Raw genomic sequence first — 121,896 nt, 5'->3', positions numbered from 1 at the left:
TTTGTACTATAATAGGCCAATGGTTGTTTTCCTTCATTTGTTTCCTGCATTAGTACAGCACAAGCATAACCAGCTTTTTCAGTAACATACAAATGGAAAGGTTTCCCATAATCTGGGTTACCTAACGCGGGAGCAGATTGCATGTCTGTTTTTAGGGCCTCAAAAGCTCCCGTTGCCTCATCTGTCCAGACGAGGAGAGCTGCATTGCTTGTTTGCCCCACTGCTCTAATCATGGCACGCAAAGGTGCAGTTTTTATAGCATAATCACAAATCCACGGCCGACTGTACCCTGCCATCCCAAGGAATGAAAGCATCTGTCCCACTGTTTGGGGTTTGGGAGCCTTGATTATAGCCTCCACTTGGCTTGGGGCTATACATCGCGTGGTCCCACACAACTGTCTTCCCAAGTATTCTACTTGTTGTTTGCAGAACTGCAATTTGTTCTTACTTACTTTATGACCTCCATCTGCCAATGCATGCAATACAATTAATGAATCTTTTTCACACTGTTCTTGAGTCTCTGATGCAATAAGGAGATCATCCATATATTGCACCAATGTACTGGGTATGTCAAGGTGTTGTAAATCTTCAGCCAGGACTTTGTTAAAGATGGCTGGGGACAGGTTCAGTCCCTGAGGTAGCCGTGTATACGTTAGCTGTTGTCCCAGAAATGTGAATGCAAACAAATGTTGTGAGTCTGGGTGCACAGGCACACTGAAATAAGCTGAACACAGATCGATTACTGTGTACCATTTTGCTCCAGCAGGGATGCTTGATAGTATAGTATGCGGATCAGGTACTATAGGTGCATCCATTTCTATTATTGCATTGATAGGACGCAAATCATGTACCAGCCGATACTCTTTGGTATTGTTTTTAGGGATAGGATAGATAGGAGTATTGCATGGGCTTGCAGTTTTTATTAGAACTCCAGCTGCCATTAGTCCCTTAATTACTGGTTTTATGCCTTCAATAGCCTGAGGTTTTAATGGATACTGCCTTTGGTGAGGCAGTTTTGCTCCCGGTTTTACTTTTATTTTTACTGGTAAGGCTGTTTTTACTAGTCCTACATCCGTTTTGCTTTTGGACAACACCACTGGTGGTATTTGCTCTAACAATCTCTCTTGTTGGGCCGATAACACCATCTGTCCCTCTGGTCTAGGATTGAGCTCCACTTTTTGAGCTATAGCCTCATCATTTACTTTTAAATTAATTCGTATAAACTGCTGGTCTTTTGACAGATGTACTTGTGGACTTTCCATGTTTTGCCATTCTTCAACTTCTGAGGCTGTCTTTACCATTGGACCTAGGTCATGGGATTCGTACTTTTCTGAGACTAAAAGGGTCACATGAGGTGTGGCATTCGGCACTTGATACCATTGTTGTTCAGCTGAAGTTAGCTTGACAGAAGCTGCGGCCCCTTGGGGGCCTAAATAAATTTCTGTGGTGGTTATGTGAAACAGCCGTTGATTCATCAATACATCCCAGCAGCATGCATAGTCAGTTTGTTCTTGTTTGGCATCGAACATCAGGGTGACATGTAAAGGTAAACTAGGTGTATATACTGCTTCATAGTGTTGTTCGGCCCAGGGCTTCCATTTTTCCCATTGCAGTTGAAGATTTGAATTTTCTGGTTGTAACTTCAGCCAGTATACCATGGGTTGCACAGGTCGGACCTTGTTTTCCATGTCCATAAGCACCATAATGTTGGCGAGTGCTTCGTCAGGAAAGTGTATTTGCAGTCCTTGATGGGTACACACTATCTGGGTTTGTAGCTTACATAAAATGTCTCTTCCCAGCAAATTCACAGGTGTATTTTGTGAGTATAACAGGGGTGCTTCAATTGTTTTTCCTGCAATCGTTACAGGAAGTGGGCGTGTAAAAGGTATTATTTGAGTTTTCCCAGAGAAGCCGATGGTCTTAATTACAGACCCAGAGAGGGGGAGATGAGCGCCCATTTTCCCTATGCAAGAGTATGTTGCCCCTGTATCCACCATGAAAGGGAAATCTCTGTTTTGTATATTAACAGTGATGGTTGGCTCTTCCTTAGGTATCATCGAAATAGCCAATGCCACCGTTTCCCCCTCTGTCTTCTCTAGGCCTCCCTATTGCCAATAGGCAGAGGGTCCAACCCAAGGTCGGGCCGGACAATTTCTCATTCGATGTCCAGGTTGTCCACAGCTCCAACACTCATTAGAGGGTTGATCCCCTATTGGGGGTGTTGGTCCCATAGGCGGTCCCGCTTGACTGTTCCTGGGAGCTGAGTTTTGGAATCTGCTTCCAAATGAAGGTTGGCGAGATCCTCTTCGCCACCCTCCTCTTTGACCTTGAAAGTTCCGTGACTCTCCTCTCCACCCATGACTGTAGGTGGGTCCATTTCCGGGTGTGCCAGTGCTATGGTAGTGATAGTGATGCTCCACTGGTGCCGAGACTTCTCCTGCAGCAGTGCTCCCTGCTGCTCCTTGGGGGCTCTGTGTGGCTGTTACCACAGGTGCCTGTATGGTGGCAGCAGTGTTTGCCGTAGGGCCTATGCTTGCCGGCTCAGAAGGAACAGGGGTCATCATTGGTGCCTGGGTCTTTGTTTTTTCTTTCTTGACTTTGGTTAGCTCTCCCAACTGCATCTGCACCAATTTTTTCGTCAGGGATTTTGCTGCATCTTCTTCTTTTTGTTTTTCTTTCTTGTAGATTTCAAGATGGTGACAAATATGCTCAGAGTATAAAGCCCAATTCATTTTTGATAGTCCCACGACTCCATCTAGGGCTTTCTGAACCTCATCTGGTAGAGCCTTTTTTACAGTTATTTTAAACAGGATTTCAGTTGCTGGAGAATGGTTCCATGCATTTCCTGTTTCCTCCGCCCATCTTTTCTGGAATCGGTGCAGGAACTTCTTTGGGGACTCTTCAGGTGTCCACTCCTCATCATCCAATTTAGAGGGATCCAAGACCTCAGGGTACTTTCTTCTCAGTCCTTCCCACATGGAGTTTCTATAGCGATTAAAGGGGACTTCATCATGTTGATTAGTGCCCATCATTTGTGTTAGTCCAACCTTTCCTGCCAATTCTTCAGTGTCATGTTTTCCCATGACATGCATTAGCAAGGCTTTTATGTCACCTAAAGACAAGGTTACCCCTGCAGTGCCCTCTTCTAAGGCAGTTATCCATCTCCCAGCTCCTTGGGTGATGTCTGGCAGCCTGTTGGCCAGCCCCACCATGTCTGTCCAGCTCCATGGGGTATACACATGATGACCATTTCTAACCACCAATGGGCATATGAGGTCTTCGTCCTCCTCTTCTTCTGTGGGGGCTCCATACTGTCTTCCAGATCGAGTGCGACTGACTGGTTCCAGGCAGTCCATCCAGTCGGTTATATTCTGTTCTAAAGCCGCTATGTCTTTGGCTACACATTGTTGTCTTTGCCTGAGTCGGGCCTCTTTTGCACTCTCAATGATGATCTCACCAGAAATTTTTCGGGTGGGTGGCTCTATAATGTGATTCCCTTGATTGGGCGTCGATTGTTGTAATATTCTTCTTTCCTCGGCGTCCCTATGTCTTTGTATTCTTTCCTTCGCTAGCCGAAGTTGCTCAGCTAGTTCTTCATTATCTCTTCTGGCCAGATCCAGTGTGTCACAGAAGCTCTTGTGTCACTCTTCGGAGCCTCTATAGCCTGTGAAGGTCCAGTCGGCTGACTTATGGTGGGAGGGGACGGTTTTCAGTGGACCTCGATGTGCAGGCGGAGCCTTCAGGTCTCTCTCTTTATCCTCGTCTGCCTCCGTGTCACTGTTATTTGTGGCCCCCCCTGCTGGTCGTGGTGAGCGACCACTTACTTTCGGACTTGGAGACCTTGTATGATCCATTTGACAGACTGAGGACCTGTCTCCTTGTGGCTCTCGAGCTTTTAGTGTCAGTGTGAATTTGCCCTCCACATCCATGCCTTGGTCCTCTTCACGAGTTCCTAATACAAATTGTCCAGCTGTCTTTCCCATATCATGACGTTTATATGGGGGTGGCTCTGATTCCCAGCTCGGTGCACTGGCTTTAGTCTCTTTGGATCTTTCCTCTGTCATTTTTTCTCTTTTCTGCTGTAGCCTCTGTGCTTCCTGCTTGAACAAGGCCAAAACTTCTTTTTCTTCAGTGCGTTTTTTGTTGTTATTTATGTTCTTCTGCTGATCTTTAATTTCTTTTTTCTGTATTTCTACCGCAACTGCTTCACACATCACCGGATCAAATGATCCCTCCAAAGGCCATTGCCTGCCCCCATGTGACCTTTTGTGCCACTTTCTCATACATTGATTGGCCTTAGTGCGTTTTCCTGGATATTTTCTTAGTACTAAGTCTAGCGGGGTACTTTCCCGACCTTGACCTTGAGAGTTACCCATGTAACCCTGACAAACGCTATGTGAGGTGTTTCTATGGTGTTCTGGTAGTCCCTCAGGGGCTGTCCTGATCCAGACCAATAACTTGCTGGCTGTAACACCTATTTTGTATTTTAAACCCTTAATAGGATTGAATTTCCAACTGTTATGCCCGTCTTCTTTTTCTTTAACTAAATACGAAAATTTACCTGTTTCGCACCGAACCTTCCTTGGGACCACAGTCAGAGTCAACCTAGGAAACAGTTCTTCACCTGGATCGGCTGGCAGTGTTATTAAATGATTTAATGGTATGCTAAGTTCTTTATTAGGATCAGCACAAAGCAGCTCCAGCCACGGGGTTAAACCCTGATGCCACAGACGTCTTATCAGCAGCTCCCAATTAATTAGAGGGAATTGTTCTTTCTTTTGCTTCAGATTGATTACCTTAGTAATCTGCCATAATTTCTGATTGATCTCTTGTTCGTCCTGCCAATGTTCTGCTCCTACCCTGTCAAAATAGGTCCTTTCCAGCCAAAAATGTGTCCTGATTCCCTGGGTTTTGATGTCTCCGTCAGTCAAGTAATGTTCTGGGAGTATTATTTCATCATCACTTAAGTCTCCCATCAATGACTGTCCCAAGCATTGATCAGTCTGTCAGCTTTTTCACTATAATCTAAGCTTTAACTCTTTTGATTTATAACCAACTTTATTTATTTAATCCTCTTACAACCCTAACACCTCCTAATGTCTTTGCTCCCGACTTTCTATTTTCCTTCTAATTTTTTAACTTTCTGCTTCTCGTCTTTTTCTGCTATGTTTGTTTATTAGTTTTCTCTCTTTGAAATAATATCTACCTTCTCTGTATTTACATAGCACTCTTCTCCTGTCTTTTTCTTCACTGTCTCTGTTTCACACTTTCCTCTCTGCCTGTCATGCACCTCCCAAGTCCTCCTGTTGGGTCTAAATACCTCCCCCTCGTACTCTTTCACATTAATCTTGTATGTCAGCCAACCTGCAAGTTCTCACAGCTTTACACAGATTACTCTCCACTCTCCCACACACCAATCTTCAAAAGCTTTGTACACAAAAATTATTAAAAACAACTTTCTATATATCTCTATCTAGACTTCTGCCACTTTTCACTCCGCGGCTTTAAACAACCTTTTTATTCACTTAACACCAATGTGTTCTGTTTAAGCATGTATCTCTTCTTCACGTTAGACAGCTTCTCCGGCGCTGTCAGCAACTTCATATATTACTTTTTTACAAGCCCTCTTTGAGCGTACAATATTTCATTTACTTCTACGCCTTACCGCGCCTCGCGTGCGTATCCTGTGCTTAATATATTATTTTTCACCAGCTCCTTTCTGAGCATACAATATTTCATTTACTTCTACGCCTTACCGCGCCTCGCGTGCGTATCCTGTGCTTACTATATTATTTTCACAAGCTCCTTTCTGAGCATACAATATTTCATTTATTTCTATGCCTTACCGCGCCTCGCGTGCGTATCCTGTGCCTTTCTGCACTTTCTTCTACCTTTTTTTTTTTTTTTTCACTTACTGAGCTCCTCGTGAGCTTAATGTGCCTTTGCACTGAAAATACTCTCTTTTTCTTTTCTTATAAAAACTCATATTACTGTGTACTTAATTACTTATTCTTCTCCCACGCCCCACAAGCGTGTATCTGGTGCCTTACTGCACTATTTTCTGCTTCATTAATTCTCATGTATTCTGCACTAACTCTTCATTCATTTTATTTTTTTTTTTTATAGTTTTTCTCTTTTCTTAAAAAATGACGTCCTTTATTGAGCTCTTTTACTTACTGTCAGCTGTGCTACTTTGCACTTTCTCTTTAAATCTCTTTATCACGTACGGTATTTCTACTGCGCCCCCTCAGGCGCTTATCTTGTGCTTCCTCTGCACGTATTCTCTGTTAAACTCTTTTTCTCACTTATTTCACTTCAGTCTCTGTTAAACTCTTTAAATAACCTTGTATTACCTTGTATCTATTTGTCAGTATACTCCCCTAAATTAACCCCTACAGCGCATGCTATCAGCCGGCACGTTAGTAACGAATTTCAACACCAATCATTCCCCAAGCATTCCCCAAAAAAACATCCAGGTTAGTTCTCCACACATTCTTTTCCGCACCAGAGTTCATGAACATTCCTGACCTTTCACTCACACAGACATTCTTTTTCCCGGGAACACACACACCTTCTGAGCATTTTATCTACAAGGCCTGATAATTTTCAATCTTATCTTTTTTTAGTCTCTTATCAATTTTCTTAGTCCAGGTTCTTTTGGGTAAGAGGCAATTAAAAATATCACCTGTCAACTTGGGCGGAAATCCCGACTCACTCCTCCAGATCGTGCAGAAATTATAAAAGGTTTCTGCTTACCTTTTAGTCGTGATCACTGTTATTTACGGTCTGGAGGGATGAGCTGGACTGCCCCAGGCTGCCGGAATGCCCCTGGACCCTCCTGGCTGGCTCGCCAAGTTCTGTCGCGGCTCGTCTTTAGTCTTCTCGGGATGTCTTCTTTTAGATAACACAAACTAATTGCAAGTGATATGCTAGAAAAAGGACACAACACTTTAGAATAATTCAGCCTTAAGCAAGATAAAATGCACAGAGTTTTTAAGTTTATTTAAGCCTTCGACACAAAGCGAGAGACTGAATATGACAACTGCGCTCGTCTATTTATTGGAGACCCGCGGGCATCGCTCCTCCTTCGACTTTTTATTTATTTCATTCCCAAGACATGGTTTTCTATTGGAAGCGTCCTCTAGTGAACCCTAAGCAGGTGTTAGGCCATTATTTCAATGTGACAAACGCTCCCATTAAAACATGAAGGATTTACAACTGATTTTTTTAAAAGACCTTCAGCCACAGGTGCAGCTGGCCTGAGGCCCCCCCCGCACGTGGCCTCAGTCACACGTGCAGCTGGCCTGAGGCCCCTGCACGTGGCCTGCGGGAAAGCACCTAAAAGGCCTTGGAAAGCCCCTGACAGACTGAATGACTAATAGAGCCCTTTTTTTGGGTTGAACACCTGCTAGTTCAACCAGAGGACATACAGTTCGGATCAGGACACTTGATAGTTCATCACAGTTCAAATATGGACCTAAAAATTCTTCTACATTATTTTAGCGCTGGGTTCAGTCAGACGCAGGTCCGCTCCTCAACCCGCGTCGACACATAACACCTTTGGTATAATACCTGTAAATAATCAGTTTAATTGCCTGTTTTCTTCAATTGGACATTCCACTGTCTTCATACTTTTACCACCAATTCGTCATCTGTTTTATCACAGCTATCACATTTATTAGTCTGTTCATCTTTGTAACTGCACAGGTCCATCTCAGAAGTCTTATTTTTGACCCCGGCCCCCCCACTCCAGACACATAAGGGGCCTCATGCGCGTTCCGATTTACTCGGAAAGGGGGTAGATTTTAACTGTTCGTCTCGGGAAGATTTTTCCCGAGAAGGTCGAGGAAAGGGGGTTGCTTTTCAAACCATCTTCCGAGATTTACGAAAAAGGGGGTAGTTTTTCGTCAGACCCCAGTAAAAAATAAAATTAGGAGTTTATAACACACAATTACAAAATCCACAATGCATGTGGCCCCGGATGTGGCCCCACCCTGGCCGGCCAGGTTCCCCGTGCGTTACGCGCCAATTCTGCAAACACCATCTCGACGCCATCGCGACGACGCCAGACGCCATCTCGCGGCCAACAGCAGGACCAGATCAGCAAATCATGGTGCCTGATATTTGTGGGAAGGAGTGTGGTGCTTACACCAAATGCAACGATTGTGAGGAGTTCCTGCCTGAAAAGGGCAGTGCCAAGTGCTCATATTGTGGATGTGTCCCTAGAGACCACAAAGAATTAGGTAAGCTGACGTTTTTTGCTTTCATTCAAACTTAAGAAGCCGAAGTTTTCGACTGATCTGCAGGCCCGTCTGCGGGCTGATCTGCCCCCCGGCACGACCGGTGCATGCCGGGCCGGGATGCTGGGGGTGCATGTTACACATGAAAAATACCCCCGGAAAAATACATGCAGTCATCCTCGTCCCCTTGAGTTAATAAACGTGTTTAACCTTTGTCTTGTGTTAGGGTCGGCACCGACCTGTTTTTAGGTTTTAAATGCATAAAATCACCATATAAATTTGTTTATTGCATCAAGGCTTTATGACTTTGTCAGTAACCTCTATTTCAACAAAATAAAACAAAAAAGAAATGTTTTCACGAAATTATAAAATGCTGAAGTTGAAATTACGACCTTTGTGTTGTTAGGGTCGTTTTCGACCCAGTTATAAAAATAAGATTATAAAGCAAAAATTAGACCCAAAACTGAAATCACAAGTTCACTGTCAGCCAACACACTGACAGCCAGCTCCTCTCCCAATTATGTGAGCTTTAGGGGATTCTCATTTTGCCTTGTTTTCTAGTATACCTGCAAAAACGGGCAGGTGACTTGCAGAGTGCACATCTCCAATTTGTAGCATGCAAAAACGAGAAAAAGATTTTCAGTAAGGCAGGTTCTGGATAATATTTTTGGTGAAAATGAGGGAGAGGACACAGAGCAGCATAGTGATTCGGATGAGCAGGTTTCTGAGGAGGAAGACAATGTGGAGTATCATCCAGAAGACACAGACACATTTGATGTGTCTGATGAGGAGGTCACCGGTGGTGAAGCTGCTCCCACTGAAAGATTCAAGTCCAAAAATGGTAAGATCTGTTGGAGCTCAGTACCTCCTGATGTACATGACAGGGCAGCTGCTGCAAATGTCATCAAAATGACCCCTGGAATCACAAGGTTTGCTGTGATGAGAGTCAGTGACAGCAAGACATGTTTTGAGCTATTTATGCCATTGTTACTAAAAAGATTCATCATTGCTATGACAAACCTTGAAGGAAAAAAGTCCATGGTAGCATGTGGAAAGACATTGATCAGGAATACCTGGATGGTTATATTGGTGTTCTTCTTCTTGCTGGAGTGTACAGATCCTGCAATGAGGCCACTGATAGTCTGTTGGATGCATCAACAGGCAGAAATATTTTTCGGGCAACAATGTCACTTCAGACCTTTCAAATGATATCAAGAGTCCTCAGATTTGACAACAGAGATACCAGAGCTGGATCTGACAAGCTTGCCCCCATCAGGGATGTCTGGGAGAGATGGGTGCAGCTCCTTCCACTGATGTTCAACCCAGGGCCAGAGGTGACAGTGGAAAACGTCTTGCCCCTTTCCGAGGAAAATGCCCCTTCCGGCAATACAGTACATACCCAGTAAGCCAGGGAAGCACGGTGTAAAAATCTATGCTTGTTTTTCAGCAATAGAACTTTTTGCCTTTTTCTTGAAGTAAATATATATGGGTCGAAACTGACCCGTAACACCATAGATGTTACTATAGTTAATAATATTTAATTAAAAAATAAATAAAACTAATTTATTTAAGAGATGTGTTCTAAATCCCCTCAGTAATAGTCAGGTGACATAACAACCGTTTATTTATTTATATGATTCTCTTGAGTTTCATTTTACTTTTTTTTTTTACTTGAAATCGAGGGGTATACTGACAAAAAAGGCCCAGTGGCCCAATACTAAAAATATTAAAACCAATATTTTCATGGATAAGGAATCCTAACAAGGTAACCAAGAAATGAGAAACAAACTGGATGATAGATAATTGTTTTTAGTGTATTTTACAACTAAATTAAAACACGGGTCAAAACCGACCCATTAACATAAGAGATGGTAACAGGAAACTAACACAAGAGGAAGGTTAACTGTACTGTCGCCACGCTGAAATTTTAATTCAACCTCGTCCTCAGGCAATACCTGGGATTTCCCTGTTCTTGTCATGTTAACTAGTAATTGGAATCAGGTTTTCAGAGGATGTCATCTTTTTTTATTTATTTTTGGCATTGCAGCTGGAAGGTTTATGACTATCATTTGTATTTCTGGTAAGTTTTCACGTGCTTTGTTTTATATGGTGATGGTGTTCATGTGTTGTATATTGCTTTTGTTCTTTTGGTCTGCTTGCTTTTCATGTCCTTGCTTCACTCCCGGCTTCCCGGCCGGCTTCACTTTCCTGTCACTAGGCTGTAGGGCTCCTGCACCTGCCTGTTATTTTTGAAGTAGCTGCACAATGTTTTTTGTTGGGTGCTGGTTGTGTGAGCTTTTGGGCTATTCTTGCTTCATTCAGGTGATGGTGATTTAGTGTGTCTTGGAGGGGCAAGGGGGCTCCAGTAGGGTACGGTATGTCCCATTCTTGACATGTCCCTGACATTCTTTTCCCAGCATCATCTGTTTTTCTTTCCAGTGGATTATTGGTCGGTGATGCTTCAATGTGAAAATAGGAGTTCCCCAGGAGGAGTTCCTTTCTATTTTACTACAACAGTATAAGCTACATGCCCAGGGTTACATGTATGAAATTTTCCTCCTGTTCCTTTAATTGATATTTTACACTCCCTTTACACCACTCTGTTTTTTTTGAATTTCAGTTAAAGTGGTTGCCACAGACGGAGCCCCATTTGAAACTGCCTCCATTTTGAGCTTGACAGCTGATGCAAGTGTGAATGTTTTATGTACTGAATTCTGATTGAGTGACAATTCAACACAAGGTTTCAGATATGGGAGAGGAGAAGTTGAATTTTTGCATCCATATTGATTATTGTTTACTTACTTACCTATTACTTACCCCGGGTTACTCACTTACATCTCAAAATAAATTGATGTAAAATGTCATCAGAAAGACTAAACAAAAATGGAATTCTGGAATCAATTTGAGGCCTCTCTGAGCAGCAGAGAGAAGAACCAAAGGTGTGAAAAATGAGTGTGAAAACCTCCTTCCTCTTTCCTTCCTTCAGATGAAACTGAAACAAATTCTTCTATTTTGGCATCATTTTATTTTGAAATGGTCCTTTATTTAGAAATTGTTCTTGACAACTGTTTTCTTGACAGGGTTTTGAATACTCAACTGCATTGTTACTTCCCCCCTAAATGGGGGGGGGAAGCAAATGTTCCCTAGATAGGAGGGGTCAAAAGCAAACGTTCCCTAGGTAGGGGGTATATATCATGGAAAAAAGCCTGTGATAGGGGGGTGATTGTCTGAAGGTTTTCCCTAGATAGGGGGTATAGTCTCAAAATGGGGAACAAGCATAGGTACCCCCTTGAATTGGGTAGTGGGGGGGCCGGGTTTTTGACACATCTTCTCCTGCACTCTGTTCACTGCTCATGTGTCATTCTCATACATCATTGCCAGTCATACCATTGTTGTCAATATTCTTGTCCTCAATGTGTCTGTCTATACACAAATCGACAGATAGTGAACAAGCTCCAAAGGAAAGTCAGAAGCTGGAGTAAAGTTGAATGCTCTTTACTGTTGTCTTCATTCTCATGAAATGATTTTTTGTAAAACTGAAATGATACAGAAAGATACAACACCAATTACTGAATGCTTATACAAAATAATATAATATATTCACAGACGTAATAATGTAAATAGTCGTAGTTCACTGTTATTTTAGTGTTAGCAACATATGCATGTAAATGAACTAAATCTTTATGTATTGAAATACATTATACAACACTTGTGTAACAACAGGATTAACTGAAAATGTGAAAACACTCAAGCGACCTTTTTCTAGGCACAAACAACAGGAGGAAATGAGATGATAACTGGAGCTGCAAACTAACCACATGGCACATAGCAACTAATGCTTTTCCTCATCAGACTGCACTAAGACCTGGCAGTGTCATGTGATTAAATTCACCTATCAGGATAAAGCTGTAACTAAATGAGAAAATAATGTGCTACCCTTAAACGCCAGTAGGGGGAGCAAAAGCGATACAAAAACAGGCAAATTTCAAACTGAACATAACAATAGAAATTTGACTTGTAATTCTTGACATAATTGGCTTTCGGTTATTTATGTAAGGTAACATTTGACTCTCGATTTTTTAAAATTTCAATTAAGATTCTTCCACGAGGTCATGGAATAGAAGTGTTTGTTGATGCCGATCCACAACACCCAGTCCCTGCATGGTTTGAACAGAGTAGGATCCAGAACACCTCCCTGGTGAACACCAAAATTCATTGGAAAGTTTCTCAGAATACAAAAGATGGAGAATCATACCCTATTTTTTCTGGGTCAAGCTCAAAACTTCCCAATCATCCCTCATTGTCATGCTGGGTGGGTTCAATGTGAAGAAGCAGTGACTCTACTCTGGATAGTGACTCTACTCTGGATGAGTCCCTCCTGGATTGTCACGCTTCGCACCCTGTCCAGGAGTGTAAGCCCAGATACCTGACGGCGGAATCTCATTTCTGTCGCTTTTATTTCTGATTTCCAGCTCAGCTCCTTCTTCACCACAATGGTACGGAACAGTGCTCATAAAACATAAGATGCTGCTCCAATCTGTCTATCAATCTCAAATTCCATTTTACCCCCACTCATGAACAAGACCCCATTTGGGGCAATAACTCTCCCCCGAGGAATCTCATTTCTGTTGCTTGTATATGCTACCTTGGTCTTTCTCAAATCAAATTCATAACTAGAAGCACTCAGAGAGCGCAAACCTCTGCCAAGGCCATAGGGTCACTGACGTCACATGGAATACCCTTTGGCAAAGAGACTTATTCCACGTCATTTCACACATCTACCATCATGTTTCAGATTCAGTGGTTAAACCCTTAGATCTTCAGCAAATGTATTTATAAAGAGAAACTGCATGAACTACACAAGTTTTTTTATTTTCTAATCACAAGTTTATTCAATGAGGAGAAAGAAATGCTAAATTATAACTTAATTTTTGTTCAGCCTTTGTGACCCATCTTCATGAAGTTAGATGCAAAAATGTTGAAATTGGCCCTATCTGCATTGAAAAAGAATCAATAATAATAATAATAAAGAATAATAAAGAATTTAATGACTTCTAAGTTAGGCCAAGATACAGCCCTGGTAAAAATTTCATTGAAATTCGTTGAGGATTTTTTGAGTAATCCTGCTAACAAACCAACCAACCAAGCAACCAACAAATGGACTTGACCGAAAACATAACCTCCTTGGCGGAGGTAATAAAAAAACCTAGAAGCACTCGGAGAGCGCAAACCTCTGCCAAGGCCATAGAGTCACTGACGTCACATGGAATACCCTTTGACAAAGAGACTTATTCCACATCATTTCACGCATCTACTATCATGTTTCAGATTCAGTGGTTAAACCCTTAGATCTTCAGTAGATGTATTTATAAACAGAAACTGCATGAAGTACACAAGGTTTTTTAGTTTGTAATAACAAGCTTATTGAATGAGGAGAAACAAATGCTAAATATTGTTGTATCGTAACTTAATTTTTGTTCAGCCTTTGTGACCCGTATTCATGAAGTTAGATGCAAAAATGCTGAAATTGGCCCTAGCTTCAATGATAAAGAATCCTTAAAAAAAGTACTGGATCCGGATCGTGTTCCAGATCATTACCAAAATTTAAAGACTTCTAAGTTAGGCCAAGATACATCCCTGGTAAAAATTTCATTGAAATCCGTTGAGGATTGTTTGAGTAATCCTGTTAACAAGCCAACCAACTAACAAACAAACGGACTCAACCAAAAACATAACCTCCTTGGCGGGGGTAATTATTCGACCAGGCAGGCTGCACATTTGCATTTACCTTTGCAATGAGTGACTCATTATCAGCATCACATCAGATATCATGACGTCAAGTCTTGGAACGATACAGTACTACTTGTAAATCACTTTATATACATATAAAAGTGCACTAAAAGCAAAGATCCTGCAGGCGTATTTAAAATTACTTGTTATAATCTGGATACAATGGTGTAATTCTGTTGTATTCTGTTATGTTTGCTTTGTTCAGGAGTGGATTCTCTATAAGCCTTTTAGGCTTCCACCACTCCCTTGCACATTATATTGTATTTCTCTCTCTCTCTCTCTCTCTCTGTCTCTCTCTCTTTTATTGTTTTATGAATATACATTATTTTTGTATGACTTTTATTTTGTGCTAAATAAACAAATAAAAAAATCAATTGAATGCTGCTACAACAGAAAGAGTCACAGTGGACTAAGTCTAGGAAATATTGGAATTGCTCTAGATTTGGCACATTCTTATATTGTCTTATATTGTCACGGTGTAGTATCCAGATGTTGTTCTCACACAGATCCCTACTCTTTTCCTGGACTAAACTCGTGAGGCCTTGGAGGATCTCCTCGTTCATATACACTGACTGATCCTATACTGGACTTTAGACGTGGACAATGTCCTTGATGTAAAAAAAAGAAAAAACAACAACAAAAACAATACATGAAAAGCATCACCTTAAATTTCAGTATCCTTGCACTTTCTTTGGTCTTGCTTACACTGAACTTTTCCTCTGACAACTCTGCCACATCATATTTGAATATCTACATTTCTTTGCAAGTAGTGTTTCTTTTTGACAAGTCTGAACCTGTCAAAGAGAAACCTGTCAAAGGTCTGTTTGCTGTTTCTTGTCCTCGGACAACTCCTTGAGGACCAGAAAAGTGCACATCTTTTCCATTTTAAGATCTCGAGTGATGGTACTCTCAACAATCATCTGAACTTTGATTTGATCAGCACAGACCATCTGCTTCACTCGACATTCTGCTACTTGATGGTCTTCAAGCAACTCCTGTTCTTCTTTGAACCTCCTCTACATTTCAAATGCATACGAGATCTGTGAGAAAAGTATTGTACCTTTTTATTTTTTTCAAAAACTATATGGATTTGATTCATATGTTTTTACGTCAGCCAAGCTTGAACCTTCCTGCGCATGCATGAGTTTTTCCACGCCTGTTGGTTGCGTCATTCACCTGTGGGCAGGCTTTGAGTGAGCACTGCTCCACCCCTCTCATCGTTGTTTCATTGCGAGGAAATGGCGGAATGATTTGCGCTTTTTTTCCATCAGAATTTTTTCAGAAACTGTTAGAGACAGGCAGCTGGAAACCATTCAAAAAATTTATCTGGCTTTCGGTGAAAATTTTACGGGCTTCACAGAGAATAAGGAGTGTTACTACAGCTTTAAGGACAGCCCACAATGGCGCACGGTGCGCCATGCCCCGAGCCGCCATCAAGAGGCAGAAACCACCACATCATTTCTAAACGGATGGCTGTGTGGAGCCGGGACCGTTGTGAGCAATTACTGTGGTTATCACAAGAGCTGGACATCAGCCATTTTCCGGCAGATTTCACTTTTAACAAGAGATTTTGTCATGGAAAGCCGCGCGGATGCTTCGCGCATCACGACCGATTCGCTGATGAAGCGAGACAAAGGAACACCTCCGTTTCGGAGTGTCAGAGGACAAGTTGGGACATGCCCAGCTCTCCACAATTTCTCTTATACTCACTCGACTGGTAAGCACTGAAAGCCGAGATAGGCATGACAAAATCTCTTGTTAAAAGTGAAATCTGCCGGAAAATACGACGAGAGGGGTGGACCAGTGCTCACTCAAAGCCTGCCCACAGGCGAATGACGCAACCGACAGGCGTGAAAAAACTCACGCATGCGCACGAAGGTTCAAGCTTGGCTGACGTAAAAACATATGAATCAAATCCATATAGTTTTTGAAAAAAATGAAAAGGTCCGTTACTTTTCTCACAGACCTCGTATACTGTATAAGTGACATTGTTTCATCTACGCAGACTCGTTGCAGCATCTACAAAGGATTAAGAAGTTGCTTGCCAAGCTTGGCAAGAAACGTCATGTTGGTTCTGTGCTGACGACTCAGAGTGCGATGACTCAGACTAGACAATGTGCACAGTACATCATGAAAAATCACACAATGAGTGCAGTCAACCATGACCAATCGTGTTTCTTTTTTTTTTTAGTTGTACCTTGCGTAGTCACGGGGTAATGAACTCTACAATGTAAATAAAATTGTCAAGTCATGACACTGTATCTGATTTAGCAGTCTCACCTGACATATTTGACAGCAAATACACACTGTATTGGTTGAGAAAAAGGAATATGTACGTTTGGGGAGAACTGAGACAAACTAATTTAACCAACGTGTATGTACATTTATGTCCACAAGTAACACAATATAAAAATAACGGGTGATTTTTTTTCCCAACTTAATTAAATATGTCATGTTGGATCATCTGCATCAGCACACCTGGAGCAAAAAAAAATAAAAAAATTCCAGAAACCTGACCTCAACGATAAGCAAAATATTGCTCTTTCGAAAAACTGATTCAGAGAAGGTGTGCACATGACGTTCTCCTGGGAAAAGTTGTTCTTCCTCATGACCTGCTCTTGTTCCCATCACACAAGATTCAACGTTTCCTCTTCTGTTTGTTGCTGCTGTCTGCAGGAACAAAGAATAGATTGGCAGCTTTTACAAAACATGACAAACACGAGGCAGTCAGAGTGAGACACCTACTCCCTGTGGGCTCTGGGCTCACACGCACCATCACGCCTCCCGACCATTCCTGACTCTGTAACAGCAGGCGGAGGCTGTTGTGGGCTGGTCCCCTACATTGCATGCTATCTCAGTCAAAACATACAGCAGGTCAGTGCGAAAAAAAAAGAAAGGAGGGCAGCCATACATGGTTTCTCAAATTTCCCAGACAAGGTGAAGATGGCTGCCGAGGTGCTGACACACAGTTTGGCAGGCTCTGTGTGTAGGCCCCAAAAGAACTGCAAAACCAACAAATGGCCTCGGTTACAGCCATTAACATGTCTATATATTACTTTTCTGTCATTTTATCTATTGGTGAGCCTAACATTCCCAAGGAAGAGGCATAACACAATCTTCTATCCATCCAAAAGTAGCCAGCATGTTTTGTTCACAAGGCTACGGGATTACGGTCATGCTAAACCACCTCCAGGTAAACATATATATTCTACAACTGATAGACCACTCCAAAGAGTTGTAAAATTTGAGATTATATTGGTCCTCGCTGGGGACATTGAAACAAATCCTGGGCCTGGAATTTTAAATACATTTCATCTGGATTGGCTACCATCACAGCTAACATGGCTACAGCCACATCCTACTGGGCTTTCACCATGGCTAATATGGCTAGAGCCACAGCTAACATGGCTACAGGCTACTGGACTACAATCTCAGCTAACTGTGCCTCCACCACAGCTAACATGGTCACAGCTTAATGGACTACAACCTCAGCTAACTAGGCCTCCACCACAGCTAATTGGGCCACTACTACAGCTAACTGGGCCTCCACCACAGCTAACATGGCCTCAGGCTACTGGACTGCAGCAACAGCAAATTAGGCCTCTACCACAGCCAATATGGCCACAGCCTACTGGACGTCAGTCCCATCCAACTAGACCTCCATCACAGCTAACATGGTTACAGCTTACTGGACTACAACTTCAGTTAACTGGGCCTCCACCACAGCCAACATGGCCACAGCCTACTGGACTACAGTCACAGCAATTTGGGACTCCATCACAGTCAGCATGGCCATGGACTAGGACATCAGGTCATTTAAGTTGAGACTGTGGCTTGCTTTCGCAGACGTGTCCTTAAGAATCATAGAGGGATATGTTTTGCAAACTTATTACTCATTACTACACTGGATGACATTGAAACTGAGGATGGCCTGTTCGCTGTTCCAGCAATATCAAGTATTTTCATGTCTGTTATCTACAATCCGCACGGAATGTCGTAAACCTAAACCTACTTCCAGGCACCATGTACGAGGTCTGTGAGAAAACTATCCGACCTTTTTATTTTTTTCAAAAACTATATGGATTTGAATCATGTGCGCTTGCATCAGCCAAGCTTGAACCTTCATGCGCATGCGTGAGTTTTTTCATGCCTGTCAGTTGCATCATTCGCCTGTGGGCAGGCTTTGAGTGAGCACTGGTCCACCCCCCTCGTCGGATTTTTATTGTCAGGGAAATGGCTGAGAGGCTGCCGCTTTGCTCCATAATTTTTTTTTCAGAAACTGTTAGAGACAGCCAGTTGGAAACCATTTGAAAGATTCCGATGGATTTCGGTGAAGATTCTGTCGGCGTCACACGGATTAAGGAGTGTTAAAACCTTTTTAAAGACGACCCACAGCAGTGGAGGGCGTGCGGCGCACCGAGCAGACATCGACAGGCTGGAACGACCAGATCATTTCTATGATGTCGGCTCCGTGCCGACGCGCTCAACAAAAAAAAATGCTCAACAAAAAAACACCTCCGTGTTGGAAACCATTCGTAAGATTCAGACGGCTTTCGGTGGCTTTTCAGTCGAGTGAGTATCCGAGAAATTGTTTAACAGCTGGGCATGTTCCAACTTGTCCTGTGAGACTTCCAACACGGAGGTGTTGTTTGTCCAGCGGCTGTGAGCGGCTGCGTCCCGACACGCAAATCCGTCCGCACGTCTTTCATTACAAAATCTCCTTTAACAGTGGAATGTGCTAATAAAGTGCTGATCCCGACCTCTTCCGAAACATCTCTGCTAGTCACATGATGTCCTGCATCAACAGAGCCTTAAATTTGGAAGTGATCTGCTCGTTCCAGCCTGTCGATGGCTGCTCGGGGCGCGGTGCGCCCTCCGCCGCCGTGGGCCGTTTTTAATCCAGTTTTAATGGTCCTTAATCCATGTGATACCAATAGAATCGTCACAGAAAGCCATCTGAATTTTCCAAATGGTTTCCATCTGGCTGTCTGGCAGAGTTTCTGAAAAACTTTTCATGGAACAAAGCGGCAGTCGCTCCGCCATTCCTAAACAATAAAAATCCGACGAGGGGGGGTGGACCAGTGCTTACTCAAAGCCTGCCCACAGGTGAATGACGCAACCGACAGGCGTGAAAAAACTCACGCATGCGCCCGAAGGTTCAAGCTTGTCTGATGCAAGCGCACATGATTCAAATCCATATAGTTTTTGAAAAAAATAAAAAGGTCGGATACTTTTCTAACAGACCTCATATATGTTACTTTGGAGCCACCCCTAGTTTCGAACCTTTCAACTGTTGATCCCACTGACATCCTTAGTTTGGGTCTTATTAACATCACATCATTGTCCTCAAAATAATTGTTGCTTAATTATCTAATTGTTGATCACCACTTAGATATGCTTGGTTTATGAGAAAACTAGACCTATAGCAGTCCTTCCTTTAAATGAGGCCTGCCTACTGGCATATACATTTAATCATGTTCGTTCTGACATGAAGCAAGGTGAGGGTGTTGCTTTTATCTGTAAATCTAGGTTTACTTTACTAGCTGTCGGGGTTAGAAATATAATTCCTTTGAGCATCTGATTCTCTGCTCTGCCCATGATGCTGTGTGTTGTCAGGGTCAGAAGAATGGAAATCAGTTGCGTTACTTTGCTACTATTTATAGGCCCCCCGGCCCATACTGTGAATTCATAGACAAATTTGGTGTGTTCATTTCTAACCTGTCAAGTAGTGCTGAAAACATTTTGATTATGGGTAATTTTAACATTCATATAAATAAGCCAAAATGGGAAAAGTTTATCAGTTTGAACATTAAATATCTTGTCTTTGTGGTGTAGTCAATTGAATGTAGGTTGAAAAGGATTTGCAAATCATTGTATTGTGTTTTTATTTACATATTAATTATGTTAAATCTAAAATCTCAAAAGTTAAAGTTAAAAATAAACTTTAACCTCGACATGTCCAGGATCTGTTTAAAATGAGGGATTTCAGCTATAATTTGAGAGGAACATTAGTATTTGATAAATTAAAGACTCAAACTATAAGAAGTCATTGTGTTTCTGTAAAAGGTGTAAATATTTGGAATAACTGTTCTGATAGCCTTAAATTATCTGGTACCTTAGTTGGCTTAAAAAGACTAAACAGTATAATTACGTGTTATAGTATGAAGAATTAGGTTAACTGATTTTGTTGTTTTGTTTTTTTATTGTGCACTACTGTTTGTTTTGTTGTGTTGAGAAATTTTAGTTCACTGATTATTCTTATATTGTCTGTGCTTGTTTTTTCTTTTTTGGTATTTGTTGTTATGAGTGTGTATATATTTTAAATGGTAAAAGGGGTGAGTGTTTATAAGCTTTTGCTTCTGCCTACACCCTTTCGGCCACACAAAACTTTGAAATTGTGTTTTTTGTTTTATGAGATTTTTGATAAGTACGAGGGCTGTCCGTAAAGTATAGGTCCTTTTTATTTTTTTCAAAAACTATATGGATTTCATTCATATGTTTTTACGTCAGACATGCTTGAACCCTCGTGCGCATGCGTGAGTTTTTCCACGCCTGTCGGTGACGTCATTCGCCTGTGAGCACTCCTTGTGGGAGGAGTCGTCCAGCCCCTCGTCGGAATTCCTTTGTCTGAGAAGTTGCTGAGAGACTGGCGCTTTGTTTGATCAAAATTTTTTCTAAACCTGTGAGACACATCGAAGTGGACATGGTTCGAAAAATTAAGCTGGTTTTCAGTGAAAATTTTAAGAGCTGATGAGAGATTTTGAGGTGATTCTGTCGCTTTAAGGACTTCCCACGGTGCGAGACGTCGCTCAGCGCTCTCAGGCAGCGTCATCAGCCTGTTTCAAGCTTAAAACCTCCACATTTCAGGCTCTATTGATCCAGGACGTCGTGAGAGAACAGAGACGTTTCAGAAGAAGTCGGTTTCAGCATTTTATCCGGATATTCCACTGTTAAAGGAGATTTTTTTTTAATGAAAGATGTGCGGACGGGTCCGCGCGTCGGGACGCAGCCGACGCGGCGCGGCGGCACAGGAAAAACACCTCCGTGTTGATAACCATTTGTTAAAATCCAGTTGGCTTTTGATGGCTTTCAGTGGAGTGAGTATATGAGAAATTGTTTATCAGCTGGAGATGTTCCAACTTGTCCTCAAGGCTTCCAACAGAGGTGTTTTTCCTGTGGCGGAGTGTCGCGGCAGCTGCGAGCCTACGCTGCAATCCGTCCGCACGTCTTTCATTAAAAAAATCTCCTTTAACAGTGGAATATCCGGATAAAATGCTGAAACCGACTTCTTCTGAAACTTCTCTGTTCTCTCACGATGTCCTGGATCAACAGAGCCTGAAATGTGGAGGTTTTAAGCTTGAAACAGGCTGATGACGCTGTCTGAGAGAGCTGAGCGACGTCTCGCACCGTGAAAAGTCCTTAAAGCGACAGAATCACCTCAAAATCTCTCATCAGCTGTTAAAATTTTCACTGAAGACCAGCTTAATTTTTCGAACCATGTCCACTTCGATGTGTCTCACAGGTTTAGAAAAAATTTTGATCAAACAAAGCGCCAGTCTCTCAGCAACTTCTCAGACAAAGGAATTCCGACGAGGGGCTGGACGACTCCTCCCACAAGGAATGCTCACAGGCGAATGACGTCACCGACAGGCGTGGAAAAACTCACGCATGTACTCGCGCCGTACTAAACGTCACCTCCCAGTTAACGGCGTTCCAAACGGCCGATAGGGGGCGGTCAGTATAAAAACGCTAGCACGCTGCATGCTGGCCTCTCACTCGCGGCCAGCTCCAGATATTTTTGCAGAGAAGCTCCAGTATGCCTCCTAAAAGAAAATTGGCAGCGGCAAGGACTTACCAAGAGGTCTGGTTCAGAAGCAGAGGAGAGGCCTGTGGTGGAGACGAGCAACACGTTGAGGAGGGGAAAAAGAAAGGAGAAGAAAAGGCTGAGAGATGAGCTCCCTCCCCCTGCAGTGACAGCTGCTTCAGCCTATTATACTCTGGGGGCGGTGCCTATATGCAAAAGTTCCTGGAGTAATGCAGGATTTGCCTGGATAAATCCAGCGGTACACAGGGCATTATCAGCGGCAGCAGAACACTGCCATTCTCACACGCGTCTTAACCTGCGATTGTAAAGGATAGAACTGGGTATTAACCCCCGTTGCCTGATGTGTGCTGGATGCTACGGTGGATTTAGCGGCGTTTTAGCCGCGTATTTGCGGCTAGTGCGGCGCTCAAAATGCTGCGAAATGCTCCGCCCCATTCCACTGCGAAAACAGCCGGAACTACCGCAAACTTTGGTCTACGTACTACCCACCGACAAAACCGTCTAGGTGTAACCTGGGCTTAAATGTTAAACGGCTACAGAATCACTTTGTTTATAAAAACCTTAATTTGGTCACAAATAACTTACATCATAAGGAATTAACACATTTCCAGACATCTCTTCCAAAACAATGGTGTCATGTGGTTAACAGTTTTCAGCTATGATGATGAATCCTAGCAACAGATCAGATTAAAACACTTTATTTCCACTGTTTGCCACCTTGTAAAGTTCTAGCTTCCATTGCTACATTCATTAGCTCCACGTCGTCTTCTCTATTTTTTGTGGAAGCCTTACAGTGCTACATACAGGCCTGGCATATGTACTACAGCATTTCAAGTGGTTTCACAGGATCTGTGAGAACGGAGATATTTCTGAAATGGAACATTTTTTGAAAATGAGAAAGAAAAAGATTGTATGAGGGAAGTTCAGTTCCAGTGTGGACAAGGCCTCAAAAACATGGGAAGTCAGGAATTATTTTCTTTGGGGTGCTATGGGAGTGCAATGACTAATCCAGAGGGAGCTATAGTGCCCCCTAATGCTCCCCTGGCACTGCCCCTGGAAAAGAAGTCATCAGAGTGATGTGCACATCAGTGAGTAAATAGTTTATTTGTTTAACTGTCCCAAATTAAAACCAGCACAATACACATTTGGGCACATGCACATTCAAATGATTTTTGTTATTCTTTTTTTGTTTTGTGTTTCGCTGACAAGCCCCCGATTGTTTCCCTGTGTTCAGTATTTGTCAATAAATGTGTGCATAAAATTGCAAATGTCACAGTATCAGCCATGGTGCACGTCAGCATTCATTAATAGTTTGGTTCATTTAAGTGGTGTATTGTATTCTGCCTTCATCTGACCCCAAGGGGCCGTGGCTACAGAATGTGACTGTTTTATTGAAGCAGGGATAAATTCCACGAAACAGGTGCGACACCGCTAAGAACATGGCTGATGACCCTGCAAACGAACCCCAACACAGACCAAGAGAGGTGATCCAATGAACTCCATTCCCACACTCGGACAGTAGTGGAGAGGGCAGTCAACCTGCTGAAGGGACGGTGGCACTGGCTGGACAGATTGGGGGCAAATTGGGGGAGGGTTCTGCTGTACCAACCTCAGAATGTGTGCCGCATTGTGATGACCTGTGGCATCCTCAACAACGTGGCACACCACCACAGTATACCACTGCCAGAGCAAACCATCCCTCATCACAGGAACCAGATGCCAAACTGTCAACTTCAGCCCACCCCTGGAAGCTATATGGATTTCAACCATGTAAAGAGGCAAGGACGAATTAATTTATTCACAAGTGCATTTATTACTTTACTGATATCACCAAGCACATTCATTTGATCCAGATGATTGTTGATTGTTTTCATAATTTCCTCTTGTAATTCCAGCACAACTTGGGTGAGGACACGGCCTGCCGGGTGGACGTCAGCAGGTGGCGTGGAGATGCTGGGGCCAGCAGAGCCGGTGGAGGAGTCTGTGCCCTCTCCTGGCTTATTGTCTATTCTCAGATAAAGAAAATGAAGTAATCAAACATGAGTCAAAGTGTTTAACATCCTGACATCTATGTGTGTATATGTCAGCAGCTGGTGCCTCCACGCCAGCTGCTGACATCCGCCCGACTGGCCGTGTCCTCACCTGAGCTGTGCTGGAATTACAAAAGGAAATTGTGAGAGCAATCAGTGATCGTTTGGATCAAATGATTAATGTCCTTGGTGAAATCAGTAAAGCAATAAATGCACTTGTGAATAAGTGAATTCTGTCCTTGTCTCTTTACATGGTTGATGGCTTCCAGGGGTGGGTTGAAGTTGACAGTTCGGCATCCAGTTCCTCTGGTGGTGGGATGTTTTGCTCTGGCAGTGGTGTGCTGTGGCAGTGTGCCACATTGTTGCGGATGCCACAGGTCATCACAATGCAGCACACCTTCTCAGGTCAGTACAGCAGCACCCTCAACCTGTCCAGGCAGCAGTCTGTCTCTTCAGCAAGCTGATTGCCCTCTCAACTACTGTCCAATATAATTTAATTTATTATAATTTATTATATTTAGTATAAGTTCAGTTGATATTGGCCCATAGGAAAAGATATACAATAAAATAATTAGTTTTAGCCTACAATAAAATGCACTGTACACGATGTTTATTAATTATTGTGATGTTATCATTAATCACAATTACGACGGCCAAGATAATCAAGATAGAAAAAAAATCAACATCATCCCATGCCGAGTACACAGACTGATAAATTACAGTGTGCAATTTTCAAAACTGCATTTTGTTTAAAACAATTAATACATTTTGTACAGTATAGTATTTCCAATGTATGACTACATAACCTCCGAAAAACCTCACTCTCTCAAGTCTCAAGTGAATATTTCTGTCAGTTAGTACCATGCTAACATTAGGATGGAGTGACACTGGAGGTAAGAGCAGAGCTGGGAGGGAGAGTTGAGGTGGGGGCCTGACACGGAGTTTGGAAAACTGCTCAGTTCTAGTTTTAGACCCGATTTACACCTAGCCTGGATAAGGTAAGTTTATTCCTGGTTTAGACCCTATTAAACCTTGTTTAGACCAGGGCCTGGTTTCATAAAGCAATCTAATATTTTAGTCTACTAAACTTACTTAGTTGACTATGGTTAGTTGCCCAGCATTATCCATCTAATCACTGTTTCACATCGATGGCTAAACTTGTAGTTTGGTTGTCTTACATTAACCGACTGTTTTCACAGGCATAACGAGAGATAGCTCCAATGTGCGACAGTTTTGTTTACTTCCTGGTTGGTTGTCATGAACTATCCAAACTTTGTTTCGTTAACTGGCTTTATTAACATTTACGGACACATACAAACTGCAGAATGACGTGCTTAGCACTTAGCCTAGCAGTTTCACTCTTCAGTTTCTTCTTCCATCAAGCCTTTTTGTGTACACAACGCTGCTCAGCGCAACAGCTACGCCCGGTGGCTAATGGAATCTTGGAGTACTTTTCGATCCTACGTTGTCTTTTGGCCCCCACATTAGAGACATTACGAGGACTGCCTTCTTCCATCTGTGAAATGTGGCAAGGATTCGTCCCATCCTGTCTATGGCTGATGCTGAGACTTTGATACATGCGTTTATTTCTTACAGACTGGATTATTGTAATGCTTTATTTTCTGGCCTGCTGCAGTCTAGCATTCGGGCACTTCAATTGCTGCCAGACGTTTGACACAAAGTAGAAGGTTTGACCACATTACTCCCATTCTGGCATCCCTTCATTGGCTACCGGTTTCTGCCAGATCGGATTTTAAAGTCTTATTGTTGGTTTATAAAATTGTTCACGGACTGGCACCTTCCTACCTGGCGGACTTGGTTAAGCCCTACATACCTGCGCAGCACTTGCGTCCGCAGGGCGCAGGGCTTCTGTGTGTTCCGAGGGTGAACAAGAAGTCTGTGGGGTATAGAGCCTTCTCCTACCGTGGTCTGACTCTTTGGAATGATATCCCTGCAGTTATTAAGCAGTCTGACACGGTGGAGACTTTTAAATCAAGACTGAAGACCCACTTTTTTAGACTGTCTTATCATTAATCTCATTTGTTTTTATGTTTACTTTGTAATTTCTTTTTATTCTACTGTGTTTTATCTTTTTATTGTGCTTTTGATTTTAAATTACTTTGTGTTGTTATGAATTGTGTGAAGCGCCTTGGGGCGACTTTGTCGTAAGTTGGCGCTATATAAATTAATAAATTGAAATTGAATGTGAGAACTGTCACAAACACATCATGACTGTCATCGTCTGCTACATCCACAGCCAAAAGCAGAGAAAGCTCTCCTTTTGGAGCAATACGAGTGACGTAGGGGTGCTCTTGAGTGTTCCATCTAGAGTTGATACATGATAGTCACCATTTTTTGAGGTAAGACACTGAAGTTTTGTCAACTAAAATAAGATTAGCCTCCTCTGTAGCAGGCTAAAAACTTTAGTCAGGTAATGTGAAAATTTAGCACACTAAGGGCTTTGTGTAACAGCTAATGTCAAAAAAATGAGTCAACCTCTCTCCAGTAGGCAACAAGCCACTTTCAAATGAGCCTGAGCAATTGCTTGCTGGTGGGTTTCAGTATTCACCAAATCTACTTTGCTGAGGTAGGCTTCAGCAAACTTCAAAAACAGCATTCTGCATATTTAGATATTAGTAGTTTAGAACAAAAATGGTCAAAAGAAACATACTGAAGATGTTTACCATTAACACTAAAATCCCACAGCTGTTTCCATCCTCCTGCAGCCCATCTCAGGCAGCCCTTCTCACAAAATTCCTAATGGTTGTTAAAATAGCAACAAAAGGATGAGGTAAATTCTTTTGATATAAAAAACAGGCTGCTGAAGGTCAACCAAAGAAACTTCACCTCCAATTTCATAGAATCTTGTGCTCATAAACGCCCTCATGTGAGAAGAGTCACAGTCTGCTTGTCTGAATGGTTGACAATCTAAAATGTATTTATATTAATACATCAAAGAACAAGGTCTAAAGTATCAGCAGTCAGCTGAAATGTTTATTTATGATGCGCTGTGATGAGAGAGGCTACATACCAATAAAATCCAGTGGGCACCTACAGTCAGAGGGCAAATCCACCTTTCATCTAGTGCCAGTTTTTTCTGAGGTACGCATTTGATGACAAATTATTTACTTAATTAATGATACGCATAGTTATGCAATGTTATACAGTGTATTAAAAAGCATCAAAATTACATTTCTGAGTGCCTGGAATCTGCTATTTGCAAGCAGAGTGGATGCTACCACAGCATTGAGATGATGAACAGGAATCTGTTAAAATAAGCTTATGTTGCTAAAATGTTGTACATAAAGGAGTATTCACTTTATTCAGCCCCGCCCGCTTTTACAACAGAGGTATTTCTGTTTTGGCTTAGGACTTCTGGTGAGCGGTGTTCTCAGTATAGAAAAATGGAAGATACTACATGGGTAGAAACAAAAACCTTTTTGAAAAGCTCAAAGGGAACAACTCTGGCTCACCCACGGGTCATAACAGAGTGGGAAGGTGACATGACAAAGTGGCCCTCGATTATGTATGCCGGTATTGTTAACTACTTTGTGTCGTCACTCAGCGTTGACGGTTTTGGTATGATCAATCAATTCAATCAATTTTATTTATATAGCACCATATCACAACAAACAGTTGCCCCAATGCGCTTTATATTGTAAGGCAAGGCCATACAATAATTACGTAAAAACCCCAACGGTCAAAACGACCCCCTGTGAGCAAGCACTTGGCGACAGTGGGAAGGAAAAACTCCCTTTTAACAGGAAGAAACCTCCAGCAGAACCAGGCTCAGGGAGGGGCAGTCTTCTGCTGGGACTGGTTGGGGCTGAGGGAGAGAACCAGGAAAAACACATGCTGTGGAGGGGAGCAGAGATCAATCACTAATGATTAAATGCAGAGTGGTGCATACAGAGCAAAAAGAGAAAGAAACACTCAGTGCATCATGGGAACCCCCCAGCAGTCTAAGTCTATAGCAGCATAACTAAGGGATGGTTCAGGGTCATCTGATCCAGCCCTAACTGTAAGCTTTAGCAAAAAGGAAAGTTTTAAGCCTAATCTTAAAAGTAGAGAGGGTGTCTGTCTCCCTCATCCGAATTGGGAGCTGGTTCCAAAGGAGAGGAGCCTGAAAGCTGAAGGCTCTGCCTCCCATTCTACTCTTACAAACCCTAGGAACTACAAGTAAGCCTGCAGTTTGAGAGCGAAGCGCTCTATTGGGGTGATATGGTACTATGAGGTCCCTAAGATAAGATGGGACCTGATTATTCAAAACCTTATAAGTAAGAAGAAGAATTTTAAATTCTATTCTAGAATTAACAGGAAGCCAATGAAGAGAGGCCAATATGGGTGAGATATGCTCTCTCCTTCTAGTCCCTGTCAGTACTCTAGCTGCAGCATTTTGAATTAACTGAAGGCTTTTCAGAGAACTTTTAGGACAACCTGATAATAATGAATTACAATAGTCCAGCCTAGAGGAAATAAATGCATGAATTAGTTTTTCAGCATCACTCTGAGACAAGACCTTTCTAATTTTACAGATATTGCGTAAATGCAAAAAAGCAGTCCTACATATTTGTTTAATATGCGCATTGAATGACATATCCTGATCAAAAATGACTCCAAGATTTCTCACAGTATTACTAGAGGTCAGGGTAATGTCATCCAGAGTAAGGATCTGGTTAGACACCATGTTTCTAAGACTTGTGGGGCCAAGTACAATAACTTCAGTTTTATCTGAGTTTAAAAGCAGGAAATTAGAGGTCATCCATGTTTTTATGTCTGTAAGACAAAGTGAATAAAAGACCAATTTTATTCACTTTATACATGCTTCCCTTAGGCAGTATTATTAGACGGCATTGCTTAAATTTTTATTGTTACGCAGATGATACCCAGCTTTATCTATCCATGAAGCCAGAGGACACACACCAATTAGCTAAACTGCAGGATTGTCTTACAGACATAAAGACATGGATGACCTCTAATTTCCTGCTTTTAAACTCAGATAAAACTGAAGTTATTGTACTTGGCCCCACAAATCTTAGAAACATGGTGTCTAACCAGATCCTTACTCTGGATGGCATTACCCTGACCTCTAGTAATACTGTGAGAAATCTTGGAGTCATTTTTGATCAGGATATGTCATTCAAAGCGCATATTAAACAAATATGTAGGACTGCTTTTTTGCATTTACGCAATATCTCTAAAATCAGAAAGGTCTTGTCTCAGAGTGATGCTGAAAAACTAATTCATGCATTTATTTCCTCTAGGCTGGACTATTGTAATTCATTATTATCAGGTTGTCCTAAAAGTTCCCTAAAAAGCCTTCAGTTAATTCAAAATGCTGCAGCTAGAGTACTGACGGGGACTAGAAGGAGAGAGCATATCTCACCCATATTGGCCTCTCTTCATTGGCTTCCTGTTAATTCTAGAATAGAATTTAAAATTCTTCTTCTTACTTATAAGGTTTTGAATAATCAGGTCCCATCTTATCTTAGGGACCTCGTAGTACCATATCACCCCAATAGAGAGCTTCGCTCTCAGACTGCAGGCTTACTTGTAGTTCCTATGGTTTGTAAGAGTAGAATGGGAGGCAGAGCCTTCAGCTTTCAGGCTCCTCTCCTGTGGAACCAGCTCCCAATTCAGATCAGGGAGACAGACACCCTCTCTACTTTTAAGATTAGGCTTAAAACTTTCCTTTTTACTAAAGCTTATAGTTAGGGCTGGATCAGGTGACCCTGAACCATCCCTTAGTTATGCTGCTATAGACGTAGACTGCTGGGGGGTTCCCATGATGCACTGTTTCTTTCTCTTTTTGCTCTGTATGCACCACTCTGCATTTAATCATTAGTGATCGATCTCTGCTCCCCTCCACAGCATGTCTTTTTCCTGGTTCTCTCCCTCAGCCCCAACCAGTCCCAGCAGAAGACTGCCCCTCCCTGAGCCTGGTTCTGCTGGAGGTTTCTTCCTGTTAAAAGGGAGTTTTTCCTTCCCACTGTAGCCAAGTGCTTGCTCACAGGGGGTCGTTTTGACCATTGGGGTTTTACATAATTATTGTATGGCCTTGCCTTACAATATAAAGCGCCTTGGGGCAACTGTTTGTTGTGATTTGGCGCTATATAAAAAAATTGATTGAATTGAATTGAATTAAGACAATCCTGCAGTTTAACTACACTCAACAAAAATATAAACGCAACACTTTTGGTTTTGCTCCCATTTTGTATGAGATGAACTCAAAGATCTAAAATTTTTTCCACATACACATTATCACCATTTCCCTCAAATATTATTCACAAACCAGTCTAAATCTGTGATAGTGAGCACTTCTCCTTTGCTGAGATAATCCATCCCACCTCACAGGTGTGCCATATCAAGATGCTGATTAGACACCATGATTAGTGCACAGGTGTGCCTTAGACTGCCCACAATAAAAGGCCACTCTGAAAAGTGCAGTTTTATCACACAGCACAATGCCACAGATGTCGCAAGATTTGAGGGAGCGTGCAATTGGCATGCTGACAGCGGGAATGTCAACCAGAGCTGTTGCTCGCGTATTGAATGTTCATTTCTCTACCATAAGCCGTCTCCAAAGGCGTTTCAGAGAATTTGGCAGTACATCCAACCAGCCTCACAACCGCAGACCACGTGTAACCACACCAGCCCAGGACCTCCACATCCAGCATGTTCACGTCCAAGATCGTCGGAGACCAGCCACTCGGACAGCTGCTGAAACAATCGGTTTGCATAACCACAAATTTCTGCACAAACTGTCAGAAACCGTCTCAGGGAAGCTCATCTGCATGCTCGTCGTCCTCATCGGGGTCTCGACCTGACTCCAGTTCGTCGTCGTAACTGACTTGAGTTGGCAAATGATCACATTCGCTGGTGTTTGGCACGTTGGAGAGGTGTTCTCTTCACGGATGATGCGAAGGAGATGTGTTGCACTGCATGAGGCAAATGGTGGTCACACTAGATACTGACTGATATCCCCCCCCAATAAAACAAAACTGCACCTTTCAGAGTGGCCTTTTATTGTGGGCAGTCTAAGGCACACCTGTGCACTAATCATGGTGTCTAATCAGCATCTTGATATGGCGCACCTGTGAGGTGGGATGGATTATCTCAGCAAAGGAGAAGTGCTCAATATCACAGATTTAGACTGGTTTGTGAACAATATTTGAGGGAAATGGTGATAATGTGTATGTGGAAAAAGTTTTAGATCTTTGAGTTCATCTCATACAAAATGGGAGCAAAACCAAAAGTGTTGCGTTTATATTTTTGTTGAGTATAATTGGTGTGTGTCCTCTGGCTTCATGGATAGATAAAGCTGGGTATCATCTGCATAACAATGAAAATTTGAGCAATGGCGTCTAATAATACTGCCTAAGGGAAGCATGTATAAAGTGAATAAAATTGGTCCTAGCACAGAACCTTGTGGAACTCCATAATTAACCTTAGTCTGTGAAGAAGATTCCCGATTTACATGAACAAATTGTAATCTATTAGATAAATATGATTCAAACCACCGCAGCGCAGTGCCTTTAATACCTATGGCATGCTCTAATCTCTGTAATAAAATTTTATGGTCAACAGTATCAAAAGCAGCACTGAGGTCTAACAGAACAAGCACAGAGATGAGTCCACTGTCTGAGGCCATAAGAAGATCATTTGTAACCTTCACTAATGCTGTTTCTGTACTATGATGAATTCTAAAACCTGACTGAAACTCTTCAAATAGACCATTCCTCTGCAGATGATCAGTTAGCTGTTTTACAACTACCCTTTCAAGAATTTTTGAGAGAAAAGGAAGGTTGGAGATTGGCCTATAATTAGCTAAGATAGCTGGGTCAAGTGATGGCTTTTTAAGTAATGGTTTAATTACTGCCACCTTAAAAGCCTATGGTACATAGCCAACTAATGAAGATAGATTGATCATATTTAAGATCGAAGCATTAAATAATGGTAGGGCTTCCTTGAGCAGCCTGGTAGGAATGGGGTCTAATAGACATGTTGATGGTTTGGATGAAGTAACTAATGAAAATAACTCAGACAGAACAATCTGAGAGAAAGAGTCTAACCAAATACCGGCATCACTGAAAGCAGCCAAAGATAATGATACGTCTTTGGGATGGTTATGAGTAATTTTTTCTCTAATAGTTAAAATTTTATTAGCAAAGAAAGTCATGAAGTCATTACTAGTTAAAGTTAAAGGAATACCCGGCTCAATAGAGCTCTGACTCTTTGTCAGCCTGGCTACAGTGCTGAAAAGAAACCTGGGGTTGTTCTTATTTTCTTCCATTAGTGATGAGTAGTAAGATGTCCTAGCTTTACGGAGGGCTTTTTTATAGAGCATCAGACTCTTTTTCCAGGCTAAGTGAAGATCTTCTAAATTAGTGAGACACCATTTCCTCTCCAACTTATGGGTTATCTGCTTTAAGCTGCGACTTTGTGAGTTATACCACGGAGGTAGCTACTCTGCCCTGTGTTGGTATATGGCATTAGAGAACATAAAGAAGGAATCATATCCTTAAACCTAGTTACAGCGCTTTCTGAAAGACTTCTAGTGTAATGAAACTTATTCCCCACTGCTGGGTAGTCCATCAGAGTAAATGTAAATGTTATTAAGAAATGATCAGACAGAAGGGAGTTTTCAGGGAATACTGTTAAGTCTTCCATTTCCATACCATAAATCAGAACAAGATCTAAGATATGATTAAAGTGGTGGGTGGACTCATTTACATTTTGAGCAAAGCCAATTGAGTCTAATAATAGATTAAATGCAGTGTTGAGGCTGTCATTCTCAGCATCTGTGTGGATGTTAAAATCGCCCACTATAATTATCTTATCTGAGCTAAGCACTAAGTCAGACAAAAGGTCTGAAAATTCACAGAGAAACTCACAGTAACGACCAGGTGGACGATAGATAATAACAAATAAAACTGGTTTTTGGGACTTCCAATTTGGATGGACAAGACTAAGAGTCAAGCTTTCAAATGAATTAAAGCTCTGTCTGGGTTTTTGATTAATTAATAAGCTGGAATGGAAGATTACTGCTAATCCTCCGCCTCGGCCCGTGCTACGAGCATTCTGGCAGTTAGTGTGACTCGGGGGTGTTGACTCATTTAAACTAACATATTCATCCTGCTGTAACCAGGTTTCTGTAAGGCAGAATAAATCAATATGTTGATCAATTATTATATCATTTACTAACAGGGACTTAGAAGAGAGAGACCTAATGTTTAATAGACCACATTTAACTGTTTTAGTCTGTGGTGCAGTTGAAGGTGCTATATTATTTTTGTTTTTGAACTTTTATGCTTAAATAGATTTTTGCTGGTTATTGGTGGTCTGGGAGCAGACACCGTCTCTACGGGGATGGGGTAATGAGGGGATGGCAGGGGGAGAGAAGCTGCAGAGAGGTGTGTAAGACTACAACTCTGCTTCCTGGTCCCAACCCTGGATAGTCACAGTTTGGAGGATTTAAGAAAATTGGCCAGATTTCTAGAAATGAGAGCTGCTCCATCCAAAGTGGCATGGATGCCGTCTCTCCTAACAAGACCAGGTTTTCCCCAGAAGCTTTGCCAATTATCTATGAAGCCCACCTCATTTTTTGGACACCACTCAGACAGCCAGCAATTCAAGGAGAACATGCGGCTAAACATGTCACTCCCGGTCCGATTGGGGAGGGGCCCAGAGAAAACTACAGAGTCCGACATTGTTTTTGCAAAGTTACACACCGATTCAATGTTAATTTTAGTGACCTCCGATTGGCGTAACCGGGTGTCATTACTGCCGACGTGAATTACAATCTTACCAAATTTACGCTTAGCCTTAGCCAGCAGTTTCAAATTTCCTTCAATGTCGCCTGCTCTGGCCCCCGGAAGACAATTGACTATGGTTGCTGGTGTCGCTAACTTCACATTTCTCAAAACAGAGTCGCCAATAACCAGAGTTTGATCCTCGGCGGGTGTGTCGCCGAGTGGGGAAAAACGGTTAGAAATGTGAACGGGTTGGCGGTGTACACGGGGCTTCTGTTTAGAACTACGCGTCCTCCTCACAGTCACCCAGTCGGCCTGCTTTCCCGGCTGCTCGGGATCTGCCAGAGGGGAACTAACGGCGGCTAAGCTACCTTGGTCCGCACTGACTACAGGGGCCTGGCTAGCTGTAGAATTTTCCACGGTGCGGAGCCGAGTCTCCAATTCGCCCTACAGGTGCCCACAACTGCAGAGGGAAGGACTAAAGAGCAACAACTTGTACGGAAAGCCCTCACAGTATGTGGGTACCCACGTTGGTCCCTGGACAAAGTGCAGAAGTCCCAGAAAACAAAGAGACCAGATAGACAGGAGACAGAGACAAGAAGAAGAGGAGTGTCTCTCCCTTATTTTGGGGAAAAACGGTTAGAAATGTGAACGGGTTGGCGGTGTACACGGGGCTTCTGTTTAGAACTACACTTCCTCCTCACAGTCACCCAGTCGGCCTGCTTGGAGGCCGACTGGGTGACTGTGAGGAACTATAACAGCACCGAAGCCTGTCAATACTACCTGACAAGTAGTACCACCGTAATGCCAAAATTAGGTAATGTTAATATACATATGGTGTTATTTCATGCAGTGCTTGGTTGTATCAAACACCACAAAATGATTAAATTAGGTAGCAGCTAAAGCTACAAACACAGCTTACTCTTTTGTCTCACTAGCATCCGTCGTGGCTTCTTCAATGGCACTCATGCCTGCCTACACTGCCACGACTTCCTCAGCCCACACCTGTCACATGTCTGCGCCGCTTCCAGAGGATGCAACACTCTTGGCAATGGCACCTGTTTTGCCTCAGCAGCATTTTCAGCCCATCCTCTGTTTCTACCATACTAAATTGGGATCCAGAACCAAGCGTTACCCGTCACCCTGCATTTTCAGCGGAAAGGGACACATCCGGCCAATCCTCAGTAATGGCCATGAGCATTGACCACACCAACAGGCTACTGTTCATCCAAGACACCGTCTCCGGGTGTCATTTCCTGCGTGACACCGGTGCGCAGAGGAGCATTATGACCACTTCCAGACTGGATATCCTAGCAGATGGATTTGCGCCCCTCTGGCACCTGCCAACGGCAGTCCCATACGCACGTAGGGCACTTGACATGTTGACTTGTGTTTTTGTGGCCAGAGGTTTAGCTGGGACTTCATCATGGCTAAAGTCACTGTCCCTCTCCTGGGCGCAGATTTTGTGTGTGCTTATGGACTACTGGTGGATGACAAAAACCGTCATTCAGAGGTTTCAAATCCGGCTTCAGAAAGTAAAAACCCTCCCATGTGTTGCTTCTACCTGTGCACCAAAAACAGGTGATCGCAATAATTAGCTCATCCACCTGCCTGAAGAACTGAACTAATTACAATCAGCTGGTTTATTGGGAAGATGCAACAAATATGTGGCCGGACTTTTACTTTCTGAAGCTGGATTTGACACCTCTGCCGGCACTTGATAGACACCACCACCTTTTGTTTATACAGCTACCCTCAGTGGTGTAGATTCCATCAGACTATCTAGGTGGCTGACGACCCTGCAAATGAACCCCAACACAGACTAAGACAGATGATCCAACATGTTAGCCTGCTGTTGCATGCTGACGTGTTTCGTGCTCTGGGAATTTCCTGCACTCATGTAGCCGACCTTTTCATCCTCTGCCACCAAGCACAGAATAGAGCACCATATCACCACCACGTACCCACCTCTGTACTCCCGGGTGAGGTGCCTTGACCCGGCCAAGCTCATCATTGCCAAAGCTGAGTTCGACAACATGGAACACCTTGGCATGTCGATAAAGTTGTCTATAAAGTAGAGCTGTTCTACAACCCCAATTCCAGTGAAGTTGGGACATTCTGTAAAATGTAAATAAAACAGAATACAATGATTTGCAAATCTTCTTTAACCTATATTCAATTGAATACACCACAAAGGCAAGATATTTAATGTTCAAACTGATAGACTTTGTTGTTTTTGTGCCACTGTTTCCTCATTTTGAAATGGATGCCTGCAACACATTTCAAAAAAGTTGGGACGGGGCAACAAAAGACTGTGAAAGTTGATGAATGCTCAAAGAACACCTAATTAGAAACAGGTGGGTGTCATGATTGGGTATAAAAGGAGCATCCCCAAAATGGCTCAGCCGTTCACAAGCAAAGATGGGGCGAGGATCACCACTTTGTGAACAACTGCATGAAAAAATGGTACAACATTTTAAGAACAATGTTTCTCAACGTTCAATTGCAAGGAATTTAGGGATTCCATCATCTACAGTCCATAATATAATCAAAAGATTCAGAGAATCTGGAGAACTTTCTACACATAAGCGACAAGGCCAAAAACCAACATTGAATGCCCGTGACCTTCGATCCCTCAGGTAGCACTGCATTAAAATCCAAGATCATTGTGTAAAGGATCTTACCTTGTGGGCTCAGGAACATTTCAGAAAATCAGCGTTAGTTAACACAGTTCATCGCTACATCTACAAGTGCAAGTTAAAACTCTACCCTGCAAAGCGAAAGCCATACATCAACAACATCCAGAAATGACACCACCTTCTCTGGGCCTGAGCTCATTTGAAATGGACAGATGCAAAGTGGAAAAGTATGCTGTGGTCTGATGAGTCCACATTTCAAATTGTTTTTGAAAATCATAGTCGTGTGTCCTCCTGACAAAAGAGGAGAAAGACCATCCAGACTGTTACCAGCGCAAAATTCAAAAGCCAGCATCTGTGATGGTATGGGGGTGTGTTAGTGCCCATGGCATGGGCAACTTACACATCTGTGATGGCACCATCAATGCTGAAAGGTACATCCAGGTTATGGAGCAACACATGCTGCCATCCAAGCAACGTCTTTTTCAGGGACGTCCCTGCTTATTTCAACAAGACAATGCCAAGCCACATTCTGCACGTGTTACAACAGCGTGGCTTCATAGTGAAAGAGTGCGGGTACTAGACTGGCCTGCCTGCAGTCCAGACCTGTCACCCATTGAAAATGTGTGGCGCATTATGAAGCGCAAAATATGACAATGGAGACTCCGCACTGTTGAACAACTGAAGTCATGCATCAAGCAAGAATGGAAAAGAATTCCACCTACCATGCTTCAACAATTAGTGTCCTCAGTTCTCAAACGCTTATTGAGTGTTGTTAGAAGGAAAGGTGATGTAACACAGTGGTAAACATACCACTGTCCCAGCTTTTTTGAAACGTGTTGCAGGCATCAATTTCACAATGAGCAAATATTTGCACAAAAACAATAAAGTTTATCTTTCATCCATCACAATTTCCACAGTATGCAACCTGAGACCCCTGGACAATTAGCTCCAACTGCCACCCTGCATGTCCACTTTTCTGTAGGGAGCAAATGCTTTGAGGCAGTTTATGATCTACTACATGTTTTTTGATGGGTTGGGTAGAACCTGAAAAACATGGACAGATTCATGCACAAAACATTTTAATTTAGCATTCAACACATGTACAGCCATACAGGCTTAGAGTGTTCTATTTCCATCAAGCCCATCACAGTGTAAATAAATAGCTTGGCACCAGTGCATGCCTCCAGACCTGATCTGGCCTGAGACAGAAAGACATTTTGTGCTTGCCAGTCTCTGGTTTTGAGTCTGTGCTGGCTTCTGCATGATTTCAGAAAACGACGGAGAAGAATCAACAGGAAAAAGAGCATGTTCAGGAGCGCTGCACTTCACAGTCACGCCAATGTTTGTGTGTGTGTTTTTTCATAATTAACATCGCCAGTTGGTTTAGTGTTAACTTCTAAATATCTCCTACCTGATGACTGAAAACCTTAACTGATATAATAAAGAGCTGTATGTGTTGGATAGAGAATATTAATGTGAATGTGGCTATTGTTGCAGTAAGTCACAGACTAATGTGTTGCCTGTGGGGATCCACGGGCTCTAGATTGGGTTGTACTTATAAAATAGGTAGCTGACATTTTTCAAGGGTGGTAATAAATTATGCAAAGTTTCTATAATGAGTTGGAATGACGTGTGAGTCCAGAAAGTTTTGAAAACCTTAGACCTTAGACCTCAACAGTTTTAAGAAGAACTCAGCCTTTTTATTTCCTAATTATGCAATTATTTAATGTTAATTTACTGTCTTAATGTATTTATAAAATCTTTTGGTTGTTGTTATCATATCAATCAATCAATCAATTTTTTTTTATATACCGCCAAATCACAACAAACAGTTGTCCCAAGGCGCCTTATATTGTAAGGCAAGGCCATACAATAATTATGTAAAACCCCAACGGTCAAAACGACCCCCTGTGAGCAAGCACTTGGCGACAGTGGGAAGGAAAAACTCCCTTTTAACAGGAAGAAACCTCCAGCAGAACCAGGCTCAGGGAGGGGCAGTCTTCTGCTGGGACTGGTTGGGGCTGAGGGAGAGAACCAGGAAAAAGACATGCTGTGGAGGGGAGCAGAGATCGATCACTAATGATTAAATGCAGAGTGGTGCATACAGAGCAAAAAGAGAAAGAAACAGTGCATCATGGGAACCCCCCAGCAGTCTACGTCTATAGCAGCATAACTAAGGGATGGTTCAGGGTCACCTGATCCAGCCCTAACTATAAGCTTTAGCAAAAAGGAAAGTTTTAAGCCTAATCTTAAAAGTAGAGAGGGTGTCTGTCTCCCTGATCTGAATTGGGAGCTGGTTCCACAGGAGAGGAGCCTGAAAGCTGAAGGCTCTGCCTCCCATTCTACTCTTACAAACCCTAGGAACTACAAGTAAGCCTGCAGTCTGAGAGCGAAGCGCTCTATTGGGGTGATATATTACTACGAGGTCCCTAAGATAAGATGGGACCTGATTATTCAAAACCTTATAAGTAAGAAGAAGAATTTTAAATTCTATTCTAGAATTAACAGGAAGCCAATGAAGAGAGGCCAATATGGGTGAGATATGCTCTCTCCTTCTAGTCCCCGTTAGTACTCTAGCTGCAGCATTTTGAATTAATTGAAGGCTTTTTAGGGAACTTTTAGGACAACCTGATAATAATGAATTACAATAGTCCAGCCTAGAGGAAATAAATGCATGAATTAGTTTTTCAGCATCACTCTGAGACAAGACCTTTCTAATTTTAGAGATATTGCGTAAATGCAAAAAAGCAGTCCTACATATTTGTTTAATATGCGCTTTGAATGACATATCCTGATCAAATATACACATTATTATTATTATTATTATTATTATTACTTCTATTTTGTCATCTGATTTTTAAATGGACCACAATGGAAATAAGTGTTTTAATTTTCTTGTGTCATCCATGTATTATTCATGTATTTACAATTATGCACATACATTGAACTTACTAAATAAAATCAAGCACACACACGCTTTTAATATATTGCTGATTTACCAGCCCTTGCTGGAATGGCGTGTGAGTCCAGAATGTAATTATCAATGTCCATTGTTCACTAATATCCATAGTTTCTCCAAAAGTATTAGTCCTATCAATGTTCTGTTTTGGTGGTGTTCATCCTTGACTCAAAACACATTAGCATATCAAATGGCAAATGTCAGCTCTCCACAATTTGTCTGTGATCGAAGTTATACACACACGCACGCATACATGTACACAGAAGCCACTTCTCTTTTAATATATTGTGGTGAGCTGCGCAGAAGAACAAAAACCAAGCCAGAGCTTTTTGTCTTTTCTGCATTCTGCCACAAACAAGTGCTTTTATTTTTACACACCCACAAACAGAGATGGTGGCGGAAGACATCAAATGCACTTGCCTTCTCACTCATGGTAACGGCAACATGACAATGAACTAAACTGGCTAAACCAATTGAACTACAAAAACACAATAAATCAATAACACTAACAACACTGTTAAACAAATGTGAACCACAGTAACATTTAAAACCTCCAAACCCTGAACTCCAATGGTACATTGCAGCACAATATCCATTGCTCAGTTTTGTTAGCTAATATCACTAATTTCTCCAAATATATTAGTCCTATCACCTTTTTTGTTTTTGCAGCATTCATCCTTGACCCAAAATACATAAGCATACCAAACGGCAAATGTCAACTCTCCTCAGTTTCTCCCTGACTGAAGCCTTACACACACACCCATGCATACATGCACACAGAGGCCACTTGGCTATTACAATATAGATGGTGCTGGTACTTCAGCTGTCACTGTTGTTTAGTCCTGCAAACACACTACCCATAGATAGGGACTAAAAAGTCCTTGGAATGTCAACATTTCAGCCCTGGGTTCATTCAGTAGAAACACGTGGAGTACCTCTTCAGATCCTCACTAAAATTTTTATTTATCTGTCATTATTCTTTCATATGCAAATAAACAAACCAGTGTGTGTGAGTGTGTGTAAGAGAGTTATTGAGAAGCCTAATGGCCTGTGGATAGAAGCTGTTCGTCAGCCTAATAGTCCTGGACTTCAGACTCCTGTAGCGTTTGCCTGATGGTAGGAGTGTGAAGAGGGAGTGTTGAGGGTGTGTGCTGTCCCTGATGAGATTGTGTGTCCTACGTAGAACTGTGGTTTGGTAAATGTCCTGCAGTGAGGGGAAGGCTGCCCCAGAGATGTACTGTGAGGCCTTAATCACATGCTGGAGAGCCTTCCTGTCTTGGACTTTGCAGTTACTGTACCAGACTGTGATAGCAGTGGTGAGGACACTCTCAATCATACACCTGTAGAAGTTGCTGAGAATTTTGGCTGACATACCAAATTTTCTCAGTCTTCTCAGAAAGTACAGTCTCTGTTGGGACTTCTTGATGATCTGTTGGGTGTTGTAAGCCCAGGTGAGATCATCACTAATATGAGTTCCAAGGAATTTGAAGGTTTTCACCCTCTCCACCTCTGTCTCATCAATGTACAATGGTGTGTGCAGCTCCCCACTCCTCCTTGGATCAATAACCATCTCTTTGGTCTTGTCTGCAATGAGGTAAAAATTATTGTCACGACATCAGGATACCAGGTTTGCGACCTCTCTTCTATATGCTGTCTCGTCCTCACCAGTGATCACACTGATAACTGTTGTGTCATCCACAAATTGAATGATGCTGGTGTTGTTCTAGGAGGCTACACAGTCATACATTGAAGAGTGTGTAGAGCATGGGGCTCAGCACACAGCCTTGGGGTGTCCCCGTGCTCACACTTCTTATGCTGATTGTGTGGTTGCGAACTTCAACTGACTGCGGTCTGCCTGTTAGAAAATTCAGCATGCAGTTACAAGAGGGAGGGTGTCAGTCTGAGTGTGAGGAGCTTATCTGTTAGTTTGTGGGGGATGACTGCGTTGAATGCTGAGCTGTCAATGAACAGCATTCTGCCCTCTAAGTGTGAGAAGGCTGTGTGGATAGTGGTATTAACTGCATTATCAGTGGATCAGTTCTGGTGATATGCAAACTGTAGGGTGTCTACGGTGTCTGGGATGGTCTTCTTAATGTGGGTCATGACTATCCTTTCAAAGCACTTCACTATGATTGGGTGAATGCTGTGGGATGATAGTCATTTAGGCTATTTAGGTATTATGAATGAGATATGCATTATTTGGAAGAAAGTTAAGTTGTAATTGACTTTAGTTCACTAACCACCCCTCCTTCTCCCTTCCGTTGGAGAAACCCAGAGGTGAACTGTCCCCCGCGCACCCCCTCCCTCCCCTTTCTCACACTGCTTCTGTGTACCATTGTTCTCAGCAAGCAAGGGCACCTGTGCAGCTGCAGGGGCGTCAATTTGCGAATTCCAAACACAGTGACAAGTAAACCGCTTTGCAGTGCAGATGATTTTCTTAACTGCTTGTGCCCACGGTGCTGCGGTTGCTACCCCCCTATAAATGCCGCCCCGGGCGGCTGCACACTTCGCCTGTACAAAAAACCTTTGTTGTTCGGGAATGCAGATTAAAGGAAAGGAGATGAAGGGGTACATACAAATTTTTTATCAGTATTGCTGAAATTAGATTGTGGGTGTTGATTGCGTCGATCCTGTAGTTTGGGCCAATATAAGGAGGATCAAAGATCAAAAATCACACGTCAAAGGGATGAGAATAAAATATTAAAGCAAGGATCTGCACGTTGATCAAGGAAAAAAGGAATCAGTCTCACAGATCAAAGGAATGATCATGTTAAAAGAGCAAAGACTGACAGTCAAAGATCAAAGATAAGATCCACTCGATCCAGATCTGTAGCTATATTCCCAAGGTCTACTTTACAAATTTCATTCTTGATCTTTTAAGATACCCAGTTGTCTACCTGAATGACTGCCAAAATAAATAGCAATAAAAACACAGCCCCCTTGGTGGAGGTAATACTGACAATATGCAGTAGTTAATAAAAATCTAATGACATGCCAATCCTCGTGTGAACCATAAACTCAGAACGAGCAACTGCTCCTTGTCATGCAAACTGTTTCTTTCAGTGCCAACAACCACACACCAGGTGAGCTTATTTATTACTCTGTTGCTGAAATTACTGCTACCAAAAACCACCACGCCCCCATGTGCTCTGCTCTCACTCGCATGCATTCTGCAATGTGAAAACAAGAGCTATGTTCAACTAGCTGGACTGGGTCACTGTGTGTGTAGCAACACTAAAATAAACTGAGCTGGAAGCAATCCTTCAACCATGACAAGAGATAGAAAGCAACACACGCTACCTGGATGTGGGCCAGCTGGGGTTTGTACCAGGATGGGGAGGGTTTGAGAAAGTTGTTCCATTTCTCTCTGTTTGTACCAAACTCCCCACTGGACAAGTAGGACCACTAGTTCCTACGAAAGCGAAAGCAAGAACCTGATGGGTTCCTTTTTCATTACCTCCAACAAGGTTATATTTTACAGTATATTGTGCATTTGGTGTTTGAAATGTGGCAGGGGTGGGATTTGAACTGGGAACCTTCTGCACTGAAACCAAGTGCACTAAGTACTTGCCCCCCCCCCCCCCCCCCAAAAAAAAGATTCTACTGCCAATATCAAACATATAAATATCTAATTGTCAAAAATTGTGACAATGCAATGTCCTGAAAGATCTTCTTTGTCTTTCGGCTGTTCCCATTAGGGGTCGTCACAGCAGATCAATAGTTTCCATCTCATCCTGTCCTCTGTATTTTCCTCTGTCACACCAACCACCTGCATGTCCTTCCTCAGCACATCCATAAACCTCCTCTTTGGTCTCCCTCTTCTCCTCCTGCCTGGTGGCTCCATCCTCAGCATCCTTCTCCCTATATACCCTGGGTCCCTCCTCTGCACATGTCCAAACCATCTCAATCTTGCCTCTCTGACTTTGTCTCCAAACCGTCCCACCTGAGCTGTCCCTCTATGTTAATTCGTAATCTTGTCCATTCTTGTCACTCCCAAAGAGAATCTCAACATCTTCAGGTCTGCCACCTCCAGCTCTGCCTCCTGTCTTTTTGTTAGTGCCACCATCTCTAAACCATACAACATAGCTGGTCTCACTACTGTCTTGTAAACTTTCCCCTTCACTCTTTGATATTCTTCGGCCACAAATCACTCCTGCCACCTTTCTCCACCCACTCCACCCTGCCTGCACTCTCTTCTTCACCTCTTTACCACACTCTCCATCAGTTTGAACAATTGACTCCAAATATTTAAACTCATCTACTTTCACCACTTCTACTCCTTGTAACTGCACTATTCCACTGGGCTCCCTCTCATTTACACACATGTACTCAGTCTTGCTTCTACTGACTTTCATTCTCCTTCTCTCCAAAGCATATCTCCACCTCTCCAGACTAGACTCAACTTGCTCTCTACTCTCACTACAGATCACAATGTCATCTGCAAACATCATAGTCCATAGGGACTCCTGTGTGATCTCATCTGTCAACCTGTCCATCACCACTGCAAACAAGAAAGGACTCAGAGCTGACCCCAACACCATTTCTCTTCCTGTCCTCACCATGGTACAACAACTTGTACCCACCGCCGATGCTCCTGCTCTTACTTCTCTTCCACTTGGTTTCTTGCACACAATATGTCTACCTTTCTCCTCTCCATCATATCAGCCAGCTCTCTCCCTTTACCAGTCATACTACCAACATTCAAAGTCCCCACTCTCATTTCCACCCTTCTAGTTTTCTTCTTCTCCCGCTGTTTGTGAAAACGTTCTTCTCCTCTTCTTCGTCGTCTTCGCCCAGCAGTAGCCCAATGTCCACCGGCACCCTGTTGGGCAACAGCACCGGTGGCGGATGTTGTTAACCGGGCCTTGACCGATCCAGTATGGAAATTTGATTCTTAGTCTGCATAGTTGGGTTGGCTTGTTTTACGCCGGATGCCCTTTCTGACGCAACCCTCCTCATTTATCCGGGCTTGGGACCGGCACTCAGAATGTACTGGCTGCACACCCCATGTGGCTGAGTTAAATGTCCTCAAAGATATACACCAGTAAACACACACACACACGCTCACACACACATTTTTGTGTGGATTCAATTTTTAACATTGATAGAGTTGGAGGGGGGCAACAAAAAAGCAGACTGACACATGTTCTAAATCTGCACATAGTATCTTGGGATGTGTTTAACAATTTTGCATGCAAAAGTGATCACGCATTGCTCTTGCCTGCGTGTATTTACTACGAAGACAGCCCAAAGACCCCACGTGATGCTCCAAACAGTCACGGCAGGGGAGGGCTCAGACATGGAGAAGTCAAAACAACAAACATTCTGTTTAGAGGAACACTGACGGAACCTAAATCACCTCAGCCTGGCTCATGAAAAATTTGTACCTTAAAAACACCTCGCACCTTGTTGTGTTCACAGAGAGAATCTGTACCAGATTACAGGACGAACAAACAGGTTAAAGGATGTTATGACAATGACTGCAATCTTTACATGAAATAGTTTGATCAAATGCAAATTTTAATTAATATATAAATGAAAACAAAGAGCGCTGGGTAATATTTTTGCTTGGTTTGAATTTGTGCTGGCGTGTTTGCACTAAAACAACTTGCATGCACATCTGTAATCCATCGTGCCCGAGGAAAGCAAAACAAAAGTGCCACTAAACTTGCAAAAAGGCTGTAAGCTGTGAAAAATAAATAAAAATCTGCACTATAAAAACAGGTCTGTCAAGCCTCACTGTCACTGGCAACCATAACATCCAGCTGGGCACCGTGTTTTTCTTTCAATCTTCCTGTTGCATTGTTGATTTATGTGTACTGGCAGAGATTCTAGGTCAACAGCACCGTGACTTGTTCCTGCTGTAGAGGTGCAGTTTATGTAAGGCTGCACGGCGGCTTGCAAATTACAGTGCAAGGGATGAAGATTACGATGACAGCCCTGGGAAGCAGATGTGTCTGCATTATAAGTAAAGGAGGGCAATTTGTCAACTTTCTGCTAATCTTCTGCCGGATCACCACGGCTGGTCACAGCGGGCCGATGATCCTTTCAACGTAATCACGATGATAACTAACCTGTTAAGACAAACACCGTGGAGGTCATAAGATGCTCAAGTTCTTTTCTTGCTAACTTTATAAGGTGGAGATGCTGCATACGGTGTTCATTTATTGCTGCACAGAACCACAAACAGCCAAGAGTTCAAGTATTCAGACAGTGACACTGTTTTTTTCTTTTTTGGGGGGGAATTTCACCTCTTTATTCCACTACATTGGAGTTGTACTCAAATGATCAAGATGTGCTTGTAGGGTAGACTTTTCGCTTTAATTTGAGGAGTGTATTATGAATGCTGTTGCTAATGCAAATCATCAATTTTATAGACAGTGTTCTTTAGGCATGTCAGCAAATACATGAACATTTCCAAGTTGAAAGTTTCCAAGTTGCTGAATATGAATTTACATTTGTCATTAAGAAATCCAAACAGCATGGCTAGTGAGGGAATCCAAAGAATAAGAAGGACTGCATTTCTATATTGATTTCCCATCAAGCAGATGCTCAAAGTGCTTTACAATGATGCCTCACATTTACTTCTCCAGCCAAGGCTGGTACCCACTTACAAATGGGCTGAGATGGTGCAGATTAAGTGTCTTCTCCGAGGACACAGAGAAGCAGCACGAGCAGGATTCATACCTAGGTCTACATATTGGCAGGGTAGCTTCTTGTCCACTGAGCTAAGCCACCACTGACAACACTGAAGGAGTTATAGGCTTCTGTGGTTGTGACGGAAGAAACTGTACAAAAATTCTGAGCTAATTGCAATTAATATTAACCTTCTTGCTTAGGGCTAGTGGCCAGCAATCACCTTAGTATTTCTTCTGGTTTTTTTTTTTTTGTTGCTTATTGCTGACAAATTATACTGTATTTGTTGTCTTTCTGATGCCTGATTCTGTTTTTTCTCTCTGTTTCAGGTGCAGCTCCATCCAGAGATGGATGTGGTGTCTACTTATGCAAACCTCCTGTCCTGTGCACCGGCAACATTTTCTGTATATTCATTTTGTAAATTGTTTTGTCAATTGTGTCTGTAGCATGGCCCAAGCAGAGGGTCACCCCTTTGAGCTTGGTCTGCTTGAGGTTTCTTCCTCAAATCATCAGAGGGAGTTTTCCCTTACCACTGTCGCCTGTGTGCTTGCTCTGGGGGCTGGTAAAGTTAGACCTTACTTCTGTGAAGCGTCTTGAGGCAACTTTGTTGTGATTTGGCGCTATGTAAAATGAAAATAAATAAAAAATTGAAAATTGTGACATATTAGGCTGCTATATAATTTATGATTTTACTCCAACTTACACTTTTGCAGTAATGTGTTCTTGCTTAGCCCATTTAGCTTATTTTGTCACAGCAGATCCAATATTGATCTGCTTACTGATTTGGTCTAAGTTTTATGCTGGATGTGCTTTCTGATGCAACTCCAGATGTATGTAGAGAACTAGACACAAGTTGTTTTGAACCGTGAACCTTCTGTTTCAGAAGCAAGTCCACTAACTATGGGTGGAATCTTACAACACAATAACTACAGGCAGACCAAAAAGAAATTGCTTGTAATCAAACATTTACTTCTGCATATATCTATCAACCATCCATTTTCTATACCTGCTTACTCTAATTAAGGGTCACAGGGGCTCCTGGAGCCTGTCCCAGCAGTCATAGGGTGTGAGGCAGGTTACACCCTGGACAGGATGCCAGTCTGTCACAGGGCCACATACAGGCAAACAAACACATTCACACCTGCAAACACACCTACGGACAATATAAAGTTTCCAGTCCACCTAACCTGCATGTCTTTGGATGTGGGATGAAGCCAGAGCACCCGGAGGGAACGCACGCAAACATGGGGAGAACATGCAAACTCCATGCAGAAAGGCCACAGGTGGGAATCGATCCAATGACCTTCTTGTTGTGAGACAACAGTGCTAACCACTAAACTACTATGTCTCCCCTTTATCTAATCAGCATGGGTAAAATTTGTATTGTTAATCTCAAGACTGGCTTTGAAATTATGCCTATTTCTCTTCCATTCAGTTTAAACTGAAACATCTGCTCTTGATGGCATATTTGGGCTGTTGTTTTGCTCCTTTAAACTGTGCATGCCTCCAAACGTTTGCACTCCGCACCTTGATTCATGGACCCAAAGCCACAAGGTATTTCTCTCACACGGTGAACTGTATTGCTTGTGCTGCTGTCGCATTGACTTATCTTGTGCGTGTATATAAACAGTTATGTAACACGCTGGATCTCAGACGTCGCTATGGATCTGTTGCACAGGGTGTGTGGAGGACAAAAATTACCTAAATGCTAAAAAGTATCCAGCAGGATAAGCTCCAAGTCAGCTTGGCTTTAGAAAAGTAGCACTGCAGTGTATTTACGAGTATCAAGTACTAAAAAACCTTTTGGAAAGAGTGCAGCAATACTGTCTTAAATATAGCTTTGAGCTTATATATTAACTGCAAACAATGTTTCCAGTGTGTATTTGTGTCACTATCACTGGGTTGACACTGTGAGAGACACACAGTTGTTATTCTTGCTCTGAGTTGACACAGTGGAAAAAAAAGCTCCTCTATCCAAAACAAGCATTGCATTCATGCGGCTGACATTCTCAATGATAAAATGTCCCACACTTCACTTCACACTTCAAGGTGTCAGAAAAGCTACCAGACAGTTTTTACTCTCTCAACAGTTCCCATGTAGATCCCATATGCCCCAGGCCTGGAAGGTTCTTGGATGATTGGATGGCTGGATGGACGGAGGCATCCCCAAGATGTGCCAGTGACACACAGCCCTAGTCTCAGCCGCTCCTCTCGCTGATGGTCTACTTCTTTGGTGATGTAGATTCCAACCCACTGAGGTAACTAAACACAGGTAAATCTGACTTATCACTTCCAATATCTGACAGAGCAGGGGAAGAGGTTATGGTATCAGCCTAATTTGTCTGTTTGCGATATATCTCGATAACATCTACCATTCTACAGATCTACATTCTACCAGATCGACAGTAGAATGTGACAAAGATCAGGAGCCTCATGTACAAAAACTTGCATGGATTTCTTACTGAAACATGGCGTATGCCAAAACCCAGAAACTGGCGTAAGCATTAAAAATTCATATTTATCAAGTGTGTGGACACATGGGTCCAAGCACGTTCCTTTTGTACATCCCACTGAATGTGGAATTGAGTGCACATGCAGAAATACCAAACTCCTCTCTGTCCACACCCCTATTTAAATATGCAAATATATTTAAATAGGTCCTTGGGATTCCCCTCTCTGTTCGGAATGATCACGGTAAGAAAAGGAATTTTACCGAGTGTGAGCTACAGATGAAGTGGAGTAAACAAAGTAAATGATGTAAATGAAGTGGAGAAAGGCAGGGATATTTTATATGGTACCCTGTCAACTGGAATAAACATAAAGCGGAAGCCAAATATACATATATATATATATATATATATATATATATACAAGGTCTGTCCATAAAGTATAGGTCCTTTTTATTTTTTTCAAAAACTATATGGATTTCATTCATATGTTTTTACGTCAGACATGCTTGAACCCTCGTGCGCATGCGTGAGTTTTTCCACGCCTGTCGGTGACGTCATTCGCCTGTGAGCACTCCTTGTGGGAGGAGTCGTCCAGCCCCTCGTCGGAATTCCTTTGTCTGAGAAGTTGCTGAGAGACTGGCGCTTTGTTTGATCAAAATTTTTTCTAAACCTGTGAGACACATCGAAGTGGACATGGTTCGAAAAATTAAGCTGGTTTTCAGTGAAAATTTTAACGGCTGATGAGAGATTTTGAGGTGATACTGTCGCTTTAAGGACTTCCCACAGTGCGAGACGTCACACAGCACTCCCAGGCGCCGTCGTCAGCCTGTTTCAAGCTGAAAACCTCCACATTTCAGGCTCTATTGATCCAGGACGTCGTGAGAGAACAGAGAAGTTTCAGAAGAAGTCGGTTTCAGCATTTTATCCGGATATTCCACTGTTAAAGGAGATTTTTTTTAATGAAAGACGTGCGGACGGGTCCGCGCGTCGGCTCGCAGCCGCCGCGACGCTCCGCCACAGGAAAAACACCTCTGTTGGAAGCCTTAAGGACAAGTTGGAACATGTCCAGCTGTTAAACAATTTCTCATATACTCACTCCACTGAAAGCCATCAAAAGCCGCCTGGATTTTACAAATGGTTATCAACACGGAGGTGTTTTTCCTGTGCCGCCGCTCCGCGCCGGCTGCGTCCCGACGCGCGGACCCGTCCGCACGTCTTTCATTAAAAAAATCTCCTTTAACAGTGGAATATCCGGATAAAATGCTGAAACCGACTTCTTCTGAAACTTCTCTGTTCTCTCACGACGTCCTGGATCAATAGAGCCTGAAATGTGGAGGTTTTCAGCTTGAAACAGGCTGATGACGCTGCCTGAGAGCGCTGCACGACGTCTCGCACCGTGGGAAGTCCTTAAAGCGACAGTGTCACCTCAAAATCTCTCATCAGCCGTTAAAATTTTCACTGAAAACCAGCTTAATTTTTTGAACCATGTCCACTTCGATGTGTCTCACAGGTTTAGAAAAAATTTTGATCAAACAAAGCGCCAGTCTCTCAGCAACTTCTCAGACAAAGGAATTCCGACGAGGGGCTGGACGACTCCTCCCACAAGGAGTGCTCACAGGCGAATGACGTCACCGACAGGCGTGGAAAAACTCACGCATGTGCACGTGGGTTCATGCATGTCTGACGTAAAAACATATGAATGAAATCCATATAGTTTTTGAAAAAAATAAAAAGGACATATACTTTATGGACAGCCCTTGTATATATATATGTTTAAGGATTAAACAACGAGAAGCCGTGCATTACACGGTTTGAATGCACGACGTGGAGTCTGAAACACCACGATGCGAAGTGCATTCAAACCATGTAATGCACGGCTTCTCGTTGTTTAATCCGCTTGTACCATGGTCCCACACAGTGAGCTAACACACAAATATTTATTTAAGTTGACAGAACTTGATAAAAATGTGTGAGTATTTGGGACTATTTTATGTTTTGTCTCTGACGCGCGAGTCTGTGGGCTCGCGCCGCAGCGAGCCGCTCACACCGCCCCCCCTCTCTCTCTCTCTGCTGTGTCGCGCTGTGACAAACTCTGTCAAACACGTCTAGAAACTACGCTCGCTGTTTTGATGCGGAGCGCTCGGCCGCCCGCAAGGATAGAACCGTTCTCTTCTTCTTTCACGTCTTCAATCTTGTCAAGTTCGTCCGATGTTAAATCTTTACGGCGTTGCTTTTGCTGTTCTTCTCATTTGCTCTCCTCTTTCCATTCCTCAAATGTTTTATTTTGGCCAACAATATTAAACTTCACTTGGAAATCCATGTTTTATCGCATTTCTGTCATTCACTTGTCAAAACACAGCTGATCTGCGCCAACTGTTTGGTCCGTTGCTATGGTGACGACCAGAGCCGAGTGATTATTACAGTGATTTAACTCGCCGAACTACGTGTGCGTATATACGAAAATAATGCACGCCAGTTAGACATGGAATTATATATATATATATATATATATATATATATATATATATATATATATATATATATATATATATATATATATATATATATATATATAAAGCTAAATATCTTTAATTGTTTCCTTAAGCACCAGTTGGTTAAAATGAATAGTCAGACTCAGTGTGACTCAATTTGTGGATTCTCAGACAAAAGTTAGCCTTAGGTATGAAATTCCACATTTCTACAGACAAAAGGGGTGAAATAATTGGAAAGCATTTGGCAAAAAAACAAAACAAAAAACAACAACAACAAAAAAAACAAAAAACTAAACAACCCTATTATCTGAGCAACATTTGTCTGTTCCTCTCTTGACACCACAGCCATGTGGTGCACGTCCATGGGCACCATCACGCGCACTGGTGCCTCACTGCTGATGACTTCAGCAACTGGAAATGGCCAAAGGGACAGCAGTGTTTGATAATCTGAAGGTGGGGATGGACCAGCTGTTGGCCTGTGTGGTTGCCAACCAGAACCCAGGGCAGGGCCGTAGAGTGGCCCAAAGTGCAAACTCTCAGATCTGACCTGGTTACACTGTCTGACCTGCCACTATATTCTGCCAAGCATTTTTTGTTCAATTTTTGTTTCATCAGTATGTGTTGGATTCCACCAATCAAAGTACCCTTTTGAGCAAATCTTTGATTAAAACATTTCAGATCCCAAGATTCATTTAGTCAAGACTTGTTACCGACTCACATACACACCTGTAACTTTGTGAGGCACCCTGCTCTGATTTACCTATGACTGAGCTTATTTTACCAGACTCACGTTATTATCAAGGAACACCATTATTTCGATGTTCAGTGTACAAAATGTATAATTATTTTGCAAGTCATATATAATTATGGATGCTAAGAATGCCAAAGGCCTAAGGTAATGATACTGCGTCCGCATCCTGCCCGCGCCCTGCTAGTTTGAGACAATACATAAATACATGCTGTGACTCACCTACAATGACTTCTTGCATTCAGCAGGTGCAAATTCAGACTAGATACACACATGACATTTGACATTTAAGATTTGCATGCCCTCACCGCCACTTATTGATCATGTGACATCACAAATATATACAATTTCCAAGTTTGCAGGGTGCAGTAGCTCTTAAATACAACCCCTGGCAAAAAAGTATGGAATCACCGGCCTCGGAGGATGTTCAGTTGTTTAATTTTGTAGAAAAAAAGCAGATCACAGACATGACACAAAACTAAAGTCATTTCAAATGGCAACTTTCTGGCAAGAAATCAGGAAAAAAAATGTGGCAGTCAGTAACGGTTACTTTTTAGACCAAGCAGAGGGAAAAAAATATGGAATCACTCAATTCTGAGGAAAAAATTATGGAATCATGAAAAACAAAAAACGCTCCAAAACAACACTAGTATTTTGTTGCACCACCTCTGGCTTTTATAACAGCTTGCAGTCTCTGAGGCATGGACTTAATGAGTGACAAACAGTACTCTTCATCAATCTGGCTCCAACTTTCTCTGATTGCTGTTGCCAGATCAGCTTTGCAGGTTGGAGCCTTGTCATGGACCATTTTCTTCAACTTCCACCAAAGATTTTCAATTGGATTAAGATCCGGACTATTTGCAGGCCATGACATTGACCCTATGTGTCTTTTTGCAAGGAATGTTTTCACAGTTTTTGCTCTATGGCAAGATGCATTATCATCTTGAGAAATTATTTCATCATCCCCAAACATCCTTTCAATTGATGGGATAAGAAAAGTGTCCAAAATATCAACGTAAACTTGTGCATTTATTGATGATGTAATGACAGCCATCTCCCCAGTGCCTTTACCTGACATGCAGCCCCATATCATCAGTGACTGTGGAAATTTACATGTTCTCTTCAGGCAGTCATCTTTATAAATCTCATTGGAACGGCACCAAACAAAAGTTCCAGCATCATCACCTTGCCCAATGCAGATTCGAGATTCATCACTGAATATGACTTTCATCCAGTCATCCACAGTCCACGATTGCTTTTCCTTAGCCCATTGTAACCTTGTTTTTTTCTGTTTAGGTGTTAATGATGGCTTTTGTTTAGCTTTTCTGTATGTAAATCCCATTTCCTTTAGGCGGTTTCTTACAGTTCTGTCACAGACGTTGACTCCAGTTTCCTCCCATTCATTCCTCATTTGTTTTGTTGTGCATTTTCGATTTTTGAGACATATTGCTTTAAGTTTTCTGTCTTGACGCTTTGATGTCTTCCTTGGTCTACCAGTATGTTTGCCTTTAACAACCTTCCCATGTTGTTTGTATTTGGTCCAGAGTTTAGACACAGCTGACTGTGAACAACCAACGTCTTTTGCAACATTGCGTGATGATTTACCCTCTAATAAGAGATTGATAATCCTCTCCTTTATTTCAATTGACATCTCTCGTGTTGGAGCCATGATTCATGTCAGTCCACTTGGTGCAACAGCTCTCCAAGGTGTGATCACTCCTTTTTAGATGCAGACTAACGAGCAGATCTGATTTGATGCAGGTGTTAGTTTTGGGGATGAAAAGTTACAGGGTGATTCCATAATTTATTCCTCAGAATTGAGTGATTCCATATTTTTTTCCATCTGCTTGGTCTAAAAAAGTAACCGTTACTGACTGCCACAATTTTTTTTCTTGATTTCTTATAGTGTTTCTTAAAGCCAGAAAGTTGCCATTTGAAATGACTTTAGTTTTGTGTCATGTCTGTGATCTGCTTTTTTTCTACAAAATTAAACAACTGAATGAACATCCTCCGAGGCCGGTGATTCCATAATTTTTGCCAGGGGTTGTACATACATGCAAGTGCAAATAAAAAAAAAAACAAAATGATCTGAGATGAGATGAGAACAAAAAAACTGGAAAAACCTGGCCTTCAACCTCAGTCATCCTGAGCTGTCACGCTAATGCAGAGACAGAAAGGCACAGTCGCACGCTACTGTCACTGTGACAGCTAAGGTAGTGTGGACACAGTCACGCAAGACACGCTGAGACCAAACCAAAGGTGAGCTCAACAGTCCGGCCTCACGGGCACGGCTCCAGTGACTGACAGGATTGTTATTTTAAAGCACGCTGCAGAAAGTCTCACTCACACTATTTCCACCATTAAGCTGAATTGTTCCATAAATGCAATCATATTTTTAAGCAGACTTGTCAGTTATAATTATTTGTGCAGTATCAAGAAATATTTGAAGCCATGCAATTTTCACTGCAGGAATACAGACAAAATTAAAATCAGGCTTCAATGACAATTTCTGCAAACAGCTTTTAGACCGGTCCAACATGTTTTTTTTTTTGGGGGGGGGGGGGGGGTGGTTACAAAAAAAAAACCACAAAACAAAGCATGATGGTTCCCTGCGTGAGCAGCAATAAGGCTCAAGTCTTTACTACCACGGGCCAGTAAAGTCTTTATTGACAAGGAAGTGTTTTGTCATGCCATGAATCACAAATGTGAATGAAGTGGGCAGGGCTCCAAGTCAAACAAGTTAATGAATAACAAGCAAGAACATTCTTCGACAGACACTGAACATTCAGTTTAAAAAAGATCACTGACACAAATAAACACATGGTTGACACATTTATGCATCATTTCCTAAAACCTGACATTTGAGAAATGAGAAGTCCTCATTAAATTGATTCAAATAGATAAAATGTATATCATGATGGTGTACAAACTAATTTAACAATTTGGCAAAATATGATTTGTTACATTATTATGGATCAACCTAAATCATCTGTTTGCCACTGCACGGAAAAGGTGAAATCCTAAAGAAATTACTTCAATTGGTAACACTCAAGTAATAACACTTTCTAATTTTATTTGGATCAACTTAATTAATTAGTGTTAACTGTTGAAATTTTTTTTAAGTTGGTCCAATAATTCTCTTTTTAAAGGCAACTGAAACACTATTGCATTGAAATAGGCAAAACCTAACAGAATTGTTTTAACAGGTAAGAACAAGAAACAATTTGTGGCCAGACCCCGAGGTCCACTGGTACTCATGTTTATCCCCAGATATCCTGGTGTGAAAGTGGATTACAGTCTGTGACAAACCCTGGTTTGACATCACTCCATCGCAAGTTACATAAAAAAGTATTGTTGAACCAACTTAAAAAAGTGCTTGTAGATCAATAACACTCAAATCAATTGCATTATTCCAAATGAATGTAACAAGTAATATTTAGATCAACTTGTCAACTTAATTCAAATACATGCTACCAAGTTGACCTAAAAAATACTTGTTAAGTCCATTTGATCAACCAAATTGAGTGTCACTGATTGACACAATTTCTTTACTTTGTTTTTTAGTGTATACAGCATTTCCCCGGGCTGGGACAGCCTGCGCACGGTGTTCAAAAGGGAATTTGCACAGTTCAGTGTGTTCACAGTTCACCATCTCCTCGCCCAAGTTGAAGGCCGGTGCCCACGTGTCCCCTGATTTTTGAACAGAGCGAATAATTTGCACAACAAACCTCCTCGCCTTGTGTCATGAACCCTTCTCCATTTTGTCTCCACAATCCCACGGCTGGACACATTCTGTGTGCCCAACAGAGAAGCCACACAAACCAGATTTATTGTGTTTTTGGGAATTATTTTATGTAGTTATTCATTTATTTATTGTTGAGGACCGCAGTGGAATTAAGTTTAATGCTGCTGGGCGAGTGCCGACCCCCCTGGACACAGGGACAGCAGGCTAAATGACACCTGTGTGGAGGATGTGGACGAGGCAATCTGGATTTATTATTTTCCTTTCAACTGTTTGTGGGGATGTCAACGGAAGGAAGTTGAGACGTGGTCCTTCCAGAGCATCGAGGAGCACTTCCAGAGGCTCGGGGAGCCTGTGCACATGTCGAGGAGCGCTTTGAGTGGATCCAGGAGGCCGGAACCACGGAGGATTGTATACTGATCATTCCCAGGAGGAGAGGACAGTTGATCCAGAGAGGAAAAATATTGATGAGACGCATTCCCTGGAATCATTCTGGAAGTTGGTGACTGTGGCATCCAAACTTTTCTTCCTGTTTTTTTTTTTTTGTTCAATTTATTGTTTATTATTATTTTTTACTATTTATTTCATTATTATGTATAGTGCTTTTTCTTCCGTGCCTATAGTCGGGGGAATGTTCACAGCCTGATTTCACATAATAGTAATACGACAGTCTACAACATCCTGAGCACTATGCGCACAAACGTGTCATCCTTTCAGCCACTCCATTGGCGTTCAATATCCGTGAGAGCGGCGTGTGGCAGTTGCACACAAATCCCTGCACCTACAAAGGCCGTGCCAGTGCCGCTCAAGCTTAATTGTCAGAGGCTCTCACGTGATATGTGTGCGGACTGTTGGAGATTTCTGAGATTCATTTTCGCCTCCACTCTGTATGGCATTTCCCTGACAGTCAGCTGCCATGCACAAATGTGTTGGGGTGACCAATTCAGTGAGATTCCACATGAAAAAGTTGTCGCTTATTTGCCTGTTTTGGTGAGATTTTGTGTCCTTTCGATTCTCCACCAGTAGCGCCCCAGTGAGATACTACCCATACTGTTACCCTTTTATTGCTCACTGGGTGGATAAGAGCCATGCAAAAAGTCTTGTCCAAGGATGTAGATATGTAGTGTGACTGATAGCCCAAGTACTATCAACTCATCTCAACTAAGTAACACTTAAATGAGTTAATTTTGTCCAAATTATATCAACATGGTGTAAATATTGCTTGTTAGGCCAAAATCACTGTTGATAAACAATCTAATTATGGAACACCACTTAGATATGATTAGTTTTTGTGAAACCTGGCTTAAACCTACTGCTGTCCTCCCCTTAAATGAAGCCTGCCCACCGGCGTACACATTTAGTCATTCTGATTGCTGGTGACTTCAACAGTCATACAAATAAGCCTTCTGATGCCCTCTGCAAATCATTTAAGGACATTGTGACTGTATTAGGATTCCAGCAATACATTCAGGGTTCTACACACATTAGTGGAAATACCCTGGATTTGGTCCTCATATGCGGTATCGCTGTCACAAATATTGACATCATACCTCTTGCATCGGTGGTCTCCGATAACTCACTTGTTACATTTATAGTCTCATTGCCATGTTTACTAGAAAAATAACCTTATTTATCATTGCTGTGACACATCAACTCTTCAGCTACAACTAAACTTGGAGCCAGATTACCTGATATCTTAGCATCACTTTCGGAAAATGACCATTCAGTAGACAGTCTTGTGGGCAGCATAAACTCAGCACTCAAAACCACACTTGACATGATTGCTCCACCTATATTAAAACCACACCCCCTCAAACACAGCCGCAGTGGTTCAATGATTACGTATGTGGCCTCAAGCATAAGGCTAGAGGTGGAATGAAAATGGCATCATTCAAAATTGGAAGTATTCCACCTCACATGGCGCAAGGCTATCTTAGACTATAAGCATGCATTACTGTCTACTCTGATTTGATCAACAAAAACAAGAATAATTCAAAGTTCCTGTTTGACACAGTGGCAACACTTATAGACCAACAAAACTATTTAAGGACCTGTGGCCCACTCTTGGAAGAGAATAAAATAGAATCTTTATTGTCATTTGGCTAGCATACTGGCATAGCATGGTACAATGCTTCCCATGTTTTTAAAGTCATTTTATGAGCAACGGAACAGGTCTCGGCCTCAACTTTCTCTAAATTTTGGTTCTGTGAGTGAAGCTTAGGGTTAGCGGCTGGTGATTACCGTAGTATTTTCTCTGTTTTCCTGTTTATTTCATGTTGATGAATGATACCTTATTATCCCAGTACACATACACCGATTGAGGGCGGATGGCATCAGAATGACACATCCGGCCACAGTCGGGACCTACGGACGGCAGTCTGTGAACATCTACATATTTGGTCCCATTCACTCAGCTGTCCCGAGTGTTTTGCACATGTTCAAAACACTCGGCACCATCGAGATGCAACACACATCTGACGGCGGTCTATGTGCAGTTTTGCTTCATCTGATCGCAGTCTACAAATTCTGATGGCATCAAAACAGCATCTGAAATGATCTGATCACAGTTGATTGAGCTCTGAGATCGATTGGTTACAGCAAAGCCTGCCGACATGCTGTGCCACGTTTGTTCACCTCCACTGGACCCCGGCCAGGGAGGGCAAAGGAAATGTTGATATGTAATAATATGTATGTGCGCTCATCAGAGGCTCTGTGCAGTGCCCTGCAACGCACCTGAACGGGATGTCGCTGCTGTAATGCATGTATTATTACATGTTCATCTCCTAAGTCTGTAACAGGTATGACGTGGAAATGTTTCCTCAGCCCATCACAACATAAACACATATGCAACTCACCTTGCGTACCCCGAGTTCCACAGCGCAGCGCTGACAGCTAGTGAAGTCCCTGCACTGTGTGCTGGCAACCTTGATCAGCTGACAAATGCATAATCCACCTTCGCATGAATAAATCCCATGTGAAGTGTTACCCAGCACCGATAATCCAACTGCAGTTGTATTAAGATGCGTATCAAGTGAAATGGCCACAAAAAGAGAGTTTAACAAAAGAGAGAAGAAAACATTAATTGGCTGTGTCTGAAGAATGTTGCATACGTGGGAAGTTAGCGCACTGCCAGCACAGTTCAGCAGCAATTACGGAGTCCAGCCGGATGAATAAAATCGAGCAATGCAAGTGATGAAACACCTAAAGGGAATTTTCACCAGACTGTACACAAGCAGGTGATCACTGACAGTTGTCAACCCTTTTGTGTGCTCTCTGGATGGACAGGTCCTGTGCTTATGTGTGCACCCCACATGTGCACAGCCATTATGAACACACATACACGCATCTGAGCGAACATTTCAGCCACACAACCGGCACACTGCTTTGATCACCCGTTCTACGCACGCAGGCACACGTGCATGCGCCACGTGCACACACACGTAGTGGCTTGTTCAGCCATTGTGAACACACGCGTGCAGCTGCATGGACATTTCATCTGGCTAAGAACTCGCATGCTGTTTGGATCACCTGTTCCACGCACGTACATGTGTGTACTCCGTCATGGAAGACACACACACACACACACACTCCTGCCAGCGCATCCTCCTCCTGATCAGAGGTCAGTTTAGCGCTGGGAATGTGAGGACGAGTGAAGATGTGATTGCATGGGTGAGTGAGTGAGTGCACTCTGTGAGTGCCAGCTGTGAGTGAGTGGGTAAGTGAGTGAGTGAGTGAGTGACAGTGCCAATATCGGTGCCGTCTGACAGCAGTCTGTGTCATCTGACTGTTGTCTGAAATATGTTTGGGCGGCATCCTGCAGGTGTGGACGAGGCAGTCTGGATGCATTCTGACACGGCTGATCACACCTCTTTTCCTCCCAACTACATCTGGATTATGACTATATTTGCGTGTCGGCCTGGTTTCTGCACATTCTTCTATGTGTGACAGGGGCTTTAGGTGTAGTTTTTTCTGGCAAACTGATTCTGTTCTTTTTCTCTCTGTTTAAGGAACGAATGAAGGACGGATCAGAACTGAAGGGCCCAGACGCACTGTGACATTAAAGACCTGAGGTGGGTCCTGCATCCTGTAGTCTTCATGTGAAAGTGTCCCTGTTGCGGGGACAGGCCCACTGATGGCGTGGATGACTGCTGCCTGTGGTGGTGATGCCTGTGTGGACTTCTCATCATCCTTATATTATTATGTTGTTTGATTTTATGTTTCTTCAGCTTTGTAAAATTTTGTGTTAGAATGGCCTAAGCAGAGGGTCACCCCTTTGAGTCTCGTCTGCTTGAGGTTTCTTCCTCAAATCATCAGAGGGAGTTTTTCCTTACCACTCTCACCTCTGTGCTTGCTCTAGGGATTGGTAAGGTTAGACCTTAATTGTATGAAGTGCCTTGAGGCAGCTTTGTTGTGATTTGGGCACTATATAAATGAAATAAAATTAAAATTAGGTTAAGTGGGATCAACCTAATTAACTGAGACACTTTATTAAGTTGGTAAAATGATTATATTTTAACACCTGGTATGCCTGCTTTAATTATACAACCCCAATTCCAATGAAGTTGGGATGTTGTGTAAAATGTAAATAAAAACAGAATACAACGATTTGCAAATCCTCTTCAACCTATATTCAATTGAATACACCACAAAGACAAGACATTTAATGTTCAAACTGATACACTTTATTGTTTTTGTGCAAATATTTGCTCATTTTGAAATGGATGCCTGCAACACATTTCAAAAAGTTGGGACGGGGCAAAAAAAAAAAAAAAGACTTGGAAAGTTGATAAATGCTCAAAGAGCATCTAATTGGAAACAGGTGAGTGTCATGACTGGGTATAAAAGGAGCATCCCCAAAAGGCTCAGCCATTCACAAGCAAAGGTGGGGCAAGGATCACCACTTTGTGAACAACTGCGTGAAAAAATAGTCCAATAGTTTAAGAACAATGTTTCTCAGCGTTCAATTTCAAGGAATTTAGGGATTCCATCATCTACAGTCCATAATATAATCAGAAGATTCAAACCCAATTCCAATGAAGTTGGAATTGGGGTTGTAACACTAAGGGACAATTTTATTCAATTCTGACCTTTTCATAGCTGGTCACATTGCCATAAAATCCTGTATTAATACAACTCGTCAAATTTGAGATAAGGCCATACAGCACTGTAAAAATCTGCAAACAATGCAAAATCAGATTTTTCATAAAAGAATAACAGTTTCATAAATAAGTATGTAAGAAAACTTAAAACTGTGTGATCACTTTTCACCATTAAAATTGCATTTTTATCTTGGCAAAATGAAGTTTGTCATGTTTAGTTTTGGTGTTGTTTAAAGCGTGGAGGTCAACATTTTCTTCATTTTTCTTTAACTAGTTTCAGTTTTGTTTCATTCCTTTTTTGCGCTCTTGATTCACAGGCTTATTGGTGATGGGAAAGGTGCAGGATCATTCGCCCAGCTTTTCTTGATGATTTGTGGCTTTCTGACTTTTTATCCTCCATTCAGCTTTTGCCGAAATGTAAAAATTGATAAATCAATAAATAAATTTCTCTCAAGTACTGGCTCACCTAAGGCTGGACGTGGCATCATTCCATACACAGAGGATGCTTGTAGTGGGAACAGTTTTTTATGAGGACACAGCTTAGCGCGCCTCTGCTGAAATGTCTCTGAATCAGATGGAATTTGACTTGAGTAGTCATGGCATGCATCCTTTACAAAAACAGTCATTCCCTAAACACTTGTCCTTCTCTCCTAGTGAGTTGAATGTCCGACATGCTGAAATCTTTTCTGATCTGGATAAGCAATGGCCCACCCTGCTTTTCCTTCTTCGTGGCCCGAGGCTTCTTGGGTGCATGGCATTGCGTGTAAATGTACCAGCCCTGCCCACGCCACTCAGCACGTTGGCCCGGTATAATTTGGGCATTAGTGCTCTGGGCACCGGCCTGAGAGCTGGAGATTAAAATAAAATCTCAAAGGTAAACATTGCTTTTACAGCTGATATCGTATTGGCCTTCCAAGCACACTGGGACAACATGGCTTCCTGTTGGGGGGGAGAGCTAGTTTCCTGTGCTGAGGGAGGCGAGGAGTTGGGGAGAGAAAGGATACGAGGGCATAAAGGCACGAAAGCCAAGCTTTGCATGACCTCCTCTTTAGGAGCAGACGCAGGGAAGGAGGAGAATGTTTATTGATCTTAGTCACACACATATTGTAAAGAGGAACTTTGGTACAAGCTGTTAGCACGCTATGGGAATTTTAGGGGGGAGTTGTAGGCAGCATTTGTCTCACGCACAAGCACCTAAACCAGTGGCACAAGGGGAATAGAAACACAAAAATATGCAGCCAAACATTAAACGTTAGCTAGCTTGTGCCATTAGCATGTAGCAGTAACTAGTAGCTTGTAGCCTGAGATTAATACAGCCAAGTCCTTAAGCAGTTAGATGAAGAAACAATTTTTAGACTCAGTGCAGCACCACAAAGGAGATGAAATGAAGCAATCAAGGTGTGGTTGCACTGTAGACTTTTACCTTTAATTCTAGACAAGACGTAAGCCTGACATTGGCACCAAGGCTCATGGGTGCCGATGGCTTATCTTCAATTGAATGGGAATGTGTGTCCAACCCTTTGACTGGTCATATGTATCTATAGTATATCCATAAACTATTTATCCGCATTTTGTTATGTTATAACCTTATTCCACAATGGATGAAATTCATTTTTCCCTCAAAATTCTACACACAGTACCCCATAATGACAATGTGAAAAAGGTTGTTTTAGATTTTTGCAAATTTATTACCCACTAAGAAATTGCATGTACGTAAGTATTCACAGTCTTTGCCATGAAGCTCAAAATTGAGCTCAGGTGCGTGTTGTTTCCACTGATCATCCTTGAGATGTTTCTACAGCTTAATTGGAGTCCACCTGGCATAAATTCAGTTGATTGGACATGATTTGCAATAGCACACACCTGTCTACATATAAGGTCCCACAGTTAACATTACATGTCAGAGCACAAACCAAGCATAAAGTCAAAGGAATTGTCTGTAGACCTCCGAGACATGAATCTGAGGAAGGGTACAGAGACATTTCTGCTGATTTGAAGGTCCCAATGAGCACAGTGGCCTCAGTCATCAGTAAATAGAAGACGTTCAGATCCACGAGGACTCTTCCTAGAGCTGGCCGCCCATCTAAACTGAGCGATCGGGGGAGCAGGATCTTAGTCAGGGAGGTGACCAAGAACCCAATGATCACTCTGTCAGAGCTCCAGCATTCCTCTGTCGAGAGAGGAGAACCTTCCAGAAAGAGAGCCATCACTGCAGCAATCCACCAATCAGGCCTGTATGGTCGAGTGGCCAGACAGAAGCCACTGGCAGCCCAGCTGGAGTTTGCCAAAGCAAATGGTGTTAATACTTATGTACATGTGATTTCTTAGTTTTTTTTTATTTTTAATAAATACATAATGATAATAATAATAATAATAATAATAATAATAATAATAATAATAATAATAATAATAATAATAATAAAAAAACACTTTTTTCATGTTGTCATTATGGGGTGTTGTGAGTAGAATTTTGAGGGAAAAAATTAATTGGCACCATTTTGGAATAAGGCTGGAACATAAAATATGGAAAAAGTAAAGCATTGTAAATACTTTTCCAGATGCACTATATATATATATATATATATATATATATATGAGGTCTGTCAATAAAGTATAGGTCCATTTTATTTTTTTCAAAAACTATATGGATTTCATTCATATGTTTTTACGTCAGACATGCTTGAACCCTCATGCGCATGCGTGAGTTTTTCCACGCCTGTCAGTGACGTCATTCACCTGTGAGCACCTCTGTTGGAAGCCTTAAGGACAAGTTGGAACATGCCCAGCTGTTAAACAATTTCTTAGATACTCACTCCACTGAAAGCCATCAAAAGCCGCCTGGATTTTACAAATGGTTATCAACACGGAGGTGTTTTTCCTGTGGAGGAGCGTCACGGCGGCTGCGAGCCGACGTCGCAATCCGTCTGCACGTCTTTCATTAAAAGAAATCTCCTTTAACAGTGGAATATCCGGATAAAATGCTGAAACCGACTTCTTCTGAAACTTCTCTGTTCTCTCACGACATCCTGGATCAATAGAGCCTGAAATGTGGAGGTTTTCTGCTTGAAACAGGCTGACGACGGCGCCTGGGAGCGCTGCGCGATGTCCCGCTCCATGGGAAGTCCTTAAAGCGACAGTATCACCTCAAAATCTCTCATCAGCCGTTAAAATTGTCACCGAAAACCAGCTTAATTTTTCGAACCGTGTCCACTTCGACGTGCCTCACAGGTTCAGAAAAAATTTTGATTAAACAAAGCGCCAGTCTCTCAGCAACTTCTCAGACAAAGGAATTCCGACGAGGGGCTGGATGACTCCTCCCACAAGGAGTGCTCACAGGTGAATGACGTCACCGACAGGCGTGGAAAAACTCACGCATGCGCATGAGGGTCCAAGCATGTCTGACGTAAAAACATATGAATGAAATCCATATAGTTTTTGAAAAAAATAAAAAGGACCTATAGTTTATTGACAGCCCTCGTATATATATATATATATATATATATATATATATATATATATATATATATATATATATATATATATATATATATATATATTTATATATATATATATATATATATATAGAGAGAGAGAGAGAGAGAGAGAGAGAGAGAGAGAGAGACAGATCGGTGCAGCATCTGCAATATATCTGAAATATATATAAGCCGCTCCTCTTTCCATGACAAAAACTCCTGTAACAGTGGAATGTGCCGTTCATTTCTAAACTGGACGCTGTCTTGATCCGGTATGTCGTCTGACTAGCACAGGAATTGTGAAAAGATGTGGACATCAGCATTTTTTTGGCACATTGAGACAGACGTGCGGAGGAGTTCCGCGCGTCGTGGTGGAGCTGCATGGCGCAAAGCAACGCCGTGATTAAGCCTTCTAGGACATGTTCGGTCATGTCCAGCTCATGCACAATCACAATCGGATAATCACACGACTGAAAAGCAACCGGAATCCATCTGAAATCCACCTTTAAGCCGTCCTGTGAGACCAACACACGGCCGTCTGCTTTTCTTTCCATGAAAAAAACTCCTGTAACAGTGGAATGTGCCGAAAAAGTGCTGATGTCCACGACTTCTGCCTTTTTGTGAAACTCAGACAAGGTCCCGGATCAACAAAACCTTCACGTTGGAAATGATCTGGTTGTTTCAGTGGGGTCTGAGCATGTTGATCGGCGCTAGGAGCGCGCCGTGCTCTCAGCAGTTGTGGGCCGTCCTTAAAGCGGCAGTAACACTCCTTAATCTGTATAATCCCCATAAAATCGTCCCTGAAAGCCATATTAATTTTCTGAACGGTGTCCACCTGGAGGTCTCTCACAGTTTCTGGAAAAAAATTGATGCAGCAAAGCTCCAAATCGTTCAGGCATTTATTCGCAATAAAAAAACGACGAGAGGGGTGGACCAGTGCTCACACAAAGCCTGCTCACAGGCGAATGACGCAACCGATAGGCGTGAAAAAACTCATGCATGCACGCAAGGTTCAGGCTTGGCTGATGCAATCACACGTGATTCAAATCCATATGGTTTTTGAAAAAAATAAAAAGGTCGGATACTTTTCTAACAGACCTCATATATATATATATATATATATATATATATACAAAAATATAAACGCAACACTTTTGGTTTTGCTCCCATTTTGTATGAGATGAACTCAAAGATCTAAAACTTTTTCCACATACACAATATCACCATTTCCCTCAAATATTGTTCACAAACCAGTCTAAATCTGTGATAGTGAGCACTTCTCCTTTGCTGAGATAATCCATCCCACCTCACAGGTGTGCCATATCAAGATGCTGATTAGACACCATGATTAGTGCACAGGTGTGCCTTAGACTGCCCACAATAAAAGGCCACTCTGAAAGGTGCAGTTTTGTTTTATTGGGGGGGATACCAGTCAGTATCTGGTGTGACCACCATTTGCCTCATGCAGTGCAACACATCTCCTTCGCATCATCCGTGAAGAGAACGCCTCTCCAACGTGCCAAACACCAGTGAATGTGAGCATTTGCCCACTCAAGTCGGTTACGACGACGAACTGGAGTCAGGTCGAGACCCCGATGAGGACGACGAGCATGCAGATGAGCTTCCCTGAGACGGTTTCTGACAGTTTGTGCAGAAATTCTTTGGTTATGCAAACCGATTGTTTCCGCAGCTGTCCGAGTGGCTGGTCTCAGACGATCTTGGAGGTGAACATGCTGGATGTGGAGGTCCTGGGCTGGTGTGGTTACACGTGGTCTGCGGTTGTGAGACTGGTTGGATGTACTGCCAAATTCTCTGAAACGCCTTTGGAGACGGCTTATGGTAGAGAAATTGAACATTCAATACACGAGCAACAGCTCTGGTTGACATTCCTGCTGTCAGCATGCCAATTGCACGCTCCCTCAAATCTTGCGACATCTGTGGCATTGTGCTGTGTGATAAAACTGCACCTTTCAGAGTGGCCTTTTATTGTGGGCAGTCTAAGGCACACCTGTGCACTAATCATGGTGTCTAATCAGCATCTTGATATGGCACATCTGTGAGGTGGGATGGATTATCTCAGCAAAGGAGAAGTGCTCACTATCACAGATTTAGACTGGTTTGTGAACAATATTTGAGGGAAATGGTGATATTGTGTATGTGGAAAAAGTTTTAGATCTTTGAGTTCATCTCATACAAAATGGGAGCAAAACCAAAAGTGTTGCGTTTATATTTTTGTTGAGGGCTGTCAATAAAGTAACGGTCCTTTTTATTTTTTTCAAAAACTATATAGATTTCATTCATATGTTTTTACGTCAGACATGCTTGAACCCTCGTGCGCATGCGTGAGTTTTTCCACGCCTGTCGGTGACGTCATTCGCCTGTGAGCACTCCTTGTGGGAGGAGTCGTCCAGCCCCTCGTCGGAATTCCTTTGTCTGAGAAGTTGCTGAAAGACTGGCGCGTTGTTTGATCAAAATTTTTTCTAAACCTGTGAGGCACATCGAAGTGGACACGGTTCGAAAATTAAGCTGGTTTTCTGTGAAAATTTTAATGGCTGATGAGAGATTTTGAGGTGATTCTGTCGCTTTAAGGACTTCCCACGGTGCGAGACGTCGCTCAGCGCTCTCAGCCGCCGTCGTCAGCCTGTTCAAGCTGAAAATCTCCACATTTCAGGCTCTATTGATCCAGGACGTCGTGAGAGAACAGAAGTTTCAGAAGAAGTCGGTTTCAGCATTTTATCCGGATATTCCACTGTTAAAGGAGATTTTTTGAATGAAAGACGTGCGGACGGGTCCGCGCGTCGGGACGCAGCCGCCGCGATGCTCCGCCCCAGGAAAAACACCTCTGTTGAAAGCCGTAAGAACAAGTTGGAACATGTCCTGCCTGTTAAACAATTTCTCATATACTCACTCCACTGAAAGCCATCAAAAGCCGCCTGGATTTTACAAATGGTTATCAACACGGAGGTGTTTTTCCTGTGCCGCCGCAGCACGTCGGCTGTGTCCCGACGCGCGGATCCGTCCGCACGTCTTTCATTAAAAAAATCTCCTTTAACAGTGGAATATCTGGATAAAATGCTGAAACCGACTTCTTCTGAAACTTCTCTGTTCTCTCACGACGTCCTGGATCAATAGAGCCTGAAATGTGGAGGTTTTCAGCTTGAACAGGCTGACGACGGCGGCTGAGAGCGCTGAGCGACGTCTCGCACCGTGGAAAGTCCTTAAAGCGACAGAATCACCTCAAAATCTCTCATCAGCCGTTAAAATTTTCACTGAAAACCAGCTTAATTTTTCAAACCGTGTCCACTTCGATGTGTCTCACAGGTTTAGAAAAAATTTTGATCAAACAACGCGCCAGTCTCTCAGCAACTTCTCAGACAAAGGAATTCTGACGAGGGGCTGGACGACTCCTCCCACAAGGAGTGCTCACAGGCGAATGACGTCACCGACAGGCGTGGAAAAACTCACGCATGCGCACGAGGGTTCAAGCATGTCTGACGTAAAAACATATGAATGAAATCCATATAGTTTTTGAAAAAAATAAAAAGGACCCTTACTTTATTGACAGCCCTCGTATATACACACAGTGGACAGTGGTAAGGAAAACTCCCTCTGATGATTTGGGGAAGAAACTTTAAGCAGACCAGACTCAAAGGGGTGACCCTCTGCTTGGGCCATGCTACCAACACAATTTACAAAACAAATATACAGGAAACTTTTCCCGTGCACAGGACAGGAGGGTTGCAGAAACAGACACCATTCCCATCTCTGGATGGAGCCGCACCTCAAACAGAGAGTAAAAAAGAGAATCAGGCACCAGAAAGACAACAAATACAGTATAATTTTTCAGCATTAAACAATAAGAAAAACAGAAGAAATACTAAGGTGATCGCTGGCCACTACCTCTAAGATTCACTAAAAGACCCAGAATTTAGACAAAGTTGAGGCCGCGGCACGCTCAGTTTCCTAATGAAATGTATATAAAAGAGTAAAAAGCATAGTAACATACTATGTCAGTATGCTAGCTAGACGAAAGGGAAAATAAGTGTGTCTTCAGTCTGTACTTGAAAGTCTCGACAGAATCTGTAATATGTTGTTATTGTGTGGTGTTGTGAGTCGAATTTTCTCCATTTTGGAATATGACTGTGGAAAAAGTGAAGTGCTGTGAATACTTTCCAGATGTACCGTGTGCTGTACAATCCACCCAATTCCACCCTGGCAAAAGGACCGTTCAAAGACATCATTAAAAGCCCAAGATTACCATGGATGTATGTAAACTTTTGACCACAACTATATTTAGACAGATATTAATTACTGACTATACTGTATATCTGCCCATCTTCCAAGACAAAGAAATGTGCTTGTGGATGCACAAAGCTCCATTAATATAATCCAGATACTAAATTGTTACTGCAGTGTTTTACTCCAAGTAGCTGTCTAAACACTTTAACAAACCCCATATGTAAAGCATTACATACACTTCCTGTAACTACATGGAAGTCATTTTGAATGACTACCATCAGTCCAGTCTCATCCAAACTTGTTGATGTAGCAATGCATTTGACATATATGCAGGGTTTAAACAAAGAAAGTCACTTTCTGTGGGAATCTTTGCTTTCCATGATGCATGACTGTTTGTAAAATTGTTGGGAATGTCACTAAAATGATCCCTAATTATATGATGCATGAATGTATGTTAATTTTTTGGGAATGTCACTAAAATGATCCCTAACTATAACACTCACTGATGCCATCTACCATGTCATGTTAGGTTTGAAAACATATACTGGTGTCACATGTTTGACCATCCACCATGTGACAGACCTGCTTTCAATTTTCTTTCACAATCCCCAGGCAGATATGTGGTTCATCCTTACCCCCCTCACATTTGGAAAATGTGCCACATGGTTAAACTGACATTCTCTCACAGTGGAAGTAAGAGACATCACAAGCTCCCTGTGCAATTGATTACGATCATCATATTCTACTTGATAGGCTGGAAAATCATTTTGGGATTACCAGGAGTGCCCTTCCATGGTTGACGTCATACTTGACCAGTCGTTCTCACTGTGTTTTGTACAGTAACACTACCTCTAACCTTAGTGACATGAAATTTGGGGTTGCACAGGGGTATGTCCTAGGCCCCCTGCTTTTCTCCCTTTATATAGCACCCCTTGGGCACATATTGCAGCATTTTGGGATTACCTTTCACTGCTATGCTGATGGTACTCAGTTATACATGCCTATAACTGCTGGTAATCTCATTCACATAAAATCCTTAGAAGATTTCCTTGCATCAGTGAGAAGCTGGATGTCTAGAAACTTCCTACTTTTAAACTCTGAAAAGACTGAAATGATGGTTCTTGGTCCAGTGAGACATCGGCATCAATTTGACCAGTTAACACTCAGCCTAGGCTTGTGTGTCATACATCACACTGACAAAGTGAGGAACCTTGGGGTAATTTTTGATCCTTCGTTGTCCTTTGGTCTCCATATTAGAAATATTACTAGGACTGCTTTCTTACACCTGCGAAATATAGCGAAGATTCGTCCCATCCTGTCTATGGCTGATGCTGAGACCCTGATCCATGTGTTCATCTCTTCTAGATTGGACTACTGCAATGTTCTATTTTCTGGTTTACCGCAGTCTAGCATTAGGGGTCTCCAATTGGTTCAGAATGCTGCAGCCAGACTTTTGACACGAAGCAGAAAGTTTGACCACATTACACCCATTTTGGTGTCTCTTCACTGGCTTCCTGTCCCAGTGAGATCAGATTTTAAGGTTCTGCTACTAACCTATAAAATTATTCATGGACTGGCACCTCCCTACCTAGCTGACCTAATTAAACCCTACGTACCGGCCCGGGCTTTGTGTTATCATGGCGCAGGACTACTTTGTGTCCCTAGGGTGAATAAGAAGTCTGCAGGTCATAGAGCTTTCTTGTATTGTGCCCCTGTTCTGTGAAATGATCTCCCTGCTTCAATAAAACAGTCAGATTCTGTGGAGACTTTCAGGTCCAGACTTAAGACGCACTTATTTTCCCAATCGTATGACTAGCATACTCGCATAGTATTATTTTACGCTTTTTACTCTTCTAATTCATTTTATTAGGAAATGGAGTGTGCCACGGCCTCAACTTTATCTAAATTCTGGGTCTTTTAGTGAAGCTTAGGGCTAGTGGCCGGCGATCACCTTAGTATTTCCTGTTTTTCTTGTTGATTAATGCTGGCAAATTATACAGTATTTCTTGTCTTTGTGATGCCTGATTCTGTTTTTTCTCTCTGTTTAAGGTGCAGCTCCATCCAGAGATGGGTGTGGTATTTGTGCTGGAGACCCTCCTGTCCTGTGCACCAATAGCATTTCCTGTATATTTGTTTTGTGAATTGTTCTGTAATTTATGTCTGTAGCATGGCCCAAGCAGAGGGTCACCCCTTTGAGTCTGGTCTGCTTGAGGTTTCTTCCTCAGAGGGAAGTTTTTCCTTACCACTGTTGCTCTGGGGGTTAGTAAGGTTAGACCTTACTTGTATGAAGCGCCTTGAGGCAACTCTGTTGTGATTTGGCGCTATATAAATGAAAATAAATTGAAATTGAATTGAAATTGAATTGATTACTTGATTCAAAGTCATTTTAGTATCCCAAGGATACGTTGAAGTGAATTCTTATCAAAGACATCCTGTCACTGTGTCAACTGTTTAATAGTACCTGTGGGCATGAAGCCAGTAAGGGCTATGGCAATCTGAAATTCGACCCCAATGACCTTGACCCAAGTTGCACAATTCCAGAACCCACCTTCCTAATTGCGCTGAGCATGGTGCAAATCAGAGTGGAAAACTTAAATGTTGACCTGGACCCCAATGCTTGACCACTGGTAAATTTAATCTTCACTCGACAATTCCTGAGCTCACCTTCATATGTGCGCCATGCGTGGTACAAACTGGAGAGAAAAACTTAATTTTGAAGCTTTGACCCCAATGACCTTGACCTCAAACATTGACTGGTGACAAATGTGACCACACCCGGGCAATTTCAGATCCCACCTCCATATACTGTATATGTTATGTTTGTTGCAAATCACAGCGAAAAACTTAAATTTTGACCTTTGATCCAGTGATCTTGATCCCAAAGATTGATTGACCTTTGTTAAATTTGATCTTGAACACACTTACATGTGTGCCAAGTTTGGAGAACTTCGGAGAGAAAATTAAATTTTGATCTCTGATCCCAATGACTTTTGCCAAAACGAACCCTTTAAGGGCAGTTGAGAGTTTGACTGTCATCCACATATTCATTTGGTGGAACTTGACTAATTTGGTGGAACTTGGCCAAAGGACCTGGGATGAGTAGGAGAACAGACAGATGAATTAAAATTTTGACCTTTGATCCCAATGACCTTGATCACTGCCAAAACAATCCTCTTACGGACAATTCTGGAGTCAAACTAGATGCACACAGCAGGATTAATGAGAATTTATGCAAGAACCTTGGAGAAGTAGTGGAACAAACAAACAAATGTTTTTCAAATTATAATATGATTCACTGATCAATCATTCATAATTGGAAACAAAATGTTTTTGGGTCATCCATTCTGCATGATTTGGATTGCAGAAATGGATTTTGGAGTTAGGGCTTGTTTTTGTGAGTCACAAAATCTTGTGATTGCCAAATCTGAAGACCCGATTAATAGAGTGTTGCATAAGGTCAACTTCAATACTGTCAAGGACTTGAACAAAGAATGGCTTCGGGATGAAGTAGCCAAACAAATTACTAAAGTCTGCTTGTGAGGACAGGATCCTTGTTTCAAATTCTCCAGTCAGGCAGGTATGGTGTCAGATCAGTGCCAAAACAACACTCACACGAAAAATGGGATCACGAGTAGATAGTAACTGCACGTGCGCAAATTATCACTACGTGCGTGCAAATTATCGCTGCGCACATGCGCAAAGGTGCTGCGTGTGACTGGAGTGAAGTTTTAATCAGAAACAAGACAATAATCACTTAACACTGTTGTGTCAGACTGACCTCCGTGTCAGAGAGGAGGGCTGTCAATCAAACCTCACTCTCCAGAGATGACCAATCACACCAGAGTCAGAGCCAACCTGGTTCCCACCTCCATAGTGCCAAAATCCAACCCATAAGTTTTAAGTGAGAGAGCAGGAATTCCCTGTGCGTGAGCAGAAATCAACTTCGAGCAGGGCGCGCTGGCCCTCGTGCATTTGCGTTCTTTTTGTGCGCAGTGATAATTTGGGCATCGTAGTGATGATTTGCGTGTGCACAGTTAATATCTACACATGAATGCATTTTTTACTGGAGTGTGGTTTTGGCGCTGATCTGACGCCATAGGCAGGGACTGATTAAATAAGTCAATGAAAGATATTTTCACACATATGGCTAATGGATCTGTGTTCGTGTTTGCTGATGAACAGCTCAGCTTTGTATTTTTGTAAATGTAAGAGTAGCTAACCTGCCAAGTATTTCCAGATAAAGTCAGTGCAATTCAATGCAGTTTTGTTGTACAGCAAAATTCACATATAATGGACCAGTGAATTTTATCCTTTCTAATCAAAATCTGTTATATGTATAAAACGGACAAAATCCATGATATGTATTTATAACATGGTCATTGAGAATTTCATGTCTAACTGGCGTGCATTATTTTTGTGTATATGCACACATAGTTCAGCGAGTTAAGTCACTGTAATATCACTCCGCTCTAGTCGTCACCATAGCAAAGCGCAAATCAGTTGGCGCAGATCAGTTGTGTTTTGACAGATGAATAACAGAAACGTGATAAAACATGGATTTACAAGTGAATTTTAATATTTTTGGCCAAAATAAAACATTTGAGGAATGGAAAGAGAAGGAGAGCAAACGAGAAGAACAGCAAAAGCAACAGCGTAAAGATTTAACATCAGACAAACTGGACAAGATTGAAGATGGGAAAGAAGAAAAGAACGGTTCTATCCTTGCGGGCTGCCGGAGCGCTCCTCATCAAAACAGCAAGCGTAGTCTCTGGACCTGTTGCCGGAGTTGGCCGCAGCTCCACACAGCAGAGAAGGGGGCGATGTGAGTGGCCCGCTGCGGCGTTTACCGAGCCCGCAGACTCGGTAAACGCATCAGAGACAAAATATCTTGAGACTGGCATAAAATAGTCCCAAATACTACGCATTTTTATCAAGTTCTGTTAACTTAAATAAATATTTGTGTGTTAGCTCACTGTGTGGGACCATGGTAAAGCGGATTAAACAACTCAAAGCCGTGCATTATACGGTTTGAATACACTTCGCGTTGTGGTGTTTTAGACTCCGTGTTGTGCATTCAAACCGTATAATACACGGCTTGTCGTTGTTTAATCCTTACGTAACAGATTAGTTACAGCCAGGATGTGCCGAACGATCTAAGGGGAATCCTCAGCACCAATTAATCTTACATATTTCCTTGATTAAACACCTGACCTTGATGCGTAATTTAAAAGTTTATCTTAAAAAAAAAGGCCTACCTTAAATAAGCGACTGGCATTATGTGCATTAAAAAGATTACATTTGGTCGAGTCACTCTTTTTCTAAGTCCGCTCCAGAGTGGTACCTTAAAATCCTAAAGCCTGAATTATGTTTCTCCAGCTCTGTGGCCATGAAGTTGACGTGCACGTGACCCTTTAAAGTCTTTGTCGCCTCTTAATGCACTTTGTCACAGGAACGGTGGCTTTTCCTGTATTAATTTGTTCCTCAAGAAGCTCCACTTCTTTATACAATCATCAACCTCCAAACCAACAATACGGTATGTGCATTTTTCCTCCATGAATTGCAGGTCATTTGAGCGTCTTTTTTCGACTCAGTGTTGTAAAGTTGGTCATTTTTGGGGACTTTTCTGCCAAACTTATTTTATCTATGACTGAAATGTAATCAGTGTGCGCACTGCAAAAACTTTTAAAATATGACAGGAGAGGAAGGAGTGATACCGACAAAGTGTCCAGTCACAGCCTTTTGCCGGGTGTGCAGCCACGCATAGGGCTCTGATCTAAAGCTCTTTGGTTCGTCACACCCAGGGATATGTGTGAAACTTAACACCATATTGCAGTGCAAGTAACAAGCAGCATTTTGTTAATAATCACCAACCTTGAATTACGGCCTTCCTCGTTTAGGCACCGGATCTAAGCACGGTTTGAAAAAATAAACAGCCAGTCTTTTAATCATAGAAATACGGCGCCCGGTTTTCTTGAATTGGTAAGTGTCAGTGTTGAAATTTATTTCTTACCTCTGTTACTGAGCCAACTCAGTCTCACAGCAGTTTGTGATGGCATTACGAAAAGTCAAATGGGCAGAGCAGTCTTGTTTGAGGGCGAGTGGTAAAGGGGCAAAATATGACAGATATGATGTAATTTCTCTACTTCTGGGAACAACAAAACTGCACTTTCTTTGCGTTTTTGGTCAAATTACACACAAACATAGTGACAATCCAATGAAAAAGTGACGATGCGGTGGAAAGTGGACATGTTGTGATTTGTTTATGAGCTGGCGCTCACACACGTCGAAGCGGTTTTGCAGGCGAGAGACTGCAGCTACTCTAGCTATGTTGGCTAACACTTACCGAGACAACATCTCCTATTTTTCCCGTCTTTCCTTTACCACTGGGAACCAAAACAAAACACTTCGCGACTGCTTCTGTGATTGCAGCCGAAAATAAAACAGTACACCATTTTTCCGTTTGAACTTATGCTGTGTATATATTGCACTTATGGGGACCGGCTGTCCCCATAAGTGGTCTAACCCAAATGATATCACGCAGGGTTCAAACCAGACTGCGCTGCACTATTAATTTATGAGTTCATGATATTGTCATGACACAGGCACAAATTCATTTTGTGAGAGGGGCATGGAAAGTGGTGCGATGAGTGTGTGTGTGTGTGTGTGTGTGTGTGGAGGGGGGGGGGGGGGTCTGGGGGGTTATGGTTATTTTTAGGAGAACGGGAAGGATTATAAATAGTAAAATAAAATAAACAGCGTGGCAAAAAGTGCCCCATTTTTGTGACAGGGACATGAAAAAAGCATGAGACTGGATTGTACTGGGCACGTCCAGACTGCTGTGTCCCGTAAAGGGTTTTCAATGAAAATACCGATGTGAGCGAAATTCCGTTATACAAAATCCATTATATATGGTGTTTATTACATGGAAAACCATACAAAAGCATTGGGACTTTTGCTTTTGTCTGGTGAGTGCGAATATCTGGTTTATGCGATGACGGTTTAGGCGAGTTTTACTGTATATCCTTACTGTCTGTATACTGTATAGATCATTTTTGTCTGCAGCACAGCTGACTTACACCATTCAAAATACACACATTCTTTAATATTGTGAGAGATTTGCACCCCTTCTGCTCAAAGGAGCTGTATTAATAATAACCACACAAGATAAGGGCCCCTTCACACATAGTACAAATGTGGTCAAGTTCCACATGAATTGCGCATGAAGCAGGAATCGTATGCAATACATGCAAAATCGGAGCTGCCGCTAACACCTCGTACACCTGTTGCTACAACTATTTGCGCACACCAGTGGCTAAAAGCGTGCGCTGTGAGAGCCCATTCGAGCGACTGATTGATGCGTTATGACACCGCATGAACATGTTTTCACTATTATTTGATTTCTTTGTGTGACTGGCATCGTTATTCAATGACATATTTTACAAAAGCATGTTTATTTGTAAACACCTACACATGTTACATTGATTCACTTGTGTTGGTTTTTACATAGAATGAATGAATCAACCAATCAGTATGAGTGGAGGTTTAGTTTACCCATAATCCCTTTGGTGTGTTAATGTTCAAATCTTCAGAATTAGTGCAATATTTTAAAATTAACAGATATGTGTTATATATCACTTTGTACATTTTAAGAGTTTACATTAATGTAGTTAAGACCAGTAGAGGCTCTACTGGCCTCTACTGGTGGTTGGCTCTCACTGCGGTATTGTATCACTTCCTGTTCCTGAGCACAGAGGTGTTTTGCTGTATCTGTTAGCTGTTTAATCTGCGCAGTTAGATTGATCTAGATAACTTGATAACGATTTGTTTCACAGTGTAATCTTCACATGCCTTAACTAAAGCATTCCCTCTGCTGAATCACCTCTAAATTATTTACACATTATTCACTTTGTGTGTTTTTAGGAATCCGCTAATCTAGCGCAGCTACTAGCTCTTAGCATGGCGGCTTCTCCTGTCTCTCCCGCACTTTTCTGCTCTGCGTGTGAAATGTTTAATTATTCCTCGGCCTCCTTTAGCAGTAATGGTACTTGTAATAAGTGTAGCTTATTCGTAGCTTTGGAGGCCAGGCTGGGCGTATTGGAGATTCGGCTCCGCACCTTGGAAAATCCTACAGCTAGCCAGGCCCCTGTAGCGGTGCGGACCAAGGTAGCTTAGCCGCCGTTAGCTGTCCCCCAGCAGATCCCGAGCAGCCGGGAAAGCAGGCCGGCTGGGTGACTGTGAGGAGGAAGCGTAGTCCTGAACAGAAGCCCCCTGTACACCACCAACCCGTTCACATCTCTAACCGTTTTTCCCACTCGGTGACACACCCACCGAGGAACAAACTCTGGTTATTGGCGACTCTGTTTTGAGAAATGTGAAGTTAGCGACACCAGCAACCATAGTCAATTGTCTTCCGGGGGCCAGAGCAGGCGACATTGAAGGAAATTTGAAACTGCTGGCTAAGGCTAAACGTAAATTTGGTAAGATTGTAATTCACGTTGGCAGTAATGACACCCAGTTAGGCCAGTCGGAGGTCACTAAAATTAACATTGAATCGGTGTGCAACTTTGCAAAAACAATGTCGGACTCTGTACTTTTCTCTGGGCCCCTCCCCAGTCGGACCAGCTGCATGTTCTCCTTGAATTGCTGGCTGTCTGAGTGGTGTCCAAAAAATGAGGTGAGCTTCATAGATAATTGGCAAAGCTTCTGGGGAAAACCTGGTCTTGTTAGGAGAGACGGCATCCATCCCACTTTCGATGGAGCAGCTCTCATTTTTAGAAATCTGGCCAATTTTATTAAACCCTCCAAACTGTGACTATCCAGGGTTGGGACCAGGAAGCAGAGTTGTAGTCTTACACACCTCTCTGCAGCTTCTCTCCCCCTGCCATCCCCCCAATACCCCATCCCCCGTAGAGACGGTGCCTGCTCCCAGACCACCAACAACCAGTAAAAATCTATTTAAGCATAAAAATTCAAAAAGAAAAAATAATATAGCACCTTCAACTGCACCACAGACTAAAACAGTTAAATGTGGTCTATTAAACATTAGGTCTCTCTCTTCTAAGTCCCTGTTAGTAAATGATATAATAATTGATCAACATATTGATTTATTCTGCCTTACAGAAACCTGGTTACAGCAGGATGAATATGTTAGTTTAAATGAGTCAACACCCCCGAGTCACACTAACTGTCAGAATGCTCGTAGCACGGGCCGAGGGGGAGGATTAGCAGCAATCTTCCACTCCAGCTTATTAATTAATCAAAAACCCAGACAGAGCTTTAATTCATTTGAAAGCTTGACTCTTAGTCTTGTCCATCCAAAATGGAAGTCCCAAAAACCAGTTTTATTTGTTGTTATCTATCGTCCACCTCGTCGTTACTGTGAGTTTGTCTGTGAATTTTCAGACCTTTTGTCTGACTTAATGCTTAGCTTAGATAAGATAATTATAGCGGGCGATTTTAACATCCACATAGATGCTGAGAATGACAGCCTCAGCACTGCATTTAATCTATTATTAGACTCAGTTGGCTTCGCTCAAAATGTAAATGAGTCAACCCACCACTTTAATCATACTTTAGATCTTGTTCTGACTTATGGTATGGAAATTGAGGACTTAACAGTATTCCCTGAAAACCCCCTTCTGTCTGATCATTTCTTAATAACATTTACATTTACTTTAATGGACTACTCAGCAGGGGGGAATAAGTTTCATTACAGTAGACGTCTTTCGGAAAGCGTTGTAACTAGGTTTAAGGATATGATTTCTTCTTTGTTATGTTCTCCAATGCCATATACCAACACAGTACAGAGTAGCTACCTAAACTCTGTGAGTGAGATAGATTATCTCGTCAATAGTTTTACATCCTCATTGAGCACAACTTTGAATGCTGTAGCTCCTCTGAAAAAGAGAGCCTTAAATCAGAAGTGCCTGACTCCGTGGTATAACTCACAAACTCGCAGCTTAAAGCAGATAACCCATACGTTGGAGAGGAAATGGCATCTCACTAATTTAGAAGATCTTCACTTAGCCTGGAAAAAGTCTGTTGCTCTACAAAAAAGCCCGCCGTAAAGCTAGGACATCTTACTACTCATTACTAATTGAAGAAAATAAGAACAACCCCAGGTTTCTTTTCAGCATTGTAGCCAGGCTGACAAAGAGTCAGAGCTCTATTGAGCCAAGTATTCCTCATAACCCTCCCAAAGACATATCGTTATCTTTGGCTGCCTTCAGTAATGCTGGAGAATAAACAGAAGCCACAAAAGCTGGAGTTTTTTTAAACCTAACAAAACAAAGAGACCAGATAGACAGGAGACGGAGACAAGAAGAAGAGGAGTGTCTCTCCCTTATTTAGCAGGAGTAGGGGAAAAACTACAGAGGATCTTCAGACAGCACAAAATCCCAGTTTACTTTAAAGCAGTCAACACCTTGAGACAGAAATTAGTTCACCCTAAGGACAGGATCCCTAGTTACAAACAGAGCAATGTAGTGTATCATATCAGATGTCAGGAAAACTGTAATGAACACTACATAGGTGAGACGAAGCAACTTTTACACAAGAGGCTATACCAGCACCGCAGAGAGGTCGCCAGTGGACCTCAGTCTGCAGTTCATCTCCACCTGAAAGACACTAACCACATGTTTGAGGACAAGGAAGTTAAAATCTTAGCCAGAGAGAAGAAATGGTTTGAGAGAGGTGTCAAGGAAGCATTCTTTGTAAAACAGTTGAAACCCAGCCTTAACCGCGGAGCGGGTCTCAGACACGCTTTGTCCCCTATTTACAATGTGGTACTCAGGTCAAAGCAGTTTCAGTCTTTCGTTCATGGTAATGAGTCATTCATGTCATTAGGAGAGTCGTCAAGGGAGCCATCAGGGGAGGCTTCCGTCCTGTCATTAGGAGAGTGCTAACTAGAGCACAATAGGTGCTAATTAGAGCTATTGTTTAGTCACTAGCCTATAGCAGTCAGCCTCTCGGTAGGTGGGGTCTGGTTAGGTTAAAAAAAACGCCAGCTTTTGTTGGCTTCTGGTTTATTCTTCTCTACAAGAGTCAAGACAGAAGTCAGACTACCAGAGCAAGAATTTTAGCTGAGGAAGCTTCTTTGATTTGAAGCGAAACGTCCTCACGTCAAGCAACCCAGTCCAGTCGAAGATTCAAGCTTCTCTACTATGGAAACCACCTGGACAACTGAGAGCCTACACAGAAACAGCTTCGATCTTAAATATGATCAATCTATCTTTATTAGTTGGCTATGTACCACAGGCTTTTAAGGTGACAGTAATTAAACCATTACTTAAAAAGCCATCACTTGACCCAGCTATCTTAGCTAATTATAGACCAATCTCCAACCTTCCTTTTCTCTCAAAAATTCTTGAAAGGGTAGTTGTAAAACAGCTAACTGATCATCTGCAGAGGAATGGTCTTATTGAAGAGTTTCAGTCAGGTTTTAGAATTCATCATAGTACAGAAACAGCATTAGTGAAGGTTACATAATGATCTTCTTATGGCCTCAGACAGTGGACTCATCTCTGTGCTTGTCCTGTTAGACCTCAGTGCTGCTTTTGATACTGTTGACCATAAAATTTTATTACAGAGATTAGAGCATGCCATAGGTATTAAAGGCACTGCGCTGCTGTGGTTTGAATCATATTTATCTAATAGATTACAATTTGTTCATGTAAATGGGGAGTCTTCTTCACAGACTAAGGTTAATTATGGAGTTCCACAAGGTTCTGTGCTAGGACCAATTTTATTCACTTTATACATGCTTCCCTTAGACAGTATTATTAGAAAGCATTGCTTAAATTTTCATTGTTATGCCGATGATACCCACCTTTATCTATCCATGAAGCCAGAGGACACACACCAATTACTTAAACTGCAGGAATGTCTTACAGACATAAAGACATGGATGACCTCTAATTTCCTGCTTTTAAATTCAGATAAAACTGAAGTTATTGTACTTGGCCCCACAAATCTTAGAAACATGGTATCTAACCAGATCCTTACTCTGGATGGCATTACCCTGACCTCTAGTAATGCTGTGAGAAATCTTGGAGTCATTTTTGATCAGGATATGTCCTTCAATGCGCATATTAAGCAAATATGTAGGACTGCTTTTATGCATTTGCGTAATATCTCTAAAACTAGAAAGGTCTTGTCTCAGAGTGATGCTGAAAAACTAATTCATGCATTTATTTCCTCTAGGCTGGACTATTGTAATTCATTATTATCAGGTTGTCCTAAAAGTTCCCTGAAAAGCCTTCAGTTAATTCAAAATGCTGCAGCTAGAGTACTGACGGGGACTAGAAGGAGAGAGCATATTTCACCCATATTGGCTTCTCTTCATTGGCTCCCTGTTAATTCCAGAATAGAATTTAAAATTCTTCTTCTTACTTATAAGGTTTTGAATAATCAGTTCCCATCTTATCTTAGGGATTTCATAGTACCATGTCACCCCAATAGAGCGCTTCGCTCTCAGACTACAGGCTTACTTGTAGTTCCTAGGGTTTTTAAGAGTAGAATGGGAGGCAGAGCCTTCAGCTTTCAGGCTCCTCTCCTTTGGAACCAGCTCCCAATTCGGATGAGGGAGACAGACACCCTCTCTACTTTTAAGATTAGGCTTAAAACTTTCCTTTTTGCTAAAGCTTATAGTTAGGGCTGGATCAGGTGACCCTGAACCATCCCTTAGTTATGCTGCATCCCTTGATCTCTGCTCTCTTCCACAGCATGTCTTTTCCTGATTCTCTCCCCTCAGCCCCCACCAGTCCCAGCAGAAGACTGCCCCTCCCTGAGCCTGGTTCTGCTGGAGGTTTCTTCCTGTTAAAAGGGAGTTTTTCCTTCCCACTGTCGCCAAGTGCTTGTTCATAGGGGGTTGTTTTGACCGTTGGGGTTTTTCTGTAATTATTGTATGGCTTTTGCCTTACAATATAAAACGCCTTGGGGCAACTGTTTGTTGTGATTTGGCGCTATATAAATAAAATTGATTTGATTTGATTTGATTTATACTCAACAAAAATATAAACGCAACACTTTTGGTTTTGCTCCCATTTTGTATGAGATGAACTCAAAGATCTAAAACTTTTTCCACAAACACAATATCACCATTTCCCTCAAATATTGTTCACAAACCAGACTAAATCTGTGATAGTGAGCACTTCTCCTTTGCTGAGATAATCCATCCCACCTCACAGGTGTGCCATATCAAGATGCTGATTAGACACCATGATTAGTGCACAGGTGTGCCTTAGACTGCCCACAATAAAAGGCCACTCTGAAAGGTGCAGTTTTGTTTTATTGGGGGGGGATACCAGTCAGTATCTGGTGTGACCACCATTTGCCTCATGTAGTGCAACATATCTCCTTCGCATCATCCGTGAAGAGAACACCTCTCCAACGTGCCAAATGCCAGCGAATGTGAGCATTTGCCCACTCAAGTCGGTTACGACGACGAACTGGAGCCAGGTCGAGACCCCGATGAGGACGACGAGCATGCAGATGAGCTTCCCTGAGACGGCTTCTGACAGTTTGTTCAGAAATTCTTTGGTTATGCAAACCGATTGTTCCAGCAGCTGTCTGAGTGGCTGGTCTCAGAAGATCTTGGAGGTGAACATGCTGGATGTGGAGGTCCTGGGCTGGTGTGGTTACACGTGGTCTGCGGTTGTGAGACTGGTTGGATGTACTGCCAAATTCTATGAAACGCCTTTGGAGATGGCTTATGGTAGAGAAATGAACATTCAATACACGAACAACAGCTCTGGTTCACATTCCTGCTGTCAGCATGCCAATTGCACGCTCCCTCAAATCTTGCGACATCTGTGGCATTGTGCTGTGTGATAAAACTGCACCTTTCAGAGTGGCCTTTTATTGTGGGCAGTCTAAGGCACACCTGTGCACTAATCATGGTGTCTAATCAGCATCTTGATATGGCACATCTGTGAGGTGGGATGGATTATCTCAGCAAAGGAGAAGTGCTCACTATCACAGATTTAGACTGGTTTGTGAACAATATTTGAGGGAAATGGTGATATTGTGTATGTGGAAAAAGTTTTAGTTCTTTGAGTTCATCTCATACAAAATGGGAGCAAAACCAAAAGTGTTGCGTTTATATCTGGAATTATTTCATTTATCAAGCAAAACCATAATTCAAACCTGCTTTCCATTTTAAGACCTCTGCCTCATCGCGGGGCCACTGTATCCTGTCAGGGTAAATGACGTTTTCCTACAGCAGGGGGCAGAGTGCACAAAGATAGAAGCGTTGGCTCATTGGCTGTTTGGGTTTGTGATTGCCGTTGGTTCTATTAGAAGCTTTGATTGTGTTTAAACTCAAAATCAGCTTCTTAGTAGCTGCGAGTGTTGGGAGGCAAAATTAAAAGTTATCGGTTATCTGTAGCTTCCGATAAGTTTTTAGACAGTTTATCGGTTTAGCATTAAAAAAGATACGTTTTCAGTTAGCTGATTACTAGTTATTGAAGCTAACTTTTTGGTCAGCTGTGCCCACCACTGGGCATGCCAGAGTCTCGGCTCCTGATGTGCTCCCCCCAACATGTGCACGTGGTTCTCCACCCCCCACGGTAATTTTGTGCTTTTAATGATGCGTTTGAATGGTTCTTTTGCCAGGGTGGAATTGGGTGGATTGTACAGCACACGTGTCCTGTGAGCTGTGCGCCGCAGGACTATAGGACAAGCCAACAGTGCGACAAATATGCCACTTTCCGTCACATATCAGAATAAATACGCCATAACTAACGCCGTTTGGTCATTTATCACGGCACTTTCACCTCTTTTTTGACAATACCTTTATCTCCTTGTTGATTTCAGTCATTTTTCCACACCTTTCACAGGACAGTGATGGTAGTGTAGTGGTAAAGTTTCTGGCTGGCAATCAGAGCTTTGTAAATTGCAGGTTCGAATCCAGTGGGTGGCATGCGTGATGTGGTTACAAATTACTCCATCTGCTCAATTTCAATTTATTTAATTTATACTTGTATAGCGCCAAATCTCAACAAAGTTGCCCCAAAGCACTTCACACAAGTAAGGTCAAACCTTACCAACCCCTTGCACTGTTCATGGGAACCACATGCGTGCTATGGTGCCCGACACCGTCACATGCACAAAACCATCACAGCGGGTTTGTTCATGCCTGCTTGTCAGCTCAGTGTTTTTGTGGTTTGCTCATACGAACTGTTTTGCCGTGATTTGCCCTGATTTGTATTTATTTATATTATGTGTGAAGGGGCCCTAAACAATAACAGTGACAGTGTTAAAACTCTGTGACTTTGAATTTTTGATGAATATTCATTTGCAAGTACCAGGAACTGAGAAAAAGGATAATGCGTCACTTGTTTTTAGCTCAAGTACAGCATTTATTTTTCGTGCTGTTTTGTAACAGAAAGGTATTGTATGTCCATCAGTGTGGTAAATCCCCACACGCAGCACATGACACCACGTCTCCAACAACAGTCCCCTTCTGTAATATGACAACCAGGAAAGGGTGCTTCATGATGAATTGGTAAAAGTCTCAAATCAACAGCATTTGTCTGACTTATTCAAAACATACAGTATTTCTAACCACCTCGTTATGTATGAACAGTGCTCAGTGATTGTATTTTGATTAAAGATGTACTGCAATCATATAAACCAAGAATCCTAGATGGATCAAACTTGGTAAGAATATTATGTTGATAGATATCAAGAGGTGATTAGATTTTGGAGTAGTTTGGTTAAAAGACAAGGTCAAGGTTGAGGAAAACAGTCAAAAAAAACATCTGTTTTTGTAAGCTTCCTGAAGGTTATTTGAGGCAGCTTCTTGTTTAGCTTAGAAATGTTTTGCCACTCATCCTTGGTGAAAGGAATCATGTTTGGTAGTCACAGTGTTTGACAATGTTGTTGTGGACTGAGAGTCTGGATTGGGTAATGTCTTCTTTACTGGTATATGATGTCAGCAGTAAACCATCACAATGCACGATGAAATCAGGAGCTGGTGGAGGAGTGGTTGTGCCTTGTAGGAGCATAGAAGAAACCCAGATGAAGAAGCCAGCTTTTGACAGCATTGCATAAATATCATAGCATAAATGTGCTGTTCCAAAACAGTATTAAAAAATTGTGAAACAAATGTAATGTTGAAAAGGGGTACATTTTTCTGTTAAACACTGCTTACTACTATCTGACAAGTTGATTTAGTTTTTAATGTTTGTTTTAAAAGCCTCACACCAACTTCTGGGGTTTGAAGCCATAAAAAAGCAGTGTAACAACTTAACTCATCCAATTTTTATCATTAAAATAAAGTCAGTGACTGGTTCATATATTTAAATTAATTCAGCGGTCTGTGTATTGACATAGTCATTCATATATATATATATATATATATATATATATATATATATATATATATACAGTGTAAATTTGATTCATGATTGATATTGGTAAATTGTTATACCCCTAGTATTTACATTAAAGATAAACCTAAAGACATTGATGCTGTTTAAAGAGTTGATGTGTCTTGCGTCTCCAGTGTTGATTGTTGTGTTATTTTTTGCAAATGGACCAGCACTGTATCAATGCTGATTAAGCTACTATTGTTGACAACCAATAATAACTGTAGCAATTTTTCAAGGTAAATCAACAAACCTGAACTTATCACAGCTTCTGAAAGTACATATACACAATGAAAATATGAACACAACCCCTTTGTTTTTGTTCCATTCTCATGCATTGATGTGAAAGATTGAAGACTTCATCTCCTCACAAAAGGCATATGTCACAGATGTCATTGATTTTCTGGGGGCGTGCACTTGGAATTCTGATTACAGGAACGTCCACCAGTGATGTTGACTGAATTGAATATTTGACAACTGTAATCCACCTGTAATGTTGTTTCCAACTACTCTCACAACTGACTATGTTGGTCCAGGATCTACGTAACATATTCACGGAATTCAGTGGTTTTTACCCAAGGCCATCAAATATGGCTATTAGGTATTGTGAAGGCTTTTTGTCCATCCATCCGTCTGTCTGTCTGTCTGTGCTCAGCATAAGTAAAGACTCTTGAAATTCACAGGGAACATTCTTGGGAAACAGACCTTGGATAAGTTCAAAGATGGCTAACCTTGATGTAAATGATGATGGTTAAAAATGATGTAGGTTAAAAAGTCACATTCTGTTTCAGTCTGATCCGTTTTGAGTGATGCAGATGACAGCCAATCAGAGTAGAGCTGCACTGTGATGTCAGTCGCTGGTCTCTTCAAAACCGCTTTGTTTTGTGTGTTTATGTACGTTACTCATATATTATGTAAAAGCTCGCAAGAAATAAACACTTCTAAAACTGGTAATGCTGTTTTGTAACCTGATAACACCCCTGGAGTCATTTACAAGATGTTTTCGGATGTTAGCTTGCATGCTAACTTCAGCTAACTCAAACCTAACTTCCTATGGAGTTGAATGTGTCTCATTAATAACTGCAAATACATAGAGGGTGCTCTCCAAATATTCCTGGTGATGCTTTAGTGGGGAGGTGATGGTCTAGTGGTTAAGCGTTGGACTTGAGACCAGAGGATCCTCGGTTCAAATCCCAGGCTCACCAGAAAATCACTAAGGGCCCTTGGGCAAGATCCTGAATCCCCAGGTTGCTCCCGGTGTGTAGTGAACACCTTGTATGTCAGCATCTTGACATTGAGGTGAATGTGAGGCATTATTGTAAAGCGCTTTGAGCGTCTGATGCAGATGGAAAGGCGCTATATAAATGCAGTCCATTTACCATTCCTTGATTTGCACCACATGAACAAATTATTTGATTTGAACATGTGCAAATTGTACGTAAGTTAGGATCTGCAAATTATAAAGAACACAATGCTCATATGACTGAGGGCATTTTAGCACTGAGTTAGATTTTTCTTTTTTTTTTTTAAATTGGACTAGTCCAAGGCAAATTTTGCATTTTTGTGCAATAATGATGCTGTTTAATCAGCATCTTGATATAACACACCTCCCAGGTTGCTGGTTTATCTTGGCACTTATAAATTTCATCAAATTTGCAAACACAGTTTGAGAGAATAGAAGTCTTAGATCTTTTGCATCAACTCATGTAAACTAGGAGTGAAAATGAGGGGTTACATCTCTGTATTTGTTGAGTGTGTATGGGTTTTTTTGCCTTTGGGTTATTAACTGAACTCAATATGAAGATGTCACCATAAACTCTTGTAAAGGTATTAATGTGTCGATGGGACTCACTTTTAAAACACGGAAACAACAGGGAAAACATGACAAGTATCATGCATTTTATATTTTATTGATGAGTCAATAAAAGATACTTTGATCACAAGTTTGTGTTGTACAGGATACATTCATGGATAGATAAGTGATAAAAAAAAATACAATATCATGTCACCATAAATTCAAAATCATCATACAATTGTTTTGATTTCCTTACAAATCAAATAAATGCACAGCAGATACACTTCATCCTCAAATATGTACACACACAAGGCACATCGAATGCAAAAAATCTGATATATATATTAAATCACATTTTGGGACTGTTTCAGTGTGTAACATCCACAGTATAATGGAATTAAAATAATTAGCTTCCATGTATAAAAGGTGTTCATAAAGTCAAATGACCATTTTGGTTGAGTTGAGAGTTCAACATCACACAAAACTGTTGGCTGCAGTGACCTAAACAGCAATGCCTATCCAGCAAAACAAAGCAACTTAACCTCGGCACAACTGGTGGCTATGTTTTCAAAATTCTGAATGGCAGTCTAGCTTAACAGGAAAGAGGCTCTCCTGATTCTTCAATGAGACGCATGAGTGTCTGTCAGTGAAGAAAACCTCCCTGACAAATTCAGTCCGTACAGCCGCAGAAATCCACTTTGCTTCCCGTTGCCTTATGCGTGAGGAATCTTCACTCCCCGCCTCTTCATGTGACTGTGACCCGGCAGCGTCTTCACTGCTTGTTCCTCTCTCTCATGGTCGCCCTCAGCTGGCAGCGTTTGTGCTTCATGGTCAGGCCGTACTCCGGCGTCATGTCCAACGGCTCTCCAGGCATCGTGTGGAACTGAAGCCTCTGGATGATGATTGCCAAGAAGAGGAAGACTTCATTTCTGGCGATGACCTCACCGATACAACGCCGCTTACCCAAGCCAAAAAGCATCAGCTTCTCCCCTTCCAGCTTGTTGACCTCAGTGCCGTCTGCGTTCAGGAAGCGCTCAGGGTTGAAGACGGATGGATCTTTCCACAGCTCACTGCAGAATGCACGGAATAAAGACATAAGTTGCGCAAATGCCTTTGTTGTTAAAAATGCAGGTTTGTTGCTAATTAGAGGGTTGACGATCTAATTGGTTTGCAGAGCTGCTATTATCTTCCTTTGCAACTCCCACCAACATGCCCCTGAGCAAGACTTGTTTTATAACTCTGTTTCAGAAAAGCATGTCTATGGCTGTGATGGTATATGGGAACTACTAATTGTGATGGTACAGTGTAGTATATCAACCTTTCATTAAAGAAAATTAATAATAAACACGGGACTTACGGATCGTGGTTGATCTGCCACTGATTGATGAACACGCAGGTGTCTTTAGGGATGAAGTAGCCATTAAGAGACGTGTTTTTTGTCGTGCTAAAAAAGAAGTCAAATGATCAGTTAAATGTATTATACACTTATAACAGTAATACCTGTATTATTTTTGTGTGCTTCTGGGATACACAGTGGAAGAATAATAAAAAGAAATACTACTACTACTATTAGTTGTAATTCTGTGTTGGCCCTGAGGCTCTTTGGCGCCTCTGCTTATCCCCCGATTTCTGAGTGTGAAGCAGATGAGAATCTACAACTCCCATTGGATGGGACAGCAGTCCATCACAGGGTAAGTCCTAAGCCAAGTCTGATATCCATTTACAGCTCGGTGGACTAGAACAGATCTACACCAACAAGTCAGAGTGTACCAGTCAAGGGCGTAGGTTTGGTCTCAGCTTTGGTAGGGACAATACCACCCCCCCCCCCGGCCCCCATGCCCACCACCACCTAACCCACTCATACCGTTAGACGCACAAGTACAGCATAATACATAACATATGATGACATAATGCTGAATAATTTAACACTTTATTTACAATATTAAGTGTGTAGGCAAACAAACAAATAGCTTAAATAACAAAATTGCACCCAAAATCACGAATCTATTCTATAGGCCTACACCTGAGAGAACAAGACAACAAAAAAAAAATACTTGTGGAGCTAACAAAAAAAAAAAGTTTTTGCAACCAAGATGTATAATCTATTCTCTTCATCAATAATGCAGTTGTAGGTATCTGACAACCTAATATGCCAAAAAAAAGGACTTTCCAATGATATATGGTGTATTACATTAAACGTAAGCCTGTGATGTCATAACGCAGAGGAAAAACACGGAAGTTTCACACTAGTGCGCCGCTGATTCTCATTACCGTAAGTTCTCATGTAAACCCTCACGCTGAAAAATTTCAACACTGACAGCAAGCCAAGAACCCGTGCTTTCCAACAGTGTGCTATATGTTGCATATCTTACGGTAAAGTGCGTTCGGTGACTTTTGAAACGAGGGAAAAGTATGAAAAAGAGCGCAAAAGTGAGAGAAAAGTACAGAGACAGACAGCAAACATAAATGTAGTAATTTTTGAGGTGTTAGTGTCATTTGTGAAGGTGTGTGTGCGTGTTTGTGTGGGTGTGCAGTTTATTTTAAGTGTGGCGCACAGCATTGTTCGCAAGCCCCTCCCCCGCCTTTCTTGTTTTTCTGCACCGGAGCAGTGTTGCCAGATAAGAAATATGAAACTATCGTACCAAAACCTCAAAATTATCGTATTTTGGGAGAAATTATCGTACACAAACAAAACGCATACAACGTAGCTAGTTTAGCGTTTTTTTTTTAATTTACAAAGAATTTTATGTCACATTTTAAACAGTAATTATAGTAATGGGGAAACTATGGCACAAAAAGAACGCAAATGCACAAGCAAATGCACTACCAGACTAGAAAGATTTTTTTTTTCTGTGAAGGGACACAAACGTGTTAATTACCAGACTAGAAAGATTTTTTTTTTTCTGTGAAGGGACACAAACATGTGTTAATTACCAGACAAGAAAGAGTCGAATTCAACCTCGAGGTCGCTGTCGTCATCCGATGCCATGGCCACTTGTGCAGATTTTGTTGAACACAGAAAAATGTTGACACCACCATAAGGAACTTGAACTTTTTTTTATCTTTGCTCTTGTGTTTTGTTCGTTTGTTATTGCATTTGTTGAAATAAAGTTTCAAAAAAAAAAAAGATGTTGGTTGGGGAATCTTCCTGTCATGGCAGAGATTGGATGGGAACTCATTACGAGGTCTCTTAGATAATAAACCGACCCTTTTATTTATTTTTTTTAACTATATGGATTTGAATGACATGCGATTACACCAATCATGCTTGAACCCTCGTGCGCATGCGTGAGTTTTTTCACGCGTGTCGGTGACGTCATTTCCCTGTGGGCAGGCCTTGAGTGAGATGTGGTCCCGCCCTCTCGGCTGAATTCCTTTGTTTCACACGCTGCTCGAGACGGCACGCGTTGCTTTATCAAAATTTTTTCTGGACCTGTGAGGAATATCCGAGTGGACACTATTCGAGAAATTAAGCTGGTTTTCTGTGAAAAGTTTAACGGCTGATGAGAGATTATGGGGTGTTTCTGTCGGTGTAAAGACTTCCCACGGAGCGGGACGTCCTGCAGCGCTTCCAGGCGCTGTCGGCGGCCTGTTTCGAGCTGAAAACATCCTAATTTAAGGCTTAATTCACCCAGGACATCGTGAGAGAACAGAGAAGATTCAGAAGAGGCCGGCATGAGGAATTTATGCGGACATTCCACTGTTTAAGGACATTTTTTTAATGAAAGACGTACGCGCAAATTCGCCGAGTCGTTTCCGTGACGACTTGGCGAATCTGTGTGCGCCGCGACAGGAAAAACACCTCCGTGTTGAAAACCATTTGTAGAATTCAGGCGGCTTTTAATGGCTTTCAACAAGTGAGTAACTGAGAAATTGTTTAACAGCTTGGGCATGTTCCAACTTGCCCATTAAGATTTCCAACGGAGGTGTTTTTCCTGCCGCGACCCCCCGCGGTCGGGTCCAGCCCGACATGCGACTCTGCCCGCACGTTCTTTCATTACAAAATGACCGTTAACAATGGAATGTCCGAATAAACTCCTCATGCAGACTTCTTCTGAAAGTTCTCTGTTCTCTGACGACTTACTGCATCAACAGAGCCTGAAATGTGGAAGTTTTCAACTTGAAACGGCGAGACGCTGCCGCCTCGAAGCGCAGATCGCCGTCAGGTGCCGTGGACCGTCCTTAAAGTGACACTACCAGACCAAAATCTCTCATCAGCCGTTAAAATTTTTACCGAAAACCAGCTGAATTTATTGAATGGTGTCCACTCAGTTGTGCCTTACAGTTTTGAAAAATTTTTTATCAAACAAAGCAACAGTCTCTGAGCCATTCCTAAACAATGAAAAAAATCGACGAGCGGGTGGACGACTCCTCACTCAAAGACTGCCCACAGGCGAATGACGTACCCGACAGGCGTGAAAAAACTCTCGCATGCCCACGAGGGTTCAAGCATGTCTGATGTAATCACACGTGATTCAAATCCATATGGTTTTTGAAAAAATAATAAGGTCGGATACTTTTCTAATAGACCTTGTACTTTGTATGAGAGGGGGCGGGCTTTCAAATGACTGTCCCGGTCGCCCAAAGCCAGCAGCAGCCCTGTGTGTGGTGTGTCTTTGATGCCGCCTGAGTGCAACGCCTGCAAAATGATTCTTGGGTGTCAGAGAGAGATGCGTGTTTGGGCAACCAACTGAAATTATTGTACATATTGGATTTTTTCCCATTATTGATCGTACATCGTACAGAGGGCAAAACTATCGTACAAATACGATAATTATTGTACATCTGGCAACACTGCACCGGAGCCACCCATCCTCTGCGCTCCGGGACCTCCCACTTTACAAATTAAGCACTGCCTGCCACGAGATGCGCTTTGTTTACATCCATGTGAGAAGAACGTGAGCCAATGAAATTGCAATATGGGTAACCCTGTCACTCTGGCACGTCGAAAACACAAAACGTGACGACTAAAATTATAGTATCAAGTTCGCAAAAAAATAGTGAATGATTTTGTTATATAAAAAATGCTAAATATTGGTAGGGACTATTTTGCCATCCCAAAATATTGGTTGTGACTTGTCCCTATGGTCATATGCAAACCTACGCCCCTGGTACCAGTAACTAGAGGCAACCAAAGGTCCCTGCAATGAAGTGGAGAAGCACTAAGGCCAAGTTTTGGTTCCATAAGTGTCTAGTTTAAACTAAATTAAATATTGTTTTCAACTGTGTATAGAAGCAAAGTGCACGTGTGTCATAAACCCACTTATGTAAGGTGCATCTGAGTGCTGTGCTATTATGATACCAGAATTACACTGCACTTTAGGTGACATTTTCACTGGTCTGTAGTGCAAGCATAGTGTACCGTCAGGTGAGACGTGAGCTAGACGGCATCTCAGTTCTAGACCAGGACAACCGTGGGTGCATAAAAATGAACACAATTCTAGTCAGTGTTGAGGTGAAGGAGGTACAGGATGGAAAAATCACAACACCGTGCACTGTGCGCTCCTTTGTTGGTGGAATATAGGCTCCTTTGAGTAATTCAATTTATTCATTTTATATAGCGCCAAATCACAACAACAAAGGTGCTTCACATAAAACAATTCAGAAAACAAAATAAAATGAGTTAAAAAAATTACAAAAAGCACAATAAGTGTAAAAAAAAAAAAAAGCATAGTAACACAATATGCGATTATGAGTAATTTTGGGGTCACTTTAAACTTTTAAAATATATCAAATAGTTTATATTTTTGTTCAAAATATCAGTAATACAGCAATTCAATATTTATTGGTGTATTCATTCATTTTCAGCCGCCCATCCAGCTCCAGGTCATGGTGGCAGCAGAACAACAGCTATTTACTTGTGTAGACCTGCTTTTTGACATCAGGATGCTATCATGATTTTCATACAAAACTGTCACTGTCATGCGTCATACAGCTAAAAATAAATGGTCCCATCAAGTATAGTGTGCAGTGTTTGTTGTGTTTTGGTGGCTTCCTGATGCTGGTGGTGAATACTATCTGATGACTGACCAAAAATATGTGTTAAGTTATTTTGAGCTTTGATGCTGCAACTACCAGGCCTACTTTCATGAAAGGTGGTGGAGAGGTGGCGCATGGGAAAAGGAAGAACTACAATCTGGATCAAGGAAAAGATCCAGAATTTCATTATTGTTTTGTAAAGACTGGGCTTTGTTTTCACATTTTCATTCATTTCTCAGAAAATATTACCAAAAAAAAAAAAAAAAAAAAATCAGGGATATTCTAATAACATCTAATTGTGTAGGATTTAGTGGAAATGTGGATAAAGTTTGAATGCAGTTCATTTCATCAAGTGGAAGGGAAGGTGGTGGCCAAAAAAGGCTTCTGACCAGAAAGTTATAGGTTCCATTTCCTGAGAAAGGAAGCTCACTAATGTACCACTGAGCTATAGTTCCTTAATTCCCTAAATTTTTCCCATTGTACATGTGAACACATTGCATGGCAGTCACATGATATCATTTGTCAATGTAAGGCATCATTGTAAAGCACTCTGAGTGTTTGCACTAGAAGGGCAAATATATAGAAATGGAGCACAAAATAACTGTGTATGTTTCCCAATTCTGGTCCTCTGAGACCCCTAACCTGCACATTTTCTCATCTCTTCCTGCTCTGGCAAAGCTAATTGGCTCAGTCAGCTGTCAGCTCACTTGTTATTGGCTGAACACACCTGAATGAGTAAATTGGCTTTTGGCAGATCAGGGAGAGATGGAACGTGTACAGGTGTGGAATGAGAACCCCTAGAATAAGAAAAATGGCTTGAAATCATTGCATAGAAGGTTTATATTCTCCTAGTTTGTCCCTTTGGCTTGCCCCAGAGGATCCAGTAGAGATCCATATGACAATTTGGCACATTTAACGCTGGTTCTATGCAGAGAAACAGCCCGTGGGGGGGGTCAAAGAAGTCTCCCAGCTATGTACTAAGCAGGACTTACTCTACTTGTCTTCTGACATCTGATGGAATCAGGTGTGCACAGAGTGGAATGGTTGCACATGTTTGTATTATCCCAGTGCCATTAATATGGACAATATTGTTTTGGGTCCTTCCACTCTTGCAGCCAGAGTTGATGGCGCCTGTGCTTATTCCTGGACACTATAGTATGAAATGGATGATTGTATATGAAATGGGACACCAACCCAACACAGGTTACTTCCCCAGGCAAAACCTGTACCCATTTATAACTGGGTGGACTGAGACAATGCATATTACTGTATTTTATGGAGTGTATATTGCACCTCTCAAAAAAAAAAAAAAAGCCCCTAGAAGAGGAAAAAAAAAAACATATAAGTTGCATGTTTTTCTGTATGATCAAGCGTCTTCATTTGGAATTTTGGTGCACTGTTGGAGTGTACTTTTCATTATTGGCATTTATTGTTGTATTATTGAGTTTGTTTTGTTTATTTGATTGCTGTGGAAGCCCTACATGAATAGTTATAATTATTATTAATAATGAGCGCATTGTTATTTGGCATATACGTTGCACTGGAGTATAAGTCTTACAACCTCCCAAACTAGTAAAAAACAACAACAGCAACAAAAAAAATGTGGTTTATACTCTTAACATACAGGCAGTGTCTTGTCCAGTGTGACCAGGAACTGAACCAAGGTCTACATATTGGTACCCCAAGGTTAACCCTACTAAACTGCATACTCTGAGATGTTATTCCTCATAAAAAATAAATAAATAAATAATAGATACTCACCAGTGTGGGATGGTGAATGGCAGGAATGAAGAGTGTCTAAAGATCTCCAGGGTATAGGCTTCCAGAAAAGGCAAGCTGAGTCTGTCAGAGAGAAGAGGCGTACGTTCTGTTCCCACACTGTCTTCTGAAGTAAAAAAAGAACAACACTGTTTATTCCAGAGTGCACTGTCTTAACCAAAGCTACATCAAGATAAATCTGCAAAATGCCCTTTTATGTATCAGTATTTCACGTTACCAGGACATAAAAATGCAAATTATGTAACAACCACTGAAAACAAAAATTAAGTTCATGTAATGAACCCTGATGATTGACAGCTGTACTTACTAATTTCTTGATAAAGCCTTTCCTGCACCTCTGGATAAGCCACTAAGTACATCATGCACCACGACAGAGCGGTGGAGATGGTGTCAAAACCTAGACAGGAAACACATCAGTTTATCTGGCACAGTGGCCATTTCTAAACTAGTCACAGGGGAGAGAAATTTAACCCACCAGCTCCAAATAGGTCATTGACGATTCCTACAATCTTTTCATCTGACACCTGGATGTTGCAGTTTTCATCCAGCTTCCTGTCCTCACAGTGATCGATAAGAGAGTCGGTGATGTCGCGAATGTTGTCCTGTAAGTCGAGCACAAGACAAGTTAATAATTACGATTAAATAATGATTTTTAAAATCTGTTTCAGAGGAATGAATAAAACTAAAGAGTGGTGTACCTTGTTATATGTGGCATAGTGCTCGCTGACTATCTTCTTCACAAATTTGTTAAAACGATCATTGATGCTCAAAAACTTCTTCATCGCCGTGCTGGGCAGGAAACGGAGAAGAGGGATGAAGTCGGCTGGGTTTCCGGTTCCCACCACCTGACTGAACTCGTCACTGAGGTTCACCAAGCTGACCAGTTCCTGGTCATAATGGTCGTAGCGGCGGCCGAAGCACATCCCGCAGATCACGTTTGCGACGGAGACCACAATTTGGCTGAACGGTTCGAAGCTGCCATTGGTCTTCATCAAGGCGTTCAGCTGTTTCACCAGATACTCTCCCTCTTTGCAGATGTGCTCCTCCAGCATGCAGGAGTACTCTGTGTCCGGGCTCTTCAGGTTAGAGAAGGAGCGCAGAGCGTTGTAGGCCAGTTTGCGGCGAGTGCGCCATACGCCGACCTGGTCTGTGCTGAAGGCCAGACTCTTGCCTTCACTGATGAACTGAAAGGTGTACAAGTCAGGTCTGCCAGAAAAATCTTCCCCTTGTTTGATAAGAGCCTGTCGAACTGTCTCACTGCCACTCAGCACGACCACAGGACGCATGCCGATCTGGAGCTGGAAGACCGGGCCGAAGCGCTTGCTCATTGCTGTAAAGGTTTTGTAGGGTTTCCTGCCAATCCCCAGCACATTTCCGATGATAGGTAGAGGCATCGGTCCAGGGAGTCTCTGAAGGCCAGCCGGAATCTCTGTGTTAAAATGCTTGAGGATCAGGTACACCACACATATCGTTATCAAGGCAACTAGACTCTCAGACACTGACAGTGATCCAATGAAGGGAAGTATAATTAACGCCATGACGGTAGCTCCTTCTTTCTGGATCTGACACAACCTGGAAATTAAATAGGAGGGCCATTAACAATAGTGAGAGACCAGGCAGAACTATTGCGCAACATGTTGAATGCATGCACATAAATGCAAAAGCAACATAAACTATCATGCTGCTTGCTTTCATTCTGCCTGCAGACGCTCACAGCACTTTGAAATTGCAAACCTTTGCACATTATTGCCAGTATACACAATAAAATCTGGCAATGAAAAGGAATGCACATGTATCAACATGCAACTTCAAAATGATTAACACCAAATGCATGCAAATATCCTTTCGCTGCTTTCCCCTGTGACAGTGTTGGCTCATGTCTGCAAACACGTCAAGCTTACCTGAACGTGCAGCGATGCCCACAAGGTGGTCAAAAATAATGCAAATGTACTCTGACGACACTCTCTTAGTGCTCTCTAAACAGAGCATGGGTTCCTGCTTTATAGAGCGCTCCACAGCTTCATTGGCTGGCTTCGTGACGTCACTCCCCCCCCCCCCCCCCTTCTCTTTCCCTCTGTCATGAATGAAGTTTAGTTCAGAGAACTGGGTGTGTTGTGTGTCCGTATCACCCAGAGCTGCAAATATAAATCACAGTTCAATGTATTACTTTTATTTTTTGTAAGTACATTTTTGCATGCATCTCATAAAAAAATGTATTTGCACAATAAAAATAAAGCTTGACAGATGGGGATTGCTGTATGCACAGGTGTCACCGATACTCCCCTGCGGGCTATTTTGCTATTATTTCAACACTTACACAGATCTAATCATTGGCTGTTATTGTCTTGGAGCGAATAAAACTTGCATCGACATTGTACTCTGCTCTAATCTACTTCTAAATCCTTTCAGTTTCTTATAATCACCTTGTGCAAGACTTTCGATTAAATACTGGCTGATAATTCGGATCTCAATGTGAATTTCTGCAGCGTTAAAAGTTTTAAGTGGTTTTTATTTTCTCAATCTGGTGTGTTCCTGGAGTTCGAAAAGCTGACATTGCTTAATCTTCTTTAATAATTTTGTTGTAACAGGTTATTATCGTGTGCGTAAAAGTTAATGGATTTTACGCACAAGAAATTATCGTTCATTATCTTGTGCGTAAAGATAAAACCCACAATAAAATGATTGCGCGCGCAGTGCTGAAACGTATGAGGACTTGAACCCATAAAGTTCTCAAACTTGAATTCAGGAGGCGTTCTGCAAATGAGAGGGGGAAAAAAGTTCACAAATACCCGTGTTCTTATTTGGGCCTTTGCGTGCGTGAAGACAATGAAGCCAAATACTCGGGGGGGAGAATGCGACAACTGCGCAGCCCAACCACCCAGGCAGGTTTAAGTCCTGATAAAACATACAAATGCCTTCGCGTGCTTGTACCTGCTGCCTTCCCGCCAGAGTTAAAGATTGACCAGTGGCGTGACAGCGCGCTGATCAAACCCTCACGTCCCCTTGGAAGAGGATGCTGACGGAGGGAGGGAGCGCAATCACGCAACGCTGCTGGAGCGCAAGGGCAGACGAGTTCAGCAGCGTTTGTCCTCTTTTCAACCTTTTAGACACACACATTTTGTGGGTTGATTGCACCGCTCTGCTGCACACGTTCCTGTCATCTGGCGCCTCCACAAGAAAATGAAAACGAATACACATACATACACACACACACACACATATATATATATATATGAACCAGATATTTCATAACTTTTAGAGATATTTTCAAGATATTTCTTGATTGTAATCATGATGTGGTACAAAAGCAGTATGCATGAAAGGCTGAGTCTTTGGGGAGTAAGTAGGGCAGAGGATCCTCAGTTTGTTAGCAACTGAATGCGAAAATGTTTGAAACGTTTAAAAACAGCGTTTCTCAAAGAAACATTGGAAAGAATTTGCATATTTCTCCCTCTACAGTGCATGATTTCATTAAATAATTAAAGGAACATGGAAGAATTTCAGTAAGAGCAATGACCTGGTCTCTGGTCCCTCAGACAGAATCTCAAAGTCTTATTCATCAATAGCAGATATAATCACGTGGTTATAAAAAAAAAGAAGTTTTTTGTTATGGCCCCTTTACATATAACACAAAGTTGGGTGAATGAGGCTGAAACCATACAAAAAAGGCTGGAAAAAATTGAACTGGCGAACCTTGAAAAATTCCAGCCGCTGTCGGGAGGGACAGACAGTTGGACAGCTGTGTATGATGCCACACGATCCCGCGGTGACAGTTTTGTGCATGCTCATGTGAACGCACATGAATACAGTGCGAACACGTGAGATGTGTGATACTACATCGCGCTCACACAGCAGCAGAAGCAATTAAATGTTGTACAAATGGCCTCACATTTTCCAAGTGCCCCGTGAGTGGTGTTGGATGTTTGTGGGTGGCACTTGGACTCCAGCCAAGAGTAAGTTGAATGGGTACTCACCTGCCATTCCCCATCATTCGGTTGCTGGTTTTGACTGGCTTGATCATGCCATTCAGCCAGGGTTTGACATGGCCGTTGATTTCGTGCAAACCTTTGGCCACAGCACGTTTTGTCCAACCTGCGTTCGGCATGCCATGTGAATGTTGCAAGCCCGATCAGATGGCAGTGCAAAACCATCTTGGACGCTGTTCAAATGGGTTCCCGGTGTGAGCGAAATGTCAATGTAGAGTGCATGCGCTGTGGCCGAATGGTTGTGGTGACTGCTGTATGAGGCGTTCGAGGCGGTTCCAAATTTTCACAAGTGGCATTCAAATCCCCCTTTGTGTGCCATTCGACCTCATTTGTGTTACATGTGAAGGGGCCATTAACCTTGTCCAGAGGCAGTGTCCACTTTCGTGAGCTTGAATATATTTGGGTTGGACCATCACACAGTGGAAACGTGTGTTGTGGTCAGATGAATCAGTTTTCCAGATCTTTTTTTTTTTTTGGAAGAAATGGCTACCGTGCTGCCATGGTATGGGGTTGTGACAGTGCTCTTGGCAAAGGGAATTTACATTTCTGTGGTACCGCATTAGGCAACATGGTGGCTTAGTGGTTAGCACTGTTGCCTCACAGCAAGAAGGTTGTGGGATTTCTTCCCATCTTGTCGTATCTGTGTGACTTTGCATGCTCTCCCCATGTTCCCATGTATTTCCTCCGGCTGCTTCGGCTTCGACCTACTTTTAAAGACATGCAAGTTTGGTGAAATTGGAAACAAAAAAATAATAAGAAGAAGAAATTGACCGGTGTGACGATGAGGATGTTTGTGTGTCTATAAGTGGGCCTGCGATAGACTGACATCCTGTCCGGGGTGTACCCTGCCTCTCACCCTGTCACTGCTGTGATAGCCACCCCGCTTCCCCCTCCCCGACTCTTAATGGGAGTAAGCTGGAATAAAAAAATTATAGAAAAAAAAAGATGCATCATTAATGCAGAAAAGTACAGTGAGCTTTTAGAGAAACACATGCGTCCTTCAGGATGGTATCTTTTGCAGAGCTGTCCATGCGTTTTTCAACAAGACAATGCAAAACCATATATTGGCTGATAATTGCCAATTGTTCCTTTTTGTCCTTCGTCTGGAGCACATGGTGTCCATTTGTTCTAAAAAGAGCTGCAATACAGATTCATCTGACCAGATTACATGCAGAGAAGTTGGCGCTGGTACTGGGCAGTTAATATAAGGTTTTGTTTTTTTTGCACATTAAGATTTTAAGTGGCATTTGTAAATTTCATTCCATACTGTAGTGCTTGACAAGGCTTTCCCAAAGTAATCCTTTGTCCAAATGGATATATCAGCTATTGATGATTGATGGTTCTTGATGCAATGCTGTCTGTGGGATCTGACATCACGGGTGTTCAGTTTAGGCTTGAATGATTTAATGATATTATGTACTGTAGAGTGAGAAATATGCAAATCCATCCATTTCTTTGAGGAACATTGCTTTAAAACATTTCAATAAATTTTTTTGAGTGATATTGTGCATCAAAATTCACCAGATGCAAAAGAGTCAGCCCTCATTAAATGCCTTTTAAATTTGATGAGGTACAGGAGGATACTATTTATTGATTCTGAGTTAGTGTGTTAAAAACTCGCAGACAGGTATCGACCAAATTCCAGGTGACACGCACAAACATCTAACACTGCTCGCATGGCACTTAGAAAATGTGTGGCCAGTTGCACTATTAACACAACAACAGTCAGCAGACGATCACTGTCGAGCTGGCTGTGAAATTTGTCTAAGTGCCCCACGAATGTAGCTTTGCAAACAGACACAGGCAGGCAGGTGTTGGCCAAATTCTAGGTGACACGCACAAACATCTAACACTGCTCTCATGGCACTTAGAAAATGTGTGGCCAGTTGCACTATTAACACAACAACAGTCAGCAGACGATCACTGTTGAGCTGGCTGTGAAATTTGTCTAAGTGTCCCACGAGTGTAGCTTTGCAAACAGATACAGTGACACATTGGTGTGTGCGCTGAACTGACAGGGGGTGTGGGTGCCGACAGGAGCAGCTGCGGAGATCTGTGGTTCTGGACATCACGGCTGGGGACACGTATGGTGTTTGGACGGATATGAACTAACAACTGTCCACTGTGATACACCTGTGTCTGCTTGCTTGCATCACATGGACATACATAAAAACATATATCGCTGTTGCGATGGCCTGCAGTGAGCGTGTGCATGCTGCGCACATTGACAGGCTGCCCCAGGTGAAACGGACCATCAGATCATAACACGCAGCGGTCGATCTGAATGTCACGTCACCCAAGTGAGCTCTGTTCCACATGATGCGGTGTCTGTCCTGCGCCACGCCATCCACAAGACATGCGTTGGGCAGGACACGTGCGCGGGGCCGGCTGGACATGCCGCCAGTAGATGTGGACATGATAAGAGCGCCCTGCTTCTCATTTATGTCATTTCATGACTGTACGTCTGTGACCATGGGTCATCTACAGAGGAACAGAGGGATCATACTTGTATTGCTCACTTGATAAGAGGGATTCAATAAAATGCAGTGTTTTTATATGGTGTGTGGTTTTATTTTTCTTAAATATGTCTATGTCCTTCTTGATATCAGGTAGTTTCCTACATCTTTCACAGGACAGTGATGGTAGCTCAGTGGTAAAGTGTCTGACTGGCAAGCAGAGCTTTTGGAAAGTGCAGGTTTGAATCCCCTGGGTGGTATGTAATTTTTTTTTTTATGTGTAACCACATTGCGCAGCTGCTCTCAGTGTGTTCCCACATGCATGAAACCATCACAGTATGTATTTTTATTTATTTTTCATCACAGCACTGTGTTGCTGCATGCACGAACCATCGCAGCGGCATCGTGCACACCTGCCCATCGGCTCTATGTTTTTGTGTTTCGCTGATACGAGCTGTTCTGCCGTGCGTCGCCCTGAGTTGTACTTATTTGTACCATGTGTGAAGGGGCACTAATGAAAACCCAATTCTTACAGGACTTTGACCTTGAAACTTTTTTCCAATGCAAAATTTTGTGGAATTAGAAACTAGTGTTGGTGGAGGTTTGCATTCTAGGAGCACGCTGCTATTATTACTATTATTTGCATTACACATGTTTCTTCAGATTCACAAGCAACACTGCAACGACGGCATTCACAGGTGTCCCTGAGGGTGGGGCTTGATAGGGCTATAGTCACCTATTCCCTAGAAATTTCTGGAGCCCCACAACAATTTCACCAGAATTTCAACATACTGTATGCCACTGAAAAATAAAAGCTGTATTTTGAAGTTATTTGGTTCAGGTAAAATTTATTTACAGGGTTTATCGAATATTTAAGTTCACACCAGTAATATAACTGATAGTTTAATTTTTTCCATTTGCTTTAGAGTGCTGGCATGAATAAAATGAATCATGTCCTTGTGAAGGGGGGCATAGTAGATGAGTGATTAGCACGGTTATCTCACAGTAAGAAGGTCACGGGTTTGATTCCCACCTGTGGCCTTTCTGTGTGGGAGTTTACATGTTCTCCCTGTGTTTGTGTGGGTTTCCTCCGGGTGCTCCGGCTTTCTCCCACATCCAAAGACATGCAGGATAGATGAAGTGGAAACTTCAAATTGATTGCAGGTGTGACTGTGTTAGTTTGTCTATATGTGGCCCTGACAGACAGGTGTCCTACCCAGGGTGTGCCCTGCTTCACGCCCTATGACTGCTGGGATAGGCTCGAACCAACTCCCCCACCGCCTTGATTGGAGTAAGCATAGAAAAGGAAAGTCCTTGTCAAACCACTCTGTCTTGGAAACATAAAATTCTCTCATTTCATCAATTTATAAAGAGCAAATAAAACCTAAATTAAGTAAAAAAATTGTATAGTGTGTTCTGATGTGGATCAAATTATAAAGAGCAAATGAAAAAGCCTAAATTAAGTTAAAAAAAAATGTATAGTGTGTTCTGATGTGGATCAATTTATAAAGAGCAAACAAAAAACCTAAATTAAGTAAAAAAATTGTATAGTGTGTTCTGATGTGGATCAAATTATAAAGAGCAAACAAAAAAACCTAAATTAAGCAAAAAAAATTGTATAGTGTGTTCTGATGTAGATCAATTTATAAAGAGCAAACAAAAAACCTAAATTAAGTAAAAAAAAATGCATACTGTGTTCTGATGTGGATCAATTTATAAAAAGTAAACAAAAAACCTAAATTAAGTAAAAAAAAAATTGTATAGTGTGTTCTGATGTGGACCAAATTATAAAGAGCAAACAAAAAACCTAAATTAAGTAAAAAAAAAATTGTATAGTGTGTTCTGATGTGGATCAAATTATAAAGAGCAAACAAAAAACCTAAATTAAGTAAAAAAAAAAAATTGTATAGTGTGTTCTGATGTGGATCAAATTATAAAGAGCAAACAAAAAACCTAAATTAAGTAAAAAAAAAATTGTATAGTGTGTTCTGATGTGGATCAAATTATAAAGAGCAAACAAAAAACCTAAATTAAGTAAAAAAATTGTATAGTGTGTTCTGATGTGGATCAAATTATAAAGAGCAAACAAAAAACCTAAATTAAGTAAAAAAAAATTGTATAGTGTGTTCTGATGTGGATCAAATTATAAAGAGCAAACAAAAAACCTAAATTAAGTAAAAAAAAAATTGTATAGTGTGTTCTGATGTGGATCAAATTATAAAGAGCAAACAAAAAACCTAAATTAAGTAAAAAAAATTGTATAGTGTGTTCTGATGTGGATCAAATTATAAAGAGCAAACAAAAAACCTAAATTAAGTAAAAAAAAATTGTATAGTGTGTTCTGATGTGGATCAAATTATAAAGAGCAAACAAAAAACCTAAATTAAGTAAAAAAAAAATTGTATAGTGTGTTCTGATGTGGATCAAATTATAAAGAGCAAACAAAAAACCTAAATTAAGTAAAAAAAAATTGTATAGTGTGTTCTGATGTGGATAAAAAAAGATTCCTATAATAATCCACTGTGAAAATAGAAATATTGATGCATTTATAAAATCCTCCCTTAATTATTTTCTGTTGTTTTTGAGCCCAAAACAAAATTAGATACACTAAAAACACAACAATAAACCACTTAAACAAACAAATAAAAAAATAAAACTGTATGTGATTAAAAAATGCATTCGTACTTTTGAAATGAATGAACAATAAGTCCCTCCTGTCTCAAATGATTGTTAATTGTCGTTATTTACAAATTAAGAGACAGAAGTGACGTTTTTTAAGTTGCGTGTCAACAGAAGATTTCGTGCTCAGCAAGGGGGGGGGGCAAAGGTTTACTTTGCATAATCCCGGTGGTTCGGATGGTGCAGGGCGCGCTGCTGTGACCCCGCGGGGACGCTCGCCGTGCGTGTCGGCGCAAGTTGCGTGAGAAGCGGAGCAGGCGTTGGGAGGGGGGAGGGTCCCGCGCCTCTGGACAATCCGAAACCTGCAGGCTCCAGTCACGCGAAGGCTGGAAAAAGACACAAGGGGTCTTTAAACCTGCAGAACAAAGAGCGCACACGGCGTCACGTCGCGCACGGAGGCGCGAGCACGTGCTTCTGTAATGAAGGATCTCACAGGGTTTTGGAGTCAGACTTCAGTCAGCGAGCAGCAGACACACTCCAGACAAAACAGATTCGTTATTTATTTGAAATAAAGGTGACACGTTTTGCATTTGACGCAGCGCACGCGCTCACAGTGTAGATTAAATAAAACCTGCTGTTACAGGTTACACCGAAATAAATCAGCTTCTCAAAGCTTCTGTTTTTTTTTCTGTCGCAGCTGCGAAAAAAAAAAACAAAAAACTGCTAAATTATCAATCAAATAAATAAATAAGAAGTTATGCTCTGTGTGTGACGTCCTGCTCGAATCTTGTCAAAGGACCGTTTCACTTTTTTATTCCTACTAAAACATTATTAGCAGTCAAACTGATGACTCATCTTATTACATCAGATGACAAACAAACTGCTGAAAAGGAACCTCTTGTGTGGCAGCTCCACTTGAGCCCTAAATGGTCTGAAACCGCCCAGGCTGACGTTTTTATTCTACTATACGTATCTCACGGCATGTTGTGATCCAGCATCACGAAATATACATTAATCTATTGGTTTGTGATATTGTCACGAAAAGTGTCACGGGAGCATGAATTCATTCAAATACATTCCGTGACGGGATAAATGAAATGAAAAGTGATGCAGGGGAGTTATAGTTATGGTTATGGTTCGGGTTAGGGGAAGGAATAGGGTTAGTAAGATAAAAGAAACCCCGTCATGAAAATGTGAGTTAGATAGTGACGGGAGCATGAAAAAAAACCTCATGAGACTGGGTTGTTTTTTCATACCCCATCACAAAAAGTGCCCCATTTTCCTAACACAGTTTTTTCATTTTGCTATTCATACTCCTCTCCCTTTTCTTAACTCTAACCATAGCGTAAGTGTGTCCCCTTCCCTAAACCTAACTATAGCCCCCCATACCCCCGTCACCCCACATTTCATGCTTTCATGAAATCGTCTGTCAAGAAAAAGCACCCCGTTTTCATGCCCCCCATCACAAAACCATAGATTAATGTACTTTCTGTAATTCCACCACAAGGAGCAGGGGTGGTGGCCAAGTGGTTAATGCGCTTGGTTTCAGTGCAGAAGGTTCTGGGTTCAAATCCCACCCCTGCCACATTTCTCCTTCTAATGTGGAGTTGTGTCAGGAAGGGCATCCAGCGTAAAACCTGTACCAATTTAACATGCAGATCCACCTTGGATTTGCTGTGGCGACCCCGAGTGCAAACAAGGGAGCAGCCGAAGGGACTTACTTACTGTAATTCCACCACAAACTGCCGTGAGACTGGGTTGTCTGAAAAGCACGTGATAAGAACAAAAAACAAAACATCTAAAGAGTGTAGTGATTGCCACGTTCCTCGATTTTGTGCATTTTTAAACACTTACATTGCTGGTATTGTTATTATTATTAGGTGTCCAAGCTCAGAAGGGGCGAAGACCCCTATTGAAATCGTACAGATTGTTCTTTATTGTTATTATTATTCTTTTTCTTCCCTAAAAGTATCCAGAGGTTAGAAAATGCAAAGGTTACAGATACACACAGTCTAGACTGAGTTTAGAAAACCTGAGATAACAAGAAGTCCGTATCTGGACATTGATAAAACCTGCTCGTTTAGCTCTCCATCAGACCATATCAGAAATCATAATAACAGCTGATATGAGGTCATTCACATTTTCCTTCAAATAAAATACATTAAGTGGTTAGTGCGGGTTGGTTTTAGTCTGGAAGGTTCCCAGTTCAAACCTCACCCCTGCCACATTTCTCCATGTAATGTAAAGATGCATCAGGAAGGGCATCCGGTGTAAAACTTGTGCCAAATCAACATGCAGATCCACTTTGGATTTGCTGTGGTGACCCCAATTGAAAACAAGGGAGCAGCCGAATGGTCTTACTATTTGCATACAAATAAAAAGTGATGCAATTCCTGAATAATTTTCACATCCATGAAAGCTGAAACACTGACCTTTGACCTCAGTTTGAAGTCCAAAATGGGTTGACATTGTAAAATAGCTCTAACAATGTAAAAAAAATGTCCTCACCAGCAGAGCTGCAGTTATTTTAAATATTGGTACAGTGTCAGGGCCGTAAGTATTTGGATACTGACACTTTAAAAAAAAAATTGCTTCTGTTTCATCACCACAAATGAGTTGAAAACAATCAAGATGTGCTTGTAGTCTAGCCTATTACCTTTAATTCAAGCATTTTAACAAAAACATTGCATTAACCCTTTCGGAATTACAGCCATGTGTCTACACAGTGCCCAGATTTTCAGAGCTCAAAAGTAATCAGACAAATTATAAGAAGTATTTTTTAATACAAGCCATCACATTCATGAGCACTTTATTTTAGACAAGTCAGGGGATGGATACATGAACATTTCCAAATCACTGAATATGTAATAGACATCACTTACATCAATCATTAATGAATACAATCAGTGTGGTGCTGTACATTAAATTTAAATAGTTCAGGAGAAGACACTTCTCAAAACCTGAGTGACTGTGCATGATGGGAAGTAGTGCAGGAAGCCATCAAGACACCCAGACAACTCTGAAGGAGTAACAGGCTCCTGTGGCTGTGATTGGACAAACTGTGCATAGTGCAAATTTGATGTAAAAAACAAACAAACAAAAAACTATGCTTTAAAAAAGATGTGAAATTTCAGCTATAAAAGAAAATCTCTGTTCCACTTCTAAATTAAGCTGGAAAATATGTCAACAATAAAGTAAAAGTATAACTAAGAAACAATTATGTTTTGAAATTGACCATGAAAAATTGCTGTTGTTGATATACGTATTTCTTTTTCTTTTTTTTTAAGATGCATCACCTCATTGTCAGTAGAATGTAACAGGTGACTGCTGCTCTCAAGACAGCAAGTAAAGAGGGCATGATACATTTAAAAGCAAAATCAAACTTTTGTGTTTTATTGAAACCTGCAGGTTATTATTATTTTTATTTATTTATTTTTTTTTTACAATGATTTAACCAGAAGAAACAAATTTAGTTAAGATACTGCACAGATATAGCAGTGTAATGTACTCATTTTAATTCTAAGGTAATATTTGGCCATGGTACACAACAAATAACATTACTGCCACTGTTCATGCAGTGTATGATGATCTGCAGTCCAAAATAATTCTGTTCCAGTTTGCTCGATAAGGTGCACTGTGCATCTTCTCACACAGCTTTGTGTCCTGCTCATACTGACAAGGTCCCCAAACCTCCTGATATGCAGTGAGAAATGGATGGTTTTTAGTTCTATCCAATGACTGTCATCTGCCGTACTGGATCACAAACAAGTTTTGAGAAAGCAAATATGCTGCAAAATAATAACTTTCTAAATATCAAACACTTTTTAATAAAGAGTGTGAGAGAGTAAGTAAAATAAGTCGTGTGTGGCTGCAGTTTTCCTTGAAAATTAATTCCTTCAGGTGAACAATTTTGTGGGTTTCCAAGAACCTCATACTGATAAATTCGTCATTCATTGACCCCGGTGTGTCAGAAGCCATTTTCTGGAATTGGGAAAATTTTGAGCACCCTTAAAATGACTTATGCCATTAATCCTGCATCTCCTGCTAATCACAGGGAATAATAACAACAATAACAATAATATTAGTTCTACAGTGGCCAGTACAGGTTTATTTTCTGATGAAATAGTAGCCTAACCCCCAAACCCCCCACCATCCACCCACCCACCAATGGTAAAACAAACAGACGTCTCCTTGTGCGTGACAGCCTTTGCGTGAGTAGAAACTAACAACCTTCACAGTCATTACACCTGCTTTTATGTCCAAGAATTCTTTAGGAGGGATGTAGCTGTGGGGCAAAACGTCTTTTCTTTATCTCTCTCTCTCTTTTTTTTTTTTAAACCAAATGCCTCCAGGCTGGTGTCCAGCCCAAATTCCAGCTCATCCTGTGGACTCTGTCACAACTCACCACTGTTGTCCTCACAGTGCTGACAGGGTGAACTGTACACAGTAAATTTTGCAGAGCAAAATAAATTCTACTAAGAGGCATTTATACCATAATAGAGTTGATTTCAACTTTGATTAATCAATCTTAGCAAGATTTATGTCATTACGAAAGAAAATACAGTGTATCTGGAAAGTATTCACAGTTGTTCCATTTTTCCAGATTTTATGTTACAGTCTTATTCCAAAGTGGAGTAAATTTTTTTCCTGAAATTTCTACACACAATACCCCATAATGACAATGTGAAAAAAGATTTTTTTGAGATTTATTAAAAATAATAATAATGAAAAAAAAAAGAAATCCCACGTACATAAGTGTTCACAGCCTTTGCCATGAAGCTCAGAATTGAGCTCTGGTGCATCCTTTTTCCATTGTCCATCCTTGAGATGTTTCTACAGCTTAATTGGAGTCCACCTGGGGTACATTCAGTTGATTGTACATGATTTGGAAAGACACACACCTGTCTACAGTGCATGTCAGAGCACAAACCAAGCATGAAGTCAAAGTTATTGTCTGTACACCTCCAAGACAGGATTTTCTTAAGACACAAATCTAGGGAAGGGTACAGAAACATTTCTGCTGCTTTGAAGATCCCAATGCACACAGTGGCCTCCATCATCCATAAATGGAAGAAGTTTGGATCCACCAGGACTCTTCCTAGAGCTGGCCGCCGTCTAAACTGAGTGATCAGGAGAGAAGGGCCTTAGTCAGGGAGGTGACCAAAAACCTGAAGGTCACTCTGTCAGAGCTCCAGTATTCCTCTGTGGCGAGAGGAGAACCTTCCAGGAGGACAACAATCTCTGCAGCAATCCACCAATCAGGCCTGTATGGTAGAGTGGCCAGACGGAAGCACTCCTTAGTAAAAGGCACATGGCATCCCACCTGGAGTTTGTCAAAAGGCACCTGAAGTCTCTCAGACCATGACAAACAAAATTCTCTGCTCTGATGAGACAAAGATTGAACTCTTTGGCGTGAATGACAGGTGTCATGTTTGGAGGAAACCGGGCACCATCCCTACAGTGAAGCATGGTGGTGGCAGCATCATGCTGTGGGGATGTTTTTCAGCGGCAGGAACAGAGAGACTAGTCAGGATTGAGGGAAAGATGAATGCAGAAATGTACAGAGACGTCCTGGATGAAAATCTGCTCCAGAGTGATTTTGACCTCAGACTGGGGCGACAGTTCATCTTTCAGCAATACAGTGACCCTAAACACACAGTGAAGATATCAAAGGAGTGGCTTCAGGACAACTCTGTGAATATCCTTGAGTGGTCCAGCCAGAGTCCAGACCTGAATCCGATTGGACATCTGTCAATCAATCAATCAATCAATTTTATTTATATAGCACCAAATCACAACAAACAGTTGCCCCAAGGCATTTTATATTGTAAGGCAAGGCCATACAATAATTATGTAAAAACCCCAACGGTCAAAACGACCCCCTGTGAGCAAGCACTTGGCGACAGTGGGAAGGAAAAACTCCCTTTTAACAGGAAGAAACCTCCAGCAGAACCAGGCTCAGGGAGGGGCAGTCTTCTGCTGGGACTGGTTGGGGCTGAGGGAGAGAACCAGGAAAAAGACATGCTGTGGAGGGGAGCAGAGATCAATCACTAATGATTAAATGCAGAGTGGTGCATACAGAGCAAAAAGAGAAAGAAACACTCAGTGCATCATGGGAACCCCCCAGCAGTCTAAGTCTATAGGAGCATAACTAAGGGATGGTTCAGGGTCACCTGATCCAGCCCTAACTATAAGCTTTAGCAAAAAGGAAAGTTTTAAGCCTAATCTTAAAAGTAGAGAGGGTGTCTGTCTCCCTGATCCGAATTGGGAGCTGGTTCCACAGGAGAGGAGCCTGAAAGCTGAAGGCTCTGCCTCCCATTCTACTCTTACAAACCCTAGGAACTACAAGTAAGCCTGCAGTCTGAGAGCGAAGCGCTCTGTTGGGGTGATATGGTACTAAGAGGTCCCTAAGATAAGATGGGACCTGATTATTCAAAACCTTATAAGTAAGAAGAGGAATTTTAAATTCTATGCGAGAATTAACAGGAAGCCAATGAAGAGAGGCCAATATGGGTGAGATATGGTCTCTCCTTCTAGTCCCTGTCAGTACTCTAGCTGCAGCATTTTGAATTAACTGAAGGCTTTTCAGGGAACTTTTAGGACAACCAGATAATAATGAATTACAATAGTCCAGCCTAGAGGAAATAAATGCATGAATTAGCTTTTCAGCATCACTCTGAGACAAGACCTTTCTAATTTTAGAGATATTGCGCAAATGCAAAAAAGCAGTCCTACAAATGACTCCAAGATTTCTCACAGTATTACTAGAGGTCAGGGTAATGCCATCCAGAGTAAGGATCTGGTTAGACACCATGTTTCTAAGATAAAGGGGGGGGGGGGGGGGGGGGGGGGGGCAAGTACAATAACTTCAGTTTTATCTGAGTTTAAAAGCAGGAAATTAGAGGTCATCCATGTCTTTATGTCTGTAAGACAATCCTGCAGTTTAGCTAATTGGTGTGTGTCCTCTGGCTTCATGGATAGATAAAGCTGGGTATCATCTGCGTAACAATGAAAATTTAAGCAATGCTGTCTAATAATACTGCCTAGGGAAGCATGTATAAAGTGAATAAAATTGGTCCTAGCACAGAACCTTGTGGAACTCCATAATTAACCTTAGTCTGTGAAGAAGATTCCCCATTTACATGAACAAATTGTAATCTATTAGATAAATATGGTTCAAACCACCGCAGCACAGTGCCTTTAATACCTATGGCATGCTCTAATCTCTGTAATAAAATTTTATGGTCAACAGTATCAAAAGCAGCACTGAGGTCTAACAGAACAAGCACAGAGATGAGTCCACTGTCTGAGGCCATAAGAAGATCATTTGTAACCTTCACTAATGCTGTTTCTGTACTATGATGAATTCTAAAACCTGACTGAAACTCTTCAAATAGACCATTCCTCTGCAGATGATCAGTTAGCTGTATTACAACTACCCTTTCAAGAATTTTTGAGAGAAAAGGAAGGTTGGAGATTGGCCTATAATTAGCTAAGATAGCTGGGTCAAGTGATGGCTTTTTAAGTAATGGTTTAATTACTGCCACCTTAAAAGCCTGTGGTACATAGCCAACTAATAAAGATAGATTGATCATATTTAAGATCGAAGCATTAATTAATGGTAGGGCTTCCTTGAGCAGCCTGGTAGGAATGGGGTCTAATAGACATGTTGATGGTTTGGATGAAGTAACTAATGAAAATAACTCAGACAGAACAATCTGAGAGAAAGAGTCTAACCAAATACCGGCATCACTGAAAACAGCCAAAGATAACGATACGTCTTTGGGATGGTTATGAGTAATTTTTTCTCTAATAGTTAAAATTTTATTAGCAAAAAAAGTCATGAAGTCATTACTAGTTAAAGTTAAAGGAATACTCGGCTCAATAGAGCTCTGACTCTTTGTCAGCCTGGCTACAGTGCTGAAAAGAAACCTGGGGTTGTTCTTATTTTCTTCAATTAGTGATGAGTAGTAAGATGACCTAGCTTTACGGAGGGCTTTTTTATAGAGCAACAGACTCTTTTTCCAGGCTAAGTGAAGATCTTCTAAATTAGTGAGATGCCATTTCCTCTCCAACGTACGGGTTATCTGCTTTAAGTTGCAAGTTTGTGAGTTATACCACGGAGTCAGGCACTTCTGATTTAAAGCTCTCTTTTTTCAGAGGAGCTACAGCATCCAAAGTTGTCTTCAATGAGGATGTAAAACTATTGACGAGATACTCTATCTCACTTACAGAGTTTAGGTAGCTACTCTGCACTGTGTTGGTATATGGCATTAGAGAACATAAAGAAGGAATCATATCCTTAAACCTAGTTACAGCGCTTTCTGAAAGACTTCTAGTGTAATGAAACTTATTCCCCACTGCTGGGTAGTCCATCAGAGTAAATGTAAATGTTATTAAGAAATGATCAGACAGAAGGGAGTTTTCAGGGAATACTGTTAAGTCTTCAATTTCCATACCATAAGTCAGAACAAGATCTAAGATATGATTAAAGTGGTGGGTGGACTCATTTACATTTTGAGCAAAGCCAATTGAGTCTAATAATAGATTAAATGCAGTGTTGAGGCTGTCATTCTCAGCATCTGTGTGGATGTTAAAATCGCCCACTATAATTATCTTATATGAGCTAAGCACTAAGTCAGACAAAAGGTCTGAAAATTCACAGAGAAACTCACAGTAACGACCAGGAGGACGACAGATAACAACAAATAAAACTGGTTTTTGGGACTTCCAATTTGGATGGACAAGACTAAGAGTCAAGCTTTCAAATGAATTAAAGCTCTGTCTGGGTTTTTGATTAATTAATAAGCTGGAATGGAAGATTGCTGATAAACCTCCGCCTCGGCCCGTGCTACGAGTATTCTGGCAGTTAGTGTGACTTGGGGGTGTTGACTCATTTAAACTAACTAACATATTCATCCTGCTGTAACCAGGTTTCTGTAAGGCAGAATAAATCAATATGTTGATCTATTATTATATCATTTACTAACAGGGACTTAGAAGAGAGAGACCTAATGTTTAATAGACCACATTTAACTGTTTTAGTCTGTGGTGCAGTTGAAGGTGCTATATTATTTTTTCTTTTTGAATTTTTATGCTTAAATAGATTTTTGCTGGTTATTGGTGGTCTGGGAGCAGGCACCGTCTCTACGGGGATGGGGTAATGAGGGGATGGCAGGGGGAGAGAAGCTGCAGAGAGGTGTGTAAGACTACAACTCTGCTTCCTGGTCCCAACCCTGGATAGTCATGGTTTGGAGGATTTAAGAAAATTGGCCAGATTTCTAGAAATGAGAACTGTTCCATCCAAAGTGGGATGGATGCCGTGTTATATGGCTGGGGGGGCCTGGCTGCCGGTTTGTTTGTCGTTTGGTTTCCTCCCAGGTGGCGTGCATTTGGGACTGAGTGGCTGTGTTGCTGAGGCTGTCAGGACCTCACCCTGATCACCTGCGACTCGTCAGGACTCACAGCTGAGGTGCATCTGGATGGATTGGAGCGTGTTGCCATTTAAGACTGGAGTGCACAGTGTGTGTTTGCCAGAGACTCGACCTTGTGACCAGACGGGTGAGATCGTCGTCTTGGGAGCCATCTCATCAGCAGCGGACGCTGGGAATGTCCAGGTTTGATGCACAGTCTGTGAAAGAGGAGGGGGTGAGGTCTCACGCTCGTCAGCACACTTCCTGAGGTACGTTAGATTTTGTGACTAACAGTTATACAGTCAGTAAATGTGGTGTCCCTCACACCTTATTGTATTGAGCTGTTTGTTAGTCATGTATCAGCTTCCACTGCAGTGGAGTTTTGTGAACTAGATGTTCCATGCCTGCAGGTTGGGAAGCTGATCAGTAATCAAGCCAGGAAGTGTTTGCTGTTTGTACACCTTTAAGTGTTCTGTGTGTAGAGTGTGGACTCACATAATGGTTCCTTCTTTCACAGACTCGGTTGTTGCGGCCACCTGGGGGGTGTCGGCGGGGTCCTTGGGTCCGAAACAGCTTCTGGCTCCGGACCGTTAGCGCTGCTGGGAGCGCACCACGCCAGACCGCACCTTTCTGTTATTTTATCACTGTTATGTATTAAATTCAGTTAGCCTTTGTACCGTGCTCTGCTTATTTCATACTGGGTCCTTCAAACGCTGGTCGGTTCTCCGAGCTGCGTCCGACACATAACAGTAGTCTCTGGCCAAACATCACGGACCCAGCGGTAGCAGAGACGGTAACGCGCCGGGAAGGCGGCAGCAGACGTTCAGTGGTTATCCGGATCAGTTGCGGGGCTCTCCGCCCGGAAGGTGCGTGTTTGAGAACCCATTACTGGATACTGATTTGTGCTCTCTTGCAGCCGTGTTCCTGTGTTTGTGCCTTATCCGTGGGTCGTGGTGGAGTGTGAGTGGCGACAGCTTCGCGTCACACTCCGACCGGATAAGAGGTTTAAACGGGAGCTGCAAGAGTGCGTTTGTAATGGGTTCACGCGCACGGCGGAGCTCTGTTAGCACGGGTCGCTGAGCTTCCTGTGTTACAGTCGTAGCCCCGTTTCCCCGGATAAAAGGTAACTACTGCGTCTGTTGTATCAGCTCCGGCGTTATTTAGTTGAGCACATTTTGGTTGTGTGTTGCACACAGCTGCGCACATAAGAGCAGCTCGTTTGTTTTTTTCTGTCGCCCAAGGGGTTTTTTCATTTGTAGCACTCTGGTTCCCCCTTGTGGTGACCGAATCACGGTACCGTCAAGCTCTTGAGTAGGAACAGGTGTGTTCCATTTGGTTGAGCTTGACGGTATAACTCACTGATTTGTTTTGTGTTAGTTCATTTTGTGTGGGTGTTTTTTGAGTTGTTTTTTGTGTGGGCTTTTATTTTTTGTGGTCCACTATTTGTCTGGGGGTGTGACCCTGTTGCCTTTGCTAAACAAGAAAAAAAAAAAACGGGGACCCAAACAACTGTGTGTTGGTCTGTTTTTGTTTTTTCTTTTGTTTCACCTCCCCAGGGTTAGTTGGAACGGTCCCCTGGGGGGTGATGGGGTGGTATTTGGGTTGTTTTTTCTCTTTGTTTTTTGTTATGCCCTCTCTTCTCCTCTGACTCCAGCCGGGTGTGCCGTAGTGTCGGCATTGCTGGAGGGGTGCAGTTAGGTTGTGCTGGGCGTTTCCCAGGTGGCCTCTGCACCCGGGAGGGGAGGGGGGGGGTTGTTTTTTTTTTTTTTGTTTTCCCTCCCCCAGTTTCCGCCCTCAGGGTTTGACTGTGGTGTCCTCTGGGGGGGAAGGGGCGTTGGGTCCATCTAGCCGTGGACGGCCGGGGCTGGGTCCGTTAGTCGTGCGGGGAGGCGTCTCCTGGGGTTGACGAGTGGTCCTCTGGGGGGCGCTGGTGGTCCCCGTGGGTGACGTTGGATCCCAGAGGGACCTCGGCCGTGGTTATTACTCCTGGAGCTGGCGGGTGGCCCTCTGGGGGGTGTTGGTCCCTACGTGTCGTTTGGGGGGGAGGAGGGGGTGTGTTTAGTATTTTTGTTTGTGGGCTTGGGTTTGGGTTGTTTTTCCTTTCTCCCCTTCCCTGGGGTTTGATGGGACGGTCCCCTGGGGCGGGGGGGGTGTTTTGGTTGTTTTGTGTTATGACTACTCACACATGTTTTGTTAAAGGCTGACCGCACAGGTGTAGGAACTCCTGGCCACACCTGTGCTAAGACTGTCAGAACCAAGGGCAAAGACGCAGCCAGTTCAACCAGTCTGTTGGAGGACGAACGCAGACGTGGTTTCCAGCCATGGTCCCTGGAGGGGGGTGTTTCTCCTGGGCCAGGTGTGTGTGGTCGCCGGGAGGCTTCCCGTGAGGGTGGGGTACTGTTATATGGCTGGGGGGGCCTGGCTGCCGGTTTGTTTGTCGTTTGGTTTCCTCCCAGGTGGCGTGCATTTGGGACTGAGTGGCTGTGTTGCTGAGGCTGTCAGGACCTCACCCTGATCACCTGCGACTCGTCAGGACTCACAGCTGAGGTGCATCTGGATGGATTGGAGCGTGTTGGCATTTAAGACTGGAGTGCACAGTGTGTGTTTGCCAGAGACTCGACCTTGTGACCAGACGGGTGAGATCGTCGTCTTGGGAGCCATCTCATCAGCAGCGGACGCTGAGAATGTCCAGGTTTGATGCACAGTCTGTGAAAGAGGAGGGGGTGAGGTCTCACGCTCGTCAGCACACTTCCTGAGGTACGTTAGATTTTGTGACTAACAGTTATACAGTCAGTAAATGTGGTGTCCCTCACACCTTATTGTATTGAGCTGTTTGTTAGTCATGTATCAGCTTCCACTGCAGTGGAGTTTTGTGAACTAGATGTTCCATGCCTGCAGGTTGGGAAGCTGATCAGTAATCAAGCCAGGAAGTGTTTGCTGTTTGTACACCTTTAAGTGTTCTGTGTGTAGAGTGTGGACTCACATAATGGTTCCTTCTTTCACAGACTCGGTTGTTGCGGCCACCTGGGGGGTGTCGGCGGGGTCCTTGGGTCCGAAACAGCTTCTGGCTCCGGACCGTTAGCACTGCTGGGAGCGCACCACGCCAGACCGCACCTTTCTGTTATTTTATCACTGTTATGTATTAAATTCAGTTAGCCTTTGTACCGTGCTCTGCTTATTTCATACTGGGTCCTTCAAACGCTGGTCGGTTCTCCGAGCTGCGTCCGACACATAACATGCCGTCTCTCCTAACAAGACCGGGTTTTCCCCAGAAGCTTTGCCAATTATCTATGAAGCCCACCTCATTTTTTGGACACCACTCAGACAGCCAGCAATTCAAGGAGAACATGCGGCTAAACATGTCACTCCCGGTCCGATTGGGGAGGGGCCCAGAGAAAACTACAGAGTCCGACATTGTTTTTGCAAAGTTACACACCAATTCAATGTTAATTTTAATGACCTCCGATTGGCGTAACCGGGTGTCATTACTGCCAACGTGAATTACAATCTTACCAAATTTACGCTTAGCCTTAGCCAGCAGTTTCAAATTTCCTTCAGTGTTGCCTGCTCTGGCCCCCGGAAGACAATTGACTATGGTTGCTGGTGTCGTTAACTTCACATTTCTCAAAACAGAGTCACCAATAACCAGAGTTTGATCCTCGGCGGGTGTGTTGCCGAGTGGGGAAAAACGGTTAGAAATGTGAATGGGTTGGCGGTGTACACGGGGCTTCTGTTTAGGACTACGCTTCCTCCTCACAGTCACCCAGTCGGCCTGCTTTCCCGGCTGCTCGGGATCTGCCAGAGGGAAACTAACGGCGGCTAAGCTACCTTGGTCCACACCGACTACAGGGGCCTGGCTAGCTGTAGAATTTTCCACGGTGCGCGGCCGAGTCTCCAATTCGCCCAGCCTGGCCTCCAAAGCTACGAATAAGCTACACTTATTACAAGTACCATTACTGCTAAAGGAGGCTGAGGAATAACTAAACATTTCACACCCAGAGCAGAAAAGTGCGGGAGAGACAGGAGAAGCCGCCATGCTAAACCGGCTAAGAGCTAGTAGCTGCGCTATGCTAGCGGATTCCTAAAAACACACAAAGTGAATAATGTGTAAATAATTTAGAGGTGATTCAGCAGAGGGAGTGCTTTAGTTAAGGCACGTGAAGATTACACTGTGAAACAAATCGTTAAAAAGGTAACTAGGTCAATCTAACTGCGCAGATTAAACAGCTAACAGATACAGCAAAACACTGCTGTGCTCCAGGAAGTGATACAATACCGCAGTGAGAGCCAACCACCAGTAGAGGCAAGCAAGAGCCAAGATCTGTACATGCGATTTCTAGGATTTGTATTATTAATATATTTGAAAAAAAAAAAAAATATTTTTTTTGTCATGTTGTCATTATGGAGTGTTATGAGTAGAATTTTGAGGGAAAAAATGAATTTACTCAATTTTGGAATAAAGCTGTAAGATGACAGAATGTGGAAAAAAGTGAAGCACTGTGAATACTTTAGTTAGCCTGTTTTCTGTTTTTTTATTTCTGGTTTAGAGCCTGAATGATACATCATGATGTTATCAGTATAGCGTAAATGTTGCCAATATTAAAACTTTCACTTTACCAAATATACAGTGCAGAAAAACAATGGCTGTTCCTGCAGAGGGCACTCTGACTCTGGCATGTCTGGGACCCCCATCACCCCATGGTGACATGAGTGATAAGAGACAGATGCAAAGTGACCAGCTGCCCCCCATTTTCAATCAGAGGGGCTTTATACTGCAAAAAGAGACAAGTGGCTGCTATTCCGCCAACTATGCGTGGTACAAAATAGAGTCTATTTTATGCAAATGCTAATCAATGCAACACAGTAACTGTGAAATCAAGTGAAGGCAGTTTGATATGCAATGTGGGTGTTGCTTATATTTATAGTCATAGTAAAGATCATGTTTAAAGTGTAAAACATCAAGCCTCAATTACATTTCTTTGTAATAAGGGGTGTGGGATCATTGCCCTTTTTTGTATATATATCACCAGATATATCTGTATCACTATTTTTTCATTCTCTAATATCAGTATCAGTCCTAAAAAAACAAAAAACAAACAAACCCCAACATTTTGGCCAGGCTCTACTCTTGTTATGGCTGTTGCATTTTTATGCCTGCTTGTTGTTTGAATAAGTGCAGCACCTTATTAATAAAATTATTATTGTCATTATTAACACAAACATTTCCATCTTTTTAAGAAATGACCAATGTTTGTTGATTCACATGGAATGGAACTTCTGCTAGCCACGCCTGCTCTTGCTTTAGAAAGTGGGTGTGTCTCCAGAGCGCATACTGGCTCTGACAGATTCACATGGACTTCTGTGACATTTCTGATAGAAGGACAATTTCCTCATGTACAGAAATAGAATTATGGGACTTTAAAGACATTTAACATGATTCTCAAACCATATGTAGCTATTAAAAACTGGTTGAAAGCAAATTTGGATAATAATAATGCAGTGTTAATTTTAGGTGCCAACAACACACAGAGAAGTTCTTTGTGTCTTGATCTGCAAAATATCTGTGATATTTTTAACCTTTCTGATTCAATTCATTCATAAGGAATAAAAAGGTTTCCATGTAGTATGAAAATGTAAATATAACTTTACAACAATTTCCAATATTATTAGCAAAATTAATGCGACCCTACAGGCTAAATAACTCAGATATCTATCTATCTATCTATCTATCTATCTTGTTTATGTTGTGTTTCCTCACAATGGGGTCACGAGGCCATGAACCAAGTTTGGTTTTGATACATCAAAGTGTGGCTGAGTTATGACCTCACTTGATGTTTGGTAGTTTCAACACCAGTTTTAATTGGCTGTGATGTATGAACACTTTGAAAAGTGTACACCTGGAGGTTAAAACTACCAGCATTCTCAGAAATTAACTCAGGTGGTGTGGCCACGTGGTCAGCATGGTTTACAGCAGGTTGCCCAAACAGATTTGCTGTTTGGAGCTTAAAGTTGGGAAGAAAAAGAGGGGCAGACAGAAGAAGAGGTATAAAGACCTGCTGAAAACTAATACCTGGGAGGACGATGCCAGAGACAGGGAATGATGAAGAGCAACAATCTAGAAAGGGGAGAACTTTGAGAAGAGTAGATGCCAAGATCAAGAGAAGAGAAGGAGAAGACACAGAAGATAGCAACAACCGAGGCCTACATTACTACCTGAGAGAGACTCTGCTGTCTGCAATCAGAGCTTTAAAGCCAGATTTAGTTTCTATCAGCTGGGTCGGTAAACCCAAGTCAGGTTTGGGAGCATGCAGGGGTGTCACACGTGACCACATGCGCAAAATTACAGAACCACCCAGCCTCCTGTCTGGCAACCACCTGGGAGGACAACCTGTCCATCCCCACCTCTTGAAAGTAACCATCTATCTGCTGCAGCCAGATGAAATGTGGGCATCCCCTTGGCCTTCTCCAGCCACTGAGGTGTTCAACACTGAGGCAATTGTGCATTGAATCATGCACAAAAAAGTGTGACATATGGCGACAATATAATAGTTGATGCTCTCTCACCATGAAAGTGATATTCGTTCCAAATAGCCATTCGTTTGACACAAGATCATTCCAGTGGTACCCAACCCCCCATCTGAAGAGAACCAGCACCAAGGACATCCACCTACACCTTAGGTCATTGGTTAGTGATCGGAAGAACCAGGACTGCCATAACTTGGACCTTTTTCTACTGCAAAGTTATTGGCATCAGCAAACACCTCTGTGAAACCATAATCTCATGACTCCATAAGCAGGGCTGGATCCAGAGTAAAAATCTGACGGATGCATTTTTGCCCAATGATAAAATAAAAATCGTACACGTCTTGTTATTCAATAATCTTCATTCTTTTATTCGTGTGCAACATACACTGTCACACTTCTTTTAATATATTTATTATACTTCATGGACCATAGTGAACACTTCATATTTGTATAAATATGATGTCCTAAAAAAACAACACTATTACAAAAATTGGCTGTAAACAGGATCAAATTTATTGCCGAAATCTTTCAATTATAGCTGAATCTATATGTTTTTTTTCAATTGATAAAATCAATAAAAATATGACTGCATATTCTTAATAATAATATATTGAGATACTGTTGTGTGGGCCGCTGAAGAGGAGGTACTGCTGGCCCACCACCACCAGAGGGCGCCCTGCCTGGAGTGCGGGCTCCAGGCACCAGAGGGCGCCGCCGCCTCACGGGAGCAGCCAAGGTGACAGCTGTCACCCATCACCTGAGACAGCTGACGGCAATCATCAGTGGGGTATATCAGCAGGACGGCATCTCCACCTCATTGCCGAGATATCGTTTCTACCTGAGAGGTAACGTATCAAAGCTGACGGAGTGTATCCTTTTGGATTTGTGCTTAGTTTGTGGATTACTGTTCCAACGAGAGGTGGAGGTAACTTCCCTGCTGTTCGGAGTCCTGGGTGCAAACGCGCCCCCATCTAACTGTTCTTTGTTCCTCGCCAGCAGTACCAGGTCCGACACGCGGAGGCAGTGGCCACCTGGGAGTTCGGGACTTGGCGGCTCCAGTATTCCCGGGGTCCTGTGGCGGAGGAAGCCGTGTGGTTCCGGTCTTACCTTGGAGAGGCGTCTCCTATCTTCGAGCCTGCCCACACGACACTTTTGTGAATTGACTGTTGTCCATTTCCGTGATTGGTTGTATTCGTTGTGCACATTCACAACAGTAAAGCGTTGTTATTTGACTTACTCCATTGTCCATTCATTTGCGCCCCCTGTTGTGGGTCCGTGTTCCTACACTTTCACAACAGGATATCTCGGCCAGCGTCATGGATCCCGAGGGGCGTCAACCGGCTGTTGAACGGCCAATGGAAGAACAGGGCGCACAGGCGTCCGCAGGAGGGGTAATCGGTGAGTTGCAGCGGATCCTCACCGCTTTCACGACTCGGTTGGATTTGATGACCGAGCAGAACGTCCTCCTGAACCGCAGGGTGGAGGCTCTCGCCGCGCAGGTGGAAGCGCGCCCTCAGGGCGCTGCTGCGGCTCTCCCTCCCGTCGACCCTGTGCGTAACAGCGACGTTCCGCTGGTTGTCCAACGACCCCTCCCACCTTCCCCTGAAGCATACATAAGCCCCCCAGAGCCGTACGGAGGCTGTGTGGAGACGTGCGCGGATTTTCTTATGCAGTGTTCGCTCGTCTTCGCACAGCGTCCCGTCATGTACGTGACCGACGCTAGCAAAGTAGCTTATGTGATAAATCTGCTTCGTGGTGAGGCACGCGCTTGGGCTACAGCGCTCTGGGAGCAAAGTTCACGGCTCCTTCTGACATATGATGGGTTTGTGAGGGAGCTCAGAACAGTGTTCGATCACCCTAATAGAGGAGAGACCGCTTCAGCCGTGCTGCTGTCAATGAGACAGGGGCGCTGGAGCGCAGCTGCCTATGCAGTCGACTTCCGCATCGCGGCTGCGAGGTCCGGCTGGAATAGCGCTGCCCTCCGCGCCGCCTTCGTAAACGGACTGTCGTTGGTCCTCAAGGAGCACCTGGTGGCTAAGGACGAACTGCGGAATTTAGATGGGCTCATCGATCTTGTCATACGATTAGACAATCGGTTAGATGAGTGCCGTCGGGAACGAGACGAAGGGCGTGGCCAGGCACGCGTCGTCCCTCTCCCTTCCGGTTCCGACCGCGTTCCGCCCTCCCCACGCTCCACGGCCCCTGCGCTCCGTGCGGTTACAGCCCCCCCTGCTGACGAAGCTATGGACACGAGTAGGGCAACATTTAGGGCACCGGTTACACAAAGGAGGCTGGCCCGCGGGGCGTGTTTTGTTTGTGGCTCGATTGAGCATCAATTAAGAGACTGCCCCGAGCGGTTAAACAACAACGCCCGCCCCTAGAAACTGGGCTAGGGGTGGGCCGAGACATTCACGTGGGACACACCCACATCGCCACACGACTCCCAGTTACAATCCTTTATGAGGATTTAACCCTGAAGGCCCCAGCACTGGTGGACACGGGCTCAGAAGGGAATTTGCTAGACAGCCAATGGGCCAGGGAGATAGGGTTCCCTGTGGTGGCGCTTACCTCGCCTGTGCAGGTACGGGCGCTAGATGGCTCCCTACTCCCTCCAATCACTCACAAGACACCACCAGTAACTCTGGTGGTGTCGGGGAATCACCGGGAGGAGATCGAGTTTTTCGTGACTCCGGCCACCTCCCGTGTGATTTTAGGTTTCCCCTGGATGTTGAAACACAATCCCCGGATCGATTGGCCGTCCGGGGTAGTGGTTCAGTGGAGCGAGACCTGCCATCGGGTATGTTTAGGTTCCTCGGTTCCTCCCGGTTCCCAGGCCAGGGAGGAGGTCAGAGCCCCGCCC

The 121,896-nt window shown here is 42.4% G+C and overlaps 1 protein-coding gene and 2 long non-coding RNA genes across 4 annotated transcripts; 2 read left to right on the top strand and 1 right to left on the bottom strand.

The window, feature by feature from the left end:
- Nucleotides 1-22,495: 22,495 nt before the first annotated feature.
- LOC117502166 lies at nt 22,496-32,525 on the top strand. Its single transcript, XR_004558204.1, has 3 exons — nt 22,496-22,692; nt 25,050-25,056; nt 32,516-32,525. It is a non-coding gene; the product is annotated as an uncharacterized LOC117502166 (long non-coding RNA).
- A 7,885-nt stretch (nt 32,526-40,410) lies between these two features.
- LOC117502160 lies at nt 40,411-58,504 on the top strand. The gene is made up of 3 exons (XR_004558201.1): nt 40,411-40,686; nt 56,736-56,747; nt 58,494-58,504. It is a non-coding gene; the product is annotated as an uncharacterized LOC117502160 (long non-coding RNA).
- Nucleotides 58,505-86,368: 27,864 nt separating this feature from the next.
- LOC117523952 (cytochrome P450 1A1) lies at nt 86,369-96,062 on the bottom strand. Of its 2 annotated transcripts, none has more exons than XM_034185612.1 (7): nt 95,939-96,062; nt 94,736-95,609; nt 94,513-94,639; nt 94,345-94,434; nt 94,020-94,143; nt 87,637-87,723; nt 86,369-87,349 (listed from the first exon to the last, which is right to left on the bottom strand). In XM_034185612.1, the coding sequence occupies exons 2-7, from the start codon at nt 95,573-95,575 to the stop codon at nt 87,052-87,054; spliced, it is 1,566 nt and encodes a 521-aa protein (XP_034041503.1). In that variant the 5' UTR covers nt 95,576-95,609; nt 95,939-96,062; the 3' UTR covers nt 86,369-87,051. The 2 variants fall into 2 exon arrangements, with proteins under 2 accessions (XP_034041503.1, XP_034041492.1); XM_034185601.1 differs by having other exon boundaries at nt 94,736-95,605; nt 95,937-96,020.
- Nucleotides 96,063-121,896: the final 25,834 nt, after the last annotated feature.

Source organism: Thalassophryne amazonica, chromosome 2, assembly GCF_902500255.1.
Source record: "Thalassophryne amazonica chromosome 2, fThaAma1.1, whole genome shotgun sequence".
Lineage (NCBI taxonomy): Eukaryota > Metazoa > Chordata > Actinopteri > Batrachoidiformes > Batrachoididae > Thalassophryne > Thalassophryne amazonica.
This window is presented reverse-complemented; position numbering and strand designations above follow the sequence as displayed.

Coding starts and splice junctions, on each gene's coding strand:
- LOC117523952 (XM_034185612.1), bottom strand. CDS start 95,575: ATGGCGTTAATTATACTTCCCTTCATTGGATCACTGTCAGTGTCTGAG. Junction 94,435..94,512: donor CAATGACCTATTTGGAGCTG/GTGGGTTAAATT, acceptor TTTCCTGTCTAG/GTTTTGACACCATCTCCACC. Junction 87,724..94,019: donor CCATTCACCATCCCACACTG/GTGAGTATCTAT, acceptor CTTCTTTTTTAG/CACGACAAAAAACACGTCTC.